The sequence below is a fragment of the Myotis daubentonii genome, chromosome 6 (assembly GCF_963259705.1).
Source record: "Myotis daubentonii chromosome 6, mMyoDau2.1, whole genome shotgun sequence".
In the NCBI taxonomy this organism is placed as follows: domain Eukaryota; kingdom Metazoa; phylum Chordata; class Mammalia; order Chiroptera; family Vespertilionidae; genus Myotis; species Myotis daubentonii.
In genome coordinates this window covers 93,143,641-93,281,912 of record NC_081845.1, presented here as the reverse complement: position 1 = coordinate 93,281,912, position 138,272 = coordinate 93,143,641, and the positions used below count along the sequence as shown (strand labels likewise).

General features: G+C 54.5%; 6 protein-coding genes and 1 long non-coding RNA gene across 14 annotated transcripts in view; 4 read left to right on the top strand and 3 right to left on the bottom strand.

Moving 5' to 3' along the window:
* PPARD (peroxisome proliferator activated receptor delta) overlaps positions 1-54,318 on the top strand; it is a 79,978-nt gene extending 25,660 nt beyond the window's left edge. For 3 of the 4 annotated variants that reach the window (XM_059701892.1, XM_059701894.1, XM_059701893.1), the window contains 6 exons: positions 39,764-39,990; positions 48,417-48,571; positions 49,326-49,464; positions 50,709-50,911; positions 51,082-51,532; positions 52,164-54,318. In XM_059701892.1, the coding sequence (XP_059557875.1) occupies positions 39,861-39,990; positions 48,417-48,571; positions 49,326-49,464; positions 50,709-50,911; positions 51,082-51,532; positions 52,164-52,411 (1,326 nt within the window). In that variant the 5' untranslated portion in view covers positions 39,764-39,860 and the 3' untranslated portion in view covers positions 52,412-54,318. Of the gene's footprint in view, positions 1-24,458; positions 24,574-39,763; positions 39,991-48,416; positions 48,572-49,325; positions 49,465-50,708; positions 50,912-51,081; positions 51,533-52,163 lie in introns of those variants that run through there. The other variant, XM_059701895.1, reaches the window with a different exon arrangement.
* A 15,471-nt stretch (positions 54,319-69,789) lies between these two features.
* LOC132237635 (probable E3 ubiquitin-protein ligase makorin-1) lies at positions 69,790-73,651 on the top strand. Its single transcript, XM_059702260.1, has 5 exons — positions 69,790-70,006; positions 70,203-70,375; positions 70,451-70,561; positions 73,213-73,360; positions 73,538-73,651. The coding sequence occupies exons 1-5, from the start codon at positions 69,884-69,886 to the stop codon at positions 73,649-73,651; spliced, it is 669 nt and encodes a 222-aa protein (XP_059558243.1). The 5' UTR covers positions 69,790-69,883.
* Positions 73,652-77,113: 3,462 nt separating this feature from the next.
* On the top strand, positions 77,114-88,659 carry FANCE (FA complementation group E). 2 transcript variants are annotated; one of them, XM_059701888.1, is made up of 10 exons: positions 77,116-77,481; positions 81,432-82,056; positions 82,607-82,651; positions 82,938-83,006; positions 83,277-83,420; positions 83,753-83,876; positions 84,053-84,131; positions 85,208-85,274; positions 86,554-86,679; positions 88,141-88,659. In XM_059701888.1, the coding sequence occupies exons 1-10, from the start codon at positions 77,234-77,236 to the stop codon at positions 88,240-88,242; spliced, it is 1,629 nt and encodes a 542-aa protein (XP_059557871.1). In that variant the 5' UTR covers positions 77,116-77,233; the 3' UTR covers positions 88,243-88,659. The 2 variants fall into 2 exon arrangements, with proteins under 2 accessions (XP_059557872.1, XP_059557871.1); XM_059701889.1 differs by lacking the exons at positions 85,208-85,274; positions 86,554-86,679 and having other exon boundaries at positions 77,114-77,481.
* A 971-nt stretch (positions 88,660-89,630) lies between these two features.
* Positions 89,631-91,754, top strand: RPL10A (ribosomal protein L10a). The gene is made up of 6 exons (XM_059701890.1): positions 89,631-89,676; positions 89,948-90,022; positions 90,097-90,177; positions 90,516-90,664; positions 91,209-91,381; positions 91,552-91,754. The coding sequence occupies exons 1-6, from the start codon at positions 89,672-89,674 to the stop codon at positions 91,720-91,722; spliced, it is 654 nt and encodes a 217-aa protein (XP_059557873.1). The 5' UTR covers positions 89,631-89,671; the 3' UTR covers positions 91,723-91,754.
* Positions 91,755-97,952: 6,198 nt separating this feature from the next.
* Positions 97,953-121,092, bottom strand: TEAD3 (TEA domain transcription factor 3). Of its 4 annotated transcripts, none has more exons than XR_009453524.1 (13): positions 119,985-121,092; positions 110,334-110,585; positions 107,885-107,949; positions 104,137-104,199; positions 103,092-103,103; positions 102,394-102,531; positions 102,259-102,308; positions 101,628-101,689; positions 100,506-100,639; positions 100,173-100,341; positions 99,815-99,955; positions 99,577-99,729; positions 97,953-99,431 (listed from the first exon to the last, which is right to left on the bottom strand). XR_009453524.1 is itself a non-coding variant. In XM_059701883.1 (13 exons), the coding sequence occupies exons 1-13, from the start codon at positions 121,081-121,083 to the stop codon at positions 99,318-99,320; spliced, it is 2,457 nt and encodes an 818-aa protein (XP_059557866.1). In that variant the 5' UTR covers positions 121,084-121,092; the 3' UTR covers positions 97,953-99,317. The 4 variants fall into 4 exon arrangements, 3 of the variants coding, with proteins under 3 accessions (XP_059557866.1, XP_059557868.1, XP_059557869.1); XM_059701883.1 differs by having other exon boundaries at positions 100,173-100,346; XM_059701885.1 differs by having other exon boundaries at positions 100,173-100,313.
* LOC132237420 (uncharacterized) lies at positions 115,746-118,142 on the bottom strand. The gene is made up of 2 exons (XR_009453525.1): positions 116,786-118,142; positions 115,746-116,680 (listed from the first exon to the last, which is right to left on the bottom strand). It is a non-coding gene; the product is annotated as an uncharacterized LOC132237420 (long non-coding RNA).
* Positions 121,093-121,286: 194 nt separating the features above from the next.
* On the bottom strand, positions 121,287-133,583 carry TULP1 (TUB like protein 1). The gene is made up of 15 exons (XM_059701887.1): positions 133,466-133,583; positions 133,331-133,379; positions 132,923-133,046; positions 132,076-132,207; positions 131,476-131,622; positions 130,967-131,065; positions 130,780-130,896; positions 130,383-130,501; positions 129,719-129,724; positions 126,809-126,979; positions 126,543-126,655; positions 125,653-125,767; positions 125,483-125,581; positions 122,820-122,991; positions 121,287-121,420 (listed from the first exon to the last, which is right to left on the bottom strand). Exons 1-15 carry the CDS (start codon positions 133,510-133,512, stop codon positions 121,287-121,289), a joined length of 1,644 nt encoding a protein of 547 aa, XP_059557870.1. The 5' UTR covers positions 133,513-133,583.
* Positions 133,584-138,272: the final 4,689 nt, after the last annotated feature.

The following is a 138,272-nucleotide window of genomic DNA, read 5'->3' as shown; positions in this document are numbered from 1 at the left end:
TCTCATCATTGATGTTTCTATCTCTCTCTCCCTTCCTCTCTGAAATCAATTATAAAAATATATTTAAAAAATCAATCTATCCTATCTAATAAAAGAGAAACATGGTAATTAGCGTACGACCGCTACCCTTCCCATTGGCTAATCAGGGCAATATGCAAATTAACTGCCAGCCAAGATGGCGGCCGGCAGCCAGGCAGCTTGAAACTAACATGAGGCTTGCTTGCTTCAGTGACGGAGGACTCCAACATTCCCCGCCTGTCGCTGCAGGCCTCTGAGCTGCAACTCTAAGCAACTATGTAACAAGTATAGAAGCTAAACAAAACCCCAGAAACCTGCTTTAGTCCGCCAGGCTTCAGCCAGCAGGATCGCAAGATTGTAAGCAAAGGTCAGAAACCCACTTTCAGCAGCGGAGGCCTAAGAGCTGGAGCCAAGCCTCAAAGCTAAAGCTGGCCCAGAATAAAAAAAAAGAAAAAGAAAAAAAGGAGCAGTTGGGAGCTTCAGTCGGCCTGAAAACAGCCCTCAGCCCCTCACCCAGACTGGCCAGGCACCCCAGTGGGGACCCCCACCCTGAAGGGTGTGTGACCAGCTGCAAACAGCCATCATCCCCTCACCCAGGCTGGCCAGGTACCCCAGTGGGAACCCCCACCCTGAAGGGTGTGTGACCAGCTGCAAACAGCCATCATCTCCTCACCCAGGCTGGCCAGGCACCCCAGTGGGGACCCCCACCCTGATCCAGGACACCCTTCAGGGCAAACCAGCCGGCACCCAACCGTGCACCAGGCCTCTATTCTATATAGTAAAAGGGTAATATGCCTCCCAGCACCGGGATCAGCAGAGCCATGAGGCCTCCCGGCACCGGGATCAGTGTGACAGGGGGCAGCGCCCAAACCCCCTGATCGCCCTGTGGCTCTGTGTGTGACAGGGGGTGGGGCCACAACCTCCCTATCCGCCCTGCTCTGTTCGTGACAGGGGAAGGCGCCCCAACCCCCTGATCAGCCCTGCTCTGTGCCTGATAGGGGGGAGCTCCCCAACCCCCCCCCCCCATGGGCCATGCTCCGTGTGTGACGGGGTAGAGCCATAACCTCCCCATCGGCCCTGCCCTGAGTGTGAGAGTGGCGGTGCCCCAACCCTCTGATCGGCCCTGCTCTGTGGGTGATAGAGGGCGGTGCCCCAACCCCCTGATGGGCCCTGCTCTGTGTGTGACAGGGGCAGCGCCCCAACCCCCTGATTGGCCCTGCTCTGTGCGTGACAGGGTACAGAGCCCCAACCCCCCTGATGGGCCCTGCTCTGTGAGTGACTGGGCAGTGCCCCAACCCCCTGATTGGCCCTGCTCTGTGGGTGACTGAGGGTGGCGCCGCAACCTCCCCATCGACCCTGCCTTGAGTGTGACAGGGGGTGGTGCCCCAACCCCCCAATCGGCCCTACCCTGATTGTGACTGAGGGTGGCATCACAACCTCCCAATCTCCCTGCTCTGTGCATGACAGTGGGCGGCGCCCCAACTCCCCAATCAGCCCTGCTCTGAGCCTGACCAGGGGCTGCACCTAGGGATTGGGCCTGCCCTCTGCCACCTGAGAGCAGGCCTAAGCCAGCAGGTCGTTATCTCCCGAGGAGTCCCAGACTGCGAGAGGGCACAGGCCGGGCTGAGGGATCCCCCTCTCCCCCGAGTGCACAAATTTTTGTGCACCGGGCCTCTAGTATATATATAAAAGGCTTAAGCGACCGGCGGACTGGCTGGTAGCTATGATGTGCACTGACCACCAGGGGGCCGACACTCAATGCAGGAGCTGCTGAGCAACAGCAACTTTGCAGAGTGCCCTCTTGCACTCTGGGACCCCTCGGGGGATGTCGAACTGCTGGTTTCAGTCTGATCCCCGCAGGCCAGGCTAAGGGACCCCCACCTGCCAGAGGCACCCTGCTCACTCCTCGGATGCCCTTCGAGCCCTGGCGCCACCCCAGGTGCAGCCAGCTGGGGAGGAACTATGGGAGGTTGGCTCCAGGGCATGTCCGGCCCATCTCACCCAGTCCCACCCCACCGGTTACCTTCTAATTAATTTTCTTTCAATGTGCATGAATCGGCACACTGGGCAAACCGGTTTGGCTCAGTGGATAGAGCGTCGGCTTGCGTGCGGACTGAAAGGTCCCAGGTTCGATTCCAGTCAAGGGCATGTACCTGGGTTGCGGGCACATCCCCAGTAGGAGATGTGCAGGAGGCAGCTGATCGATGTTTCTCTCTCATCGATGTTTCTAATTCTCTATCCCTCTCCCTTCCTCTCTGTAAAAAATCAATAAAATATAAAAAAAAAGATAAATAAAATAGGGTAAATAAACCAAGTACAGTTTTGTTCATTTTTAGTATATTTGCAGGGTTGTGCAACCATTACCATAATCTAATTTTAGAACTTTTTCATCATCACAAAAGGAAATCTTGTATCTATTCTTCCCCTTACTTTCTGTTTCCACAGATTTGCCTAGTCTGGACATTTCATGTAAATGGGGTCATTCAATATGTGGTCTTTTGTGATTGGCTTCTTTCACTGAATATAATAGTGATACTGTTTAGAAACTTGCTTTAAGCATATATATCACTATAAATTTGAATATAGTTTTCAAGAATGTGTTTTTAACTGCAGAGCAGTATTCCATCTTATGAGTGTATCTGAGCATATTTAACCAGTTCTGCTGATAATATTTAGTCTCTTTCTTATCTTTTACTATTATATCTAATGCTTCCTGTACTCAGAAAGCATCTTGTTAATTTATTGGTTAAATGTCTGAATCCCTGACTAGAACTGTGAGGGTGGCCACCTTCTGTGTCTTGTCAACATTGCCTTCCCACTACTTGGCAGAGTCCTGCACTTTGTAGGTACTGTTTTTGTTTGTGAGTTTTAAAAATATGTTTTTATTGATTTTAGGGAGAGGGACAGAGATAGAAATATTGATAGGAGAGAAACATCATTCAGCTGCCTCCTGCTGCATGCCCCCTACTGGGGATTGAGCCCACAACCCAGGCATGTGCCCTTATGGGGGATTTGAACTGTGATCTCTCAGTTCATGGGTTGACGCTCAACCACTGAACCACCCTGGCCCCGTCTATAGGTATGTTTTAAAAGTATGTATTAGCACGTACGTGTGTATGCACATATGTATAATTTGGAATGAATCATAATGTAAGGATATTGGTGCATTTTGTCAGATTGCCAAATTCCAGAGAGCTATGCTAATTTACCTCCTCTGCAGTATATGAGAGTGCCTGACTCACTAAATCTGACTTAATTTGTAAAGGAAGTCCTGCGATCTTTTGAAATATAACACACTCTGACCTGTGAACCAGTTAGTTTGGGAGTCAGGGGTCACATGCCCTGGTGTCTGGGAGCTCTGACCTCCTTGGTCCTCATTAGCCCTGTAGTGTTGCCTCGTTTCCTGTTGCCCTTACAGAGGCTGCATGGCATTCTCTGGCCCCTGTCGCGTGTGGACATGTCGGGAGTGAGTCAAGTTGGGTTGGTCAGGTGTATGTAAGATGTTGGTTTCAGCTGCTGATTGAAATGCCGTTTGAAGTCATCAGGAGAGATGTCACTCTGGAAGTTGTGTGCCTTCAAAAATAGAAGTGAAGAAATATTTCCAGGAAGTCTGACGCAATCAGCCCCGTCTGCCCCCTTGGAGGCGGTGGGCACCCACGTGCTGGCCAGCGCAACCTGAGTCACCTCTGGCTGTCTGGCTGCAGTCCCCGCTCCTCTCCACAGTTCCTGCCTGGGAAAGCCTGCCGCCGCCCATGACAAGGAGCATTGCCAGGAATTCGGGACAGGTCTCCCCAGGTCATGGCGGCAGCCTCCCACACGTGGATTTGCCTCAGTTCTTTCTTTCAAATATGAGTTGCAGCATCTGCTTGTTTTTTTATATACGTAGGTGGAGTGTACACTTGGGATTGGAAGGGAGAGCTGCTCGGCAAGGCAGTGTTTGTGTAGCAGAGAACGATGTGTCCCTGGGGGGTCAGGTGAGGCCCTAGGAAGTCACCTCCAACATCTGGCTGGCCATCCTTTTATTCATCTCTCATGGTTTTCACATCACATTTCCCTGGGAGTGTGTTCCAAGCCTTCGTTCATTCTCCCTTCCCTCTGCCTCTGGAAACCAGAGATCACCCTTGTTACAGACACCTTCATTCTTTTCTTTGCATCTCAGGAATCTCATATGCTTGGTCTCTCACATAATTGTTCACTATTTTATTATTACTTTAGCAGCTGTGTGCAGTACCTTATTACACTGTGGAAATACACCACAGGAAGAGGTAGGCCCTGCCTCTAGGACAGCGGTTCTCAACCTTCTGGCCCTTTAAATATAGTTCCTCATGTTGTGACCCAACCATAAAATTATTATTTTTTAAAAAAATATATTTTATTGATTTTTTACAGAGAGGAAGGGAGAGGGATAGAGAGTTAGAAACATCGATGAGAGAGAAACATTGATCAGCCGCCTCCTGCACACTCCCCACTGGGGATGTGCCCACAACCAAGGTACATGCCCTTGACCAGAATCGAACCCGGGACCCTTGAGTCCGCAGGCCGACGCTCTATCCACTGAACCAAACCGGCCAGGGCCATAAAATTATTTTCGTTGCTACTTCATAACTGTAATGTTGCTACTGTTATAAATCGTCATGTAAATATCTGATATGCAGGATGGTCTTAGGCGACCCCTGTGAAAGGGTCGTTCAACCTCCAAAAGGATCGCGACCTACAGGTTGAGAACTGCTCTAGGAGGTTCTTTCATAAACAGAATGTGGCTAATCTGTCCAAATGCTATTACTTTATTTACATTTTTGGGATTTTATGTAAATACTACTGGCCCAGTGCACAAAATTCATGCACGGGGGTGGGGGTGCACCCTCTCCAATCTGGGACCCCTCGGGAGATGTCCGACTGCCAGTTTACGCCTGATCCCACAGGCAATCGGACATCCCTCTCGCAATCCGGGACTGCTGGGTCCTAACCACTCACCTGCCTGCCTGCCTGTTCGCCCTAACCACTCTGCCTGCTGGCCTGATGGTTCCAAATGCCCCCCCACCAGTCTGCTCGCCCCCAACTGCCCCCCACCGCTGGCCTGCTTGCCCCCAACTTCCCCCCCTCAGCCGGCCTGCTCTCCCCCAATTGCCCCCCCCCCCCCCGCCGGTTTGCTCACCCCCAACTGCCCACCCCCGCCAGCCTGATCTCCCCCAACTGCCCTCTCCTGCCGGCCTGATCGCCCCTAATCGCCTCTGCTTCGGCCCCACCACCATGGCTTTGTCCTGAAGGTCTCCTGGTCTAATTAGCATATTACCCTTTTATTAGTATAGATATGATCATGCTTTCAGTACTTTCCATATCCCTTTCTTTTTGCCTGTTTTTCTTCTTTTCTGTCCTATGTTAGATTGAGTTTTCTTTATTCTCTTTACTAATTTGAAAATTATACATCTTATTTCTAGTCTTACTCTTACTTTTTTTTCCCTTCATCTTTTTACTACATGAAAATAGTACAGCGTACATCTGTGTTTTTAACTTTAATTTACTTAATACATTTCTCTATATACTGTTGTTTTAGAACCATTTGGATTTATTTTTCACTTTCTTGATTAGGATTGGTGTGCTAGTTCTGTCTGAAGGTTTACTTTAAAAAACTTACTTTGGAATAATTTTAGATAAATTTAGATTTACAGGGTTTCTATATCTCTTCACCCAGGTCCCCCTAATGTTAACATTTAATTTTTTATTATTTTTTTAAATTCTGGGAACTTGTCAGTCATTATCTCTGGTTCTTTCCCATTTTCTCTCCTCTAGTTTTCTGGGATTCCTCTTAGACCTAAGTTGACCATTCTACCACCCAAGTCTCTGGTTTTTTGTGTGTTGCTTTCTCTCTTTAAGCATCTACATTTTATCATTTTGCAATCTCTTTCAGATTGTTTTGCTAGTTCTGATTCTTAATCTTTTTGTGTCTGATGGTTGTCCCTCTTGATGGTTTATTTTCTTGTGTGGTTTGTAACTCTGGGTTGTGAGCTCATCTTTGGGATGGACTCTATTTTATGGGCAAGTTTTATGCTCTGGTTTGTGAAAGTATTCCTCAAAGCAGTTTGCTTCTGGTGGGGGCTATAAGTGTTTCATTGATCCTGGTTGTTTTTATGTTCATTTCTCAGTTGGGCAACCCATTCACCCGACTCTGTTAGTGTAAAACCAGATTCATATCAGTGGGTGGGGCCAGTTTAGTAGTTTGTTACGGTTGACCTCCCCCTTCCACACAGCCTTGGAGAGATGGCCGGCTTCTTGTTGCTTCCCTATACTGGGCAGCACTTTAAGGCTCTCATCTTGATATCAGGGCTCAAAGCCACAGCGAGGCATTAAATCACATCATATGCGGTTTCAAAATCTACTGGTCACTTTGGTATTAGTTCCACTTACTGTCCATGTTTCAATTTTTCTTGTGACTTTGGCACGTGGGCATTTATTTTTCTTTTAAGTTTGACTATATGTTTAAATATATCATTGGTTTTATATAGTATTTCTCAGTGACTGTAGTGAGAAGGGGAAGTACTTTCACATTAATTCAGTCCACTATATTGCTGAAAGTTCAAGTCTAAATCCTTAGCATAGGGGATGAAGCCCTTCGTGATGCAGCCACTGCCTCCCATGTATGAACTTAATTCTTTTTTTTTTTAAATATATCTTTATTGATTTCAGAGAGGAAGGGAGAGGGAAAGAGAGAAACATCGATGAGAGAGAATCATTGATTGGCTGCCTCCTGCACGTCCCCTACTGGGGATCAAGCCCACAACCTAGGCATGTGCCCTTGACCAGAATCGAACCTGGGACCCTTCAGTCCAAAAGCTGATGCTCTATCCACTGAGTCTAACCGGCTAGGGGTGAACTGAACTCTTAAACTTCACACTTAGCATATATGTAATGCTTAAAAGTTGGATTTAGAACCTGTATTTATTCTTTTATAAATTGTAATTTTGGACAAGTTATTTATCTATCCTCTCTGTGCCTCAGTTTTCTCATCTGTAAAATGGCGACATCTGCCATATGGTAACCTAGCCCCTGCTAGTCCCCTCGGGTTCCTGCACCTTTGCACATGCCTGTCCCTCCCGGAAGTGCCTGTCTCCCTTTGCCTTCCTCATCCCTTCAGCAGAGTGACCCCTGCTTTCTCTGTGCAGGGTCTCTGTGTAGTAAGTATCACTCCGTGGGTTGCTGCTTGGCATGTCTCCTTTCCTTACCAGACTGAGCCCCTGAGAACAGGGTCTTGCTTTTCTTGGTGCTCAGAGCCCCTGGCATTCCTTCCACCTGTCACTTGGTGCTGCCTGTTGAGTTGAATTTCTCTGGTTAAGTAGAGGCGAGGGCTGGGAGTGGTGTGAGACACAGGTGTAGGAAGAGAGAGCAGGAAAGTTTGCTTTATTTGGCAAGCTGCGTGCCAAGTTGATGGAAGTATGGCCGGGACACAGGGTCGCGGTTCTCAATCTAGCTGAGGGTGCCAGAGATTTACAGCCAGCTGGCAGCCAGGAAAAGCCACCGCATCCTGCACACTGAAGTGGTTTCTCGCCTTGAGTGTCCCGTCTCTCATTCCATCCCAAACGCAGCTTCTCTGAGTGCCAGGCAGAGGGATACAAACTAATGGTACCTCCAGTGGCCCCAGAACCTTTCATTGTAGAATAAGGCTGCACTTCTGGAAGGGACCGTCGCTTTAGGGCGGATGATTCTGCACCCCGGGGCCTCCGAGGAGACAGGGTGTGAAAGCTCAGTAGCCTGGTGCTTAGCACCAAGTGTCACCCGTGACTGCCCATCACTTCTAGCCCCGCTAAGGTTTCTACCCTCTGAGATTTCAACAGCGCAAAGGGTGGACTGGCCAGGCCCAGGCAGAGCTAACAGGGCCTGTGCCATCCCTTCCCCTCAGCTCCGCCTGCTCCCTGGCCTCTGACCCAGGAATGTTCTCAGACGGTCTCTGAAGATCCCTAGGGGGTGTCGGGCAGGCAGTCATCTGATGGAACAGCACTGACTCTCAGGCCGCTTGACTGAGATCTCAGGAATCAGCTTCAACTCAGCGAGGGGTCGGGGACACTTGGGCAGCACACGTGATTGCCATTAGTTCTTGCCGGGGACTCTCAGTGGAGTCCTGAATCAGCACCTGTGTGCTTACTACCCTGCTGCGTGCTGTTGCTGAAGATACGGAAATAGTAATGACACAGTCCCTGAGCTCAGAGGGGAGAGTTTAGTCTCGTCGGAGAGATTCCCAGCACACGGAGCTGCAGCTGACGGTGAAGACGAATTCCAGGTGGTGCTGCTGCGTGCACACCTGCCTCTTCCACAGCTGGTGCTTTAATTCAAAAGGAGCTGTTCTCTTTCTGAGATCGGACAGTCAGCTCGTACTTTCTTGGATGATTTGCTAGTACCGTCACAAACTGGTCTGAGATTACTAGGACCACCTTTTATGTTTGTAAGGAATGGCCCCAAGTGTGACTTTATGAACGTCTCCTTTCTTCCATTTCTCTAAATAATGACAGGTTCACTTTACAGTGTCACTTGCTGATCTCCACGGGCGCCTGAGGGCAGGTTACCAGCCATTGCTGCTTTTGAGGCATTAAGGTTTTCCTGTGGACTCTCCGATCGTTTCTTTACCTTTTCTAGTCTGGCTCCATTTTTCCAGGAGAGTATATCTCAAAGTGATTGTGGAATCAGGATCTCTGGGAGTGGGCCTTAGACTCTGTTGTTGAGGACTGGACGAAGTGGAGCAGGCAGTTACGGACAGATTTGTGGATGGACTCCAAGTGGGTTACGTAGTTTGTAGCCCCAGGCAGTTGTGGAAGCTCCACTAGGTCATAAAGAAGCCAAGTTTCTGCCAGTTCCCTGCTCTGCCCATTCTTAGGGCATGACTGTTGCCTTTATTGTTCAAAATGGCTGCTATCCCATCCACATTCCAGGCCATAGAATAAAGAGAGAGGGGAGGGTGATGGCCCCTTCCTCCTATTCAAGAAAGTCTTCTGTCTCTAACCACTTTCTGTGAGGGCAAGTTATTTACTGTCTCAGAGCCACAGAGGCCGGCACAGTGCCCCGCCTGCAGCGATGCTCCTGTCACTGTGCCGCAGCGCGCCCTGACCCTGCCCTCGCCCTTCTCTCCCCTTCTGTCTCCCATGGTCTCTGCCCTGACCCTCGGCTCCCCTGTCCTTTGTTCTGGCGCCCTTTGCCCTGTGTTCCTACCCTGCCTTCCCCCCACATCACCTCTCTTCTCTGCTCCCAATTTTCCTGTCCCTTCTTGCCTTCATCCCTCATCATCGTCTTTATCCTCATTTTGTCCACCTTTTACTACCTCTTCCTTGTATTGCTCTGTCTCTCTTCCTGATGCCCCTAATTAATGGCAAAGTATCATTATATTACAAGGGCCAGAGGTTAGAGTTGGTGACTGACCTTTGAACTATAAGTCATCGATGCATAATTTAAGAAAACCAAGTTTAATTGGCTTATTCATGAATCAGTTGGAAATTACATTTGGCAGTTAGTAAGCAGAGACCAGAAATAGCAGTGGCTTAACCCAGCAGCGGTTTATTCTCTGTAGGTGTTTAACAGGCATCTGGGAAGACAGTTAAGAGCTGGCCCCTCTGTTCTGCCTGCCACCCTTGGGTCGTGTCATGGTCTGAGATGGCTCCTGAGCTCTAGCTGTCCTGTCAGGTTTCCAGGAATAAGGGGGAGAGACAAAAAGGACGTATGCTGGCTGTTTGTCTCCTTCTTAAGGACCTTTCCTGGAAGTCCCACCCAGTAGTTTCCTCCTCTCATATTGGCCTCCCATCGCTGCAGAATGGCAGCCATCCACATGACTGCCGGAAATAAAATTGGGATTTTCTAACTAAGGGAGAAGGGGGAGTTGATATGGGGTAAACAGTTTACAAGGGCTGCCACCATTCATTCAGCATTAGTTTAGCGAGTTATTAGGACTAGTCAAGGAGTGCCCATTCCAGAGGGGAGACATAGACAAGTAAACAAGTACAGTGCAAAGTGAGGATGGTAGAGGAAGTGTGGAGGAAGGCATGAGAAAGTGCCTTGCACACCTGCCGGGAGGTCATCGGAGCAGCCTCCAAACTTTACCCATTTAGCTCCTCTGTGCCCTCTCCTGCTCTCTCTTTTATCGTCATTGTCATTGTTGGGTTGTTTTTGCCCCTTCCTTCTCACTCCAGGAATAGCCCTTAGAACCTGAGGAAGTGGGAACAGCTGGCAGCTTAGTGGGAGCCTCTGGGATGGGAGCCACCCGTTTGAAGAGCCAGGTGCCGGGCTCATGGGCAGTGAGAGGCTAGTGGCAGGAGTGCGTCCTGTTCCTGGACATGCCATGGCACTGCCAGGAGACACTGCTCAGGAGTGGGGTCGTCATTAGGAGGGGTGTTCCTGACCAGGACCTGGCATCTGCTACAATGTGCTGTCCCTGGCAGCTCGTCGTGAAATGCAGCCATTAGAGCAGTAAAATCCTTCTCCGGGTCTCGTAAAGTAGGTCTGAGCGTTTTATCTGCATTGATTAATCAGGAGTCTCAGGATGCTATAGTTACTCATATGTAAGAAAAAAAATACAGCTTCTGCTTTCTATACAATTTTCATGCCATTAACATTGGTATTCCTTCTTGGAACTCAGGGAGAATTTTAGGAACAATTTATGTGACCCACAGTATCTTTGATTTCCATCTTAGGAATCCCTATTGTCCTCTCTCGGTCTGTACCCTCACCCGGTTCCTTTTGAGAAGTCAGGGAGACAGTGGAGAGCCTGCTGCAACAATCTGGAAAAAAAGGCATATCCCAGCCTTTAGGGTTTAATCTTTTAGGGAAGACAGAAGGGTTAAAAGGTTGTTAGTTCTAACCCAGTACATTCCTTATGAGGTTGGACTGTGATGCTGAGCAAGTTACTTAACCCTCCTGTGCTCAGTTTTCTTGTCTGTCAAAAGGTAATCCTGGTTGTTACTGGGATTAGGAAGTGGGCACTTGGTACGTTGAATTGTTACTACTGCTCCTACCCACTGGTTGGACTGAGAGGTTGGGGCCAGAGTGTGGAAGGCCTTGGATGACACATTGAGGAGTTGGATTTTATTTGGGCACTGGAGTTGCAGGGGTCCGACGGATCATGTCTAGGCTTAGGAATGTCACCAGCAGGAGTAGGGAGGCTGGACTGAGGCAAGGAAGTGTCTAGAGCAGTGGTTCTCAACCTGTGGGTCGCGACCCCTTTGGCGGTTGAATGACCCTTTCACAGGGGTTGCCTAAGACCATCCTGCATATCAGATATTTACATGATGATTCATAACAGTAGCAACATTACAGTTATGAAGTAGCAACGAAAATAATTTTATGGTTGGGTCACAACATGAGGAACTGTATTTAAAGGGCCAGAAGGTTGAGAACCACTGGTCTAGAGGCAGGTTCAGGTGAGGGGTGGGCAGGGCCCGAGCCAGGATCGCCACAAGGTCAGGGAAAGGGAACAGTGGGTGGTTGAAAAGAAACTCGTGAGGGGCCACCAGATGACATTGGCCTTTCAGCATGTGACTAGAGGATGGTGTCCCATTGATTGGTACAGGAATTGTTGGGGGATGAGCAGGTAGAGGTGGCAGGAGAGGAAAAAGGGAGGTGCATGTGGTTCTTTCTGGCCCCGGGGAGCCCTGCCATGTGCTGTGTGGAGCTCTTCGAGCTGGAAGACTAGCAGCCCCTACAGGCCCTCGTCCTCCTGCCTTCTCCCTTGGATTGTGTCTCCCAACTTTGGGTTTGCATATTCGTAGGGAGGCGGGAAAGCCAGGCCTCTCCCAGGCCCAGCTCAGGGTGGGCAGCATTGACCTGCCGGTGGTCCTAACCCCTAGCTCCTGCTTTGCCCCTAGGCTGTCAGCTCTCAGCTTTACACCTCCAGACAAAAGGTGGAATTGCATCAGTTGTTGTTCCTTACAAGGCCCCAGGGGATGCTCTGAGTGAGTTCACTGGCGGTTTTCATCTCTTCCACTTCTGCCTCCAGCCTGTTACAGAATCTGATGACTTCCGGGGCCTAAGCCCAGGTTTAAACAGGCTGCCTTCAGGTTACCCACAGGATGAACTCTAGGCAGTGGGGGAGGACTGTGGAGTTGGTACAAGCTTAGCCCCTCGTTTTAGCTTATTTTTATGTTAAAACTAGAGGCCCGGTGCACAAAATTCGTGCACTGGGGTGGTGGTGGTGGGGGGGTCCCCTCAGCCCAGCCTGTGCCCTTTCATAGTCTGGGATCCCTCGCTCTTTACCGCTCGCCTGCTCAGTGCTCCTTACCACTCGGCTCGCTGTTCCTTACCGCTGCCACTGAAGCAGAGGGGAGAGGTTCCTGCCACGGTGACTGTGCTCACCAGCCATGACCCTGGCTTCTGGCTGAGTGGCACTCCCCCTGTGGAGCACACTGACCACCAGGGGGCAGCTCCTGCGTTGAGCGTCTGCCCCCTGGTGGTCAGTGCGTGTCATAGTGATTGGTCATTCTGCTGTTCCGTCAATTTGCATATTAGGCTTTTATTATATAGGACTAGAGGCCCGGTGCACAAAAATTTGTGCACTCAGGGGGAAAGGGGGGGTCCCTCAGCCCGGCCTGTGCCCTCTTGCAGTCTGGGACTCCTCGGGAGATAACGACCTGCTGGCTTAGGCCTGCTCCCGGGTGGCAGAGGGCAGGCCCAATCCCTAGGTGCAGCCCCTGGTCAGGCTCAGAGCAGGGCTGATTGGGGAGTTGGGGCGCCGCCCCCTGTCATGCACAGAGCAGGGCAGATTGGGAGGTTGCGATGCCACCCTCAGTCACGCTCAGGGTAGGGCTGATTGGGGGGTTGGGGCACCGCCCCCTGTCACACTCAAGGCAGGGTCGATGGGGAGGTTGCGGCGGCACCACCTGTCACGCACAGAGCAGGGCCCATCAGGGGGTTGGGGAGCTCCCCCCTGTCACACACAGAGCAAGGCCCATCAGGGGGTTGAGGAGCTCCCCCCTGTCACTCACAGAGTAGGGCCGATAGGGGAGTTGGGGCACCGCCCCCTGTCATACACAGAGCAGGGCGGATCAGGGGGTTGGGGCGCCGCCACTCTCACACTCAGGGCAGGGCTGATGGGGGAGGTTATGGCTCTACCCTGTCACACACAGAGCAGGGCCCGTGGGGTGGGGGGGTTGAGGCGCCGCACCCTGTCACACACAGAGCAGGGCCGATCAGGGGGTTGGGGCGCCGCACCTTGTCACACACAGAGCTGCAGGACGATCAGGGGGTTGGGGAGCTCCCTCGTATCAGGCACAGAGCAGGGCTAATCAGGATGTTGGGGCGCCTTCCCCTGTCATGAACAGAGCAGGGCGGATAGGGAGGTTGTGCCCCCCCCCCCGCCCTGTCACACACAGAGCCGCAGGGCGATCAGGGGGTTTGGGCGCTGCCCCCTGTCACGCTGATCCCGGTGCTGGGAGGCCTCTCGGCTCCGCTGATCCCAGTGCTGGGAGGCATATTTTACTATATAGGATAGAGGCCTGGTGCATGGGTGGGGCTGGCTGGTTTGCCCTGAAGGGTGTCCTGGATCAGGGTGGGGGTCCCCACTGGGGTGCCTGGCCAGCCTGGGTGAGGGGATGATGGCTGTTTGCACTTGGTCACACACCCTTCAGGGTGGGGGTCCCCACTGGGGTGCCTGGCCAGTCTGGGTGAGGGACTGAGGGCTGTTTTCAGGCTGGCGGGTGACTGAAGCTCCCAACTGCTCCTTTTTTTATTTTTTATTTTTTATTTTGGGCCAGCTTTAGCTCTGGCTCCAGCTCTGAAGCCTCTGCTGCTGAAAGCAGGTATCTGGTTTGTTTGGGTTCTATAATCGAAACAATGTATAACTCCAGCTCTGAGATCCCGGCCGGCTGAAAGCAGGTTTCTGGGTGTTTTTTTTAGCTTCTATATTTGTTACAATGTTTCAAACTGCAAGCTCAGAGGCCGGCAAGGCAGGCGGGGAACGTTGGAGTCCTCCATCACTGAAGCAAGCAAGCCTCATGTTCGCTTCCAGCTGCCTGGCTGCCGGCCGCCATCTTGGCTGGCAGTTAATTTGCATATCGCCCTGATTAGCCAATGGGAAGGGTAGCGGTCGTACGCTAATTACCATGTTTCTCTTTTATTAGATAGGACTAGAAGCCCGTTGCAGGAAGTTTCCTGCAAGAATAGGGCTCCTCGGGCCGATCGCGCCTCTAAGCCCTGCGGCCCAGGGCCGCACACGGGGGTCCCGCCCACCTTGGGCTGCACACGGGGGTCCTGCCCACCCAGTGTCGCACACGGTGGTCCCGCCCGCCCAGGGCCGCACACAGGGGCCCCGCCGCCCAGTGCCGCACACGGGGGATCCCAGCTGGCAGCAGGGCTTAGGCGGCACACGGGGGCCCGGATGGTTGCTTGCGCTGGCCCCCCCTGTCTGCACTATGCAAATTAGCCGCCATCTTAGTTGGCGGTTAATTTGCATATCGTGCTGATTAGCCAATGGGAGGCGTAGTGAAGGTATGGTCAATTTCCATGTTTGTCTATTATTATATAGGATGTTTATTAGTAGACAAGTAACACTCGATAGATGAGAAAGTTATTTGACAAAAAGGGTCTGGCCGAAACTGGTTTGGCTCAGTGGATAGAGCGTCGGCCTGCGGACTGAAAGGTCCCAGGTTCGATTCCGGTCAAGGGCATGTACCTGGGTTGCGGGCACATCCTCAGTGGGAGATGTGCAGGAGGCGGCTGATCAATGTTTCTCTCCCATCGATGTTTCTAACTCTCTATCTCTCTCCCTTCCTCTCTGTAAAAAAAATCAATAAAATATATTAAAACAAAAACAAAAAAACAAAGGGTCTGATTGGACATGGGATCACTAGCCTGATTCCTCAGTTTTGTGAAGGTGATGGGGATCAGTTTTCTGTATATTCTTCCAAAATTATTCCATGCACATACTCATGTGTATATATTTTTCCTCGTCTTACTCCTCTTCCCTGTGGAGTGGGGAGCACAGTGAATTGTTTTGACCCTAGCTTTTTTCACTTAAGTATATATTGGAAATTTTTCCACATCAGCACATACAGATCTATTGGGTTCTTTTTTATTATTGAAGGTATATATATTAGAATATAGGCTAATTATATTTTAAGGCTATTGTTAAAATTCATTTATTTATTTTTTATTAAAAGGTAGTTGACACTGTATTCCTTTAAATTTTTTTTAAATATAATATTTTTATTGATTTCAGAGAGGAAAGGAGAGGGAGAGAGAGAGAAACATCAGTGATGAGAGAGAATCATTGACCGGCTGCCTCCTGCACGCCCCACACTGGGGATCAAGCCTGCAACCTGGGCATGTGCCCTGACAATCAAACCATGATCTTCTGGTTCATAGGTCGACACTCAACCACTGAGCCATGCCTGCCAGGCTATATTCTTTTTAAAAAAAACTTATTTTATTCATATGATGTACATAAAGTTTAACCAATAATTTTCCAGCAAACATTCATGTAACTAGACATTTAAATGCCTTAGATTTGTCAAGTGAACTGTGGTGTTTGAAAGATTTTCCCACTCTGGCCAATGTGGCTCAGTTGGCACCGAAAGTTTGCCAGTCAGGGCACATACTCTGGTTGCGGGTTTGATTCCCAATCTGGATGTGTCCAGGAGGCAACCAATCAATGTTTCTCTCTCTCCCCCTCTCCCTTCCTCTTGCTCTAAAATCATTTTTAAAAAACACACATAAAAAATAAATAAATAAAACATCTTCCCAGCTGTTTTCTAGTGTGGTCCTCATAGCCCTGTGAGGAAGACAGACCAGAAGCCATTTTTGTAGCTCAGGATACTCTGTAAACAATGAGGAGGCGAGAGAGGTTGGTGTTGGTTTAGTGAAGAGTAAAACTGGGTTACTCCTTTGAGAAACTTGGGTGGTTTGCGGAGCTGGGTCTAGAGGTGCACACACGTCTACCCAGAAAGAAGATGTGAGCAGCATCTGCGAGTGAATGTGGTGGGTGGCTGTTGATGTTTTGTGGTGGGACATAATGGAAGACTTCATGGCACACCATGCTACTTGAGTTAATGCAGACTGCACATTCCCACCATGAGAGCATTATACCCCTGTGATCGGGCAAGCAAGCAAATAAATAGCGCATCCCTGAATAAATATGTAGTAAACTGCAACAGCAAGGAAGTGTGGATAGGGTGATGCTTGGGAAATCCAGGATTGTAGGAGCACACCCAGGGAGGCTTATCTGAGGAAGTGAAATGTAAGCTGAGATTTGAGGACGAGGAGGGTTAGTCAGGTTAAGAAAGGGGTGAGGTCCCAGGTGGAAGGAACAGACTATACCAAGGCCCAGAGGGAGATAGGCCGGTGTGCTGGAAGTTCAGGGAACACAGTGTAGAGATTTGAAGGGATGGGGGATGTGATTTCAGACCCTCAGCTTCTCTCCCTGCTGTTTCAGAAGCCCTCAGTGGTGCCTCTCTCTGCTCTTATAAGCATTGGAACCAATGCTCCTCTCTGCTTCTGCCCTCCCCCTTGCCACAGAATTGAGTCCACCCTTAGGAACTAGGACACTAAGGCTGTGCCTGGGTGCCTCATCTGTCCTTCAGAGAATGGGATGCCCCAGCCAGAGGGACAGCTCGCTGTTCCCAGACGTGCACTCCTTGGCCTGCCTGGATGTGCCTTTCCCAGCCTCCGGCCCAGCTGAAAGAAAGGCCGCAACACCTACTCCAAACTCACCCCGCTTCTCCCGATTGGAACGTTTCTCCCTCTGAAGTGTCCACTTCTTGTGCGGCCTCCCCCACACAGCTCTCTGTACGCCCACCTCCCCAAGGGCAGTCTCTCACTCGCTCTTTTTGGCATCTCCCTGAAGCAGTCTCGTCAGTGCTGTTGCACAGGTCCCCAAATCAGTCCCTAAACGATGTGTCAATTGAAGGGGGCTCTGGCGGGAGGTGGTGGAAGAGGTGGTGGAAGATTGCCATGCGGGTCTTAGTAAAGGCTGCCTGGGGCAGTGTCAAGACTGGTGCTGCCAAATTCCCGGCACTTACTGACTTTCAGAATTTGGGGAAAAGGCATAGAATTTCCTGGGAATTCCCAAAGTCATATCTTTTGTAACACAATGTATTTATGTGTTTTTAACTAAAAATGAGAGACTATGATAAACTGAATTATTTTTTCTATGATAAAAGTTTCAGAGGTTTTCCTGTAAAAGAAAAATATATATATAATAGTAAATACATGGTTTATTATTATTTGGGAATAATATATTGTGACAAGATTATATGTTTTATTAACATGTGTAAATGACCTCCACCTGGTATACATGTTTGATAGTAGAAAATGTTAAAGAGAACATTAACAAAATTAATGCTTGCCTGGCCGGTGTGGCTCAGTGGCTGAGTGTTGACCTATAAACCAGAAGGTCGATTCCCAATCAGGGCACATGCCCAGGTTGCAGGCTTGATCCCCAGTGTAGGGCGTGCAGGAGGCAGACAATCAATGATTCTTTCTCATCATTGATGTTTCTATCTCTCCCTCTTCTTTTCTCTCTGAAATCAATAAAAAAATATTTATTTAAAAAAATGAATGCCTAATAAAAATCATTTAATGTTTTAAGATAATGCCACAAATATTTAATATGTAAAAGTTATTCTTAATGTGACATTTAAGATCTTTTTTTTTTTAAATATATTTTATTGATATTTTACAGAGAGGAAGGGAGAGAGAGAGTTAGAAACATCGATGAGAGAGAAACATCGATCAGCTGCCTCCTGCACATCTCCCACTGGGGATATGCCCGCAACCCAGGCACACGCCCTTGACCGGAATCGAACCTGGGACCTCTCAGTCCGAAGGCCGACGCTCTATCCGCTGAGCCAAACCGGTTTCGGCGACATTTAAGATCTTTATTTTAAATTACCAGACACTAAAATTCATTCTTTTTGGTGTGCAGTTCTGAGTTTTGGCAAATTCATAGTCATTAATCATCGCCAGATAAATAATTCATATAAAGAACTGTGCTATCACCCCCTAAAGATGACATTCCTTTGTGCTACTCCTTTGTAGTCAAACCTCACATATCATTAACCCATTACTTACTCTCTTCCTGTAGTGTTGCTCTTTTCAGAATGTTATGGAAATGGAGTCATAGCCGTTTGAGTCTCACTTAGCACAATGTACAAACTGTGCCTATCCGTTGTTGCTGCATGTATCAGTGTTTGTCCCTTTCTGTTAGTGAGTAAGCATTCTATTGTAAGGATGGGCCACAACTTTCATTTGAAGCACATTTAGGTTGTCTCTGGGATTTGGCAATTTTGAATAACATTCATCTGCTGGTTGAAACATGGGTTTTCATTTCACTTAGGTAAATCCCTAAGAGTGGGATCGCTGGGTGTATGGTAAGAATAAGGTTACTTGCCAAGCTGTTTCCTACAGTGGCTGTGCTGTGCATCCCCACCATCAGTGTATGCGAGTTCCAGCTTCTCCACGGCCCTGTTCGCATGCGCTGTTGTCAGTTTTTGTTTTGTTTTGGCCATTCTATAGGCGTTTTTCCCTAATGACTAAGGATGTTGCACATCATTTTCATGTGTTTATTTGTCATCTGTATATTTTCTCTGGTGAAGTACCTGTTCAGATCTTTTGTCTATTTCTTTTTTTTTTTTTTAATATATTTTATTGATTTTTTACAGAGAGGATGGGGGAGGGATAGAGAGTCAGAAACATCGATGAGTGAGAAACATTGATCAGCTGCTTCCTGCACACCCCCTACTGGGGATGTGCCCGCAACCAAGGTACATGCCCTTGACCGGAATCGAACCTGGGACCCTTCAGTCTGTAGGCTGACGCTCTATCCACTGAGCCAAACCGGCTAAGGCCTTTTGTCTATTTCTTAATTGGGATGTTTGTTTTCTTACTACTAAGTGTGGGGAGTTCTTTATATATCTTAGATACAAGTCTTTTATCAGATATGCGATTTGCAAGTACGTTCTCAGTGAGTGGCTTGTCTTTTCATTCTCTTAATGTGCCTTTCAAAGAGCAGAAGTCAATTTTGATGAAATCCAATTTATTTTTAAAAAATTTAATATGTTTTTATTGATTTGAGAGAGGGATAGAGAGATAGAAAAACCGATGAGATAGGTAGATATCGATTGGCTGCCTCCTGCATGACCCCCACTGGGGATCAGGCCCACAACTGGGCATGTGCCCTGACTGGGAATTGAACCTTTGTTCATGGGTCAACACTCAACCACTGAGCCACACTGGCTGGGCTATCAAAAAAACTTTAATGAATCCTGTTTCTTATATTGTATCTAAGAACCTTTTGCCTAACCCAAGTTCACAAAGAATTTCTCATGTTTTCTTTTAAAAAGTTTATAATTTTTAATTTTACATTTAGATGTATCCATTTTTAGTTAATTTTATAAAAGATATAAAGCATAAGTCAAGGTTCTTTTAAAAAAGTTTTTTCCATTTTAGTTGTTTCTATTGTTTTATAACAATTTGTTCACTTTACTGAATTGCCATTTTCTTGTGTAAAAAAATCTATTGGTCAGCCTTGGCCGGCTTGGCTCATGGTTAGAGCACCAGCCTGTGGACCGAAGGTTCACAGATTCAATTCCTGGTCAAGGCTGTGTAACTTGGTTACACACTCAATCCCTAGCCCTTGTTGGGGGAGTGTGGGAAGCAACTGGTTGATGTCTCTCTCTTGCAAGGATATCTCTCTCTTTCTCCCTCCCCCCCCCCCTCCCCCTCGCCCCCCCCCTCCCCACCTTCCTGCCTTCTACTCTAAAAAATATATATCCTTAGGTGAGGATTTTTTTAAAAATCAATTTTGTGTGGGTCTAAAATAAAATTGTAAATTACACAAAACATTAATTGCCCTTTCTAATGATATTGATCTTGGTTCCATGACAAATACTCCAGATGTAGAAAAATTCCTTTCTTTTTGACTTGATGTTGATTGAATAGTTAAAGCGTGTATCCAGAACTATTTTCAAGATGGACATCGAGGTATAGTTACTTTGAATAAGTTCATTTTATTTTTTAGTGATGAAAACACACTTCCTTTGCCCCAATTTTGGTTTAGCTGTTGCCTTTACTAACCAATACTGATTATTTATTTTAAAATTTTATTAATTGTTTGAGAGAGAGAGAGAGAGAGAGAGAGAGAGAAACATCGACGCAAGAGTGAAACATCGGTGGGCTGCTTCCTGCATGCCCCCGAATGGGGGATTGAACCTGCAACCTAGGCATGTGTCCTAACCAGGAATTGAGCCAGCAACCTTTTGGTGCATGGGACGGTGCCCAACCAACTGAGCCACACTGGCCAGGGCACCAGGGCACTGCTTTTGCTAATTCAGATGAAGATCAGTTTCTGATTTTATGTCCTAGAATTCCACAATACTCACTTTTTTTTCCCTTTCTCCTGTATCAAATAGTCAAATGCTAGAAGATTCCAGTGAACATTATTGGGTAGTGTTTGAATAATCTAACAAGTGTATCTCCTAAGAAAGTTAACAGCACTGTATAGAATCACGTGTCAGAATTGCCAGTTTGACTTGTTTCTAAACTTCCTAGAATTCTACTTGTAGGCTTTCTATATATTATTTATACACACACACACACACACACACACACACATATTTGCAAGAATGACTCACCGTTAGCAGCAGACAGGGTCATGAACACACACAACACGGCAATGGCTACAAGTAAGACTTGATCAGATTGTGGCACTCCTGTCCTGATTCCCAGAAACGTCAGCCTTGACCTTCAACTCTGCATGTTAATTTCTTATTCTTGCTTTGACGTGAAGTTAATAGTAGTGGATTCCTTGAAACCAATAACATCTCTAAGGTTTGATTGTTAAGCTTTAATTCTCACCAGAAGATTATACCTTTACCCATTTTCCCAATTTGTCAATATTTGGGATGTTTCTCTGAATTTGAGATTCAGTAAAACATCAATTTCCTAAGAAAAGTTGGAAAAGAAGTCTTGCATGGATATACTTGTTAAGAGGTCATAAGGCAGGATTTGAGGAAAGCCAAGTGTTGAAAGGTAACCTATAAGGTAAGCTCCGCAGGGCAGCCGCTGTGTCGTATCCGTCACAATGTCTGTGGAACCAGCTTGGCACCTGACCCCTGGAGGGTGCTCCATGGAAGTTACTGGCTGAATAAATGGCTGGCAGTGGCTGTTGGGAAGCATTGTGTAAATCACTGTGCTGACAAGATGGTTCAGGTTGTAGAGTTCTATGGAAGATGAGCTTAGAAAACGCTGAGATCCCTATTGTGCCACGCCTTGAGCAGTGGGCATAGGAGCTTGGATGGTTATACTCTGGGCACTGGAGAGAAAAATCAAACATGATACAGCTGAGTCCTTGTTGGCTCATAGCCAGGTGGTGAGCTGAGGGCCAAACAGCCTTTTTTCTTTCTGTTGTTTAACCCAAAGGCCAAAGCTGCCCTAGTCGGGTGGCTCGGTTGGTTGGAGCTTTGTCCTATACACCAAAAGGTTGTGGGTTTGATTCCCAATCGGCACATTCCTAGGTTGCGGGTTTGATCCCTGGTAGGGGTGTATATGGGAGGCAAATGATTAATGTTTCTTACACCAAATCAATAAACATTTTTTAAAAATGCCAAAGCTACAGAAAAGTTGAAAGAATGCTACTTTCCACTTTTGTATTTCCTTCACTAAGATTCACCAATTGCTAACAGTTACATTTCCTTCCTTCCTTCCTTCCTTCCTTCCTTCCTTCCTTCCTTCCTTCCTTCCTTCCTTCCTTCCTTCCCTCCCTCCCTCCCTCCCTCCCTCCCTCCCTCCCTCCCTCCCTCCCTCCTTTCTTTCTTTCTTTCTTTCTTTCTTTCTTTCTTTCTTTCTTTCTTTCTTTCTTTCTTTCTTTCTTTCTTTCTTTCTTTCTTTCTTTCTGATTATGTTTTTGTTGATTTTTTTAGAGAGGGGAGAAGGAAAAAGAAAAAGAGAGAAATAGGATGAGAGAAACATCCATTGGCTGCCTCCTGCACAACCCCTACTGGGGATCGAGCCTGCAATCCGGGCATGTGCCCTGTCTGAGAATTGAACCGGCGACCTGTCGGTGCATGGGAGGACGCTCAACCAACTGAGCCACACTGGCCAGGGCTGTTACGCTTCCTTGGCATTGTGTCATAGACTGTCCACAGTCCATGCTTGCAGGAGTGTTTCCTGGTGATTAGATTTACGTTAACACTTTTGGTGGGAGCTTACAAGGGTGATGAGTGCTTCCTGTTGCTTCACACCGGGAAGCTGACGGTGCCAGCTGGCCCCAGTAAAGATGATACTGACTGTGATCACCTGGTTACGTGGGTGTCCGTGAGGACTGCTTTCGTTTTAAGGCAGAGAACTTTGGGGGTTTTGTTGGTGGTGGTGTTTGGTTGGTTAGGTTTTGAAGGCAGAGAACTTTGGAAGGAGCTCTTCACTGACTTTGGGATAGCGGACAGCCATTTTGGAAGAGACTATTTCTCTGTCCTTTGTACCTGCTATTGAGAAACATCTTGATATTGTCCAGTGATGTTCAACCCTTTTCATCTCACGGCACACATAAACTGATTACTGGTATAATTAGTTTCTGCGGCACACCAAAAAATAGATTTCTTGCTAATCTGAAAAATAAAATAGGTATAATTTTTATTCATTCATGTCTGACGGCTATTGTTTGCTGGCTGTTGTCATTTTTTTATTTGGAAATCTAAGGGAAAAGAGGTCAGTGTCCCTAAGTAGTCAGGTATTGCATGTTTTAAAATTTCTTGTAGCACACTGGTTGAAAATCGCTGATGTAGTCAAAAAAGCCCTGTGAGCCAGGAAATGGGATTTGGGACCAAGCTCTACAACCATCTCTCCCCATGACTGGTAGATAAGTTATGTCATCTCCCTGGGCTGAACCCTTGTACATATAAGGAAATAGACGCTCAGAAAGGTGAAGCAATTTGCCCAAGGCCACTCAGCTGGTAAGTAGCAGAGCTAGGATTCAAACTCAGTTCTCTTTGGGCCAAAGTCCTACACTTGCCCTTTTGCCAGTCTGCCTCCTCCGAGGCGGCTGGTCATCACTATGGTGGCACCAACCACTACGTACCAGTGCTGAAAACCCAGCAGAACACCAGCCCTGAGGGAACTAAGGTGAAAGGGAAGGGAAAGGTACCTCTCTCGCCCACGTTGCTCTCCTGCATGTGACAGGCTGTTCCTAGGAAGGCCTGGGCGCCTCAGGCAGCTGGTAGGCGGCTGTTGGACGCTGCTCAGCCACCTTTGGAATAAGTACTTTAGTGCGGATGTTACAAAGGCGAGCTGCCAGAGGACTTGTATGCATCATATTAGCATATCCAATGGCCACAGGCACTGGGGCGGTGGGGGCTTGCCCGGGGTGGGAATGGCTGGGGGTGGGGGGGTGTCAATTGGGGAAAAAGAAGACATATGTAAAACTTTAAACAATAATTTTAAAAAAAATTTTTTTTAAGGCGAGCTGCTGGCGCTGTTCCAGCCCCCGCCTGTCCAGACAGGGAAGTGCAGGCCTCACGTACCTGGCCGTGGCCTGGGTTAGGGTCAGTGCCTAGGATCCCCAAGTTGGCCCATGAGTCCTGAGGGCAATCAGGTGGATGGAGAAGGTACTGCCTGAGCCTGCCTGGGTCCCTGGGGGCACGGAGAGAGACTGGAGCATTCATGGGGGAAAGGTGTGCAGAGCCTTGCCAAGCAGATCGCTGTGGGTGGGGAGTTACCCCCTGCGTGCGCTCACACCCCACGATTTGGGTGAGGTTCTCGAGGAGCAGCCAGCAAGGAGGCCATGGTGGCGACACGGCACTCCAGGACTGCCCTGCCAGCCCTCTGCGCTGGCGACCGGCCCACCAGCCTGTCATTTTCCTGGTTAGCATCTCTCCCCAAGGGCAGGAGCACTGAGCACCTGGTGAGTAGCGTCGCTCCTCATGCCACCCTGTGTGCTTCCCTGACGGTTGTTCTGAGGGAAGCAGTGGCTCTGGCTCTGTCAGGACATGGTCTGTTAAAGCCACGTTGTCCTCTTGCTGTAGAGTTGAGAGTCTGGGAGAGGCTGTCCCACGTTCACGGGCCTGCAGGGTACGGGGCTGAACTCGGGGCCAGGGCCAAAGTGGCCTGCCAGGAGCTGGCAGTGCCGGGTGGGCCCTGAGGGGGTTCCGGGCGTTCTACCTCCTCCTGCAGTGCATCTTGGAGGACCCACCCACACACACTGCACTGGCAGCCAGGTAGGCAGGGCAGAAGGATCCCTGCAGAGGGAGACCTCCGCAGAAAAGCAGTGTTTCCAGTAGCACCTGGGAGCAGTGGCTGGGCTTTACCTTGATTCTTTTGCGGGAGCCCCATCGCCCTCCTGCCAGATGGGGCTGAAATCCAGACTGGGAGCTGACATGACCCGACGTGTAAGGCCTTCCGCTTTCTAAACGAATTCGCCAAGTCATCGCTAAGTCACGCCAGTCTCGGCAATTCCCCGCCACTCCCGCACATCCTCCTGGCCGGCCCTGGGTCCTGAGGCGCCAGGGCAGCTGGGACCAGCTTCCTCACTGAGCTCACGCAGGCTGTCGTGTTGGCACACACTCAGGAGCCGCTCCTGGCAGCGCCGAATGAGGATGGAAGGTGAGGCCTGGGCCGATTCTCTGACTCCATGGTGCTTTGATGTTTCAGAAGCTCTCTGGGCTCCCTGAGGTTGAATTCTCTCGTTTGTCCTTTCTCTCCCTCACCTCTGGTTCGCCTGTCCCTCTTTGGGGGACTTCATGCTTTTCAAGTATTTGTTGACTAGGCCCTTATCAGGGACCTCAGAGAGCAACCAGATAGGCGTGCACCTGGCAAGGAAAGGGAGAGCAGAAAGCAAATACTGAGGCTGAGAGCCAGCACCAGGTGAGCTGCTCGCTCCTGAGCCGGTTTCACTCGAGGGGAACCAGAGCTTCGGTGAGGGAGACAGCGAGCAGTGCTGGAAGGAGGCTCTCTCTTCTGCTCAGCTTCGTTATGAAAGAAAAACTGCTGCAGGCACGGAAAACCGCCCATCTCCCCACCTCTCTCCCCTCCTTCCCACCCTCCCAGTCCAGGCGGCGAGCGCTCCACAGCTGCTGCGGGGCAGGTGTGTGCTAGTCTGTGTTGTTACAGTGGGCGCCAGGCAGATGTGCAGCCCACCCACTCGCTGTGTGCGGCGTCCTGCCTGAGCTGCCCGCTGCTCTGGAGGTCGCAGGGAACGCCGTGCCACCGCGTGCCAGGATGCCGCATCCTGAGAGAGGCAGAGTCTTCGGCTTCTGCTGCTGCTTCTTGTTACTTTCTCTAAACTAATGATGTCTCATGTTTGTATCATGCTTTCAGACTTTTTTTTTTTTTGCTTACTAAACACAGCACATGTTCATTATAGGAAATTTAGGAAAATCAGATAAGCAATAAGAGAAGAAATAAAAATTAACCCTAAGAAATATTCATCATTAACATTTTGGTGTGTGAATTATATAATACTGATGTTTTTCACATTTATTCTGTCATCTGAGCCTTGCTGCCTGCCTTAGGGAAGGCATGTGGATATTAATCCATCGCAGATGGGAGAATGAGCCACAGAGAGGTTAGAGGTTGCCCAGAGGGGCACAGCCTGTGCTGGCAGGGCTGGGAGTGTACTTGGCATGCAGCTCTCTCCCTGTCCTCTCACCTGGACTGCAGCAGAGCCTGGGCAGGGGCTCTGATCTGCTGAATCGTCTTATCCAAGGGTTAAACACATGGCGCCTAGATGACACTTTGGCCTCTCAGTGACGTAGGAGAAAAGATAGGAGATAGGCTTTTTGGATTTAAAGTATTGCCATTCCGACACTTCCGCTTCATCTTGGCTATTGAGGTTCTAGAGGCCACACATTAAGAGGGAGTGATAGACTGAGGGAAAGGAGGGGTCGGGAAGGTGGCCAATGACACATGCTGCGGTGACAGAGGTTTCACCTGGGGCGGTGGCTTTGGGAGGAAGTGGTGCAGGCTGAGCCTGGGTGCCCAGAGGTCAGGGAGGACGGGACTAGGAAGGGTCCACTCTCCAGGATACGGACACTTTGTAGCATTAGGGGTTCAGGAATGGAAGCGAGAGGCCGTAGCGTGGAGCTCCTCCACCCTGAAGGCAGACGGCTCCTGGCTCTGCATCCAGGCTCCAGTGGTCATGCAACTTATTTCCTCTTCCTTGCTCTGGTTTTGTCCTCTGTAAATGGAGGCGATACTAGTACCTGCTTCACAGTCCTCACTTGTGATGGCTACGTAAGGAGCTTACAGTCATGCCTGGCACACAGAAACGCTGTGTGCTGTTTGGTTCAAGCAGAATTGGAGTAGGCCCCACGTAAAAAGAGTCATGGGAGTCTTCTGTGTGTGTGTGGCTGTGACCTCTTCCCCAGCCTGCTCTAGACCTGCCACCACCTCTTCGGGGCTAGGAGCCTGCATTTCCCCCTTCCTACCCCTTAGTCTGTATATAAAATAAAACCACTTCCTGATTTTATGTTTTTCTCTGAACGCTTTTTTCTCTAATGAGCATATTTTATTTGTAAGGTCATTTCTGGATGACCCAGCTCTGCTTGGCCTTGAACCTTTGAGGCCTCCAGTAGAGGCCATTTCCTCCTCCTCAGGACACGGCCTCCCTCCTCCCTTCCCCTGTTCGTGTACAGCCTTTCCCGCAGTCAGAGTCATTCAGGTGCTGGTCTTATCTTCCTCCCTGACGGGAGTGTAAACATTAAAGGCTCTCGAGGATTAGCTGCCAACCCCCCACCCCTGCCCTGCAGAGCCACGTCCTATGAGTGACCCGGGCCCCTCCTGAGCACTGCTCTTGGGGTCTGCTCAGTAAGCAACTGCAGAGTCCAAGGCGGGCAGAAGCAGCCAGCTCCCCTCCCAGGGGGAAAGGAAGCCAGACAAATGAGCCACTGCCTGGACTCCTGCACCCCCTGCTCACGGCTCTGCCTGTTAACTGTCATCCCGATGAGCCCCTTGTCTGACTGGGATGGGCTGAGAGCAGCTGGGCGCCCTGGACAACTGAAACCTGAGGACAGGTGATCTCTATGGGGCAGGTCCATGAATGGAAATCTTTTTTCCAGTTATAAAAGTTATTCATTTGTCCAGCAAATTTACTGTCTGCCAGTTGTCCTCTGTCTTGAGGATCAGTATGAATCTAACATGAAAATCTCTGCCTGGTGGGGTTTATATCCTTTTGGGGAGACACAAATAGTAAACAAATTAGCTTTAAAAATACATATATATGTATATACACACATATACACATGTGTTTTATACATGTGTGCACATACATATGTATACATGCATGCGTGCATACTATTCCAGGTAGTGGTAAGAGCTACAGAGAAAACTGAAGCAGAGAAGAGAAATGGAAGCGCCCGAGAGAGGGCTGGGTTGACTTTAAATCCTGTGGTCAGGTTGACTGTGATGTTTAAGCAAAACCCTGAGGAGGTGAGGCAGCCAGCCATGTCAATAGGTAGGACATTTTCCTCAGGAGGAAACAATTGCAAAGCCCCTGAGGCAAATGCGCCTGCCAGCCTGGCCGAGTGTGCCAGGAGGGGAGAGGGAAGGCCTGGCGGGCCAGTGTAAAGATGGGCAGGAAGCTCCTGGAGGGGTTTGATCACAGAAGGAGCAGAATCTGACTTGAAAGGATCGCTCTGACTGTGGTGGGGTGAAGCCAGCTAGGAGGCTGTTGCAATAATACAGGCAAGAGATGATGTTGGCTTGGCTGGTTTTGTTCAGAGGTTAGAATGTCGGCCTGAGCACCAAAGGATTGTGGGTTTCAATCCTACTGAAGGGCACGTAATGTACCTGGGTTGCAGGTTCAATCTTTGGCCCCGGTTGGGGTACGTGCAGGAGGCAGCCAATCAATGTGTCTCTTTCTCATCGATGTTTTTCTCTCTCTCTCCCTCCCTCTCTCCTTTCCACTCTCTGTAAAAATCAATGGAAAAAACATCCTTGGGTGAGGATTAACAACAACAAGAAAAGAGAGAGAGAGAGCCCAGCCGGTTTGGCTAAGTAGTTAGAGTGTCAGCCAGCAGACTGCCAGCTGCTTTCATTCACTCATTCAGCAAATATTGTTAAGCACCTACCACCATGTGCCAGGCCACAACTGTCAAGAAACCAGCACAAGTTAGTCAGTACCCAGACTAATGATTGATTGGAAAGCGTGGGTCGTGGGTTCAATTCCGTCGAGGGCACGTACCTTGGTTGCAGGCTCAACCCCCAACCCCAGTTGGGAGGCAGCCAAGATGTGTCTCTCTCACATCGATGGTTTTCTCTCTGTCTCTCTCCCCTCCCTTCTACTCTCTCTAAAAATCAATGGGAAAATATTCTTGGGTGAGGATTAACAAGAAAAAGAGAGAGAGAGAGAGAGAGAGAGGATGTTGGCTTGGACCAGGGTCATAGCAGTGAAAGTGATGAGCAGTGATTCGAATCTGGGTATTTATTAAAGGCAGAGCCAACAGGATTTGTTGGCACCAACATTTTGGCCTGACTAACTGGAAACTTGGAATTGACATTTACTGAGATGGGAATGATGTTGGCGGGGGTGGGGGCAGGGGCGGGGGGCGAAGGCAAGGGCTCGGTTTGGATGGATTAGACTTAAGATACTATTGGGCATCCATGTGGAGATATCAGAGAATCTGCGCTGGAGAAACAGATAGGAGCCATCAGTATACTGAAGGTATCAAAAGCTACGGATGAGCATGAGGTCATGCAGGGAGGAGTGTAGATTGAAGGAGACCCTAAGAGGTCAGGAAGAAATTGCTCACTGGCTCCAGCAAAAAGATTGCTCAGGAGCAGCCAGGGAGGTCAGAGGAAAACCTGGAGCCAGTAGAGGAGAAGGCGTAACGGAGGAAGGACTCCGCAATGCACCACAGGCTCTGAAAGGTCGAGTGAGATGGAGATGATACATGTTCAGTACAGAAAGTTAAGACATACAGGGACATAGAAACAGTGACTCACCTACTGCCCTATTCATACATGGAAACTTCCATTCTTTCTCTAGTCATTTTTATAGGATTTTTGCTATATAATTGAATTCTGCTATTTTCCACTAACGTTACTAAATATTCTATGAAAACATGAGTTTCATGGCTGGATAATACTCCATTTTCTGGGGGTGCCCTCATTTATTTAACCATTCCTCTACTGCTGGACATTGAGATATTTCTGTTATTTTTCATTACTATAAAATTTTCATATTTATAAAAATTGATTTCTTTTTTTTTTAATATATATTTTTATTGATTTTTTGCAGAGAGGAAGGGAGAGGGATAGAGAGTTAGAAACATTGATGAGAGAGAAACATCGAGCAGCTGCCTCCTGCACAACCCCCACTGGGGATGTGCCCGCAACCAAGGTACATGCCCTTGACCGGACTCGTACCTGGGACCCTTCAGTCTGCAGGCCGACGCTCTATCCACTGAGCCAAACCAGTTAGGGCTGATTTCATTTTTAAAAGTAACACTGCATCGAACAGCCTAGTCCAGTTTCCTATGAGGGGAATTACAAGGTTACAGGCATGAGCACTTTCAGGGGAAGCTTGGACTTAGGAGCCACAGATTCTCCTGGGCGGAACTGGCTGATCCTGGCTTCGCTGAGGGCTCTTCTGGCCCCCTCTGTCCTTGGGGAGGCTCAGAAGTCACTCAGCCCTGCTCACCCCTCTGCCTTCCACCTCCGACTGTGTGTCCCGTTTTCCCGGGCCGGTCAGTTTCATTCCCTCACCAGGCCGCCGCCTGTCAGTGCGCTGCCCTTTCTTTGCCACCAGCCTCCATCGCCCGGCAGGAGGCATTGGTCAGAGCTGCCTCAGAGGGCAGTGTGGGTGCTCAGCGCACTCAGGCTTGTCTGCCTTCCTCTCCCTGAGATGAGAGAGATTATTTTGTGAACATTGAGGGAAAAGGGTGTGAGTAGCGAGTCTGGTCCATAGTCCCTAGAGGTGTGTGTCAGAAGTTTGAGGGGCTTGGATGGAGTTGTCAGGCCTAGGGATGTGGCTGTTCGAGTCAGTTGGCCTCTTGCCAGCCGTGCCAGGTGCCACTTGTGCTCCCACATAGGAGTGTGTCTAGCTGAGAGTCACCAAGATCAGAACAGCACTGGGAGGCTGAGCCAGGGAGTCAGCAGGCAGGGCCCATGGAGCTCTTCTGCCCTGCCCTGCCCTGCCCTGCCCTGCACTTCACTCAGTGGGGCAGAGGTGGGCACCAGGGGAGCATGCGGCTCTGGGTGAGGCTCTCCTGCCTGGCTCCTCAGCCTGGCTCTCCCCAGGAATTGAAGAGGCAGGTGTCTGGGGACCCGGGGGTGGCCTTTCCGTCCCGCCCGTGCCCCCGCTAGCTTTGCCTCCCTGGCTCAGAGTCCAGCTGAATGATCTCCAGTCCGCCCTCCCCAGTGGCCGGAGGAATGCGCTCTGAACCTGACCATCGTCTTCATAGCCCCCTGGGCTCTGCTGCTCTTCGGATAGACCCATACCCTTCACTTGCCCTTTGAGGCCCGAGGGATTGCCAGCCTCCACTAGACCAGCCCCCCTGCCTTCCTGGCACGCCAGCCACACAGCCCGTGCTCCCGCCCCTCCGAGGGTCCATGCCCTCCTCCCTTTGAGGGGCCTTTCCCACCTGTTTCCCCGTTGCCCTGTCACCCCACTCACCTGCCTCTGGGTCGAAGGCCACATCTCAGGAACACCTTCCTGAGCACCCGTCCTGGAGGGGCGTGCTGCGGGAGTGCCGCTGCCCTCGGCGTTTCCTCCACTGCCTGGCCGTCCTTCCTAGGTGTGTATTTGTGCTGGTTTCTTGACTGATGTGGCCTGGCACATGGTAGGTGCTTAACAAGTATTTGCTGAATGAGTGAATGAAAGCAGCTGGCAGGGACCAGAGGAAGAGTGGAGGGGCATCGGTGGCAACAGCAGCCGTAGCACCTGAGGTCCTGGGATGAGAAGGGTCTGGAAGGGGCCCTGGTGTGGCCCCTGGTGCTGTCACAGCTGCCCTCCCCGCACAGCCTCTTGGAGCAGCGAGGGGTCCTCAGCTCCCGAAAGCCCCCAGGCTAGGACCTGGGCAGGCCTTTTACCTCCTCTATGTCTTTCAGCAAATTCCTCAGTTTTCTTTGTTCAAAACACTTTATAAACATTTCTCCCTTTCCCCCCAGTGATGAAAGTATCTCATGCTCATTGTAAAGAATTTGGAGAGCACAGAAAAATGTAATTAAGAAAATAAGAATCCCGCTCAGAAAAAAGAACCATGTTGAGGCTGTGTTTCTTGTGAAAGCTGTAGGTTTTCAGCCTCTCCTCAGTCTTCAGTGGCACAGGCAGAGGCGGCCGGGGTGGGGAGCTGCTGGCTAGAGTCTCACCTGCTCGGGCTGCGGGCACCCTTGGGGGCTCCTTGCTGGTCCCTGGTGACAGCCTTGTTCCCACTGGATCTCTCTCCGGGCACATTCTCAGTAGCTCCCTGAGGCCAGCTTTTCCTTTTATTTTAGTTTAACTCCACTCTACGGCCCATGGGCCTTAGGGCCTGACTCTTGGTGGCATTGGAAGAACCCCAGAGGTGAGGGGCAGGGTGGCTCCTGGGTATCTTTTCTCTGGTTCTAGCACTCTGAACAAAACCAGCCCCAGGCCACGCCAAGAGTCAAACTGCTGGGGTGGATCCCTTCCAGCCAGAAAGCCACACAGGCCCCTTGTGTGCCCTGAGGGGAGTGGGGTGCCCGGATTGGCAGATGTGGGAGAGAGCACCCTGGAGTTGCTCTTCAGGGAAACCAGGGCATTGGGTCAGTACCCAGACTGGAAAGCTTGGGAGAAAATGAACCAGGCCCATTCTCTCATGGCCTCCCTTACGGCTGGTCCTGAGACGTGGGGCTTGGGCTGCTGACCCTTGTCCCGCTATGGGGTGTGTGTGGGGGAGATGGGGAGAGGAAATACAGCAACTGGGTCCACTGTACGGTGGGGGACGGAGCAGGGAGAAGTGGAGGAGGGTTTGGACTCATCTCTCTGAACAGTGAAGCCTGGGCTGGAGTAGGGAGCTCCCTGTCAGTTCCCTGTTCCCACAGCGGGTTGTAAGGAAGGAGTTGGGAGATTGTGTGTTTATGTCCCTGGAATTGCAGTAGGCTAGTCCAGTTCTGGACCTGGCTACCACTTGCTCCACACAGTCCCTAGAATGAGGCAACAGTGACAGTAACAGCAGCAGCCACAGTCCCTCTTTGTCGGACACTTACTGTCTGCCAGCACCAGTGAGCAGTTGTGCGTGGCTGTTTAATCCTTAGGACAGCTGCTCAGGTTAGGTGGTATTCCAGTTTTAGGGCTGAGAAACTCGGAGGGGTTGGTGTCTTCACCTGAACTCGGGGAGGGGGGGGGCAGGGGGTGCAGAGGCAGGGTTTGAACCCAGGCCTCACGCAGAAGTCAGTGAAATTAACTTCTGTGAATTATTGCATCTCAAAGGCAGTAATACATGAGAATCAGTACAGTGGCAAATGCTGTGTGGAGAACAGTGTGACAGTGGTTATGCTTTCAGTCTGTATATCTTTCAACAAGTGTATGTTGAACACCCACTAAATGCCGAGCACCGTGCCGGGTGCTGGGTCCTACCTTGGAAAGATAGAGGGCACTGCCTGGGAGACTGATAATGTGGTGAGGCCAGACCAGTGAACAGACTGGCAGTTTGGTACAGTAATTGCAGAGCTGGAGGACCTGGGCCAGGGTTGCAGCAAGAAGGAACAGAATGGAGCCGGTCAAGGAGAGCTTCCTGGAGGAGGAGGTGCAGGTGGACCTGAAGGAGCTGGCCTGGCTGGTAGAGGGGCAGCATTCCAGGCTGAGCCCCGTGTTCAGGGAGTGATGTGGGAACATGGGCGCGTGGGCTGGGCTGGAGAAGGAGCAGGACCAGCGCCTGTGCTGTCTTCAGCGCACAGCGGTTGTCTTCTGGCAGGGAGTGTCCAAGGGCTTTGATCGGGGTGTTCTTGACAGAAATAGCAACTGGCGGCTAGACAGAGGTTTCAGGGGTGATGGCTCCAGACTGAGTCTAAGAGCAGCTTCCAGACCTCGGGGCCCCAGCTACCAGCACCACGACTGAGTACAGCACAGTGATTGGGACTTGAGCCAACCTGCCTGGGCTCTAGTCCTGCTCCTTCCGTTAATGTGTGACCTGAGCCAGTGACTTGCTCTCTGTTCACGGTCTCCTCATCGGTTGAATGGGGATAGGAATAGTACCTGCCTCGGGGTCATTGTGAGGATGAGATGTGTTCGTACACATGGACCTGGTGTGTAGTAAGCCCTGGAGAATGGAAGGACCATGGTGGTGGAGGTGGGGAGCCCGAGGCTCTGCAGCTGTGACCATGCTTGGGGTCTGGTGACCAGCGAGGCTTCTGTGGCTGTGCCTCCTGGTGAGGGGGCCGCACACTCACTGAGCCCACTCAGAAGTACAGCCTGCCAGTGCGGGCGTCAGGAAGGCTCTGTTTCCTGAGGACGACTGCACTTGGAAAGAGGAAGGCTGTAGGCTCTAGGCCAGGGGTGGGCAAACTTTTTGACTCGAGGGCCACAATGGGTTCTTAAACTGGACCGGAGGGCCGGAACAAAAGCATGGATGGAGTGTTTGTGTGAACTAATATAAATTCAAAGTAAACATCATTACATAAAAGGGTACGGTCTTTTTTGTTTTATTCATTTCAAACGGGCCGGCGGCCCGTAGTTTGCCCACAGCTGCTCTAGGCCCTAGACCGGACCTCTCTAGACTCTGGATCACTTGGGGTAAGCTCCTAACCTTATCTGCCAATGGGAACTGAATGGAGTTATGCCCCCTCCCCCCTTAGCTCCCCAAAGGCCTGAGTTTCTTCTTGGGACAAAGGGTCTTGGAATGGGAACACTTGGAATGGGAACATATATGTATGCAGCATACATGTGTGCTGCAGGTATGTGTGTGTGTGGTATGTGTGTGTGTGTGTGTGTGTGTGTGTGTGTGCACACGCGCCAGAGTCAGAGCAGTCCAGGCATTTGTTTGGCAAAAATTCTTTTGCTAGATACTACTTTTTGTCTCCAAGGGGCAGCAGAGCAGGCCTCCTCACTCCGGCTGAAGCCCTTATCCTGTCTGAGGTCAGCACCAACCTCCTAGGGCAGTGATGGCGAACCTTTTGAGCTCGGCGTGTCAGCATTTTGAAAAACCCTAACTTAACTCTGGTGCCGTGTCACATATAGAAATTTTTTGATATTTGCAACCATAGTAAAACAAAGACCTATATTTTTGATATTTATTTTATATATTTAAACGCCATTTAACAAAGAAAAATCAACCAAAAAAATGAGTTCGCGTGTCACCTCTGACACGCGTGTCATAGGTTCGCCATCACTGTCCTAAGGGGTGAAGCTCTGCCATGACCAGAGTTCCTGGCTCTGGCACAGTGTGGGGAGGGGGATGGGGCGGGGGGCCACAGCGAAGACCAGAATTTCTCAGTGCAGCCGCTTAAAAGTTAAACCTAGTGCTGGGTGTGCTATTTTTAGTGCCAGGCCTGAAGAGGGAAGAGGAGAATAGGATTCATTGCAAGGACAGTGGTGAGTGGCAGCTACCTGGGAAAATCCAGCCTGTGGGCCTGGGCGCAGGCGGGAGCCGGTGTCAAAGTAGCTCCTGGCCAGACAAGCTGAGACAGTGGTGGGTGTGGGGCAGCCGTGGTGCTGGTGGATGGCTTCTGGCAACATGCAGGGATGGGCAGTACTGTGGTTGCATCTAAATAGAAACAGCCCGAGGGATGTGTGTGGGTTCTGGAGCAACTAGACTGCAGCTCCCCTCCCCCTTCAGCTGATGTCCTGAAGAGGTCACAGCCAGAGAGACGCTCCAGGCTGGAATCCAGGAACCCTGGCCCCGAAACCAAAACTCCAGCCATGGCCCAGAACCACATCTGATCCTAAGAGGCCACCATGTGCACCCCAGACTCTGAGAACAGTAGCCCTGAGCATGGGGACCTAACCAGCCAGCTAGTGGGGAAGCGGAAGCTGAGGCTCAGGGGTATCGGGCACACAGCTCGCCAAGGCCTAGCCAGGCTGCCACTCCACTGTGTCCGAAACCCCATGGTCGTCGACGTCATCCTCTGGTGTGTTGCAGGGACACCCTGTCAGGCTCTGAGGGCCTGGGTGTTTTCACTTCCCTCATGTGCCCAGGGGAGCACACAAGGCTCTCCTTATGGGGCTTGGAGGACTGAGCAGGGCCTGTTGATCGTGTACCCAGCAGGTGCCTCCCCCGCCCTCCAGGATTCAGCACGACAATGAACTCTGCTCCCATCTCCCAAGGTCCCTCAGAGGGCATGAGGCAATGTGTGAGAAAATACTTTGTCAAGTGTCTGTACAAGGCAGTGTTGCAGTTTTTGCTCCTCTGTTTCTGCCTGCTAAGGGGAACCCCCAAATCTTCATGTCCCCCACTCACTGGCTCTCATCACCACTGGTGTGCATTTCCCCCTGTGTCCACTCGCCCCTCTGGCCAGTGCCACCACTGACCTCATGGCTCATAGACGTCACATTGTCTGACCCTCTGTCACTGAGCTGCTCATCCTCTTGATGCTACTCAAACCTCCTGCAGCCCTTCAGCCATGGGCCTCCTCCCTCACCTACCCCTGCCCCTCTACCTCCAGACGTTGGAGAGTTCAGCACATTCCTCGCAGTCACAGGCTGCCCTCGGTGATCGCCAAGGTCCTTGGCCAGTGTTGTCAGCAGCCCCTCCCCACAGTCCCACTCTCCTTAGCTAAGGGTCCTCCTGTCCTGCTCCCGGAGGACTGTGTTCAGCTGTGTGCAGTGCCGTGGAAACAGGCCTCTAATGTGTTCACCTAACTAGTAGCCCGAGGTGGGCATTCAGGGCTAGTTCCGCGGAGCAGTGGCCAGGCTCCTGCGGGCGTCATCCGCTTCCCCCAGCAGTGACGTCTTACGTAAGCATCCTGCCCCGTCCAGACTCAGATGGGCACTGGACACGCCTTTCACTCAGCTCCGCGGGGTTGTCTGGAACTCCCCGTTTTTCCAGCACGTCCTTTCTGTGTCAGCACCCAGTCCGCCAGCCTACGTGGCAGTGGTGGTTCTGTCTCCGTAGTCCTGTCTGAGACTTTCTCAGGCAGAAAGCTAGCGTTCCACACTTCTCCTAAGTTCCCCATCCAGCGTAATAGTTTGGAAGCTATGTGTCCTGTGTATGGCATCTTGTTACCTTTGAAAACTTCCCTGTGTATTTGACTTCCATTGCCAGCCCATGACGTCATTGTTTTGTGGCTGCGTAGAACTGCATGTTTCCATGTCATGATTTGTTTCATAAGCCCTTGTTAATGGACTTCGAGGTGGTTCCCCACCTCCTCCTAGTCAAATAGTACTGTAACGAGTAACCTTGTACTAACACATTGTGTTGTTTTGCTCAAGTGGAGGTACAGCTTATGGTACAAGCTGCAAGTGGTGTCTCTGGGCCAAAGGGAAGGAGTGCTTGTAATTTGGATAGATGTAGCCAAATCCGCCTCTGTAGAGGTTGTGCCAGTTTACCTTTCCACCAGGGATGTGTGAGATCATATTTCCCACGTGCCTAGCAACAATGTGTTAGCATTTGTTTTAATCTGATCTTAAAAAGTGTATTTCAGTGTTGTTTTAATTTGCATTTCTCTTTTTATTAATGATGATGAGCATCTTTTCACATATTTAAGAGCCAAAGGTATACCTTTTCTGTATGCATTTTTAAAATATGGTTTGATTGTTGTTGTTTTTAAGAGAGAGAGGACGGGAGAGGGAGAGAATGAGATAGAAACATCAATGAGATAGAAACATCGATCAGCTGCCTTCTGCATGTCCCCTACTGGAGATTGAGCTCAAAACCCAGACATGTGCCCTGACCAGGAATCAGACCAGCCACCTCTTGGTGCATGAGACAATGCTCAGCCAACTGAGCCACACCGGCTGGGCTCTGTGCACATTTTTTATATCCTCGGCCCATTTTATTATTGGATTGCTGGTCTTTTGCTTATTAATTTGCAGGAACTATTTAGGGAAATTCGCCCTTTATCTAATGAGAGCTGCACATCTTTTTCTCAGTTTATTATCTGTTTCTTTCTTATGCTTTTTTTTTTTAACCATGTAGAAAGTTTATATTTTTTGTAATCATATTTACTAATCTTTACCCATACTCTTTTAACCCATAAAGTCTTATGGATTTTGTGTCATTCTTAGGTCTTCCCCCCCCCCCCCCCCCCCCATCTCCAGACTATTGGTATAGTGTCTGTTTGTTTTCACTTTAAAATCGTTGATTTGGCCGAAACCGGTTTGGCTCAGTGGATAGAGCGTCGGCCTGCGGACTGAAAGGTCCCAGGTTCGATTCCGGTCAAGGGCATGTACCTGGGTTGCGGGCACATCCCCCAGTAGGGGGTGTGCAGGAGGCAGCTGATCGATGTTTCTCTCTCATCGATGTTTCTAGCTCTCTATCTCTCTCCCTTCCTCTCTGTAAAAAATCAATAAAATATATTAAAAAAAAATCGTTGATTTGTTTGGGCCTTGTCTTGGTATAAGGTGTAAGGTAGGGATCACTACATACCATTAATTGAAGGATCCACCTTTCCCCTTTGAAGTGCTGTCTTTATAACATACTAAAGCTCCATGTGTGTTTGCATCTATTTATAGACTTTTGTATTCTCTTTATTGATTGTCTGTTCAGGTGCCAGTACCGCCGTGTTTCAGTTATTGTAGCTTTCCTTTAATTCTTTTTATTCTTTTCCAGCTCATTCCCTACCATGTTTGCCAGAGTGTCTCTCCTCCCCCCAGCCCTTTGCTTTCTTCAAGTCCCATCTTCTACTCTGTGAGGCCATTCCACGTGAACTTTACCGCCCCCCGCCCCCATACACACACACGTACACACACTGCTATGATGCTTCTTCATATTTTCCTCATCTTGGGCCCTTGAATCATTCCCCTCCCATCAGTCATCCTGCCCTGGCTTCCCCCTTGGATCTTCCTGTCTTTCGCCGCAGACCTCTCCTCTGTCCACAGCTTATTTGAGTTTCCTTTATTCTGAAAAACCTCTCCCCAGCTTTGCTACTATTTCAGTCTAGTGTGTATACATTTCTTCCCTGGCACAGTCACCCAAAATTACCCTCCCCCCGTCCCAGCTTCCCCGCTAGCACTGATTCTTCAGAGCCCGAGTCCATCCCAGCCACTGGGCTGACACTTGCTTCACGGGGGCGGATGACCTCACAGTCACTGCAGCCAGCGGGATCAGTTATCGCCCTGCAGCCCTGCAGCATTGGAGCCGGCTGACCCCTTCCCCCTGAAAACAGCCCTTCCCTTGGCTCTGAGACGCAGGCTGTCCCGAGTCGGTCCTGCCTCTGGCCACTGCCCCGTTGTCTGCTCTGGTGCCTCTTCCTGTCCTTCCCTGATATGTCACTGCCTCCCTTGGGGAGCTGAATCCCTCCTGTGGCTGTCACATCAACAAGGATGCCCCCAGCTATAGGTTTCCAACTCCCCAGCTTAGACTCGGGCTGATTTCCAAACTGCCTCAGGAGACCAACTGAGGGGTTATTGTGTCAGTCCAAGCGGGAAGATGAAGGCCTGATGGGAAGGAATGGTTACAATCACCAGGGGAATAAAACAAAAATTCCGATGTCCAAGCTGCTCCCAGACCCATCAAATGAGGATTTCTGGGAGGAGTGCAGACATCCAGATCACCACACTCCCCAGTGACTGCAGTGCAGCAAGTTTGCAAGCCTGGAGCAGGGTGAGAGAGGGAGGATCTCCGATGGCTTCTGCCTTCCGGCTTTGATAAGTGGTAGATGGGCGTGTGGGTCACTAAAACGGGGTTACAGAGGAAGGGGGAGTGTGGGGGGAGACGGTGGGTTCTGTGGGATAGGTGGAGTTTGAGCTGCCTGTGAGACCTCAAGATAAGGGGTTCCACAGATGCTTGAATCTCTCTGGAGCAGGTCTTTTCTGCTCCTGGCCCTTCCAGGCCTGTCCTGACGTGGGATGAGGTCCGTCTCACTCCCAGGGTCAGGGCTCTGAAGCAACATGCCTGGCCACAGCCCACCTTCCCGGCCACCCCGCCAGGTCCTCTCTCCAGCACCTCACTCCCCAGCCAACAGGACTCCGCCGGTCCCCACTGTGCTGCCTCCCAGTCTTTTCTCAAGCTGTATCCCCACGCGGAGTTCCATACCATCTCCCCTGCTCAAAATCCACCCCTCTCGGACCTCTCCCTACTGTTCCCTGCAGGAAGGCCACCCCCCCCCCCCCAGGCGCTTACACCTCTAACTGTGGCATTTGTGACAGTATCTTAGTTGCAGAGGGTTAGAACCATCTCCTCCTGGTGGTGTAAACATGGGGGTCACCATCTAGGAGCCCACAGTTTGGGAGATTCCAGGACAGAGTGTGTCTCCCTTGCCTGGTGGCTCTGCAGATCTGCTGTCGCTGTGAGCGAGCCTGGCGGGAGCTCACGCCTTTTATCCACCCTAACACTTCCTTCACGAAGGCGGCTTTGGAGAGCAGTGATCCTGGGACCGGGTACGAGTGCGGCAGGATCTCCAGGGGGACTGAGCATTTGAAAAGCCCTCAAGGCTTTCTCGTGCGTCTCCCGAAAACTCCGGGAACTCAAAGGGCAGGATGCTGCCAAGGAGGCAGGGGAAGGTAGCAGAGGGATGTGTCACCCCATCTGGGTGATGGGAACTGCTCTGAGCCCCACAGACCTGCTGCAAGAGCCAATGGGCAAAGGGTGGGAGGGGAAGTGACCTTGATGCAAGGAGTGGAGACCGTGGGAGAGCCCTACAAGGTGAGGTGGTCCTGCTCTGCTGGCCCCCGATGACCCTGAGCCATGCCCCACTCCCACCGCCCTCTCATCCTCTTCCTGTCTTCCCCTTTGCCCAGGCTGACGGAACTGCCCTGGGGTCCATCTGCACCCAGACCCAGATGATGCCAGAGCTATGACCGGGCCTGCAGGCGTGGCGCCGAGGGGAAATCAGCCATGGAGCAGCCACCGGAGGAAGCCCCTGAGGTCCGGGAAGAGGAGGAGAAAGAGGAAGTGGCAGAGACACAAGGAGCCGCAGAGCTCAATGGAGAACCAGAGCACCCGCTTCCCTCCAGCAGCTACACAGGTGAGGAGGGTGGGGACAGGAGCTGGCGCTCACACACCTCGGGGAGTGCAGAGGAGCGGCCGTAGGGCTGGAGCCCCGGGCCCGGCTCACTCCCCGCTGTGCTGCTCATCGGAGGCAGGACTGTGGGCCGGGCACCACTTCGTTCTGTACAACAGACAGTATCCCGGGGGGTGGAGAGTGGGCTCTGTGAGAGTTACTGGAATTCGCGTGCGTCATGCATGTTGTCATGGTTGTTCCATCACGACTACTGCAAGGGACCCGCCTGATTAACAGCCACACACTAGAAAGATCCCTGTAGCTGTGATTGTCATGATCACTCAGAACACACAGCTCAGTTGTCTGGTGCTAATTGTACACGCCATTGAGCTGAACCGTAATGCGGCATCAGTTGGTGCGATTAACTGTAACGAATATTACTTTTGTGCAGCCAGTTTTTAGCTCCTCTTATTTCACCTGTTGGTTCCCTTTACCCACTGTCAGCAGCAGTGCAGACAGTTTTCTCTGGTGCCTTGTACTGTCTGTCAGCATCTTCATCATCCCATCATGGTGTTGTGTCCACCTTCAAGGGCACCAAGACCCACTTCTCTCAGCCCCTGGCTTTCCCTGCTCCCTGCTGCCCAAGCGCCATCACAGCCTGCTGATCCTTGCTCCCTTCCCTCGGGAAGGGCTGGGGCCAGGATACACTGCCAGGAGGGGACGCGCTGACCTCACTGCTGGTTTCAGCTGCTGGAGCTCCTGCCACAGCTGCTGATTCACGGCAGAGGAGCAGGCCTATCTCCTAAGGACGGGCTCCGGGTCCCTGTGCCTCCCGGGGAGGAGGTGGGTGTTGTCAGAGATAAAAGTTAAAGTGGGGGGCCCCGGCTGGTGTGGCTCAGTAGCTTGGGTGTTGTCCTGTTTACCAGAAGGTTTCCAGTTCCTTTTGCTGTCAGGGCACCTGCTCAGGTTGCTGGCTGGATCCTTAGCAGCAGGAGGCAGTCCATCAATGATTCTCTCATCATTAATGTTTCTATCTCTCTCTTCCTCTCCCTGAAATCAATAAAAACATATTTCACTTTCACATTGATGTTCCTCCCCCCCCGCCCCCCCTTTCTCTAAAAATCAGTAAGACGAGTGAAGGCTGCGGACAGGCTCCTGCCTGGGCTGCACTAAGAGAGCCCGAATCCTTGAGCCACGCTGCTGGGTTTTTCAGAGCTTCCTCCTCAGGGCGAGGCGGGCGCGGTGACGGCATCCGGGAAGTTTTATCAGCGGGACTTAGGGCGCAAGGGCGGACGTCTGGGGAAGAATTTGCCCAGCCACCCTGTGCTTGATGGATTCCGTTTATCAATAAATCAGTGAAGTGGAAGTAAAAAGACGTTCTTGCTCAGTAATTGAAACAGGAGGGATTGTTTAACGTAATTACCATATGTTAAAGCCATAATATAGGTAAACTTCCCACAAAGTGCAAGACTAGCCACGCCGCAGAAAAGTAGAAATAGGCAGTTCTCGGTAGGACAAATACAAATGGCTAGAAAACACAAAGCATTTTTCAGTCTCCCTGATCCAAGAAGGTGTCTTCAGGTGAGATTGGCAGAGAGGACGTGTTAGCCAGAGCGTGAGGACACGGCCCGGTAGCCACAGGAGTGGAGGGCAGCAGCCAGCACTTTGCATGTGTGTTTCCTGGGCCCTGCGTCCCCCCCTAGGAGTGTGTCCCCGTAAACACTCGCTCAGTTGCACGGAGATGGCCACACTTGTTTACTGCAGCTCTGTTCCCGAAAGCAAAAATTGGAGAGCGCCCATCTGTGGGGAACTGGTTATGTAAACTGTGGAATGCTGGAGTCATTGAAAAGGATAAGGTGGGTCTGAGTGTGCTGACAGGGGAGCACATTCCTGACAGATTGGACATCCCATTGTTTAAAAATCCTTATGTATGCCCTGGCCGGTGTGGCTCAGTTGGTCATCGTCCTGTGCACCAAAAGGTCAAGAGTTCAGTTCCCGGTCAGGGCACATACCTAGGTTTCGGGCTCAATCCCCAGTAGGGGGCATGCGGGAGGCAGCCAGTGGATGTTTCTCCCCCCCCCCCCCTTTCTCTCTTCCTCTCTCTCTAAAAAATATCAATAATAATAGTAATAAAAAGGAATCTCCATCAGCTGAAAACTTAAAAACAGCCCTCATGCATCACAGAAGGCACTGGGGGAGTAGACACACGGGACGAGAGGGGCCACTCCCACGTGGGCTCATGGGTGGAGAGGATCTGCCATAAGCTGCTCCGCACCGTGTGTGTTTTTCCCAGCAGGCCTGGAGTGCTCTCCTACTTTAAAAAGCAGTTACATTGCTTTTCTTTAAAAGGTTAAAAACAAAAAGGCCGCAGGTGAGGGCTCTGGAGGCAGCCTCACCTGTCCGTGTTGGGGGCCTCACACCAGGGCAGGAGTCCCAGGTCTGCTCTGGGAGCTGCGCCCTCCCCGTGCCCCAGTCTCCTCACCTTTAAAGGCTTCGTCTTACCCACCTCAAGGGCCAGCCAGGTGAGGAGTAAATGGGGCTGGGACACGCCACAGGTCTCAGCACCTGCCGGTCCCCTGCCCCACCCCATGATCTGTGATTTACCCTCCAGAGTCCCCTCAGGGACCCCTGAGGATGGGGTGCAGCTTGAGCCTAGAACAGCATGAAGGCTGCACAGTTGCTTCCCCTGACCCTCCAGAGCTTCTGCACTGATTGCATCTCTGGACCTGCCAGCACCTCCTCCTGCCCCGCAGGGAGGCAGGGAGGACAGGCCTCATCTTTAGCGCTCAGGACACTCGCATGCCCAGGGTCCCCCGACTGGGTGGAGGTGGGGGGAGCTGGAGCTGGTGCTCACACCCCACTCCTGTCTTCACCCCCGCCTTTCCAGTGATGAACATCCCAGTCACCCCAAGAAAAAGGTCAGGGCCTTAGTGTGGGGCTGAGGAAGATAAAGTCTCCTTCCTCTTGGCCTTGGCATCTCCTCCCAGCAAGTGCTTAGTGGGCGTCCAGGCAGCCATTCAGCAGACGAGGCTGGGTGGCTGCCCCGAGGAGCCCACTGTCCAGGCAAACAGGACAGCCGGAGGAAGGAGGCTGCTGGGTAACCCTGCAGAACTGGCCCTGACTCCAGAAGCTGTGCTCTGTGCGGCTCTGCCAGCAAAGTAAACAGACAGGGCCAGCCCCTCCGGGCCTCCCAGCTCAGACAGCAGCATGCCTCTGGCAACGGAGACTAGACACGCAGGGTTCTCAGCGCCCTTAGTGAGGGAGTAAGGTCAACAGTGTCTATTTGCCCAACTTGTAATCAAAGATAGTGCCACTGATCCTTCACTCTGGGGGAGGGGCTAGTGTTTATGCCAAGTCCAAACAGTGAGTGATGCACAGTGTCATTCCCAGCAGTGGTGTGTCTCCTTGTTTATCATAATCACAATATTGATCAGGTGGAATGAGCACGTGTTTATATGTATGGGAAGTTGACGAGTGCAGCGGGTAAGCCCAAGGCCTGTATAAACCTCACCATCACTGTGTTAGGGTTCTCTAGAGAAACAAATCCAATAGCATGTGTGTGTGTGAGTGTGTATAGAGAGTGAGGGAGGGAGACTAGGAGTCTTAGTTTAAGGACTTGGCTCAAGCAGCTGTGAGGACTAGCGAGTCTAAACTATAGGAGAGGCCAGCAGGGTGTACCCCCAGGGAAGGTGATGTTGGAGCCCAGATGCAGTCGGGAGACAGAATTCCTCCTTCCTTCGGGCCTGCTCCCATCACAGAGTGGTGGTTTGAATGTTAATTACCCCTAAACACACCTCCGCAGCAACATCGGGACTCATGTTTGACCAAAAACTGGGTACCATGGCCTGGCCAAGTAGGCACATCACATTAACCTCAGCCGCTGTCAGCGTGTTAACCTGAGCTCCCTTGTCTCGCCTATAAAGTGGGGATAAGAGACCTGCTGGAAAGATGGTTTTGATGATGTAAAGTACCCAGTGGAGCGCCTAGCACACAGCAGGCATGTGCTGAGAGTGTGATTGGTGCAGACACGCAGCCGTTGCAGGGAAGTCAGGTTTAGGTTCCGGTTCCAGTCCCTCCACGTATCCAGGTGACCTTGGGTAAATCCCTGAGCCTCACCGAGCTTCAGTGTCCTCACCTTTAAATGGTGGCAGTTACTGTCTTCTAGAGCGAAATGAAATGATACAGGCATAGACACTAAAGTGCTTGGCATTTCTTGGGGGCTTGATAAATGCTCATTCTTTCCCCTGCCCCTCCTAGGGGTAGTAAAGGTAGGAGACATTCTGGGGTGGGGGCAGGCAGGGTGTGGCTAGAGGGGAAGTTCAGAGGCAGGGCTTAGGGCCCACATGATGGCCATCGGGCAAGCAAGTGCATTTCCTGAGAGCAGAGGAGGGGCTGAGAGAGGATGCGCTGGGCAGGCTGGAGAGAGCGGCTGTGCAGGCAGCGGCCCTCAAATAGCAAGCCCAGGGCACTTCTCCCAGCTTCCTGAGGGGCACTGAGGGAGGGGTCCCCAGTGTGGGGAGGGCCTCTCAGAACTGGCCCCCACCGGAGGTCATGGGAGGTGATGGAACCTTGAGAACCTGGTCCCTAGAATGGGGCATCCCACCACCATTACGTTCAGGTAGGATGTGATGGTGATTTGAGGATGAACCCTTAAGCCGGGTGGGCATCCAGGAAGAAACCTTTATCTTTGGGAAACCCACCCCACCACCTCAGTATCTCCGATACACCCAACAAAAGGCACCCCTGCGGGATGCGTGCCCTGCTTGCTGCCCACCCAGCGCCGCTCACCCTGCCTCTCTCTATTCTTCTCAGATAGGCAAGGGGTGCCTTGTCCTGTTGCCCTGAGACCGCCAGGCCTCCCTGACTGCCCTCAAGTTCAGCAGCCTCAGCTGTTCACCCTCTGGGGCAGGACCTCTTCCAGGGACCCCCAGCCCCCGCCCTGGGCCTGTGTCTCTCCAGTGCAGTTTGCAGCTCTTTCTGCACGGGTCTCACCTTGCAACCCAGAGCTCTGGCTGACTCCGTGGCCAGTAGGGCTTGGGCATCTTGGCTTCTTCCAGGGTTTGGGGTAGTCCTGACACCCCTGAGCCAGGGGCCAGCAGCAGGCCAGGCGACAAGAGAGGTGGGTGGGTGGGTCTTGTTCCGAAGGCTCATAAACAGAGAGCGCGCGCGCGCGCGCGCACACACACACACACACACACACACACACACATCTTGGGTTTCTGTGAAGGTGTAGGGGAAAGAGACACCAGAGGAGGAAGAGAGAGGCACGGTCCCCGCCTGTGTGGGGCACAGGCTCAGAAACGGCGGATTTCAGCTTTCTAGCGAGCATCACCCGCGCTTGAGCTGGGATTTACACAACACTTCCGGGTCCAGGAGCTTTCTCCGTATTAACTCCTGGATTCTCACCATGACTCTGAGACAGATACTGTTGTCCTCCCCTTACAGGGGAAGAAACAGGCCCAGAGGTAGCGCAGGTTTTTGAGCACAGGACACTGATTGAAGTTGGGCTACAGGGTTCCTGGGCCGTATTCTTACGCCCACTGCTGCCTGAGCTCCTGGAAGCAGCCTTGGAGGTCATCCAGAGCAGCGGTCGCCAGCCTCTCGGACCTCCGGCCACCAATGGTCGCAGACCAGCAGTTGGTGACCGCTGCTCCAAAGGTTTCCCTAAACCAGCGGTAGCCAACCTTTCAGATCTCACGGACCACTGACCCAAAGCATGCACCTTTTTCTTAATCCTCACCCAAGGATGTTTTATTGATTCTTAGCGAGGAAGGGAGAGAGGTAGAAACAGGTTGCCCCAACCAGGGATCAAGCCCACAATCTAGGAGGTTCCCTTACTGGGAACTGAACCTGCAACCCCTCCGTGTCCAGGACAACACTCCAACCCACTGAGCCACACCAGCCAGGGCCAAAGCACTCACTTTAGGGCCAGAGAGGGAGCAGCCACCTTCCTGGCCCTCATGCCCGGGTGATGGCTCTCTCGCAGCCCTGCACCACTCTGCCGCCTGGGCTGGTGTGGCCGCTCGCTGCACTGCCCCAGTTTTCTTACCCCTTTCTTACCTTTGCTAGTTGAGAGCAGGGTTTGGGTCCTGCCCTGCACAAGCATGTGCTCGTCAATGTCTGTTGGATGAAGAGAGATGGTGGCAGCCGCAGCTGGTTTGGCTCAGTGGATAGAGCGTCGACCTGTGGACTGAAGGGTCCCAGGTTCGATTCTGGTCAAGGGCATGTACCTTGGTTGCGGGCACATCCCCAGTGGAGGGTGTGCAGGAGGCAGCTGATCGATGTTTCTCTCTCATTGATGTTTCTAACTCTCTATCCCTCTCCCTTACTCTCTGTAAAAAATCAATAAAATATATTTGGGAAAAAAATAAATAAAACTTGACGATCCCAATAATTAAAAAACAACAACAAGAAACAGAGAGGGTGGCATTGCCACATGCAGCACCAGTAGCAACCAAATGACCAGACCATTGCCAAGCCCCCAGGGCCACAAGGGAGAACGAGGAAGCACCAAGAGGTGGGAACACTGAGGCGACTGGTCCCTGTGGCTTGAGGTCTAAAGGGGACGTGACTCGGGATGCTCCGAGTCTAGCAGGAGGCAGACGTGCAGCCACAGAAACAACACTGATGCTTACAAGTGCCACAAAGCCCACGTGCACACAGACCACAGACAGAGCAGGAAGTGCACAAGGTCTCTGCACAGGGTTTCACATGGTGTCTCACTTCTCCCGACGGGGATGGGACTTCTCCTGCCCATGCTCCAGTGCCTCCAGGAGAGGCCGTGTGCCCCTCCGGCCAGGACGCCCTGGCAGCTTGAGGACCTGCCCATGGCCCTACTGTAGTGGCGGAGCCCAGCACTGAGTAATACAGGCTGTCCGGTGGACCAGCAGCCTTGCCCTCCCAGGCTGCAGTCTCCCTGCAGCTCCTTGCCTAGGAGATGGAGGAGCCCATTCTCCTCATCTGTGGGCTTGGGGGTTTCCCTTTGGAATGACTGAAGGTTCAGAGCTGAGGCTCTGGGACAGGGCAGGCAGTTTTAGGGACCAGGAACTTGTGTCACCCCTGCCTCATCTGCCAGGGAGGGCAGAGGCGTGGTCCTCTGCTGTGGTCTGGTTGTGCTCCCCTTCTGTGTCCAGGATGGGGGCCGGGCAGCAGCTTTCCTCCTGTCACCCCTGGACCGGGGTTGCGGGGGGAGGAAAGGGGGCAAGGAGAAAGGGGGAGAAGTCACTCCACAGTGGGGAAAATTAGATCTTTGTTGAGTGGGAAATGTTACGTCTGGGCTTGGGTCTCCCTTAGAGCTGTCTGCTCCAAGCCCCAGTTCTCTGATGTGGGATTTGGACCCTGCCCCAAGCACTTGCTTGGTATTCAGGGAGACAGCAGAGCAGCAGATGGGCAGACTGGCGTGGCAGAGGCAAGACAGGGAGGGTCAGGAGGCTGGGGCTCAGTGCAGGCCCCTTTCCAAGGCCAGGGCTCACTCCTGAGTGCACAAAGGAGAGATTCAGAGGAGACTCCCAGCCGTTCTTACTAAGTCCTCTGACGGTGTGTATGCCCTCAAGTCATTGCCATGCCAAGTGCTCTCCTTGCTAAATCAGCCCCTGGTTCAAACATCTGTACATTTCATAGAAAAACACTGTGGAAATTCAGTGTGCTGCCCAGCCAGTGTGGCTGACACCTACGCTCTTCCTGTGTGAGCATGTTTCGTGGGAGTGAACTTGAGCTTGGGAGTGCCTTTACAAGCATCTGAGCAGTCCATGCAGGAATCAGACTTCCCAGGTCTGCACTCTGCCATCTTCTTCTCAAAACACACTCCACACCCCACGTGGGCCCCTTCCTAAGGATAATCTGAAGAGACTCTGCTGTCCTATCAGGTTTGGCTCAGTGGATAGAGTGTCCACCTGCGGACTGAAGAGTCCTGGGTTCGATTCCGGTCAAGGGCACATGCCCGGGTTGTGGGCTCAATCCCCAATAGGGGGTGTGCAGGAGGCAGCTGATCAATGATTCTCTCTCATCATTGATGTTTCTGTCTCTTTTTCCCTCTCCCTTCCTCCCTGAAATCAATAAAAATATTTTTAAAAAATAAAATATCAATATCTGCTTCCTCCCCCTTCCTTCCCTCCTCCCAAAACACAGCCATCCCTTCATACCCTCTCCTCTCCACGGGCTCGGCCAGCCCAGGAAGGCGCTGCCTCACCCCCCACAGGCAGAGCTGCCATTTCTGGGATACCTGCTGCGCCAGCTCTGGGGTGGGTTGGGGGGGGCGGGGGGATGCTTTGGAAACTTTGCCAGCCTCCCAGAGATGCTGTCAGCCCCACATTCCAGACGAAGAAACTGGTCTCAGAAAGGTTGGCCCGCGTGGCACACAGCTCTTACGTGGCTGAGCCAGGGCTGTGTGAGTGAGAAACGGGCCCAGCCGGCAGAACGTGAAGCGCCCGTGTCGTGCCGTGTGTCTGCAGACCTCTCCCGGAGTGCCTCCCCACCCTCGCTGCTGGACCAGCTGCAGACGGGCTGTGACGGGGCCCCGGGCAGCAGCCTCAACATGGAGTGCCGCGTGTGCGGGGACAAGGCGTCGGGCTTCCACTACGGCGTCCATGCGTGCGAGGGCTGCAAGGTAGGGGCGGTGGGTGCTGGCTGGCCAGCAGGGCGGTGGCCACATGGTGAGTTAACTTGCCAAAAAGGCTTTCCCTGCCAGGGGCGGGTCCCTGATAATACCCACGGCGGAATTCCTGCCTGGGCAGCCGCCAGGGCCTTGGGCTCATTCCAAGCCTCAGCTCTGTTCCTGCTGGAGAGGAGGGTTCCCTGTCAGGGCTGCCCTGCCAGGCACCTCAGCCGCTGACCTGGGCTCCCTGGCCTCTTGCGCCCCCTGGGGACCGGGCTGGGAAAGACGGGCGGGACAGAAAGGGGCGGGTCTTAGGCTGGGACTTCTTCCTGAGGTCGGGTTCCTGCACCCCTAAGCCTGGAGGGGGTGCTTTGAGGGGAGAAAAAAATGTTGCATTTCTTTTGGGTTCTTCCTCCTCACCGCACACCCATCACATTTTCACATTTTATTAAACCACTACCTAGGAAATACACAGAACCAGTACATTTATGAATAAATCAAGTTAGTCATGATACAGTTTTGTTACCAAATTAACAAAAGCATATTTAATATGCATAATATGGCATATTATTTTAATTATTTCAGGAGTTTTAGAGTTGTTTACCTTCTCCCACTTTCTTCCAACAACCTCCCCCCCCCCCCCCCATTTCCAGAGTTCAGGAGTTTCTACATCTTCATGCACACTGGGGCCCCAGTACACCCCGGGCCAGGGTTCCCCAGCTCTCTCCCTTCCCTGTGTCCTTTCCTCCCTGTACACCATCCTCAGGGCTTCTTCCGGCGGACGATCCGCATGAAGCTGGAATACGAGAAGTGTGAGCGGAGCTGCAAGATTCAGAAGAAGAACCGCAACAAGTGCCAGTACTGCCGCTTCCAGAAGTGCCTGGCACTGGGCATGTCACATAACGGTGAGAGCCCGCCGCAAGCACGGCCACCGGCCCCACACAGTGTGAAGCCAGTCTCGGCGCATAAAGGGCGCCTCCGTGTGCCTGGCACGCCGTGGGCCCTGCTGTGTCCTCTGCTGGCCTGGCTGATCTGGACCTGAGTCTCCGAGCCAGCACAGCCCTAGCCCAAGATCTGCCTTCCCCAGACCGCCAGTATCCCCGTGGAGGCCAGGGCGGGCTGTCCCCACCTCTCTACCTGAGGCTCACCCTGTCTGGCCCAGACAGAGCAGGAACTGACCCCAGCTCCCAGAACCTCAAGCCTGGCACAGCATGGAAACCCCTGCGGAGGCCTGGGACCCCTCTGCCCTTCCTGGTTATTGAGGGCAGGCGGGAGCCAGTAAATGGCCACATGTGCCAGCTGCCAGGAGCAGGCGGGCGTTTCCTGAAGGCCAGCCCCTCTGGGAGACAGCCTGCCCTGCCCTGTGCTCCAGGCTCCTGGCAGCTGGCACATCTCGTCTTCAGACCCCATAGAGTAGGATTTTGCAGAGCCCACCTGCCCTCTCTACCCTCTGGGTCACACCCCCAAAGGACAGGGAGAGCCTCCTGTTTAAATGTCTCACCCATGGATGGTGCACTGACTGCCTTGCATCTTTGAGGGGGGCAGTGTGAGTCTCCGGCTGCAGATTTTTTTAGGTGATGGGTTTGGGGGCCTGTGGTTTGACCCCTCCCATCTGTATCTGCCTGGGCCCATTACGTGGCTGAAGTGAGGGGACTCCCCAAGAGATCTCCGTGCTGACTGATTCTTCTCGCTTTTTCTCTGAGAGAAGCCAGGTTTTTTCCTGTTGTAATGAGGACAGTTAAGTGCTTACAGGGGGAATTATCTAACTGCTCTGACAGTCAGTGAGCTTTAAGTGTCGGCCCCGCTGCTCTGATTAGAAAGAAGACGAAGCGGCCCGTCTGAAGTCGCTAGGCGAGTAAGCTGCAGAGCTGGGGCTCGGGCACAGCCCGCTGACCAGACTTTCCACCTGCCACCCCGCACCCCTCCTGGCCGTGCGGCGAGGCGCTCCAAGAGTTAGGGCCTTTGTGTGTGGGCACTGAACAGGACAGACAGACCCCTGCCCCTGGAGCTTACATTCGGGAGGGTCCCCCAACATTCCAGCTGGCTGCCTCTAGAACTCCTCAGGCCTTTGGCCTATGCAGGGATGAGGAGGTTAGGGGTGCATGGACTCCTCGATGACTCCTGCCCCCCACCCCTGCTCCCCATGCAGCCATCCGCTTTGGCCGGATGCCAGAGGCCGAGAAGAGGAAGCTGGTGGCAGGGCTGACGGCGAGTGAGGGGAGTCAGCACAACCCACAGGTGGCTGACCTGAAGGTCTTCTCCAAGCACATCTACAACGCCTACCTGAAAAACTTCAACATGACCAAGAAGAAGGCGCGCGGCATCCTCACCGGCAAGACCAGCCACACAGCGGTGAGTGTCGCTGCTCGCAGGCGGCGTCCCTGGCTCGGGGCCCTGCCGCCCTCCAGACTCCTGGGAGAACTGGACCGCCTCCCTCCCCTAACTTCATGGTACAGGCAGGGAGTACGGGGAGCACACGTGGGGTCCCCCAGGCCTGGCCTCTAATGGGGCCTGGTTTTCAGCCCTTTGTGATCCACGACATCGAGACGCTGTGGCAGGCAGAGAAGGGCCTGGTGTGGAAGCAGCTGGTGAACGGCCTGCCGCCCTACAAGGAGATCAGCGTGCACGTCTTCTACCGCTGCCAGTGCACCACGGTGGAGACGGTGCGCGAGCTCACCGAGTTCGCCAAGAGCATCCCCAGCTTCGGCAACCTCTTCCTCAACGACCAGGTGACCCTTCTCAAGTACGGCGTGCACGAGGCCATCTTCGCCATGCTGGCCTCCATTGTCAACAAGGATGGGCTGCTGGTGGCCAACGGCACGGGGTTTGTCACCCGGGAGTTCCTGCGCAGCCTCCGCAAGCCCTTCAGTGACATCATCGAGCCCAAGTTCGAGTTCGCTGTCAAGTTCAATGCCCTGGAACTCGACGACAGTGACCTGGCTCTCTTCATCGCAGCCATCATTCTGTGCGGAGGTAAGCGAGGTCGGACACCGTGGGGAAGTGTGCGTGTGATGATGGCAGGGGAACGTGTGAGGCACCGCTGTACGTGCAGGACCTGCCCCTTCTTAGATAGATGGAGGTGAGATAGAAAAAGAACAAAGGGACACACACCAACATGCTGTTCTCGGTGGTGGAGAATCTTCTGTATTTTCCTGATACTTTTCAATTCCAACACAAGAACTGTAATAATTACTGTGCTGACACTGGCATAGAGCTTACTTCCTACCAGGCACTGTTCTAGTTCCCTTTCCCAAATTATAACTCATTTGGTCCTCACAGCCACCTGTGCATAGGTACTTCCGTTATCCCCAGTTTGCAGGTGAGGAAACGCGCCAGAGAGGCTGAGCGCCTTGCCCAGGCCTCACCGCTCACCTGGTAGAGCTGGGATGTGAATCCAGGCCGAGTAGCCATGAGACTAAACTGAGCCAGGAAAGCAGAGGAGGGGGGACTGTCCCTGGCAGGATGGGGCTCGGGTCTGTCACGGCCAGGAGGTCTGCTGTGCCCTGAGCCAGGCCCCCACACTGGGTGGGTAGCGGCACTCCTCCGCCACCTGAGACCCGTGCGTGCCTGCTCCCTCCCATACCTGGGCCCTGTGTCCCCACAGACCGGCCAGGCCTCATGAACGTGTCCCAGGTGGAGGCCATCCAGGACACCATCCTGCGTGCCCTCGAGTTCCACCTGCACGCCAACCACCCCGATGCCCAGTACCTCTTCCCCAAGCTGCTGCAGAAGATGGCTGACCTGCGGCAGCTGGTCACCGAGCATGCCCAGATGATGCAGCGGATCAAGAAGACGGAGACGGAGACCTCGCTGCACCCCCTGCTCCAGGAGATCTACAAGGACATGTACTGAGGTGCACGGCCAGGGCCTCCCAGCAGGCCTCGGGGCCGAGAACCAGGGGCAGGGACAGCGCTGGACAGGCGCCACATGGGACTTACCCGTTGGCCACAGGCGCACTCAGCATGGCGCCTGATCACACACTCCTGCGAACAGACCCACGCCTCGCTCCCCATGGTCCCTTCCTCCCTCTCTCCTTCTCCGTTCCTTGTTCTTCTCTTTGCTCTTTCTCTTCCTTTCTAAGGGTTCCCTCTTCCTTCCTCCCTGGCCCTCCCTCCCCCATCCCCTGTCTGTCCCTCTGTCTTCCTGTGAGACAGTTGGTATTATCTCACCAGCAGCATAGGACAGGACTTCTGCTTTTGCCCCCGGCCCCGGTGCAGAGGGAGTGGCCTGCCCTCTGCACCAGCCGTCTGCAGGGGCAGGGGCCTCACTGCTCCGTGCTCGCAGCAAGGCCGGAGCTGCCCAAAGAAACACTAAGCTCTGGGCCCGGCTTCCTGGGGAAGCCGAGCAGGACCTGGGCCGACCGCAGCAGTGGCCTTGGTCGCTGGGTCCCTGCCCTGAAGGCCAGGAGGCCTCCCTGAGACTGTCACGCACCCCACCCTGAGGCTGGCACCCCTGACCCAGCCAACCCCACTTCAGCCACGTACCCCAGCCCCAACATCCTTTTTGGTCTTTTCACCGGTCTTCCCAGCCAGTGTTGCTGATGGCCCCCTGCGCTGGCCGCTGCGGGACCTCCCCCAGCCTGGAAGGAGCTGGGTTCCCTGCAGGTGGGGGCCCCACACCCCCATGAAGAGGAGTGAGCCTCCAGGGAGGTGCAAGTTGGCAGGGAAGCAGTGAGCAGGCCTCAGGGTTGCCCTCCATCAGCACCCACCCTCCCCCCAGCCTGCAGCAGCCTCCCCACCTATATTCTGTCCGCATCACAGCCCTTGCCTCTCCCCAGGGCCAGGACTGGCCTCACCCCCGATGACGTCCTATCTCCACCCAGGAGGCACTGGCACTGGCTCGAGCTCACTGCAGCTCATGCCACACACTCCTGGAGCCGCCGCTCCGCTGCACACCACAAGCACTGATTCACTTTATCCGCAGGTTCCACACACCCCCTCTCTAGGCAGATGCATGCCCAGAGGGGCCTGCAGGTGGACGGGCAGGGCTGGGCTTGGTTCCAGGGCTGGCCACATCCTTGCGTGCCCTCGAGGTCAGCAGGGGAGTCCTGCTGTGTCAGCCCAGCACCTGCTCACGGGGAAGGTGCCAGGGATAAACTGGTCCTGTTGATGGAGACATCCATCTGTCCCCACAGCTCTGCTACCCTCCCTTCCCGTGTGTCAGCCCAGCTGGTCTCCTGGAACACCCTGCACAGCCCCTGGTGACGGGGACCTTGCCAGGCCACCCGACTCCGCGGCCCCTGCCCACTCCCCTCCGCAGGGGCACTCAGCGCCCAGGCTGCCGCCAGGGAGGAGGCTGGCTAGGGTCTCGGAGAACCTGGTGCAGAGCCCAGGCTCCTGGTCCCGTCTGCTCCTCCCTCAGGAGGGGCCTTGCTGTCCAGCTGCAGCTATGGGAGGAAATGCCGTGGAGAAAGGACACAGCCAGTGCCTGCCCTGCCAGTGCTGTGGCCTTCCATGCCCAGGACCACTCCCTACTGGCTTCCCTCTCCCCTCCTACCCTCGCTGACCGAGGTTTGGCCGAGGGGGCTCCCTTGGGCCAGCACTGTGAGGGAGAGGCGCTGTGCCCGACCTCCGCCTCCCCACCCCCTGCCCGCCCCCACTCCCAGCTCTAGTGCTGAGAACACAGCTCTTCTCAGTGTCTGAACAATCTCCAAAATGGAAATGTATATTTTTGCTAGGAGCCCCAGTTTCCTGTGTTTTTAATATAAATAGTGTACACAGACTGATGGAACTTTAAATAAATGGGAATTAAGTATTTAAGAGTTGACTTGGGCTGACTCAGTTCTCCGTGTGTTTTTCCTGGGGGCTGATCTGCTCCCCCTCCTCTGTATCCGATGCACAGAGAGGAAGGAAACAGTTGGCCAATGAGACTTCGGGGTGCTGGCAGGGCCTGGCTTGTGGAGCTCCCTCTCACCCCCTCTGCTCGCCACTCGTCAGTCGACTAGGGTAGTGGGGGACTGAGAAGGTGCCATCCCTCCCTGCAGGGACTTTGGGGTGCGTGTGGAGGGGAAGGCACATCTGGAACTCAGCTGCTCCTGCCAGAAGTGCCGTCGGTTTGGCAGGGAGGGACAGGCTCCCTTCTTCCTGTCTTCCAGCCTGTTGACCAGGCCCTGGTCAGCCAAGGGGAGGATGGGGGAGGGAAACGCAGCTGTAACGGAAGCTAAGGGTGTGGTTTGCAGGACCCTAGTCCCTGTAGCGTAGAGGAGCAGGGGAAGAGCGAGGGCCAGCGGATAATGAGCATAAAGTACACCCCCGGCCAGAGGGGAGCGTCCCGGCCAGCCCACAGGTGAGGGGGTGGTCGTCTCACACTCGCCTCCCTGTGTCAGGCTGGCCAGCTGGCCAGAGCCATGTGACTCATCTCCGCTGGGAGTGACGGGCACGGGAATAGGCGGGGAGGAGGACGGCTTGGAGGGGCGTCCCTGAAATTGAGCGCCGGGTGCACGATGTCGTCTCCTCGTTCGCTTGGCTTATTCTCACCTCCTGTCGTACACCATCGGGGGGACAATCGATGAGGACTGTGGCTCGGTGCGAAAGGCCAGTCCCCTCCCTGATGCCACCGAGGTAAGGTACAGGACACCCATCAGCTAGACCTCGCGCATCCAGAGGCGCAGCTCAGTCTCAGACCCAGTGTTCTGTTCCCGGCTTCGGCGCTGCCAAGGGAGAGCCCCGTGTCACTCGGCCCGGTCGCTGTCACTAGGGAGGTTCTTCATGAAGCTTCTGTTTTGTGCCGGGCATTGTGCAGTTCTCATCCTCACCACATCCCTCCGAGGCGAATATGACTCCTGCTGCTTTACAGGTGAGGAAGCGCGATGGGAGTAGGGAGTGTGCCTGGCTCACTCAGCCAGCAAGTGGCATGGCCGGCGCGCCCCGTCCAGGCCTTAGGAAGGAAATGGCCAGCGCGTCCCGTCCAGGCCTTGGGAAGGGCATGGCCAGCGTGTCCCGTCCAGGCCTTGGGAAGGGCATGGCCAGCGCCACCCCGTCCAGGCCTTGGGAAGGGCATGGCCAGCGTGTCCCGTCCAGGCCTTGGGAAGGGCATGGCCAGCGCTGCCCCGTCCAGGCCTTGGGAAGGGCATGGCCAGCGTGTCCCGTCCAGGCCTTGGGAAGGGCATGGCCAGCGCTGCCCCATCCAGGCCTTGGGAAGGGCATGGCCAGCGCTGCCCCGTCCAGGCCTTGGGAAGGGCATGGCCAGCGCTGCCCCGTCCAGGCCTTGGGAAGGGCATGGCCAGCGCTGCCCCGTCCAGGCCTTGGGAAGGGCATGGCCAGTGCTGCCCCGTCCAGGCCCTGGGGAGGAAATGGCCGGCGCGTCCCGTCCAGGCCTTGGGAAGGGCATGGCCAGCGCTGCCCCGTCCAGGCCTTGGGAAGGGCATGGCCAGCGCTGCCCCATCCAGGCCTGGGAAGGGCATGGCCAGTGCTGCCCCGTCCAGGCCCTGGGGAGGAAATGGCCGGCGCGTCCCGTCCAGGCCTTGGGAAGGAAATGGCCGGCGCGCCCCGTCCAGGCCTTGGGAAGGGCATGGCCAGTGCTGCCCCGTCCAGGCCCTGGGGAGGAAATGGCCGGCGCGTCCCGTCCAGGCCTTGGGAAGGAAATGGCCGGCGCGCCCCGTCCAGGCCTTGGGAAGGGCATGGCCAGCGCTGCCCCGTCCAGGCCTTGGGAAGGAAATGGCCAGCGCGCCCCGTCCAGGCCTTGGGAAGGGCATGGCCGCCGCGTCCCGTCCAGGCCTTGGAAAGGGCATGGCTGGCGCGCACCATCCAGGGCCTTAGGCTCTCTGCTTTTTACCCATGAACAAAACCTTGGGGATCATAGTTGGTCGCCTGGTTGTTGTTTTTTAATATATTATTGATCAGAGAGGGAGAGAGAGAGACAGAAACATCAGTGATGAGAGAGAATCATTGATTGCCTGCCTACTGCATGCCCCACACTGGGGACTGAGCCCACAGCCCTGGCATGTGCCCTGATGGGAATCGAACCATGACCTCCTGGTTCATAAGTCAACGCTCAACCACTGAGCTATGCTAGCTGGGCACCTGGTCTATTTTTAATGATGCTCAGGACAAATGAATCAAATATTTAGACTAAAAAAGAAGAAAAAACTTTAAGAGAATTAGAAGATACTATCATTGCAATAATTTTATAAAATTCTCTGAAATAAAAATTAAAGAACAAGAGGAAGGAAGAAAGGAAGGGGAGGGAGGGAGAGAAAAGAAAGGGGCTCCAGGCTGGCAATATCCTTGAGGGGGGAGGGGGTGGCTTTAAGAAGCAGATGCAGCCGAAACCGGTTTGGCTCAGTGGATAGAGCATCGGCCTGCGGACTGAAGGGTCCCAGGTTTGATTCCGGTCAAGGGCATGTACCTGGGTTGCGGGCACATTCCCAGTAAGGGGTGTGCAGGAGGCAGCTGATTGATGTTTCTCTCTCATCGATGTTTCTAACTCTATCCCTCTCCCTTCCTCTCTGTAAAAAATCAATAAAATATATTTTTTAAAAAAAAGAAGCAGATGCAGCCTGGCCTGGGGGCTCAGTGGTCGGAGTGTCGTCCCATACACTGCAAAGTGGTGAGTTCAATTTCCAGTCAGGGTACAAGTTTTGGGTTTGATCCCTGGTTGGGGCACATACGGGAGACAACCAGTTGATGTTTCTCTCTCTTTCTCTCCCTTCCTCCCTCTCTCTCCCCCCACCCAAAAAAATAAATCAATAAAAACATCTTCAGATGAGGATTTTAAAAAAACAGATTAGCCATGGCTGGTGGGCTCCGTGGTTAGAGGGTTGTCCTGCATACCTAAGGGTCACAGGTTCGATTCCCAGTCAAGGGCACGTATCTGGGTTGCAGGTTTGATCCCTCGCCCTGGTGGGGGTGAGTGCAGGAGGCAACCAGTAGATGTGTCTTTCAGATCCATGTTTCTCTCTCTCCCCTCCCCTTCCTTCCACTCTCTCTAAAAGTCAGTGTGTGTTAGCCCTAGCCGGTTTGTCTCAGTGGATAGAGCGTCAGCCTGCGGACTGAGGGATCATGGGTTCAATCCAGTGAAGGGCACATGCCCAGGTTGTGGGCTCGATCTCCAGTAGGGGATGTAGGAGGCAGCCAATCAATGATTCTCTCTCATCATTGATGTTTCTATCTCTCTCCCTCTTCCTTCCTCTCTGAAATCAATAAAAAATATATTTAAAAAGAAGTAAAAGTCAGTGTATGTGTGGGGGGTGGGGGAGAGATGTCCTTGAATGGGAATTAACAAAAATAATATTTAAAAAAACAGATTAGAAGCAGCCAAAGAGATCATTTTTGCACATCAAGAAAGACCAGAGAAATTACCCAGAAAATAATCCAGGAAAACCAAGATGGAAAATGTGGAATGGAAGAATAGCAATACAAATTCTCATAGTGCAAAGGGGAGCAGAAGCTGGCACAAGCAACTTGAAAAACACTTAAGCAAAATCTATTAAGTTAAAATGTGCCTGCGATGCTGTGGGCATCCCCCGGGTGCCAGCCCTCAGGACCCAGCATCGGCTGCTGAGCGACAGCTGCGTTCCTCTCAGGAAACTGCTCTTACTGAAGGGAGCTGCCTTGCGCAGGATGAGCCCCCTTCCGGGGCAGCCTGTAGCCAGCATGGGGCATGAAGACAAGCCTCCTTACTGCAATTTGGAACAACCTGAAGGATCGCCCAGCCCCAGAGCTGAAGTATCTGTTGTAACTACATTGAAGTTCAGCTTCTCTCACTACCCGGTCCTGCTGCCTTCGATTCCTTCCAGGTGCTGTTCCAAAGAGCACTCCCCAGCGAGTGCCCTGCAGGTGAACTTCCAAATCCATTTCCTGGAGAAACCAGCCCAAGACAATACCCTAGAGCAGCGGTTCTCAACCTGGGGGTCGAACGACCCTTTCACAGGGGTCGCCTAAGACCATCCTGCATATCAGATATTTACATTACGATTCATAACAGTAGCAACATGACAGTTATGAAGTAGCAACGAAAATAATTTTATGGTTGGGTCACAACATGAGGAACTGTATTTAAAGGGCCAGAAGGTTGAGAACCACTGCCCTAGAGTGAAACCCACCAAATTACGTTCATTGAAGAATAACAAAAACTTAGGAACAATCAAAATGTTCATCAACAGGACAATGGATAAACTTGTTATATTATACAATATTTTAAAAAAAAAACAAGAAGAGCCGAAACCGGTTTGGCTCAGTGGATAGAGCGTCCGTCGGCTTACGGACTGAAAGGTCCCAGGTTCGATTCCGGTCAAGGGCATGTACCTGGGTTGCGGGCACATCCCCAGTAGGAGATGTGCAGGAGGCAGCTGATTGATGTCTCTCATCGATGTTTCTGGCTCTCTATCTCTCTCCCTTCCTCTCTGTAAAAAATCAATAAAATATATTTTTAAAAAAACACAAAAAAACTACAAGAAACAAAATAGATGGAGAAAATTATATAATCTTGAAGCGGATAGAGCATTCAAAAGCCTACTGTAGCCCAGCAGGAGTGGTTCAGTGATTGAGCATCGACCTATGAACAAGGAGGTCAGGATTTGATTCCCCATTAGGGCACAAGCCTGGATTACAGGCTTGATCCCCAGTGGGAGGTGTGCAGGAGGCAGCCCATCAATGATTCTCTCTCTTCATTGATATTTCTATCTCTCCCTCTCCCTTCCTCTCTGAAATTAATAAAAATATATACTTTAAAATAAAATAAAAAACTAACAAAGACAACCCCCCCTACTGTCTGCTCAATGTCACCTAGCAACAACAACAGCCCGAAAATGCCCCTTCCTTCCTTGTCCAAGGCTTGAAAAGGCGGGAGCAGTTTTTTATTCCTTGTCTTTGTATTGATTAGCAATGCACTGGCCCTTTCTCTCTACGTGTATCTCTTCTTTTAGTTGTGAATTCTTTCACAGCCGGTGTCACCAGTCCCAAATAACCCTAACACTACGAGATACAGATTTTTACTCACCAGACTAACAAATACTAAAACGTTCGGTAGCTGTGCTGCGAGGCTGTGCAGGAACAGGCTCCCCCATGCCATTGGTGGGAGTACAAACCGCCACGCCTCATAGGCAGCACACGGGCAGCACCTGTGACAAAATTTTAAATAATTGTGATCCAGCAAAAGTTAAAGAAGTAACTATATGTTCGAGACTATTGGTTTCCCAATCTAGTGTCTCAGTTTATTGATAAATATAGGAAGTTGTTTAAATTCAATTTTAAAATCTCTAATTAATTATTTATTTACTTAGTTTTTAATCCTCACCCGAGGATATTTTCCCATTGATTTTTTAGAGAGAGGGAAAAACAGAGAGAAAAATCAATGTGAGAGAAACACATTGATTGGTTGCCTCTTGCACTAGACCTGACCAGGGCCCCGGGCTGGGGAGGAGCCTGCAACCCAGGTACGTGACCCTGACCAGATCGAACCAGAGTCCCTTCAATCCCAGGCTGATGCTCTGTCCACTGAGCCAAATCGGTTGGGGCTCTCCTTTAATTTTTAAGTAAATTCCTCTAATTTGTTGTTGTACAACTTTCCCAATTTACCACCCTCGTGGGACAGTGCAGCATATTGGAGAGAGCGTCGGCTTTGGCGGAGATGGGAGTAGAAGGTGTCTTAGAAACCGTCAGAGCTTGAAGGGCTGTTAAAGCTCATGGCCCTCCTTCCCCTACCCCCATGCCGGGAGCCGGTCCATCCTTGCTGTTTCAAGGACCTGGCATATATGGCATACTGTTCTTAATATGTTTGCTCACCTTCTTGGCACTATGTGTTTTAACCAAGGTCACCTCTCTGAGAAAGGTTGTTTCCCCAGGTAGGGATTTTCCCCTGAAGTTAGGGAGGGAATAAAACCCCTTAACTAAGTGCCAGGTGGGTAATTAATCACTTTAACTACGAACAATCATTCTTAAGCTACATAATCTTTACTCCCTGGAATGGAGATAAGAAACGCCCTAACCTTTGGAATAGAGATTGATAGGATTGGAATCAACTGGTATAAATACAGATGTAACAAGACAACAGGACACAGAACCTAGACACAGAACCTACACAGAACCTAGAGACAGAAGAACTTTGCTGGAGAGAACATGGCAAAAGATCCTGGACAGAAACTGGCAACAGAACCTAGACAGAACCTGGATAGAACATGGCAAGAGAACCTGACTAGAACCTGGTGACTGAACCTGGCTGGAGAACCTGGACAGAACCTGGCTGGAGAACCTAGCGAGGGAACATGGCTACAGAACCTGGCTGGAGAACCTGGAGAACCTAGCAAGAGAACATGGACACACAACCTGTCTGGAGATCCTAACCAGAACTTCCCTGGAGATCCAGACCAGAACTTGGCTGGAGATCCTGGCTAGGCTGCTGATCAACTGAACGCTGTCTCCATGTCATTCCTTCTTCACCGACTCCGTCCACACCTTTGGGGACCCCTGGACCTGCTGAGGTTGGACCCCAGCACCCCCACTTCCAAGGCCCAGGCCGATGTCCTCCCACTGCAAGCTCTGAATCCACCAGGCAGTTCTACGCCCAGGAGAGCCTGCTGATGGGCTGACCCACTGGGAACATCCTCACTGGAGAGCGCCTCAGGTAACCCCTCCGGCCACCTCTCAGGACCTCTGCTGAGCCATCAGCTCTAGCCTAATGTCTTCTGACCAGGATACACGCTGGCTTCCATGACAAACACAGACCGGGCACAGCGACTTTTTGTAGGAAGAACATCTCGGCCTGGAGGCAGGTCCCCAGAGCCTCTTGGGTCTGCCCAGGTCCTGGCCAGTTGACAGGCCTCCCTGCAGTCCTCACCTGGCTCATACCATCTCTGGAGGTTCCAGAGGCTCCCAGCCCACCCTCTGACCTGTCCATCAACCTCAGCTCCACATGTGGGGTTCACACTGCCCTGAGTTTCGGGGGAAGCTCCCTTCTGGCCTCCTCAGTTAGCAATTCCCCTCAGACACCAGCCCCAGGACTCAGCCTCCTAGCTCCCAGGTCCCAGGAGCCCCTCCCCAGTCACCCTGCCTTCCTGGACCCTTAAAGTACTTACACCAACCCGCAGGTCCTTGCAGGACTCACCGAGGGATCCCCGAAGGCCTTCATGCCATCCCACGGACAGCCCTGGTCCTCGGCCCTCTTGCCTCCACCCTTCAAGCCCTCGGTCTGCTGGCTTGGGGTCCTGGGAAGGGGTGGGCCTGGCCGCAGAGCCCCGCCTCCCACTGGCCCTGCCCAGAGAGGGAGGGAGGGATAAAGGGCACCAGCGAGCCCTGCCTGACTTGCACAAGGGGCTGCAGCTGGGATGGACCCTGCAGGGCTGGATGGCGGCGGCGGCAGCCATGGTGGGGAGGACAGACCCCACTCCCGGTGGCCATTCAGGTAGGAATCTGGGTCTCAGGGGAACGAACACAAGAAGGTGGGAGAAAATCATTTGGGATTTGGCCTGGCCATTGAAAGCCCATTCTCTAAGAATTTGGGGGTGAATTTAGATGAAGAGGGGCTTCCCTGTTCTGTACCCCAACATTGGAAGGGTCTAGAGATCATCTCCCAGCCCCTCAGAGTCCAGAGGAGGAGTCTGAGGCCAGAGGGGTAACGGGCGTACTAAGGCTGCACAGCTGTCGAGGCTAGCTCAGCGTTTGCCCATGAGGGCAGGGATTGCCACTTGCCTGCTTTCTCTTCCCCCCACAAAGGCTTCTCTGCCACGAAACCCACACAGCTCCCTGCGGTGAGGTCTGGTTTCCTGGTCCCCTTTGCAGCCCAGCACGTAGCACGGTGCCAGGTGCTCACAAGCATTTGAACGGAAACTTCAGATGGAACATCACACCATTAGAGTCTTTCTTTTGGGCGCGCTAGCTCACTCGGCCTCCCGTTGGAGTCGAACACCTTAGCACAAACTCAATTTGCCAACAGCTGGAAGATGGCATCCCCAGAGAGAACTGAAGTTTGGGCAAAGGAGGGATAATTGTACGTCTTAGGTCAGTGTGGAGTAGTTTTCCAAGCTCCTTTTAGTGGGAGAAAGGCAGCCAGGTAGCAGAGGGAGACAGAAACAAAGGGGGTGCGCACTGAAGATGTCCCTTGTTCTTTCCTGAGCTCCGGGCACGGCCAGGGAGGCAGGGGCCTACACTAAGTTTGGGCCCTCGAGTTTCAAAACCCTGGTCAGGGGGCTCCACCTCCCCCGTACTTCCCCAACCCCACCCTCCTTACTCCCTGCCCTTCTCTTACCCACCCCCCAACCTTCACCCCGCCACCCCCAGCCCCATCCCAACCGTCGGGTCCTGATTCCCAGGCTCACTGTTCAGGGGTCCATTGCTCCAGCCACCGAGTCCCTCTGCTGCCGCCTCTGTCCCCACCCCCGGCTTCAGAATTTAGCTTGAGAAATTCCCCGAATCCAGCAGCCCTCACCCCTGACAGGGCAGTCGCAGTTAATTAGAGGATTATTGGGCTAAGTGAGGACACTTGGGTTATGTACCAGGTCTGTTACTTTTCATCTCTGAGCCTCAGATTTTGAAAACAAAAAATGACTCCGGACTTTCAACGCTTGTTTTGAGGATTAAATGAACTAACTTGACATTTCTCCAAACACAATGTGTTTTATTGGTAATTTAAGTGTTTGTGGGTAGAGGGCCTAAACAAACAACAAAAGCACGTTTAAGCAATGCTCGGTCAAATCAAACATGTTCCACTGCAAAACTTATCAGAGCCTTTAATGTGTTAATATACAATAAGCAGATGCAACATGGCTCTAAGAAACCACAGAGCAGCGGTTCTCAACCTGTGGGTCGCGACCCCTTTGGGGGTCGAACGACCCTTTCACAGGGGTGGCCCTACCATCAGAAAACACATATATAATTACATATTGTTTTTGTGATTAATCACTATGCTTTAATTATGTTCAATTTGTAACAATGAAATGGGGGGCACCACCACATGAGGAACTGTATTAATGGGTCGCGGCGTCAAGAAGGTTGAGAACCGCTGCCATAGAAGGAAGAGTTTCTCCGATCAATTTGATTACAGAGCCCTTATGGGTCTCTAATGGCCTAGAGCCCCATTGGCTGTTCTGGGAGAGCTTGGTCACATGACCTCCCAGGTGGGCGGAGCTAGTGGGGTGGCCTCTCTAGGCTGTCCTGGAGGTCAGCCTTATTGGTGGTCTTTGGGGAAAAAGCAAAATTTCCCCAGCACATCGTCCCTCCCAGAGGCTTCCATTGGTGGACTGGGGCAGGAGGCCTGTGAACCCTCCCTCTAAGGGTTACTAAGAGATGAGGGGCCCTTCCTTGCATGGTCACCCACCCTTTCCACAGTGACTCTCATTCCCACCTCATCCCTCAACCTTCCCCTTTAAAAATAAAACGATTATATTACACTTTTTAATTCCAAAAATACTTTTATTATTTTTTAAATTGTATTTATTGACTTTAGAGAGAGAGGAAAGAAAACATCAATTTGTTGTTCCACTAACTTGTGCATCCATTGGTTAATTCTTGTATGTGCCCTGACCAGGGATCGAACCCTCAACCTTGGCCTATCAGGATGCTGTAACCAACGGAGCTCCCCGACCAGGGCCAAAAGGTCTTTTAAAGATGTTTTTAAGAGAAGTTACATCACTAAATCAAAAGCCTCCACCATTTCTGAATCTTCTCCAAGACTGGCCCCTCAGGCAGGATTTTTTTCCCCTCTTATTTTTATTGATTTCAGAGAGGAAGGGAGAAGGAGAGAGAGAGAAACATCAATGATGCAATGAATCATGGATCGGCCACCTCCTGCACGTCCGCCACTGGGGATCGAGCCCACAGCCCGGGCCTGTGCCCCTGACCGGGAACGAACCTGGGACCCTTCAATCCGCAGGCCGATGCTCTGTCCACTGAGCCAAACCGGCCAGGGCCAGGCAGGATTTTGAGGGATGTGTTTAGAGCAGCCAGCCCCCCAAAACTGGGTCTTCCTAGGGCGGCTGCTTTCCCAAGGCCGCAGGGAGAACGGCTGCAGGGCACCGTGGGTGGGCAGGCCGCCGCCGCATAGAATCTGCATCCCAGGTATTCCAGGCTGCTCGCGGGGGCCCTGCCAGTGAACTTGCTGTGTGTGCAGCGGACCAGAAATGGCAGGTGAGCCAGTGGGTTTGAATAAGTGCATTATTCTTGTCATGTATCCAGTGGCATCTAAATACTAGAGCTATTTAACATATAGCAGTGGTTCTCAACCTGTGGGTCGCGACCCCTTTGGTGGTCAAACGACCCTTTCACAGGGGTCGCCTAAGACCATCCTGCATATCAGATATTTACATTACGATTCATAACAGTAGCAACATGACAGTGATGAAGTAGCAACGAAAATAATTTTATGGTTGGGTCACAACATGAGGAACTGTATTTAAAGGGCCAGAAGGTTGAGAACCACTGACATATAATGTCATCCATTTACAAGTATATAAACAGGCTTTCTTACAGTTTTACATAATTCCTTTTTCTCCTTGAATACCTATTCTACTCTCCACAGAATTTTATCCTAATATAAATATTTTTACTCTCAGAAGTCTTTTACTGATCACAATATTATATGTTCCGGCAAGAAAATATTTGTGAAACAGAAATTTAATTTCTTTCTAGATTTAGGTATTGGTAGTACTCAATTGATTAAAACAACTTAAATATATTATACACTTTAGCAGTTAATTACTAAATAATAAAAAAAAAATTTAGAAAATTTTCTCTTGCTATAGATGGGACTATTGTTTTTGTTTCCCCCCAAAACTCGTGTATCCATGGGTATTACTGCTAGAATAAGACAGGGTTCAACATCAATTGCAACTTGTGATTATTATAAATGGAAGCACTGAGAAATCTTGTTCACACAAATAAGTGGATGGAAATGAAAGGCACTCTGTTAATCGCATTAAATGCCCAAAATTACAGTGGTCTATCGTCAAAAATTACTATTTAAAGATCTCACTCACTTTATACCTCTGGCCCCATAAAAGCTTCCATAAGCCCAGCCAGTGTGCTCAGTGGTTGAGCATCAGCCTGTGAACCAGGAAGTCACAGTTCAGTTCCCGGTCTGGGCACATGCCCAGGTTTCGGCTCGGTCCCCAGTGGGGGGTATGTGGGAGGCAGCCAATCCATGATTCTCATCATTGATGTTTCTCTCTCTCTCCCTCTCCTTTCCTCTCTGGAATCAATAATATATATATATATTTTTAAAAGCTTCCATAAAAATAACAGTAACAATGTCTTTTATTATTATGTAATAATCATGATTGTAATCATGACTATTACTGCTGGCCCCTCCTCCTGGGCCTTGCTGGCCACCTGTCTGAAGCAGTCCCCGCCCCCCGCCACCCCTTCTCCCTCCGCCAACCCCACCCCCCGCAGCCATTTATTTCTGCTGGATCCCTTTGCACACCTGCCCTTGTCTTTGTGCGCTGGCGGCTGGGCCTGCGCTGGGGGCGGTGAGTCAGGTAAGTGGTGCCGAGTTGAATCCTGTCTTTTTAAGGGTGAATCCTGTATTTATTTAAAAGTTTCATCTTTTGTTCATTGTGAATTGTTTTTGCGTTAATTTTGATCTTTTTAAAAATTGCTCTAAAGTGTGATTTCCATTTGTCACTGGGTTTTGTGGGCGTCCCTGAGGTTCTGTCTGAGGTGCGTCTCCCCCGTCCTGGCCCTGGTTTCTTGCTTCTCTGCTCCGTCACCTCAGCGGAGATTCTAGGCAGGCTCCCTGGTCCAGGGGCTCCTGTTGCAGATAAAGGACATGTGACAACGGTCCAGCACCAACAGGAGGGTGCCTGTCGCCCTAGCCGGTTTGGGGCAGTGGGACCCTGCAGACTGAAGGGTCCCGTGGGGTTCGATTCCGGTCAAGGGCACGTACCTGGGTTGCAGGCTCGATCCCGGCCTTGGTCAGGGCTCTCTCACGTTGATGTGTCTCTCTCTGTGTCTGTCCCCCGCCCTTCCACTTTCTCTAAAAATCAATGGAATTACCTCCTCGGGTGACGATTAACAACAACAAAAAGGGGGGGCCCGTCACCCATCTCTCCGCCTTCCGCCTGCCTCTCTGCCAGGGCCTCTCTGCCCGCCTGGGGAATGGTGCGGCCACTGTATGGCAGCCCCTCTGCTGGGCCAGCAGCCTGTGTTCTCTGGGGACTAGTCTCTGGCTTCTGTCCCCGTCTCTGACGTCCTGGTCACTTCACCTGTGGGCTTACTCCCCTCCAGGCAAGGAAGCACATGACAGGAGCAGCCTCCTCTCCACCTTGTACCTGCCCCAGGCTCAGGCCTGGGTACATGGCAGACTCTCAATAAACATTTGCCCAACTCTGCTGCCTCCTGCCCTTTTCCACCCCCCACCCTGACCTTCAAAAGCCCTGTAATAGTGATGATGGTGGTGGTGGAGATGATACGGTAACAGTGGAGTGATGATAGCAGCTAATATTTATTGAGGGCTTGCTGTACGCCAGATACTTCACGTGCATTTTCTCATTTAAGTTTGACATCACTCCACGAGAAAGGTATTAACACTATCTTCATTTTGCAAATGAAGAAACCGAGGCATGGAAAGGTTGAATGCCCTGTCCATGCCCACATCACCAAGAAATACCAGGCAGAGCGGCCACGTGACCTGTGGAAACCAGCACAGAATGAAAATCAGGGCCCCTTGTTCAAAAATTTAATAATTTCAAAACGGCAACAGCAGAGCATTAAAGCGCGTGACCGCACAGGTCCGTGCCCCGAAGCCAGCTCTGGTACCAGCATTTGAACCCAGAATCCGACTTCAGGACCACAGCACTAGCGCTGGGAGGAAGTAATAGTAACCACTGTGGTTCACTGAGCACCTGCTACGTGCGTTGTGCAAAATCTTCAAAAACCCTCCCAACTACCCCCAGGCATTTTCACCCTCACACCTCAGGGTGAGTTACCCACCCAGGGTTACCCAGTGGAGCTAGGATTTGAACACAGAACCAACTCCAGAGTCTGTGTCCTTCCCCCACCACACAGCCCCTCTCTGACCGACTCGGGTAATCTTTTAGGATTTTTACCCGAGGGGGCCGTCACTCGGGGCCCAGCTGCCACTCTGCTCAAGACAGGAAGGCGTCCCAGGTCTGCAGGTACTTCCAGCGAGGATTCTGCTTCCACGGAGACGGGTGCAGGTGAGCGCCGCTCCTCGTCCAGCGGGAGGGGGTGGGGACACAGGAGGACCTGTCGCTTCGTGGGCAGGCTTCTCCCCAGACCTCTTCTCCCTGCTCAGCCCCATGCTCCAGGCTGAGCTAGCTCCGGGCCGGAGGAGCCAGCCTGTCTCCTCCCCGCTCTCCTCCCTACACAGCTATCAGCACCCGCAGCCCCCGGGCCGCTTGCAGTGGGGCCGCCGCCATTCGGAGCCGCTTGTCACCCAGCCAGGACCCCCGCTGGGGCTGACCCGCAGGGGCTCCCAGCCCACCTACCTGCCCTCAGCGGCTGTGGGTTGGGGCGGGGCAGAGGCCGTCTGGGACACGGAGCCTGGCCTCGAGGGGCTGGCCAGCCGGAATGAGGCGCTTGGTGGCAGTTCCTGGAAGTTCCTGTTGGCATCATGTGAGTCTTCAGGGGCCCAGCAGTGGGCACAAGTGGGGTCTGAGATGGGGTTCCTGCTCTGTCTCAGAGCCAGGTTTATACTTCCTTCCATCCTCTTCCTCCTCGATTCCCAGCCAGAGGGACCCCCCCACCCTGCCCCCCTCCGGCATTGCTCTCTGTGTCCTAGAAGCAGAGTACCTTGGTGTCTGTAGAGTCAAACCACAGTTTCAAATGCCAGCTCCACCACTTAATAGCTGTGTGGTCGTGGACAAGTCACTTAACCTCTCTGGGCTTCCATTTCCTCATCTACAAAAGGGCACTGATAATAGTACCTACTGTATCAGGTGGTGTGACAGTGTGATGATTCATATGTGTGATGTGCTCAGCATACCTGGCATAGAGGAAACATTAAATGTTAGTGATTATTTTATAAACTATAGTATTGCTATAATCAGCCCTGTCTACCAGAAACATGTCACGTACATATTTTTTTTTTTTTGGTCACAGCCTTATTGAGATATAATTCACAAACCAAAAATTTAACAATTTAAAGCATATAATTCAATGTAATATAGTATATTCAGAGCTGTATAAACATTACTGCTATCTAATTTTAGAAGATTTTCGTCACTCCTAAAAGAAACCCATTAGCAATCATTCTCCATCCACCACTAGCAACCACTCATCTACCTTATCTACCTTCTGTCTCTGTGGGCTTGCCTGTTCTGGACATTTCATAGAAACAGAGTGATATAATATGTGGCCTTTGGGTCTGTCTTCTTTTAGTCAGATATACATATATATATATATATATATATATATATATATATATATATACATATATATATATATATATATATATATATATATATATATATATATATATTTTATTTCAGAGAGGGGAAGGGAGAGGGAGAGAGAAATAGAAACATCAATGATAAGAGAGAATCATTGATCGGCTGCCTCCTGCACTCCCCACACTGAGGATTGAGCCTGCAACCCAGGCGTGTGCCTTGACCAGGAATCGAACCGCGACCTTCTGGTTCACAGGTCGATGCTCAGTATAATACTGCCTGAGCCCAGCATGTTATTTTCTAGCTTCAGATGCCATGGAGCCGTACTTCATATCTTTTTGTGGCCAATTAATGTCCTGCTATATAGATATGCTGCTTCTGTTTTATTCAGGCATCAATTGGTGGACATTCGGGTTGTTTTTGCTTTTTGGCTATTATGAATTATATTGTTAATGAGCATTCATGTACAAAGTTTTGTGTGGACATACATTTTTATTTCTCTTGGGTAGAGAAGTGTTACCATACAATCCAGTAATTCCACCTAGGAGTAGAATTACTGAATTGTATGATAACATGTTTAATATTTTGAGGACCTGCCAGAGATTGTTTTCCAAAGTTCACATATTTTACAATACACATATGTAATTTAAAACTTTCTAGGAGCCACACTAAAGAAAAATAAAAAACAACAGGTAAATTTAATTTTAGTAATGTTTCACTTTACCGAATATATTAAGAGGTATATGTATATATAATATCAAAACTATGATTTCAGCATGTAATCAATATAAAAATTATTACTGAAACATTTTAGGTTTTTGTGTTAAGCTCCAAAGTCTCCATGTGCGTTCCAGCACGTCTGATGGGGCCAGCTCCATCTCAGGCCTCAGCAGCCACTGTGGCGAGTGGCTGCCGTCATGGGCAGCACAGTTATAAGTAGTTGCATTAGAGACATAATTCTGACGGGACTCTGAGCTCTAGGGGGCAGGACTCTGTGCACCCACAGAGCTTGCATGCAGCCAAATAGATGCCCCATGAGTGAGTGAATGAATGAACGGATCCAGTTTTCCCTGACAGCTGATGGAGATCACAGCTACTCCCAGAAGTCTCGGCCTCAGTCAGACCCTGTCCGGGAGCTCTGGGCCCCACGTCAGAGCATGGACCTTGAGGTACAGCAGGAAGTGGGTGGGGGCGGGGCGGGGGAGGCCATGCCGGCCTCTAAGCTGCCAGACCTGCTGGAGGAGGGCTCCGGGGGCCCCGGGGGCCCCGGGACTGTACTTGGGGTGGTGGCATACATGTGCACGCGTGTGTCTATGTGGGTGTGCGCGCGTGTGTGATGTTCTCTGACCCTGCCCGTGGCTGTAGAGGGAGCAGGACAGCCGGAATGTCGTGTGTGGCATCTGCATGGACAAGGTGTGGGACAAGCCGGAGGACAAGCGGATCTTCGGCATCCTGCCCAACTGCACACACGCCCACTGCCTGGGCTGCCTGCGCACCTGGCGGAAGAGCCGCCAGCACTTCCCGCTGAATGTCATCAAGTCAGTGTCATGGAGAGGCCAGGGGGACGTGGGCCTCGAGGCCGGCCTGTGAGCTGTGACTTTCTCCTCCTCCAGGGCCTGTCCCCAGTGCCGTGTCTATTCCAGCTACATCATCCCCCACAAATTCTGGGTGGGCGAGGGGGCCGAGAAGGAGAAACTCATCAGGAACTTCAAGGCTCGGACCAGGTGAGGCTGCGAGGGGGGATGGGGTTTAGGGAAGAGGGGAGGACTGCCCCTGACCCAGCTTGGCCATGGTTCCCCACCCAGGTCCCCCAAATCCTGGAAGTTCAGAGTGATGGAGATGGCAGGCGAGGGGCTGAGTTGTTTCCACTATTTCCAAGAGCCGAATGAATAAACTGCAGTTTCTCTTCCAGCCTAGCTCAGAAGTGATACAGGCCACTCAATCTCTGCTTGGCTTTTATTTCAGACTAGGGGCCCGGTGCACGAAATTTGTGCATGGGTGGGGTCGCTAGGCCTGGCTGGCTATCAGGGCTGATCAGGTTCCCCGCCTCCTCCTTCCCTTGCTGCCCGCTTGCTGCTGCCACACAGTTCCCCGCCTCCCTGCCTCCCCCCACTCCTCCTTTCCTCGCTGCCTGCGTCTGCCACCACCCACCCCCAGTTCCCCAGGCCCAATCAGGCAATTGGGACCTGCCAGCCAGGGGGAGGGGCCAACTGCCACTGCCGTGGGCAGGAAGGCCAATCAGGGCCTGCTGGCCGGGGATAGGGACAGGGGGAGGAACCCGGGAGGTTGGCCGCTGGTCCTGAGGAGGGAGTTGGCCCTCGGTTCCCCTGGGAAAGGGGCTGTGTCCGCTGCCACCCAGCCCCGGTTCCCTGTCCCAGCCTGGGGGCTGGCCCCAACTGGGCAATTGGGGCCTGCTGGCCGGGGGGCAAAGACAAGGAGGTTGGCCAGCAGGCCCCATCAGCAATAGGAGCCTGTGGGCTCGGGGCAGCTCCTGCATTGAGCGTCTGCTCTCTGGTGGTCAGTGCGCGTCATAGCTACCGGTCGTTCTGGTTGTTCCATCATAACGGTCACTTAGGCTTTTATATATATATAGTTTTAAAGCAGAAAAACAAATTGGTATGAGTATATGTTGTTTGCTTAGATCAGGGGTCCTCAAACTATGGCCCGCGGGCCACATGCAAATACAAATATTGTATTTGTTCCCGTTTTGTTTTTTTACTTCAAAATAAGATATGTGCAGTGTGCATAGGAATTTGTTCATAGTTTTTTTTTAAACTATAGTCCAGCCCTCCAACGGTCTGAGGGACAGTGAACTGGCCCCCTGTTTAAAAAGTTTGAGGACCCCTGGCTTAGATGATCTTTGAAAACAGGGATCTCTGAGGAGACTAACAGGTAGCCCTTGGAGACAGGGACATGTGGGCAGTTTTTCATCCCTTGGGACGGTAGGCATTTATCCAAAATCTGTCTTAATTTCACCTTCCCCAAGAGTTTATTGCACTTGCTCTATGCAAAGTATCTTTGGATAAAGGGTGGGATACAGAAGGTCTAGTCCACCCATAAGACAGTCAGCCTTGTTGGGAAGACACCTGGATTTTCCCCAAGAACTGTAACTGCCCCATCAACAAAGTGACTGGCACAGAGACTTGGCTGAGTGTCACAGGGGAGAGTGTCTGCGCTGGTGCTGCACCGAGTGGGGTCCTCAGGGAAGGAGACCCCCAGGCAGGGAGAGGTCCAGGTGGGGAATGCTGGCAGCTGGGAGCACCCAGGCCCGGGTGTGAGAGGGACCAGGTAGATGGAGGGCTATTATGTATGACAGACTTATACACAAAGTGGGGGCTCTTACTATCCCTACACTGCAGAGCAAGAACCTGAGGCCTGGTCTGTGTGACGTGAGTGAGGAAGTGGGTTTGCGCCAGGCATCACTGTGACTCACAGTGCGTGCTAGAAGGAGTGTGTGCGTGTGGGGGGTGTGGGGGGAGGGGAGATACTGACTTGAGAGGAAGAAGGGCCAGACCTGGGTGGCCAACTGCCCCGAGGTGGAAAGGAAACTGTAAGATGACTAATGATTCCAGCATTGGTGACCGCAGGGCTGCTCCTGTCACGGCGGGGGCGGGGGTGGGGGTGGGGGCGGGGAGAAGCTGGTGGGAATGTGCACAAGTTGAAAGGCTATTGGGATGGAGCGGTCCTGCTGCTAGCTTTGGTCAGATGTGAGGACGAGGGGGAGGGGCGGGGGAGGGGAGGGGGGGATGGCGGGCGGGCGTTCAGAGGGATTCCCAGGCTTCCAGCGGGGGCGGCCAGTGGGGTCCTGCGGTCCCGGGGACCAGAGGAAGTGGGAAAGACACTGTGTTGGAATCCAGCAGTGACAATGCAGGAAAAGGCTGCAGACATGCACTCTATCCCTCCACCCGCCTTCCTCACAGGAAGAAAGCTGGTCATACTTACGGGGATCACAAGTTGCCCACACACCCCTCCTGTGTCTGACCTTTCACTGAGTAAATCTGAAATCTCAGAAGTGGGAAACTTCTTAACCCATTTCATTAACCAGCAATTACCAAATCGTAAGACTACCCCTCCGGACAGGACAGGACGATGTTCCGACTTGGTTACAGAGACACACGGTAGGTTATCTGTCCCCGCTTTGGTGGCATTACTGAAACCAGCTCAGGGGAGTCCCAGCGTCACTGCTGCCAGACTGTGGGGATGGGAGAAAGGCGCCCCTGAGACTCCCCTGCCACCTGCTGGAAAGCCGATGCAATAAGTGTAGCATCAGCACTGCGGTGCCTCCGTGCTGTGTCCAACCTACCAACCCCGTGTGTCAGCCGAGCGTGCCCCTGTCCCTGGGCAACAGGGCTGAAGGCGTGCCCTCTCCTCTCAGCCAGATCCGATGCCGGTACTTTGCGCGGGGGAGTGACTGCTGCCCCTTCAGGTCTGACTGCATTTACCTGCACCAGCTCCCGGACACGGCCCCGTCCTCGGCTCCCCCCGGCCCAGACTGCACACAGCCGGCCTCCAGGAGTGAGATGGTAACAGCAGGGATGAGGGTGGTCATGGTTTCTAACACGCCTGTGACACATGTGAAACCTGCATGATATCTGTGACGGTAACGGAGCCCACTGCGATCTTAAGTTTGAGCCCAGTCCCTGCTCCTGAGTCAGCTGAGGCTGAAGCAGACCGCTTCCCACTGACCTCTCTCCTCCCAGGTGCCGGGCCCCGCAGTGCTGCTGGAGGACAGGATGTTCCTGGATTATAACCTGGCCGCCGCCGCCGCCGCCTTCTTGGGGTTAGAACTCCTGCTGGATCGCACCAGTTCTTGATGGCCGGCTGCTGCAGCCAGGACCAACGTGTGGGGGGTGGGGCTGAGGGGCAGGGTGTGCTAGGGGGAAGGTCTTTCCCCTTTTGGGGTTTCTAACACACATCTGGGACAAATGTAAAACTTGTATGAAATCTATGACGTGAACGGAGCCCACTAAGTGGGATGGAATTAGCCCCCTCCCCACCTCCGTGAACATGAGAAGGGTGGAGGGCTCTGGGCAAAGGGGAGGGTTCTCACTGCCTTACTAGGGACTTGGATTTTAACTTTGCCCTTTTGTAGAAGGATTCTGACAGAAAACCAATAAAATGCACCTAAGCCACCACTGGTATCTGAGGAGTGTCTGCTCATAGCCCAGGCGTCCCATCCCCCCAACCAAAGGTGGCTTCTGCATTCAACCTGTTGTAGGGTCACCCACCACTTAGCCTCTGGAAAACGTCACTGAACACTCATAAGAGAATGAATGCAAAGGGCAGGTAACATTTTAGAATTATGAAAATAGCAATGACATCACAGACCCCATAAAAGTGTGCAGAGGATCCCCCAGGGTTCATGAATCCACGCTTAGAACTTCCCTCCCTGCTCTCCTTGCATTGTCAAGAATGCAGAACTAGCCCTAGCTGGTTTGCTCAGTGGATAGGCTTGCAGATTCAATTCTGATCAAGGGCATGTACCTTGGTTACAGGCTTGATCCCTGGACCTAGTGCAGGATGCCACCAATAGATCTCCCACATTGATGTTTCTCTCTCTATCTCTCCCAGTTCCTTCTACTCTTAATGGAAAAATATCCGCCCTGACCGGTTTGGCTCAGTGGATAGAGCATCGGCCTGCAGACTCAAGGGTCCCAGGTTCGATTCCAGTCAAGGGCATGTACCTTGGTTGTGGGCACATCCCCAGTGGGGAGTGTGCAGGAGGCAGCCGATCAATGATTCTCTCTCATCATTGATGTTTCTATCTCTCTCTCCCTCTCCCTTCCTCTCTGAAATCAATAAAAAAATATATATTATTAAAAATCCCTTTGCTGCTATTTTGGCTTTTGTGAAGCAGCTCTCTTGAAATTATTTGGGGAAAAATTTAAACTTTGGCTCCAATGGAAATTGGATCCAGCTCAAAATATTCCTATGGCCCCCCATACTGTTCAGAGGAAATGCCGAGGTCCTCACTATGACCTCAAAACCCCATAAGCCTGGGGTGTGTGGCTCAGTGGGTTGGGGTTGTGTCCCATGCAACAAAAGATGGTGGATTCGATTCCCAGTCAGGGCAAGTACCCAGGTTGTGGGTTCCATCCCTGGTTGGAATGTGTAGGGGAGCCAACAGATCAATATTTCTCTCTCTCTCCCTCCCCCTCTCTCCAAAATTCAAGGAAAATATGTCCTTGGAAGGAAAAAAAAACCCCAAATCTCATAAAATCTGGCTATTTCTCTGATCTTATCTCCTATTACTTCCCAACCAGTGCCCTCTGCTCCAGCCACATCTCTGCCCCAGGGCCTTGGCATTTGCTGTTCCTCTGTCTGAAACAGTCTCCCCCAGACCTCTAAAGGCACGATCACCATCTAACTTTCTATTATTTATTCAGTTACCTGTCTCTCCTCACTTGAGTGTCAGCAACAAGGTGAGCAAGGGTCTTTGTTTTGTTCCCTGAATCCCCAGCCCTAGGTGCACAGTAAAGATTTGTTGAATGAATGGGGGTGTGCGTGGCAGCAAAGTTTGGAGGATGTGAAATACAAGCGGACACCCTAAGTAGGGCTTATGGGTGCCGTGGTGCTCTTCTCCCCTCTCCCTGTATTCCTGTCCTCCACAGTGGCCCCTCCGGAAGGGGTTCGGCGACCCAATTCCAATGTGTGATGTGTGGAGGCTTCCCCACACCAGCAAGCAGTTCCCAAGCAGCAGGAGTCCGAGCGGTCAGCTCAATTCTGATACCATCTGCGCGGGAGGTAGAATCAGGGTCCATAGGTAACGGGCTCAGTCCCACAGACCACCCTCCCTTCAGAGGCCAGCCGTGCAAGCCCACCCACGGGCCTCCTACCCACTGGCTCCACATCAGAGAGCCCCATGCACCCTTCCTTGGGTTCAATTCATTTGCTAGAACAGCTCACAGGACTCAAGAAAGCCCCTGTGCTCACTAGATTACCGATCTATTAGCAAGGAAACTAAAGATCGTGAATCACCAGGCAGGTGGAGAGATACGTAGGGCGAGGTCTCAAAGGAAGAAGTTGCTGTGCTGGAGTTTGGGGCCCAGCAAGGTGAAAGTGTTCTGGTTCCCCAACGTGGAAGCTCAAGGGACAAGGCCAGGAGGTATTCTTTTTTTGGAGGCTTCCATAGGTAATCATGGCCCTGGCTGGTGTGCTCAGTGGGTAGAGCGTCAGCCTGCAGACCAAAGGGTCCCAGGTTCGATTCCAGTCAAGGGCATGTACCTCGGTTACAGGCTCCTCCCTGGCCCAGGCCCTGGTCAGGGCTTGTGCTGGAGGCGACCAGTCCACGTGTTTCTCTCACATCAATGTTTCTCTGTCTTTCCCTCTCTCTTCCACCCTCCCTAAAAATCAATGGAAAAATATCATATCCTCAGGTGAGGATTAACAATAAAAATAAAGAAATAAAAATCCCAATAGTAAATATTTTTTAAAAAAATAGGTAGTCATGATTGACTAACTTATTGGCCATTGGTGATCGACTGGACCTCAAGCACCGCCCCCCCTTTTCCCTCCTGGGAATCAGGGGTGGGACTGAAAGTTTGTCTAACCGTTAGGATCCTCTACTATTGGGTGGGGTCCAAAGTCACCTCATTAACATAACCCGAGACACCTTTGTTGCTCTTGTCACAGGAAGTTTTGAAGGGCTTGGGAGCTGTATGCCAGGAACTGTGGATGGAGACCAAATATGTCTGACAAGTATATTTCAGGCATCTGAATAACCAAACGTGTGTATTTCTTATAAATCTCAATATTGCTCCTCCCTTTGCCCGAAGCCTGCCTCCTCCAGCAGATTTCCTTCAGCTGAAACCCTGCGAGGGGGCCACCTAGTCCCTTATAAACAGTCAGAGCAAGGCTGCTGCTTCGTCTTTAGGAGGAAGTCCAAGCAAAGCCTGTGGCCACCTGGAGGGCCTTAGCTTTTGCTGCGACCCCATTCGCAGGGATATGCGTACATCCACTATTTCCGGAGAGGACGGTGGGGTGGTAAATTGTGATCTAATCCTACCACAGAGCCCATGGTCTACAAGCAACATGGGAGTCAGATAAAATCAAACGTGGTTGGATTCTGAAGTACAACAGGATCCCGACATCCATTCTGCACCCCCGTCCTCCTACTTCCCGGAGCAGTGGAGGGAGGTTAAGGGCGGCAGCCGAGCTGCCCCGCCCGGCCCCGCCCACCAGCGCTGGTGTGACCCCGCCCACAAACAACCCCCTTAGCCGTGGCCCCGCCCCTTCCGGCCTGCCCTCGCGCCCCGCCCCGCTCACCTCGCTCCCTGTTCAGACGGCGTGCGTCTCCCGGGCGGCCGCGAGGGCGAGTACCGGAGTCCTCCCTTCCTCAGGCCGCGGAGCTGAGGCCCGAAACCGAGCGAGGCTGGGCTGGGGCGCGGGTCCCGGGCATGGCAGCCCCGGAGGCGGCGCCCGCTCCGGCTGAGAGCGCGGACCCGGCGCCCTGGGCTCAGCTCGAGGCCCCCGCCCGCCTCCTGCTGCGGGCGCTGCAGGCGGGACCCGACGGGGCGCGGCGCGGCCTGGGGGTGCTGCGGTCGCTGGGCGGCCGCGGCGGGGAGCCCTTCGCCTGGGGCCGCGTCCTGGAGGCGCTGTGCCGGGAGGAGCCGGTCGCGGAGGGCCCGGACGCTCGGCTGCTGCTGTAAGTAGCGCCGCGCGCGTCACCCTCCACCGCGGGCGCGGGCCCTGCGGCGGGGCTAGCGGGGCTGCGGGGCGCGGAGAGGTCCCGGCCGCGCGCACATCACCCTCCACCGCGGGCGCGGGCCCTCCGGCGGGGCTAGCGGGGCTGCGGGGCGCGGAGAGGTCCCGGCCGCGCGCATATCACCCTCCACCGCGGGCGCGGGCCCTCCGGCGGGGCTAGCGGGGCTGCGGCGCGCGGGTACCGCATGGAGAGCCGGCCTTTGCGCGGTCAGTTCGGGGACCGGGGCCTGAGACACTGCGGCCGGGGTAAGCGAGTAAGTGTAAGTCAGTGGACTCAAGTCGATTTTTAAAGTCCTCACCCGAGGATGGTTATTGGTTTTAGAGAGAGAGGAGGGAGGGGGAGAGAAACATGGACCGGTGGCCTCCCCTGCACGCCCAGGCCGGGGTCAGCCGGCAGCTAGGTGTGTGCCCTGACCGACACCCCCAGCCTTCTTGGTGCACCCAAGGCGCGCCCACCAACTGGACACCCGGCCGGGCGACCCCAATAGGTTTTGATAGCATATTCCGTCTCTAAAAATACCGAACTCGTACCTTCAGCATAGGCATACTTATGTGTAAAGTGTACTTACGTGTTGAAGTACATACATAATAAAGTATACAAAAATTAAATTTTAAAGTGCGATAAATGCCAATAAACATCTGGTTGTGGTGGCTTTATATCATTTTTTCAAAGCATAACATATATTTTAGGGCAAGATCACTTTCCATAGGGATGGTGTTCTTTTTTATTTTTAAAAAATATTTTTATTGATTTCAGAAAGGAAGGGAGAGAGAGAAATGTCAATGATGAGAGAGAACCATTTACCGGCTGCCTCCTGCACGATCAATGGTGATCGAGCCCGAAACCTGGGCATGAGCCCTGACAGGGATGGAACTGTGACCTCGGTGTTCCTTGTTGATGCTCAGCTGCTGAGCCACACTGGCAGGGATGGTGTTCCTTTTTTAAAAAATATTTTTTTAATATACATCTTTTTATTGATTTCAGAGAGGAAGGGAGAGAGAAACATCAGTGATGAGAGAGAACCATTGATGGGCTGCCTCCTGCAGCCCCCTGAACCTGGGACCCTTCAGTCCGCAGATGGTCGCTCTATCACTGAGCCCAACCGGCTAGGGCAGGGGATGGTGTTCTTGATCATTGCTAGTCTTTGGGGTGAACTTTTTTTTTGCCTCTTTATGTGGCTGACAGTTCCCACTAGGAGCAGAAGTGTCAGCCCTGCCATTTTTTTATTTGGTTGTGCTTCCATTATGGTGTTCACTTTTCAGGTGTCCTTATAAATCATGTGTCCATTTTGTGAGGATTCCGTTTTCTTAAAAAAAGAATACTGTATTCATAAAAGCACTTAACTATCATAGTTAACTAAAATACACAGAAAGTAAAAAAAAGTGAGTGATGCCTGGCCAGTGTGGCTCAGTGGTTGAATGTTAATCTGTGAACCGGAAGGTCATGGTGTGATTCCTGGTCAGGGCACATGCCTGGGTTTCCGGCTCAATCCCCCAGGAGGTAGCTGATTTTATTTATATATATATATATATATATATATATATATATATATATATATATCCATCCCTAACCAGTTTGACTCAGTGGATAGAGCGTCGGCCTATGGACTGAAGGGTCCCGGGTTCGATTCCAGTCAAGGGCATGTACCTTGGTTGTGGGCACATCCCCAGGAGGGAGTGTGCAGGAGGCAGCTGATCGATGTTTCTAACTCTCTATCCCTCTTCCTCTCTGTAAAAAATCAATAAAATATATTTTTTTAAAAAAGTCTCGGGTTAGATTCTGGTCAAGGGCACATGCCTGGTTGCAGGCTCAATTGCATATATATATATATACACACACACACATACACATATATATATATATACACACATATATATGTGTGTGTGCATTTGTGTATAAATAAAATAACATACTTTTTATTTTATTTTTTAAAATATTTTTTATTTCAGAGAGGAAGGGAGAGATAAAACATCAATGATGAGAGAGAACCATTGATGGGCTGCCTCCTGTATGCCCCACACCGGGGACTGAGCCCACAACCCAAGCATGTGCCCCTGGGCAGAATCGAACCCAGGACCCGTCAGTCCACAGGCCGATGCTCTACTCACTGAGCCAAACTGGCTAGGGCAAAATAACATACTTTTTAAAAAGTGAGTGAGGTGCCACCTGCAGCCTCTAGGTTCTGAGGAGCCCGCCTTCCACTCAGAGGAAGAGTCGAACATGGAGGGCCAATCCATATATTATAATTTTGTAATAGCCTGACCGGCGTGGCTCAGTGGTTGAGTGTCGACCTCTGAACCAGGAGATTATGGGTTGCCGGCTCCATCGCCAGTCGGGGGCATGCAGGAGGCAGAAAGCAAATGATTCCCTCTCATTATTGATGTTTCTATCCATCTCTCCTTCTCCCTTCCTCTCTGAAGTCAGTAAAAAGTAACTTGGATCCAAACTGCAGAGGTTTGAATCCCAAATTAAAAAAAAAATTTTTTTAATACCTAATTTCTTGTGTTTTAGATAAGTAGTAACAGAAGTTCTTATATTTTCTTCCCACACTCCACTTCAGATTTATTTCATGAGATGTGTCAAGAGATCTTTCAAAACCCCCAAATTGGAGGCTATAGAAATGTTTCTAGCTGTCTGGCCTTTTCTGGGCAGAGTAGGGGGAGGGGAGACTCAACCCAAGATCACTGGATAGAACTGTACTTCAGTATCATGGGTTTCTTTTGTAATTCTATGTATTTTATACATTTAACAGGTCCTGATAAGGGGGTCCATGGACACAAAAAAGTTAAAAGCCCTTTAAATCGGGTCTTCCTCACCTCTGCTCCTAGGATCTTTCAGCACAACGTGACCGTCATTGTAACTTACACTCTGGTTTTCTCTTACTTGGTGTTTGTTTTCCACAGAGAAAAGATGCTTTTTCTCTCTCACACACCCCAGGGCCCTGTGTGTGTGATGTTGCACAGCTCTGCACCGTTGTGTGTGGAGAGGAGCAGAGGCCTGCTGGGTGGTGGGCGGGATGCACCCGTGACTTGCTTGCCTCCCCAGCAAGCCGCAGGTCACACGGCACCTGGACTTGTGCCTTCACAACATGACAGACAGCCGCACTGCTCCGTCCACAGCAGCCCTTGCTGATACCTGGACACGTACTTTGAGAGTTGGGTCATTCAGTAAATGTGCACCAGGTGCCTGCGAGGGCTGGTGCCACGCTGGTGCCGGGCGCAGGAAGGAGAGCACTGTCTGCATCTCAGGAGCTCGTCGTGGTGGGAGGAGCATCAGAGCTGGACAGAGGTCACCCTGTGACTTCAGGGCCTGGCAGGGGGAGCACGGGGCCAAGGCAGCATTGCACGGCACCTTGGAGTCCTTTTGCGTCTTTTTTTCATGTAAAACAAGTGTGGGTTTGTTCTAGAGGAGTTCAGCGTGAATTTTTGAGCCGGAGTAGGAAATGTCAAAGCGCAGGGCCCAGCGTGGAGTAGGTGCTCAGTGCACACTTGTGAGTGACTCCCATGCTGTCCCCTCTCCGTCCACACTGACTCACAGGCACTGCCTCCCAGCCCGCTGTCTGTCCATTGCCATCGAGCCTCTAGCTCTGCCCAGTTTGCCTTGTGTTCCTCTCAATAGGATTCTTTAAAAAAAAAAAAAAAAAAGAGTTTTTTGATGGTTGGTTTTTTGAGAGAGAGAGAGGGAGAGAGAGAGAAACATCGATGAGAGAGAATCATTGATCGGCTGCCTCCTGCACACCCCTACTGGGGATCGAGCCTGCAACCCGGGCATGTGCCCTGACCAGGGTTCGAACCCAGGACCTCTCGGTGCCTGGGATGATGCTCAATCACTGAGCCATATCAGCTGGGCTCAATAGCACTCTTAACTGTTTGCCTCCCTCTGCTGCCCAGGAAACCACTGCTGCTGCTATTGCCTCGGTTATGCCGGCAGAACCTGATGACCCTGCTGCTGGCTGTTAGGCCGGCGCTGCCTGAGGACAGGCTGCTCCCTCTGCTGCAGATCGCCCGGCAGGACCCAAGCCCCGACCCTGACGCCTGGCTCCAGGCCCTGGGGGAACTGCTGCGAAGGGATCTGGATGGTGGGGTCTCCACTGAGGGAGCGTCCCCACTGTCTGAGAGGTGCCAGCGTCAGCTCCGAGACCTGTGCAGGCAGCTGAGTCCAGGGGGCAGGAGGTTGAAGTTGACCCAGCCTCCAGACCCTGAAGAGGAAGAGGAGGAGGAGGAGGAGGACAAGTACTCCCAGCGGCCGGGGAAACGAAAGGAGCCCGAGGGAGAGCCTGCCAGTCCTGAGGGGGAGAGGGCCCCCAAAAGGTTCCGGTGTTTGGAAAGGGTTGAGGAGGAGAGTCATGAGGAGGCGCCAGCTGAACACGAATCTTTGGAAACCCTGGCAGAGGGAGGAGACACGTCACCCACTAAGAACCAGCCTGTCGTGGGGGCTGAGTGCATGGAGGCTGCTCAGAGTCTGGGGGATACTAAGGGACCCGCTGAGAGTGTGGAGTTGCCCAAAGCTATCCAGGTACTGGGGTGGGAGGCTGGGTTTAGAGTGATCCCTCAGGAGTCGGGGGTTTAATCGGGGCAAAAGCCTGTTGGGACACTCCTAGTTGGAATGACTAGCCCGTGGAGCAAGAGGCAGGAGCAGGGGGTAAGAAAATGCAGTTGCTGCTCTGCAGACTCTGGGGAAGGGAGTTATGGGAGGTGAGAAACCCTTGAGCTAATGATCGATAGCCTGAGGGTAAAGGGTACTAGCCAGGAGGAGAGGCGCCAGAGCCACCCACCACCCCACCCCATGGGAGTGGGGGCATGATGCCACATCCAGCCTGCCTCCCGCCCCAGGCTGGGTCTGCCCCGTTAGTGGGGTGCAGAGAAGAAGGTGGAGACAGCCGGATTTGCACGGCCCTTGTCTCGTCTGAGTTCTTAAGCTCTTGTCAAGGTCTAGGCTTCATGGTCTTGAACCAGCTTCGCCTACTAGCTCCCTCAGCTGGGGCCTTCTCAGGACAGGGAGCCGGAGTGGGCTTGGGACCACGCGGTGCGGGCAGCGGCTTGGTGGTGACTGAGCTCTCCTGCAGGACCAGGTTCCCAGGCTGCAGCAGCTGCTCAGGACCTTCGGGGAGGTGAGTGGCCCTGCCCTGCCTCCTCCGCCTGCCTGGACCGCAGCCGTACTGAGGCTCAGGGCGGCCCGGGCAGGGAGGCACAGGCTGTTTGGGGTGGGGCTTGCAGTGAAGAGCTGACAGTCACTGCAAGTCACCTTGGGCCCAAGTGCAGATATGTCGTCGGGCCCCGACGGTTCCTCTTCTGGTAGCACCTTCGGGGTCCTCAGCCACCCACTGCCGTGGAAGGGGTGGCCTCGGTGGCTTGTCGCCGTCACTCTGCCAGTTCTGACGTGGCTTCACCTCCCAGGGGTTGGAGGGGATGGAGGATGCTCCCACAGTCGAGCTGCAGCTTCTCCATGAGTGCAGCCCCAGCCAGGTGAGTCCAGGAAGACCTGGCCCTGAGCTCACCTCCCATCTCCCCAGCCTTTTCCCATTTAACTGTTTCCCTGCCTCAGAAGGACTTCGGGAGGGGAACTTTGTTGGGTTTGGTCTCACAGGCAGGGGTCACCCTGACGGGGTTTATTAAGCCCTGACTCCACCCGTAGGGCAGCTCTCTCAGCCTTCCCTTCCCCTGGGGTGTCCTCGCCCTAGCCCTCTGCTGCCCCGTTGGCAGAGAAGCTGAGTGCCCTGCCCTGCCACTCTGCAGGTGGGCCTGCTCTGCGACCAGCTGCAGCTGCCCCAGCTCTCGGACACAGGTCTCCTGCGGCTCTGTACCCGGCTGCTGTCCCTCTCACCAGATCTCAGCCTCAGCAACGCCACTGTGCTGGCCAGGAGCCTCTTTCTTGGACGGGTGGGTGCATTGGGGTGCACGCAGACTGCCAAGCACCCTGGGGGAGAGTCTGAGCCTCAGGAGGGTGCGCTGGGGAGAGGGTGTCCCAGCCTGGCAGACAGCCTGGGGCAGGGGAAGGGCATGGACCCCAGACCATCTACCCACAGCTGATTCTTCCTTGAACCCCAGACCAATTCCAGAAGGATTGGGGAAGGGAGCTGTGTCTTCCAATGGGTGGCTCCACGTGAGTCCTAGATAAAAGAACTATTCCCTCTGTAACATATATCACCATCTGACATATGTATCTGATAAACATTATGAATGAAATAGCATTTCCTCCCCATTGGCTGTAGATTCTCTCCCTGACTTCCTCAGCCTCCCGCCTGCTCACAACTTCTCTGACCTCCTTCTGCGCCAAGTATACCCACCCCGTCTGCAGAGCCCTCCTCAGCCCCGTGCTCCGGGCCCCAGAAACAGGTAATTCCAGAACCAGCCTTCCCCCCAGGTGACCCTGGCAGAAGCTGGGTATTCAATGAGTAAAAGCTGTTACTTCCCTGACAGTGGCCCCTCTGATGAACTGAGCATGCTGTCCCTGCAGTCCTATCCTCTCCTGCCATTCCCCAGACTTCTGCCCTCCTCTGTCCCCTACCCAGGTCCAGCTCAAACAGAGTTACTGTGTAGCCTTATGAAGGACGAGGCCCTGGAGCCAGACAGGCAGGTGCTAATACTGGGGTGAGTATTCAGGCCTCTGTGTCCCCACCCCTCCCCTGGCCAAGTCTGTTTCTGGCATTCTGGAGTTGGAGCCAACTGGGCACCAGGCCCGGTGCCTGAAAGACAGGAGGTGCCCGCCCCCCTTGCTGTTATCTGAACCTGGCTTGTGCCTTCCCACCTGGGCCCGTGCAAGTTGCCATCCTGTGCCCCTTCCCAAGCCCGGAGTTTCAGTCTTCCCTGCCAGGTGCTTTGTGGAATGCAGAGAAGGGCTGGTGGTCCTGGCTCCTGAGCATTGCCAGCGTAGTTGGAGATTGGCACTGTGGTTGAAAGCACTGGCTCTGAAGTCAGACAGACATAGTTTCAAATCTCAACCTGGCATGTTTTTAAATGTATCATTCAAACCGGTTATTCCATACCTCTGAGGCTCTCAGAGCTTCTTATGAAAAAAAGGGGAATAATATTCACTCCTGTAGGATTTTCTAGCTGTTAAATGTGATAATCCATATAAAGACCTCAGTACAGTATTTGGCATTGAGTAAATGCTCAGAAATTGTTATTGGAGATTCAAGACAGAAAGAATGAGTAGAAAAGACCCCATTGGACATCAACATTCTATATAATAAAAGGCTAATATGCAAACTGACCAAACGGCGGAACAACTCCTTCCTATGACACACACTGACCACCAGGGGGCAGATGCTCAATGCAGGAACTGCCCCCTGGTGGCCAGTGCACTCCCACAGGTGGAGTGCAGCTCATTCAGAAGCCCTGAGCTGCGGCAGCGCTAAGGATGTCCGACTGACAGGATGTATTCTTGACTCCTGGCTATTTTTCAGGGGGTCTTTGTATATCCTACTGCCAAATCCTTCACTGTCAGCTCCCAGGATCTTGGGTTGTGGCCTGCCCAGCACTGAGTATGGGCTCTGCAGCAGCGACTACTGGGCAGCCGGCAGCATTGGGGGGGCTCTGGCTCATTCCTCGGGTGGCTGGGGATCTTGGCTGTCCCCAGGGCCTGGCCCTGCCTTGGGGTAGGAGTAGTAGCTACCCAGTCTTCGGTGGGAGGCTGGGCTTTACCCCCCGGGGCCTGTGCTTCGCAGACAGATCTTGGAGGTGCCCTGGCGGGAGCAGACTTTCCTGGTGCTGCAGTCACTCCTGGAGCGGCAGGTGAGCAGGCCGCCTTGGGGAAGAGGACAGAGAAGCGCTGCAGGGCTATGGACGGGCGTGGGGCGCCCACAGGTCCGATCCTTTTGGTGATAGAGGGGCAGGTAGGCCAGCTGCCCTGCAGCAGGGTGCCCCATGACTCTGGGAGAGTCCTGGGGCCTCAAAGGCTGGTCGCAGAGAGCTGACTCCATGGTAAATCTGTCTCTGCCTCTTACTGGCTCCGTGGCCTTGGGGAGCAACGTTCCGATATGTGCGTTTCAATTAAGTTGTACTTCCCCTGGCTGGCAGTTCAGTGGTTAGAGCACCTACCTGGGCTGGAGGCTCGATCTGTGGCTCCGCTTGTGGGAGGCAACCAATCGGTGTGTCTCTCTCACATCAATGTTTCTCTCCCTCCCTTCCACTCTCTCTAAAAAGCAATGGAAAAATATCCCTGGGTGAGGATGAACTAAATAAATAAATAGTTTTCTTGTTGAATGGGTAATAAATTCATATCTTCACAATTTTAGAAGCTCATAGAGGAAATAGCGAAAAATATTCCCCAGCCGTCTAGATGCCCTTCCCCGGGGTGAACCAGTGCTGTTAGCTTCAGGGGGCCCTCCCAGAGATGCTTGTATTTACAAGGACACATGTATAGATGCACTTTTCCTTTGTTTCTTGCATAGATGGTAACACCAAGCTCAGTGCGCTGTATTCTGCTTTATTCACTTCATATATATTTTGGCAATTTTTCCATCAGTACTTAAAATTCTGCCTCCTCTGTTTATAACTTAGGTGTTGGCTTAACCTCTCTCTGCCTCAGTTTCCTCATCCAAAGGGAAGTGATGATAGCACCCACCACACAAGACTGGGGTGAGGTTTAAGTGGGATAACTGGTGTAAAATGCTCAGAGTGGTGCCTAGTGCATAATAATGTTTATTAAATTATTATTATTATTATTATTATTATTATTATGAAGAGCTATTGTTATGCTGGCAGTCCCGCCCTGTATGTCTTCAAGCACCGGTCCAGGCTAGCGATCCTTGGCTCCCTTGGTCCTAATCAGACTTTGAAACGCTAGCCGCCATTTTCTGAGACCTCTGCGCAGGCTTTCTGTGCGTTATCTCATTGGATCCTTCTCACAGGCTTCAGAGTGAGATTTATGAGCCCCATTTTACAGAGGCGGACACTGAGGCTTAGTTTGGTTAAGTGATCTGCATAGGGTCACCCGGTTAGTAAGTGGTAAGAGTTGGGAGTGAATGAAGGCCTGTTCTTGTGCTGCTGTTCCCCCTCCCGATGTGTGCAGGTGGAGATGACCCCCGAGAAGTTCAATGTGTTGATGGACAGGCTCTGCAAAGAGGGGCCGGCAGCCACTGCGTCCATGGCCTACGCCAAACTCATGCTGACAGTGATGAACAAGTATCAGGCCAGTGTGAGTGCTGCTGGGACCATGAGGGCTGCCCTGCTGCCCGGAACCTGCCATGACGGTGTACATCTGTTTGCCAGGGAGAAAACCCGGAATGTTAGCCAGGGAACCCACAAGTTCAAGCCTGGGACTAGGCAATGACACTGCTCATCCAGCCAACACCGCTGTGGGCCAGATGCCATATGGGAATCAACAGTGACCATATCACAGTCCTTGTCCTTAACTTGACCCTCTCCCCTAACACCGGGCTAACAAGAGGGGAAGGAGAGATGATAAACAGACCATTGTAATATCCGGTAGGAGTCAGGTGAGAGTATACTCGGGGCTTTTGATGGCAGAGCAAGAGCGGGCAACTAAACCTTTTGAATTGGGACAGGCTTCTTGACTCTTAAAAGGTGAGTGGTAGTCAAGGGCTGAGGTGGAGGAAAGGGCATTCCAGGCAAAGGAAACAGTGTAAGCAGTGAATGCAGTGAATGTCTGAGGGGTACAGGTAGTTCATTGTAGCTGAGGCCTAAAAATATGAGAGTTGATGGTGGTAGTGGAGGAGGTTAGAGATCTAAAATACCAAGAGCTAATACTTGCATAGCCCCTGCTACATCTCAGGCACTGCTCTAAGCCCTTATATATGTTAACTCTCCTGTTTACTCCACACATTAGCACTATGAAAAGATCTATTATTAGCTTCGTTTTATAGATAAGGAAGTTGAGATTCAGGTATTTGTAACTTGTCCAAGGTCACATTGCCAGGCCACGATAGCATCTCATGAGGGGCCCTGTAAGTTATGGTGAGGAACTTGGACTTGATCTTGAAGGCCAGGTATTCTTGGCAGTTGGCTCTTTACCTTTTTCTTGTGAGTCACAGGCCCATTTGATGATTTGATGAAAGCTATAGCTCCTCCCTGGAAAATGAATATGTGAACACACATCTTAGGAACACGTATAGGAGACTGGGTCCTGGAAGGAGGGCCTCAGTATGAGGCTTCAGGAGTTATCCCAGGGCCTTCAGCTGGAGTGACGGGGTCAGATTTGCATTTTATAGAGAAACCTCTGGCCTCTGTAAGGAGGAGGGATTGGAGGGAAGATGCAGGGTGGAGACCTGCCAGGAGGTTGTAGCAACAGGTCAGGGAAGAAGAAGTGTGGCCCAGGAGGAAGGGGGCAGCGCCGTTTCCTGTCTGTAGCCAGGAGGGTTGTGAGGGTTTATGAACTAATGCATATGACGTGCTGCCGCGTAGGGAGCACTCAGCTGTCGGCTGTTACTCCTGTGGCTGACTTAGTGATGGCCAGTATTTGGCCCAGGTCCACCTGAATCCAAAGACAGCGAAATAATGAGGTTTGATTGCTCAGGGGGTCCTTGCCTCCTTCCATCATCCTTATGCCCTGGATTCCTCTCCTTTCTGAACAGGCGGGGGGTCAGATGGGAGGGGAGGGATCAGCTGCCGGAGTCCTGACATTCTTCCTTCTCCCTAGATCACTGAGACCCAGAGACTGAGCCTGGCCGCCCCCCTGTCGCTCAACACCACTTTCCTGAGGAAGTCCCTGCAGGCCGCCCTGAGACATCTGGCCCCCTGACCTTCCCCCCGGGGACACCAGCTTCCTGAAGGACACTCTGCCCTCACCCTGACCCTGGCCTGGGGTGAAGGCCGAACCTGGCCATTCAGGCATCAACTGCCTCCCTGTTCCAGGCTGCAGAGAGGCCTCTTGACCTCCCAGCCAGCAGGGAGGGTACAGGCTGAGGGGGCTGGATGAGCTGGTTTCCAAGAGCTGCTGACCCTTGTCACTTCTGCCTCAGGCTTCGGCAACCAGCTTTCCTATAAGCCCAGCAACGTCACAGCAGACCCCTGTGAGCGAATGATGCTCAGGGGACCCCTGTGCTTAGCACGCAGCACAAATCTCCTGTGCTGCAGTGCGTGTTATGATCCCCTGAATTGTTCTGACTTGAATAATAATTTATCAATGGCATTTAATAAAAACCAGGAAGTTCAATAACGTGTCATTGGAAGCAGTGCCTGCCTTCCTATTAGCTCTGGTATTGGTTGGAAATTAATTCACCCCCCACCCCTACCACCACTCCACCTGCGCAGTGACAAGGGGCATCTTTCCCCAGTGAAATGTTCTGAGGGAGGTGGTACCGTTCGGAGGTTCGGTCATTCAGTTCTGTGGGCCAGAGAGCCTGTGCTACCACCCACCCAACCCTATTAGCTGTTGTGTAGGGGCGCGGCTTAGAGGTGGGGGTGTCTGCAATTGGGGGAGGCTTTTGGGGGGAAGACATTTGCGTAGGGATAGACTCCTGGGTTACTGTGGGCAGAGGAGGATGGGCCTGTTGAACAGGAGAGGGCAGAGGGGTGTGCAACACTGCGGCCGGCCGTGTCTGTCTGCGACCTTCATATTCCCGTGGCCCCTAGCGAGGCACCTCGTCCCTCGGAAACGGCCGGTGGGTGTTACAGCGGAAGCCACCGTGGGGTGAAGGTTCATCACAGTGCTTTCCAGCTCTTCCCCACTGCAGGCTTCCAGGGCCAAGAACACAGCTTTATCCACGAGTCCCTTCTCGCAACTCCCCGGGAAGCCGAGCCCGCCCGCACCCCCGCCCCTTAGAGCGAGATGAGGGAGAGAGGTCGGGAGTGAAGCCTGCTTGTGCGGCAGGTGCGTGAGGAAGTGGGCAGAGGAAGTCTGGGGGCAGACGTGCAGGAATCACACCCTCTCCGCGGCCATTACAATGCGTTGCCAGTCCGTTTGGTTTCCGAAGCTCGAGCCCTGGACCTGGCCGCTTCCTTACCCGCCTGGCAGCTGCTGGCGCAAAACGGGGTAGTCGGAGGGTGCCCCGGACCGCAGCCCATCAGCACCCTCCAGCGGCCGCAGACGGCGGCGCGCCCGGGGGTGGAGCGACCGACTGCGCTCTCTGGGGAAGTCGCAAGGCATCTCTCGCGAGAACAAGGCCCGTATTTGAGCGCATGCGCGAACTGAGTTAGTCTCTTTTCCGGTTTTTGCGGCGCGAGGAATCATGAGGTGAGTGACATGTGGGGCGCTATCCGTGTGCATCCGCACCTCGGACGCCCCGGTGGGGGTGGAGACCCTACGGGCGGCATCGGGGGACCTTGCCCTTCGTTGGCTGCGGGGCATTGCCGGTCGGCCGCCGTCGGAACCCTCTTTGCGGGGCCTGCATCTGGTTCTCGGACCCACTCCGAACTGGGGTCCAGATCCCCCAGCCGCTCCGGCCACGCCGAGGGTGTCGGCCGCGGCGCCGGGCCTGAGCGCCGGTCCTGCTTCCCTCTTGCAGCAGCAAAGTCTCCCGCGACACCCTGTACGAGGCGGTGCGGGAGGTCCTGCACGGGAACCAGCGCAAGCGCCGGAAGTAAGCCGGGTCCGCGGGGGGCGGGCGCGGGCGGGCCGGGCCCCGGCGTCCGGCTAACTGGCACTTCCCCTAAGGTTTTTGGAGACGGTGGAGCTGCAGGTCAGCCTGAAGAACTATGACCCTCAGAAGGACAAACGCTTCTCGGGCACCGTCAGGTTGGCACCGCTCTGACCCCACCCAGCCCCCGTGCCCCGCTCTGCCCTCGGGGCTCCTGCTGCGCCCGAGGCGGGCAGACGCGCGGCACTGGCGAGCCCGGGTAGTCCGGACCCCCTGCTCCGGGCAGGCGCGGCCGGGCGGACCCCCACCCTGGGTCTTAAAACAACAGGGGAGGCGTGGGGAGGCCTCGGCCGAGCCCGCCGGCTAGTTTGAGAGCCAGACTAGCTGCTGGCGAACGCGGACGCTCCGGGTAAGGCTCTGGCTGCCGCGGCCCCGGGCCCGTCCACCCGCCCGGACGCCCAGCGCGGGCATGACCTGCTCTGTCCCCAAAACGCAGGCTTAAGTCCACGCCCCGCCCCAAGTTCTCCGTGTGCGTGCTGGGGGACCAGCAGCACTGCGACGAGGCCAAGGCCGTGGACATCCCGCACATGGACATCGAGGCGCTGAAGAAGCTCAACAAGAATAAGAAGCTGGTCAAGAAGCTGGGTGCGTGGGTGGGGGGGGGCGTTCTGGGGCGAGGAAAGTGGTGCGCAGACCATTTGGCTTTAAAGTGAGGAGGAGGAGGGTAGAATTGTGGCCAAGGCGGTGTGCTGCGGTTGGCTAGCTTGATTTGGGAAAGTTCTTTTTTCCTATTTGCTTGGAGGGTAGGATTTTGGGCGGGAAAGAGGAGGCGGCCTCCAGGGTTCAAACCCAGGGTCTCTGTTAAGTTGACTAGTCAGGTGCTGGTGTTCTGAGTTGGAATTTCTAGTTCAAGTCCCAATTTAATTTCCTCTGAGGCTCTGGCCTGCAGTTGTCATGTAGCGAGAAGGTGGGAAGGCAGGATTAGCCAGTGTTTTCTGTTGTCGCGTGGGTTGTGGGTCCGCCTGGCTTCTGATAGCAGATCTTAGGGGAATGTTGGGCCAGTCCGAGTTCAGAGGGTGGAGACCCCAAACTGGAGTGCAGAAGGGGTTGCAGACTTGGTGCCTGTGCTGGGTTGGGCTACAGAGTTCGTTTGGAGGCCAGCCTCCCAATGGCTTACTCTCCTCACCAGCCAAGAAGTACGATGCCTTTTTGGCTTCAGAGTCTCTGATCAAGCAGATCCCACGAATCCTGGGCCCCGGCCTGAATAAGGCTGGCAAGTTCCCTTCCTTGTTGACCCACAATGAGAACATGGTGGCCAAAGTGGATGAGGTGAAGTCCACCATCAAGTTCCAGATGAAGAAGGTAAGTTAAGCCGTGTAATGGGAGCCCTGATTGCCCTTCTGTGACACTTCGGACATGTGATTGTCGCCGAGCAGGGCTGAAGCCGGTCAGCCTGGGCCAAAGCGCTGCTCGCTGGGAGGGACCGGCCGGGTCGTCTGCCACCAGCCTGACTGACCGTCCTCTCCCCACAGGTGCTGTGTCTGGCGGTGGCTGTTGGCCACGTGAAGATGACAGATGATGAGCTTGTGTACAACATCCACTTAGCTGTCAATTTCCTGGTGTCATTGCTCAAAAAGAACTGGCAGAATGTTCGGGCTTTGTACATCAAGAGCACCATGGGCAAGCCCCAGCGCCTGTACTAAGGCCCCGCTAATAAACCATGATGCCGCTGTGACCTCTTGTCTGCCTGTGACTGGGGGAGGGGCGAGGGCAGGGCCAGGACTCCAGCCTGTTGCTCCCTGGTATCCGGAGTTCACTTGGTGTCCTGGTCCATAGGGTCACAGCTGTTACAAATGAAGTTTGGGTTCCTAGGTGTTGCTGATGGGAATAATCCACAAGCCCTGAGAAATTGGTCTAAGACATTGGGACCTTGGTTCTTGAACTAATTCACTCTTGAGGACTGTTCAAGAAGCGATTTGTTAACCAAGCTTCTCCCCATTAGACAAACATTTATCAAACCACCCCCATTAGCCTTAAACAAATGGCTTTCAGCATTCATTCTGTGGTGCAGCATTTTTGCTTTTTCACATTTGTCTGCAAAATGGGTAGGATCAGGCTGCAGAAACTTCCAGGCCCTACCCTGCCCCTTTCCCTTACCTATTGGTGCCAGTGGCTTGGTATACTGGGAAGTACCTGTGATTAAACCTTTCACTTGAATCTGCTTCATTTAACTTTGGTAAATAAAGGGGCCAGCTCATCCCACCAGTTTTTTTTATATATTTTTTTATTGGTATTTCAAATTGAGGGGGAGAGAAACATCAATCGTGAAAGTCACTGATCAGTTGCCTCCTGCACATCCCCTGCTGGGTCTGAGCCCACAACTCCCGGCATGTGCCCTGACTGGGATTGAACCCGAGACCCTTGAGCTGAAGGCTGACATTCGATATTCACTGAGCCAAACTAGCCAGAACCCATCCACCAGTTTATTTCAGAGAAGGGAAAAGTGAGAAACACCCATCGGCTGCCCCCTGCACGTTCCCTTTTGGGGTTTGAGCCAGCAACCCAGGCAGGGTTGAACCATGACCTGGAGCAAACACTGGCTGGGTGTCCCAACAGCTTTAATAGAGCTGAAAAGCTCATCCAAAGCATAAATAAAAATGCACCTTCTCAAAACAAGGTTCATCTGACGTGAAACTGACAAGTGTACGAGGTTCTCAAAGTAGACCTTGAGTAGTTTGCCATTTTAGCTTTTAAGTTAAATTTGCAGGTAAAGTAGCTACACTAATCAGATGAGAATGAGTTGGTTCTCAAGGTGGGCTTAGCTTGCTCTTTTCTCTGGTCTATTGTAGTATTAGGAGTAATAAAATAGGCTTGTTTAACAATGTTCCCTTACCTAAGGAGGGGAAAAGCTGGCTATAAAATTAGGACCCAATTTTAGAAGTGTTTATGCATAGTAAAAATTATTGGAAGCTTACATAAAAATTGACTATGTTTAACTCAGAGTTAAATGGTTTGGGGGAATTTCTGTAATCTTTGTAATCAAGAAAAAAAGGCAGCCCAGCTGGTCTGGCTCAGTGGTTTAGCATGCATCAGGAGGTCACTGGTTCAATCCCTGGTCAGGGCACATCCAGTTGTGGGCTCAATCCCCAGTAGGGGGCATGCAAGAGGCAGCCCAGCAGTGTTTTGCATAAATGTTTCTATCCTTCTCCCTTAAAAAATATTTTTTTAAAAATAGGGCGAGAAAATTTGTGATTTAGTAACTAGAGGAATGTAATAAAAAAGTAACAAGTGTGAGTATATTTTACTAGAGGCCCAGTGCACGAAATTCGTGCACTGGTTGGGTCCCTAGCAGCTGCTGGCTGCCGGCCAGGTACTCCCCCACTTCCCCAGGCCTCCCCCACTTCCCCAGGCTGGCCCTGCCCCCTGGTTGAACTCCTGGACAAATCCCCAGTTGAGGGGACAATTTGCATACTACACTTTTATTATATAGGATGCCTTGTCCCTGCCACAAAGCTGCTTATAGGGCAAAGGGTACAATTAAGAGAAAATAGAGCCATGAGGCAAAGGCATAGAGCAAACAGGTGGGCTCCTTGGTGGGCACCCAGTGCAGCCCACCTCTATGAGTCCAAGACCAGAAAGACATCTGTATCCACAGTGGTCCTGTCGTGAGCAGGCATCCTGAGCCAAGGTTTCAGAGGTTTCTGATGGCCTCGGATGTATACTCAACCTGCTGGATGCAAGACCAGCCATGTCATTAATTGCCTGTAGGGCCCAAGGTCCCCCACTGCCTGAGTTTGACTCCTCAGCTCTGCACTTGGGAGCTAGGGGAGCCTGTTGAGCAAGTCTGTTAATGTCTCTCAAACTCTTGCTTTCTATTTGGAAGTGCAGGTGAGGATGGTACCCACATGAAAGAGAGTAAACTTAAAAGCATTACGGCCCTAGCTGGTTTGGCTCAGTGGATAGAGCAGCCGTGGGCAAACTACGGCCCACGGGCCGGATCCGGCCGTTTGAAATGAATAAAACTAAAAAAAAAAAAGACCGTACCCTTTTATGTAATGATGTTTACTTTGAATTTATATTAGTTCACACAAACACTCCATCCATGCTTTTGTTCCGGCCCTCCGGTCCAGTTTAAGAACCCATTGTGGCCCTCGAGTCAAAAAGTTTGCCCACCCCTGGGATAGAGTGTCAACCTGAGAACTGAAGGGTCCTGGGTTTGATTCCGGTTGCGGGCACATACCCAGTAGGGAGTGTGCAGGAGGCAGCTGATCGATGTTTCTAACTCTCTATCCCTCTCCCTTCTTCTCTGTAAAAAATCAATAAAATATATTTAAACAAACAAACAAACAAAAAACACCTGGCAACTAATATATAAAAGTTGGAAGATGGGAAGTGGAGTTTTATTTTGTTTTTAAAGAAGTTTTGGAAACGCTAAGGCAAGGCAAATGGGTGTTTTAGAACTACTTGGGAACTTGAATCTTCCTGCATTGATCTGAACCTGAATTTAAGTCAAACCTACTCCACTTTGTAGGAGTCCTTAAAACCCAACTCTACACTAGACACACTCACCACCTTCAGCTGGGCTCTGGGGAATCTGTTTAGAGACCCAACGGCTGCTCTCAGAGGCCCACAGCATCTGGTGTGGGGGGGCGGGGGGGGGGAGGGGGGAGGAGACAGAATCTATTGTAAATGAGGGTTGAGCTATTTCATCAAATCCCAGCTTCCAGAATGATTAGTGCAAAGCTCAGTATGCACCTGAGTTATAATTCTGGGTTCAGATACCTGGGGAGCCCGTTTTCCAGCAGCTGTGTGCAGGGAAGTGAGGAGCCCTGGCTTTGACTATGGAATTGACGAAAAGATGGCACCCTCCCTTTTCCCCAGAAACATCAGGACAGAAACAGAGGGGCAGGAAAGACAGGACTACAGGCCCCTTCTTTGGGCTCCAGCTTGGCTGACCCTTCTGTACAGCTTCCCACAGACCCTGACAGGAGAGCCACTGCCAGAGCCGGGGCTTTGGGCCCCCAAGACCCACCTTCTTTATATATATAATTTTTATTTGTTGAATTTAGAGAGAGAAGTAGAGAGGAAAAAAACACCCATTTGTTCTTCCACTTAATGCATTCATTGGTTGCTTCCTGTATGTGCCCTGCCAGGGATGGAGCCCACAACCCTGACCTATCAGGACAACACTCCAACCGCCTGAGCTACCGGGCCAGGGCAATACCCACCTTATCCTGGTTCCTTCCCTACTCTGTAACCTCACAGTGAGTCATCACCACTTCATGTTACATTTGTGGTTGGGGGCAGGCGGTAAAGAAAAGAGAGAAAGCTCCCTAGCTGGTTTGGCTTGGGATAGAGCGTCGGCCTGCAGACTAAAGGGTCCCGGGTTTTATTCTGCTCAGGGCACATGCCTGGGTTATGGGCTCGATCCCCAGTAGGGGGCGTGCAGGAGGCAGCCAATCAATGATTCTCATCATGGATGTTTCTCTCTCTCTCCCCCTCTCCCTTCCTCTCTAAATAATATATATATATATATATATATATATATATTTAAATATATTTTATTGATTTTTTACAGAGAGGAAGGGAGAGAGATAGAGAACTAGAAACATCGATGAGAGAGAAACATCGATCAGCCGCCTCCTGCACATCTCCCACTGGGGATGTTCCCGCAACCCAGGCACATGCCCCTGACCGGAATCGAACCCGGGACCCCCCAGTCCACAGGCCGACGCGCTATCCACTGAGCCAAACCGGTTTTGGCAAAATTTCTTTTTTTAAAAAAATATATTTTATTGATTTTTTACAGAGAGGAAGGGAGAGAGATAGAGCGTTAGAAACAGATGAGAGAGAAACATCGATCAGCTGCCTCCTGCACATCTCCTACTGGGGATGTGCCCACAACCAAGGTACATGCCCTTGACCGGAATCGAACCCGGGACCCTTCAGTCCGCAGGCCGATGCTCTATCCACTGAGCCAAACCGGTTTCGGCAAAATATATATTTTTAAAAAAGAGAGAGAGAGAGAAAGCAAGGAGGCTGGTCAATTGCACTCCTTGAATTTTCTGCATGAGAGACCTACATTATCCTTAAAGCAGTTACGGAAGGCTGATTGCTCCAGGAGAGCAGTGACGGCAACAACCCTCCTGATGACACTTCAGTCACTCAATAGGAGTCATCACGTTTTTTAAAATCCTCACTTGAGCAGTGAGTGTATTTTTTCCATTGATTCTAGAGAGTGGAAGGGAGAGGGGAGAAGGAAAGGAGGGGAGAGAAACATTGATGAGACAGAGGCATATTGATGGATTGCCTCCCATACATGCCCCGACCAGGAATCGAACCCCAGACCCTCCAGTGCACAAGCCAATGCTCCAACCACTGAACACCCCTGGCCAGGGCGATGTCATTACTTATTAGTGCAGAGATTGGATTTTTCATCCAGCCCCAGGGTCCTTCATAAGCCAGTTTCTGCCTCCAGAACCCCCTCCCACCTGGCGGGAGCTCCAGATGCTACTGGTGACAGTCTGAAGTCCCTCCAGTGCGGTGACCAAGACAAGGGCCACCTGATCATTGAAATAGTGCACCAGGGGCAGGGGCTTGGGGCAGGCAGAGCAGTTCACATCCTGGGTTGCCCCTGACTGGCTGAGTGAGGAGAGGAGCCTCAGTCTCCTCCCCAGCTGCAAAGTTGGAGCTGGACCAGAATGATCTAGAAGACTAGATTCTGGAGTAGGGTTGGCAGATTTAGCAAATGAAAATACAGGATGCCGCCCTAACCGGTTTGGCTCAGTGGACAGAGCATCCGCCCTCCGACTGAAGGGTCCCAGGTTCGATTCCGGTCAGGGGTAATGTACCTTGGTTGCGCGCACAATCCCCAGTAGGGGGCGTGCAGGAGGCGGCTGATCGATGTTTCTCTCATCGATGCTTCTAACTCTCTCTCCCTTCCTCTCTGTAAAATGAATAAAATAATTAAAAAAGAAAATGCAGGGTGCCCAGTTAAATCTGAATTTCAGATAAACAATGCATGTCCACCGAGGGAACGGCCTCCCCACGGCCACGCTGCATCCCCGTGTGTGCTTCCCCGGGCGGACAGGGGCAGCTTGGTCTGGCCTGCCCCGCTGGCAGCTTTCCACTGCGGAGAGCACTCACCGCCTGGAGCTCTTTCCTCGGGAGTAAAGTGAGGGCAGGCCGGTGAGAACAGCAGCAGACACTGAAGACCATGGGGATTTAGCAGGCGGCCCATCTCAGCAGGTGTGTGACCTTGGGCAAGTCACGTCCCTTAGCGACAAAGCTATTCCATCCATTTCACTTTCACATCGATGTTTCTCTCTCCCCCTTTCGGTATCTCTAAAACCCAGTAATAATAATAATCCTATATAATAAAGAGCTAATATGCTAATTAGACTGGACAGCAGAACGACCGTCCAGACGACCTTCCGACCTTCGGATGAAGCTGGGGTTGCAAGGGCCCACCCTTGCACGAATTTCATGCATTGGGCCTCTAGTAATAATAAAAACTGGTCCCCGAAAGCAGAAAAGTGCTATAGGCAGTCTTTAGCTTGAATTTATTTTGTCTAGGATCATAAGACAAAATAAATGGCTTTTCTCTCTCTCTGTGTGTGTGTGTGTGTGTGTGTGTGAGAGAGAGAGAGAGAGAGAGAGAGAGAGAGAGAGAGAGAGAGAGCGCACAACAGGAAACCTCGGCAGGCTGGGCTCAGTTCAGTGTGCAACCCACGGCAGGAGGGGTGTGGATATGGAGAAAGGTTGAAGCTGGAAAGCGTTCATGGGACCCCAGAATCACACCTCTTTAGACTGAGGGCAGGGCTTGGGGGCCCCCGGAAAAGATGGGGGGAGGTGACACACCAGGACATAACCAGGGAGAGCCCCCCTGAAGCTGTTCCAACCCAGAGGCCTGGCACACGACTGGTCACACGACTAACCCACAAACAAATAACTTTAATTTCTCTTTCTGAGTAGGCCTTGAGGGCGCCTGCCCCAGCCCTGTGCCACGTTTATGATATAACCCATCACAGCTGGATTTAAAAAATACACAAAAATATATATAATATACATTATAAAACCTAGGTTGGGTTTGGAGGTGGCCTGAGCGATATGCAAACTGTGAGGACCTTCAGGAAGCTCAGGGGTGGGGGCAGGGCAGGGCAGGGCAGGGCACAGTACTTCATATGAAACTCATCGATGCCCGGAGGCCGGGCGCTGAGGGGCCGGATGGTGGGAAGAGGCAGTGGGCAGGGTGCACCTTCAGTCCCAGAACGAGGTCTGGGGAGCTGCTCCAGGCAGGGAGACTGGCACCGGGAAGAGGAAGGTAGCGGCACCGCTGAGGGTTCACTTGGGCAAGAGAAAATACCGAAGCCTGTGCGGCCTCTCGTGCCCGGGCCACAGATCTGCCCAGGGGCTGGCATCTTCCTACCTGACCCTCCAGCCTGCTTCTGAGCCTGGGCCTGCCCCTGGAGGGCCTTCCCGTCAGGCGGCTGCGGGGGAGCCTGGCAAAGGATCTGGGCCAGGGCAGCGTGGGGGGAGTGGCACAGGAGCCCCCCTTCCAGGGCCCTGGCTGGATGCTGGGCTGACAGAGGGCGCCCAACAGGTGCTGAGTACCTGCTGCTCCCCTTCCCTGCTGGTCAGAGGCAGCTGCTCCCGTGTCAGGGGCCAACCCGCCCCTCAGTGTAGAGCCCCTCCCCAGCCTGGGGCGGGTCTGAGGCAGGGAGGTGTGTAAACTGGGCTCGGGACAGGCAGCCCTGGTGAGAACTCCAACTCTGCCTCCTCCCCGCACCCCCTCCCCCCAGACTCCTCATCTGTGACACCGAGACCCATGATTGCTTTGCAGGTCAGAGGATGGCAGGAGGCACTGGGCCTGGCACATGGCAGGTGCAAAGACAGTGTGGGCCTCTCTCTTCTCAGCGCAACCCCAGCTCCACACTCCTTCCTGGCCTCTGCACTCCGCCTCCCCTCCAGTCTCCCTCACCCACCTGTCCCAGCCCTGAGGGGCCAGTGGCCACACACACCTGAGCCAAAGGTGTCCTCCCATTCACTGAGGCTGGGCAGACCGAAGTGATGGTGGCTTGGCGACCCAGCCAGCCTGCCCCACCGCTGAGCCCCCTCCCTTCTCCCACAGTTAAAGCGCAGAACAGTGGCAGGGGGTGTGTGCTGGAGCAGGTGGGGAGGCCTGGCCCTGGGCCGAGGCCTGGCAGGCAGATGAGTCCTCTATCCTGGACCCCCGGGTGCCAGGCAGGTGTGTGAGAAGAGGCTCGTCCTGGATCCTGGTGGTGGGGCAGAGGGCACCCTAGTCTTTGACGAGCTTGTAGACGTGGTGCTGGGCCCCGTGCTCGCTGGTGGAGACTTCGAAGACAAAAGCAATGACGAGCAGGGTCTCCTGGGAGTCGCGGCTGGTGACCACCTGGGGCCGGGCAGGAGGATTCGGGTCAGGCAGCGCAGGGCCTGGGGGTGCGGGCTGAGCCGCCCCTGCTCCCCTGGGGGCTCAGTCTCTTTCTCTGAGCAATGGGTCCGGCCTCCCGGGACCCGAGCCCACACCGGCCGCTCACCTGCAGGATGGTGAAGTTCTCCAGGACGCTGTTCATCATGTACTTCTCCGGCAGGTGCTTCAGCTTGTGGATGAAGTTGATCATGTACTCACACATGGGCGAGCGGTGGATGCGGTACACGAAGCGCCCGTTCTCCAGCTGCGCATACTCGGTCTGCGGAGAGAAGGCCTCGCTGGGGCCTGCTCCTGGCCGCGCCCCACCCCTCCCCCATCCTCCCCCGCCCCGGGACCCCACTCACCTCCACCTTCTCCACCACCTGCTTGCCGAAGGAGCACACCTTGGTGGAGACGCTGATGGTCATGCTGTCGGCTGAGCTGTACTGGGAGCTGACCCCGTAGAAGGCGCCCGGGCCCTCCTGGATGGTGCTGTTGAGGTCGGCCTGCAGGAGGGCGGGCGGCGTGAGCTGCTGGGGGCCTGAGCGAGGCTTCCGCCATCCCCGTGGGCGTCCTGCCCGCCGCCCCGGCACTGCCCACCGCCCCGGCACTGCCCGCCGCCCCGGCACTGCCCACCGCCCCGGGCAGAGAGGTGGCCAGTAGGGCGGGCCCGGGACTGCAGGTCTGGGGGAGGGCGGGGCTGGGGGGCGCAGGGTGGCTCACCCAGAACTTGACCAGGAAGAAGGCATTCGGGGGGCCTTTCTCGTACAGCTCCTTCAGCCCGCCCTTCTTCTCGGGGAACTTGTCGTAGATCTGACGCACGTCCACGGCCTCCAGGGGCGGGTCCGAGAAGGCGGGGTTTGTCTGGCCGATGTGCACAAACAAGTGTTTGCTGTACTGTGGGGAGGGCCAGCAGCGGGTCAGGAGAGCCGGGGGCGCAGGGGGAGGGAGGGGGGCGAGGGCGGGGGGGGCCTGTGGCTGCCCCACCCCGTGACCTAGCTGTGGCCCTGGACCGCCGCGGGGTCCCCTCGCCCCACCGAACATTGAACACGTTACCGTGTCGGGGTCGCGCTGCACCTCCATGAAGGCGGAGTACTCGAGGAGCCGCAGGCGGGAGGAGGCGATGGTGCGGTCCTGCCACGCGGGCGCCGAGGCGGCAGCCGGGGGCAGCGGGTTCAGGGGCTCGTAACCTGGGGCGGGGGAGGAAGGGGGATGACCCTCGTGGGCGGGGTGCGTGGTCGCCCGCGCAGAGCCCTCTGGGGAGGCGGCCAGGCTGGACTCCCACGCCCCGCGGGGTGCCCTTGTGCAGTGTGCAGCCTGCCTGCCTGTGTGGGGCCCCGGTGCGTACCTGGCGGGTTTTCCCTTAGTCACTGTTAGCGGGTGTTCAAGCAGAAAACACAGACATGTCAAAGGGGAAAATAATAATTATCCAGCCCTGGCCAGTGTGGCTCAGTTGGTTGAGAGTCGCCCACGCACTGAGAGGCCGCGGGTTCCACTCCGGTCTGGGCACATGCCCAAGTCTCCACTGGGCCCCCAGTAGGGGGCGCGCAGGAGGCAGCCGATGGGTGTTTCATCGATGTTTCTCTTTTTCCCTCTCCCTTCCCCTCTCTCTCTAAAATTAATAAAAACATTTTAAAAATTATCCAAAATCCTAACACTTAGAATGAAACTCTGTTAAGACTTTGGTGTATTTCCTTATAAGGATTGTATATACAGTCTGTGAATGTGATGCTGTTGGTGGTGTGCACTTGCAGCGGAAGGAGGGGGTGGCGCTGTAAGGGGGCTATTCCTGGTCTGTCCCGATCCCTATAGATGCCCCCCACTCCCCTCTCCCGGCGGCCGGCCATGTGTGCGCGCACACACACACACACGCTCACACACGCTCACACACGCTCACACGCTCACACACGGGCACACACACACACACACACACGCTCACACGCTCACACACGGGCACACACACACACACACGCTCACACACGGGCACACACACACTCACACTCGGGCACACATACGTGCTCACACACGTGCGCTCGTGCATGGGCATACACGGGCACACACATGTGCTCACACATGGACACACACACGTGCTCACACACAGTTGGGCCCGAGCGCTCGGAGCAGAGGTGCAGGTGCCCAGGGAAGGGCAGGCGGTGGCGGAGCCCCCGGGGAACTTACTGCTGAGCGCCGGCGGCAGGGGCGGCTGGATGGGGTAGGCTGGCTGTGCAAAGGGCTTGATGCTGAGGACAGGAGCACAGCCTGGTTAGAGGGCCATCCCCTGCCCCACCCTCCATCCAGCCTAGTCACTTGGGTCTCGTCTGGGATCCCAGCAGAGAGCCGCCAGCCCTAGCCTTTCTGCAGAGGCCCCGGTGTCTGCTGGCCGGCTTGTCTGCTCCACACTAACTCCTGTGAGAGCCCGCTGCGTCTCACAGCTGACGTGCACATGTAATACAGCGTCCCGCCCCCCCTGGGAGCGCTGTGCTTAAACGGAGGGCGTGTTTCTGGAAGAAAGTCATCTGAGAACTGGAGGGACCGAGTATACTCGGCTGCTCGGCTGAGAGGTGAATTCAGAGATTAACTGAATGAAAAATAACTGAAGGACGGGTGACAAGGGGATGAGTGGGTTGGTGAATGAATAAACACGTGAATGAATAGACAAATGCATTAGCTCTCTTACTGGCGCGCTCCGTCGCTCGGTTTTTGAATTAAAAATGGCTCATTTGTTGCTGGAACCCAGATGAGAGGGGAAGCCTAGGTCGGCTGCTGAGGGAAAGCAGAGGGTGTGGGGAGGATGCACCAGGATACTCACTCCTGAGAGGGTCCGGGCTGCTGTCCCAGGAGAGGGGGGCTGCTCCAGAACTGCAGAGATGGGACAAAGTCAGAGGTCACTCAGAATCTATGGTCCTCACCCCCCAGCCCCACCTCCCAGGACCCCGCACCGTACCCGCGAGGAAGTGGAGAAGACGGCCTGGGGCAGCGGGGAGGGCGGGCTGAACTTGTTCTGTAGCACGCTGGCGGAGACGATCTGGGCAGAGGACATGGACGCCATGCTCTGGAGGGCTTTGTCCTTGGAGACCTGGTCCTAGGGGAGGGAGGCGCCGCATGAGGGCAGACAGGACAGGGCTTGCCCCAGGGCCCCCCTCCCAGGCTCTCGGGGCTCTGGAAGTCCATGTCTGGATTACAGCCCCAGCTCTGCTGTGTGGCCTAAGGAGGCCCTCAGCCCCTCTCTGGCCTGTCTCCTAAGTATCCATCACCCCTCTAACCACAGTGCACAGTAAGAAACAATTTTATTTCATTCTATAACCTAGCAGGGACCAAAATATGTCCCCCAATTTGTGTCATGCACTGTCATACTTTCTATTGTATTTTCTCAGTGGTTCTCAAAGTACGGTCCTGGACCAATCGCACCAGCATCGCCGGAAAGCTTGCTAGAAAGGCCAAGTTTCAGGCCCCGCTCAGGCCTCTGAATCAGAAAGCCTGGGGGTGAGGCCCGAAATGTCTCCACCAGCCCTGCCGGCGATTCTGATGCGTGCTAAGGTTTGAGAAGCTGTCAGTTACACTGATCTCCAATCCAGAATTTGGAAATTCTATGTTAGGTGCTCTCCCCCCGCGGTCCCCTAGGGGAGGGGCAGTGCTACTTACCAGGTTCATGGCCTGTGAAGGAGAGGGAGCATGATTAGAAGAGGCACAAATGAGGGCTATATGCGGGGGGGGGGGGGGGGGGGCGTCTTCTCACCTCCCTCCACTCCACGCCCACCTGGCTCCCAGCTTCTGGGAAGCCCAGGGAAGCTGAGGTGGCTGTGGACCTCCCAGCCCCCCCCCCCACACACACACCCCCTCTGCCACCCAGAGGCAGTGTTTCTAAGCTGGGGGTGCCCTGGACAGGGTAGGATGACGGAGGACAGGCTGGAGACCTAGATGGTGGACCAAGCTGGTGTCCCTGGGGTCTGCTCATGTACCAGGCTGCTGGGCAGCTATGGGCAGAGAGAAGAAGATGCAGCCAGCAGGGGCCCTGACCAGGGTCCAGGCCATGAACGCAGGCTCTGAGATCCTCAGGCACAGAGCAGCCAGGACGGAGTGTCCAATGGAAGGAACGGCCATGCCCACACAATAGCTCTGCCAGCCCATGCCCTCCAGCGTCTCCTCCTGCCCTCCTGAAGTCCCCGTGCAATCAGCAAGCAGCAAAGGAGGAAGGAGGAAAAGGAAATCGGAGAAGAGAGGGGGCCTGCGGGGCCCAGATGTCTTCCTCTCCTTCACTGAAGAACTGCTGTCCTGCTCACTCTCCAGGGCCTGTGTAGCCTGCAGCGGCCTTTGGGCTTCTTGCTCCTCGGCCCCCTCCCTGCCCCGAGCTGGGGTCAGAGAGCAGCCACAGGCCTGGGCAGGGCCAGGGCCAGGCCAAGTGGCAAGGGACCCCATACCTTCAGCTTGGACTGAATCTCCCGAGATTTCCGCCTGGCTAGAACCTGCAAGTGGCTAGAGACCTGTAGAGAGAGAGAGAGAGAGAGAGAGAGAAAGAAAGAAAGAGCAGAGAGTGGAAGAAGAGGCAAGAACAGAGCTTCAGCCGGAAAAGAGGCACAGGGGGCCGGAGAGCTGGCCGAGGCCGAGGTCCGAGCGGTGCAGGCAGCGGTGGAGGCGCCGTGGAAAGGGGCCCAGGAGGGGCTGGAGGCCCCAGTCAGGCCCAACGTACCTTGATGCCAACCTGGTACTCCCGCACCTTCTTCCGAGCTAGAACCTGTATGTGGCTGGACACCTAGGGGCCGCCCCGCGCCCGGCCAGAGAGGGAAACACACAGTGAGGAGGCGAACTCGGTGGCCACAGGCAGCAGCCGGCCCTCGTCTCTGGGAACAGGTGTAAGTGGGGGGACTCTGGGGCCCCCGGGGGCAGACACTCGCAGCCCTGCCTGGCACTTCTGCTTTCCTCTTGGCCCTGTTGTGATCAAGAGCCTACGGGCTTCTAGGACCACCAGCTGTCCACTGCGCAAGGCACCCGCGGTGAGCGCTAAAGTCTGGCCCAAGCCCTGTGGTCACACTGTGTGCCCGGTGCAGGGCTGCATCAACCCAGAGGAAGAGCACACGGACCTTTATTCCGCACCCCCCCCCCCCCCAGGGGCTGACCAGAGCTAGCAATACTCCTGCTGGCCGTGAGAGTATATGTCCGGCCATCTTCTCTATAATCCTCCCCCCACCCCCCGTACCACCACCTCCATCTTCCAGTCACCGCACCCGCTCACTGGCCACCGGCCAGGCCTGTCCTACTCCGCTTTGCTCACGCAGCGTCTTCCCCCAACATGCCTCCCTTCTCCTTGGACCAATAAATGGCAGTAAACATAAAGGCACACAGTAGGAACTCGTAATTGTGTTTCTTTTCCAGCACCTCCTCCCTGAAGCTTTCCTCTCCAGCAAACCTGAGCTGGTCACGGTCAGGGTGGGTGTGCCATGGGCTGGTACCACACACCCTTGACACTTGGAGGATCTGACCCTGAGCCTCAAGGAACCTAAATGCCACTTTCTCCCTGAAACACAAGGGAACACGTGGCTCCTCTTGGCACCTCACGCCTTCGTTCCCAGCCACTGCTGTTGGCTTTCCTTGCAAGGAGTCTTTATTCCCACAAAAAAACAGTTTCTTTTCCTTTTTAATCACAGACTGAAAGTGACCACGTATCTGATGCTGGGCAGCCCCCATAGTACTTGGTTAGGACCCCGGCGGGTGCTCCTCACCCGCCTCAGACCATGCAAGGATCAGACACAGCTCAGCAAGACGACCGACCGTGGCGTGGCACGGCCGCAAGTGACGCTGACTGCGCACGCCTCCCGTGCTCCCGGCACTTTACCCACCAACCCGTCGGACTCCACAGCACCACTAAGAAGGCGGCACTAATATTACTTCCGATTTGCAGATAATGAAACCAAAGCACAGAGAGGGTAGCAGCTTATCCGAGGTCACACAGCTGGGGGCTGGGCTGGGGGTCGAACCCAGGTGGCCTGACTCCAGAGGCCCTGGCTTCACCACAGGTGATGCTACCCGGGCTCTTTCAGCTCCCAATGGTCAGCTCTGCCACAGCTGGAAGTCACATAGGACTTAATCCTAATGTGACATTTACCTGGGTTTTTGCCATATGAAGGCACTGTACTTGCTACTCATTGTATAAATATCTGTAAAAAAACCAAAACTGCATTAAAAAAAAACTGGCCCTAGCTGGTTTGGCTCAGTGGATAGAGCATCGGCCTGCAGACTGAAGGGTCCCAGGTTCAATTCTGGTCAAGGGCACATCCCCGGGTTTCAGGCTCGATCCCCAGTGGGGAGCATGCCGGAGGCAGCCGATCAGTGATTCTCTCTCATCATTGATGTTTCTATCTCTCTCTCCCTCTTCCTTCCTCTCTGAAATCAATAAAAATATGTTTAAAAACAAACAAACAAAAAACCGGAAACAACCCTGTCTGTCAGCGGCTTGCTCTTTGAGACACAAAAGCACACGCCTGTCCTCACCACATGGGATAGCTCCCCCGGCAAGGAGATGTTAGATCTGGGAGTTAGAAGGGAAAATGAGCCGAAGCCGGTCTGGCTCAGTGGATAGAGCGTCGGCCTGCGGACTAAAAGGTCCCAGGTTCGATTCCGGTCAAGGGCATGTACCTGGGTTGCGGGCATATCCCCAGTGGGGAGTGTGCAGGAGGCAGCTGATCGATGTTTCTCTCTCATCGATGTTTCTAGCTCTCTATCTCTCTCCCTTCCTCTCTGTAAAAAATCAATAAAATATATTTAAAAAAAAAAAAAAAAGAAGAAGAAGGGAAAATGAAGTTAGAGGAGTGCCGCCCATGCAAAATGACGAAGGCCAGCGGTTTTTAAAGGTTTTTAAAGCTACGACCTTGCCGACAGCTGGTTTCGTTTATAATTAGTGTTTTATCATTTTATTTTATAATGAAAATAAAACTTCACTGGCCAGCCAGCCTTCACGGGATACTGGCCAGGAGCAGGTATAACGCGGGCCCAGAAGGAAGAGGCTCTCTACCCGCTCTGGGCCTCGGTGCCTCAGCCCCTTCCCCCCGACACACGTCCTATGAACACGTCTGTTGGGTGAGGCAGGACACGCACCTCCCGGCAGAGAGGCAGCAGGAGCTTGAACCCAGGGGTCTGACAGGCAGTGTTCCTCCTGCTCCCAGGCTCCAGGGAACAGGGCCCAGGGCCCGTGAATGTCTGGTTCCCTGCTGCATCCCTCGTGCCTGGAACGTAGTAGGAGCTCAATCACTTGCTAAAGAAATAAATGCTGTGCGACCTGAGCTGCATAAATGCTCCCCCGCTGGGTACTGGTCTCCGAATCTCCCTCCGAGGCAGTGGGTGGGACAGCTCAGCCTGTCTATGCAGCCCGGGAGGTGGGTGCAGGGCCCAGCCCAGGCCGACCCCAGCAGGGGGCGGGGGGGGAGGGGAGTTTGAGGGTCAGAGGGGCCTCCACTCCTCCAGGAACCTGCCTCCAGGCTGCCTGTCTCCCGGGCAACTCCCCGGGGAACCCACCCGGAACAATTCCCTTCAGGTCTCCTGTGCACACGCTGCCCTCCTGGACTGCCCGCCGCCCAGTCACCTCTCAGCTCATCGTGTTTTCCCATCCACCATCCCTACCCTCACCCCTGCCACTACCCCGGCCACCACTGCTGTTGCTCTAGGCCCCTGCCCGGCCCTAACCCATGGCCGGCTGCTCCAGCGCCAGCATTCCTGCCCCTGCCCCAGCCACTCCTGCTCTAGTCCCTTCCACGGCCCCCAGCTGCCGCCAGCGGAAACCTGTCGGTGGGCAGCTGAGCCTCTCACCACTGGCCCTCCCCCCACTCTGCTGACTGAAGGCTCTTTCCTGCCTAATGGGCTGAACCCTGGGCCCACCACCGACCAGCAAGGCAGTTACTTAACTTCCCGTGCCTCAGTTTCCTTTTCTGTAAAACGGAGGGAAGTGCTGTGCCCACCGCTGAGGCTGCTGTGAGGACCAAGGAACGGAATAGCAAGTAGCTCTGTGCGGACTCAGTTACATCTGTATCCGACTTCCTCAGCCTGGAGAATCGCTCCCCTCCTCCCTCTCCCGCCCGCCCGCAAATCCTTTCCCTTCAGGAAGCCTTCCCAGCTCCGCTCCTCCCCTGCCCTCCCCTGCCCAGCCTGGGCTAGGAGCCTGCCCCACAGCGCACCCCCCTGCGCACGTCCATCCAGCCGTCTGTCCCCTGGCTGGCCAGTGGGCCTCTCAGGGCAGTGACCGTGGAGCTGCCACGGCTGCCTGTGGCCGTATCATCGGTCACTGAACCACAAGTCTTAGGTGGTTGGTGGGTGGTCAGAGAAGCCAATGGTGAGTGATGATGCAGCTCTAGGGGGTGTGAAGTGGCACAGAGAGGGCGGGGCAGGGCATGGGGACGGAGGGGCTGAGAGCGTGCAGGCAGGGCGGCCTCCACAACAACAGTCTCTACCTGCTTTCTCGTCCGGGTCTTGCCCGTCCTCAGTTTAATATAGCGCGCGATCAGCTCGTTCCGACCTAGATGGGCGAGAGAGAAAACAGTGGCTGGTGGCTGGAGGCTGGACCCACACCAGGCCCTTTCCCCCTCCAGCCCCCACCTCAGGGCACAGCAGGGCAGCCAAGGGTGCTGGGAGGCCCCAGGTGCTCCCCCACCCTCCAGGGCCTGGGGCCTCTCCCTGGGGGAGGGGGACAGGGGCAGCGGAGGGAGGGAGGAAGGGAGGGAGGCAGACCCATGTCAGGCGGCTGGACAGGTGTCCCTGCAGGACAGACAGGGGCAGGTGTGGCCCCAGGGCAGGACAGCTGGGCCCCTCACTCCCAGCCCCAGCAGCTTTCTTCCTCCAGGGCCTGCCACCAGCTGCAGACCTCCGAGTGCAGATCCCGTGTGAGGGAGGCCTGGCCAGGGTACCCCGTGTGAAAGAGGCCTGGCCGGGGTACCCCGTGTGAGGGAGGCCTGGCCGGGGTACCCCGTGTGAGGGAGGCCTGGTTGGGGTACCCCGTGTGAGGGAGGCCTGGCCGGGGTACCCCGTGTGAGGGAGGCCTGGCCGGGGTACCCCGTGTGAGGGAGGCCTGGTTGGGGTACCCCGTGTGAGGGAGGCCTGGCCGGGGTACCCCGTGTGAGGGAGGCCTGGCCAGGGTACCCCATGTGAGGGAGGCCTGGTTGGGGTACCCCCTGTGAGGGAGGCCTGGCCAGGGTACCCCATGTGAGGGAGGCCTGGTTGGGGTACCCCGGTGAGGGAGGCCTGGCCAGGGTACCCCGGTGAGGGAGGCCTGGCCGGGGTACCCCCTGTGAGGGAGGCCTGGCCAGGGTACCCTGGTGAGGGAGGCCTGGCCGGGATATCTCTGAGTAAGGGAGGCCTGGCAGGGATATCTCTGAGTAAGGGAGGCCTGGTCGGGGTACCCTGGTGAGGGAGGCCTGGCCGGGGTACCCCCTGTGAGGGAGGCCTGGCGAGGGTACCCTGGTGAGGGAGGCCTGGCCGGGATATCTCTGAGTAAGGGAGGCCTGGTCGGGGTACCCCGTGTGTGTGTGTGAGGGAGGCCTGGCCGGTTGCTGTCTTCTCAGTGGCCATGTGTCTGCAATGGCTGGGCTGGTGCCTGCCTGGCTGCCCTTCTCTGGGGAGGCCCTGGACAAGTCCCTTTCCTTCTCGGTTACAACAGGCAGGAGGTCCGTGGCCTCCCAGCACCTCCCACACGGACAGTCTGTGTCACTGAGCCTGTCACCCATGTCGCAGGTTACCAGTGGCTGCGCCCTGAGACCCACCCGGCCTGTCAGTCTCAGGGTGGGGGACTGCGCAGGGGGACCTGGCCCAGGAGAGGGGTGCTCGGGGCACATGACTAATTGCCTGTCAGCATCCTCAGGGTGTATACTCCTTACCCCCCAAATCCAGGCCCCTCACCTCCAGTCTCCCCAGAATGGCCACATTCTTCAAATTCCTTTTTGATGACAGAACCAGCCCCACCGCTCCTCCCTTCCTGCCCCTCTCCACCCCCTCCCTCCACCCCATCTAAAAATACCCGTGGGGCTGCCCCACCACGGGGAGGTGGCAGTGGGGCCGGAGCTCCCGCCGTGGAACATCTGCCTGCCCAGTGGCCTGGCGAGCTGTGCTGGGGTGGGTGTGGCAGCGGGTGGGGCAGGGGACTCCAGCCCTCAGCTGCCTCCTTCCTACGGGCCCTGGTGCTGGGTGCTGGGAGGGAGAGGCTGGGCCTCCTCACTTAGCCAGGCTGCCGGGGAGGGTTGGAGGGAGCTGGCAAGGAGCCAGGCCAAGAAGGGTTGAGTTATCCCAAAAATGCCACTCGGGGAGAGCCCTCAGCACTAGGCAAGAGGGGGCACTCCCTTCTGGAGGCAGCAGGTGGGCAAGGTGGCAGAGAGCCCCAGAGGGGGAGGCCGGGGAGGGCCTGAGGCATGAGCCGTCCCTCCAGCCCTCTTCCCAGCACAACCCCTTCACGGTGCCTTCCCACCAGCCTGCAGGCCTCCCCCTCACTCCCGCCCTAGGCCTCACCCCTCACCCCTCGGGCTCCCCCACATCCTGCCACCAGGGAGGAACCCTCTCCCAGGCCTCGCCTGGAGCACACTGGACTGACCCAGTTTCCTGGGCCCACTGAGTCACCCCGAAACCTCCAGGGGCAGTGGGCAGGAGAGGAGAAGCGGATGGGGTGCGAGGTGTGAGCCACGCGCTGGCGGAGGGGCAAGCCTGGCGTGTTTATGAGGAGGATCCAGACACACAGGCTTGCACGCACCGACTCGCCCGCCCAGCGGCTGGCAGCCTTCGGACTGGGCCAAACCGGTTGGGTGAGGGGGCAGAGAGCAGGGGGCGGGGCGGAGGGCCAGCTGCTTCCCCAGCCCTCAGTGTCCCAGCCCGCGCCTCCCCACACGCACCTCCCCACACGCGCCTCCCCACACGCACCGTACATCTTGCCCTCGTCCGACAGGATGATCTTGCGGCGGCCGCAGGGCGGGTAGATGGCCAGCGCCTCCTGGAAGCTCTGCTCGATGTCCGGGCTCCACACGCCCTCCGCATCGTTGTCCAGCCCCTTGTCCAGTCCCTCGGGCCCATCCTCCCGGGCTTCCCCGGGGCTGCTGCTGGCGGTCCAGCTGTTGGACGCTATTGTGCTGGTTTCTCTGGGCTCTGGGCCTGAGCCCACTGGGCAGCCTGAGCCTGGGGGGCAGACGAGAGGGTGAGGGCCAGGGTCCTCCCAGGCCACAGCCACCTCTCCGCCAGGGGCAGGCGCTCGGGGCGAGGCGGAGGTCACCAGAGCTTAACTCAGTGCTGTGTGACCTGGGAGGGGTGAGTTCGCCTGTCCGACCCCTGGTCCTCTAAAATGAGGAAAGGGTCTCCCTGAGGTTGCGAGGGTTGAAATTGGATCGTGACAGGTGCCAACCACAATGCCTGACTCAACACTCGTGGTCAACAACAACAATGCCTTCTAGCTACACAGCCCGTTCACTCAATCCCAAAATCCAAGGCAGGGGCAAGGCGTGATGCCCATCTTCCAGGTGAGGAAAACCGAGGCTCACCAGGTCACACGGTTGTCAAAGGCAGCAGGATGGGCAAGGGGAGAAGGGTCGGAGGGGCAGCCCCAGGGGTCTGCAGCTCTGAGGGGCTGCCGGGCTCCTCTGCCAGCTCCTGCTTCCTGTCTCGGGGATCCCCAGCCCTCCTTCTTCCCCAGCATCCCTGCAACCTTGCTGAGGACCTGCTGGGGGTGAGGAAGGGTGAGGCTTGCCTTGCCCAAAAGGTAACTCTCGAGAACCCTGCCAAGGAGCCTAAACTTGGGGCAGAAGTGCCCCAGTTGTTGCAGGAGAGCCGCTGGCTGGCAAGGGAGCAGCCCAGAAGGTGCCTGGCCAGCAGCCTTGCTCAACCCCACCCGCTCCTCCATCCCACTTCCTGTTCCCGCACCTCTGGGCCTACAGCAGCCCATAAACCACCCACATGCCCGCCCCTGTCCTGGCTCACATCGTGGACGGGCCAGGCTCTGTAAACTCCGAGTTCCCTGCAAACGCCAGGCTGGTTGTTAATTTAGACCACACCCACCCAGTCCCAGTCCACCCCCCCCCCCGCCCACCAGGCAGCCCCAAGCCCTCCCCCCCATCAGCCACGGGATCTGCATGCCCAGGGTGCTGGGATGGCTAGATCCTGGGGCTTCGCTCTGGACTGCAGGGCAAGCAGGGGCAGGGCAGGAATGTAGGGGACCCCCTCAGAAACCAGGAAGGGAATTCCCCCCCCCACCACCACCACAGACATGAATTCCAGGTCCTGCGGAATGGGTGGAGGTCTCCCCGGGGGACACCTGTTGGTTTAGGAAGCTTGAAGGAGGTGGCTAGTGCCAAGGGATGGGAGGGCCCGGGGAGCCTGCATGTCACATGGTTACAGAGTTTAGACTTAATGCTGCTACTGACGACAGCACCTGCCAAAAGGCAGGCCCTGTTCTGGTGTGTTACACACACGGACTCATGTAATTCTCATAGTAACCTCTGGGACAGATACTGTGATTGCTCCCACTTTACATATGAGGAAACCAATGAACAGAGAGGTTGAGCAACCTGCCCAAGGACACCCAGCCAGGAGTACTAGAGCAGGTTCTGAACCCAGGCAATCTGGCTCCAGTCTCTTACCCAAGGGATGGGGCTGAGAACTCCAGCACCTGTGCTAGGGAGGAAGCCACGTTGTCATGGCAACCATCTGAGCGTCCCAGTGGGGTCCAGACCAGGGGCACCCCTAAGCCCAAGTGGCTGGGGCAACTTCAGGGACCCCGGCACTGCTGTAGCCCTCTCGGGAGGGCTCCGGGGCAGCCAGCAGAGGCAGCCACACACTGTGCCTCAGGTCTCCACCCCAGGACCGTATCCCCATCACAGCCTCACCTCAGCCCCCAGGCCAAGTTCTGGGAGTAAAAATGTGGGGGAGCAGGGACCTGGGGACGCAGAGACTCCTGCACGAAAGCAGCCGGAGCCCAGGACTCTCCCCAGGTTGACGCTGCACAGCCGTCAGCGGGAGGCAGGAGGGGGCTGCAGTGAGCTGGGACCCTCTCCCCAGTCTCAGCCCATCTCCCCGCCAAGCCTCCCTGCGGCCTCGCTCAGCGCAGTGGAGGCCCAGGGCATGGGGGTCCCCCTGGCAGCCGACTTTTCAAAGCAACTTGCCTGCCTCCCCCATCTCTGTCCGCCTCCCCCCACCCAGGCGGTGGCCCCCCTCCCGGGTGATGTCAGGCCCGCCCCGCCCCCCGCAGGAGCACTGTGGCCAAATATGGCGAACACAGCAGCTCGGGAGCTGGGACAGACGGGGGTGGGGCGGCCCTGGCTGGGACCGCTGGCAGCTGGTGAGGGGGAGGGGGTGGCCGCAAGGACAGTCAAGGAGAGGCGAGGACCCCCGTGGGTCCCTCCCGCAGGCTCCCGGGCACAGGCCAGCCCCCTTTTCCAGGAGCACTGGTGTGGCAGAGGCACCGACACGCGCACAGGCGACCCCAGCCGCAGCCATGCACAGGGGCGCGTGTGTGCAGGTGTGCTGTGCGGGTGCCGGGGGACACCCACCGAGAATGTGTGCCCGGCTGAGGCGTGCCCATGGGCAGTGGGCACTGAACTGGGGTCTCCATGGCACACCCGGGAGGGCCAGCTTGGGTCTGGAGGCTGCTCTGGCCCCCAGGGACGGCTGTGGGGTGAGGCCCGAGGCCAGTGTGTGCCGCCTCCTCTGCTTAGACCCCAGACACGGGACCCAGCCGGGGTGAGGGAGGCTCTCGGCAGCTGCAGGGGCTGGATGGATGTGGGGCAAATGTGGGGCTCAGTGTGTGGGCTGAGAGGGCAGGCCTCCTGGGTGGCAGCCCCAGCCCAGACTCGGGTCTCATCTCCCTGTACAGGCAGGGTTGGGGGGTTGGCGGTTCCCCACCCCAGCCCCAGCCCCAGCCCCCGCCCCGTCCTTACTTGCCCAGGTGGCTAGAACCGCTGCCTTGCTGGGCTTTGCCACCAAGAGGGGAGAGAAGAAGAAAGACCTGAGTGAGGGACAAGGCGGGTGGAGCTTGAGACGGGCTGGAGGGGCAGAGGGAGAGTCTGGGGGCGTTTGGAGCGGGGTATAGAGAGGAGGGGGATTAGAGGGTCCGGAAGGGGAAAGATCCATGAACTCAGATACAGGAGTGGGCAAGCCAGGTAGGGGGTAGGAGCCAGAGGACAGAGGAAAGGAGAGGAGAGGAAAGGAGAGGGGGACAGAGGAGAGTAGGACAGAGGAGAGGAGGGGAGAGGAGGGGGATAGAGGGGAGGAAAGAAGGGAGTGAAGCCGAAACCGGTTTGGCTCAGTAGATGGAGCGTCGCCCTGCGGACTCAAGGGTCCCGGGTTCAATTCCGGTCGGGGGCATGTGCCTGGGTTGCGGGCACATCCCCAGTGGGGGGCGTGCAGGAGGCAGCTGATCGATGTTTCTCTCTCATCGATGTTTCTAGCTCTCTATCTCTCTCCCTTCCTCTCTGTGGAAAATCAATAAAAATATATTTAAAAAAAAAAAAAAAGAAGAAGGGAGTGAAGGGGAGAGGTGAGGAGAACAGAGAAGAAAGAGGAGGGGAGGGGTGAGGAGGAGAGAGGGGAGGGGAAGGCAGGGGAGTGGAGGGTGGAGGGTGGAGGGGAGGGGAGGGCAGGGGAGGGGTGAGGAGGGAAAAGGGAGGGGAGTGGAGGGGGGAGGGGGGAGGGGAGGGCAGGGGAGGGGTGAGGAGGGAAAAGGGAGGGGAGTGGAGGGGGGAGGGGAGGCGAGCAGAAAAGAAAGAAAAACAAAAGGCAGAGAGACCCAGAGGCCAGGGGGGCGTAGAAAGAAGGGAAGGCCACTCTGGGGCTGGGGTCGGCCACAACGCCACGTCCAGGACCCCCCATCCCTGTCCCATCTGCTCCTCCCGCCTCCTCACAGACAACCTCCCACCCGGCCTCCCCCAGCAGAGGCGGCATTGCCGCGGGCCGGACCTCCTGTGGTCCCCTCTACCTTTACCCTCAGTCTGACCAGCGGCCCTCGGGCTCAGAGGTCAGAGGTGCGCTGGGTGGTGCAGGGATGGGAGCTGGGCTGGGTGAGCCGGCTCAGGCGGGGAGATAAGGGGCACCTTGCTGCCCACTCCCTGTCCTGGGGCCAGGCCTGCTGGAATAACTGGCTGGACAGCTCCAGGGACGGAGGCCCAGCTGGGGCTGCTGCAGAGGCACCAGGCCCCCAGCCTATGGCCCCTCGGCCTCCAGACCTCGGCTTGGGCTCCCCTCTGCCCTGGTGGACGGGCAGGCAGACGGGGCAAGTCCAGGCGGGTGTCCCCCACATTTATTCCTCCCCTGGCACCAGCCCACTGGGCGGGCACACCGCGCCTGGTGGCCCTGCCGGGTCTGGTGGCCCTGCCGGGTCTGGCGGCCGGCAGCGTCCACTCTTGCAGGCACCCCAGCCCCTCAAAGTGTGGGAAGATGACTGAAATCAGCGTTCCATCCTGAATCCCACCCCAAACCTGGGCTGGGCTGGCCGGGGGTGAGGAAGGGGAAGCGGTGGATGAGAGCTAAGGGAGCCTCCCCATGCTCCCCCTCCTCCCCACCCAGCCCACGGCGAGGCCAGCTGTTCTCCAGCTGCCGGAGCCTCCCACCCTCCAAGTGGCCCAGCTCTAGCTGGGACCCGAGAGTGGGGAGGGATGGGGGTGATGGTGCCTCCCCCAGCTCCCGTCAGAGGACCCCCAGGGACCCTGCCAAGTGGCCACACCCTCTAGGCTGGGGAGGGAGCTCCCTCCCCCTGGAGCAGGGTCGGGTTTTTACAGGAGGAAGCAATTTGCAGAGTCAACTAGGAGGGGGTGGGGGCCTCCTCCCCTCTCCCCCTTATTAATGTGCTTCCAATTTGGGAATCAAGACTCCGCACCCGCCTCCCCCCACCCCCCCATGCAGGGCCCGGCGTCGTCTCAGGGAGCAGAAGAACCCCAGGCTCCCTTCTCCAAAGCTGGCCCCACAGTCAGCACCCTGCCCCCCACCCGCAGTGTAGGAGGGTGCGAGGGTAGAGAGGGCCAGTTCCTACTCCTCCCTTCACCCCCACCCCGAGATTCTGTCCTGTCTCCTCATCTTGTCCATCTCCAGCCAAGGCCTGTGTCCGCGTTTAGGGGGAACAGATACAGCTAGTGGGTAACTTGGGAAACTGGGTCCCACAGTTCTCAATTCACACGCCGTGTCCCCCACTCGGGCCGCCCGCACCCCGGGCCCGAGTCACCTGCAAGTTGCCAGCAGTCAATCGCCCACCACCAGAGTCAGTCGCGATGTGATGTCTTCCAGAGACACCGGGCTCCCCGCCCCGCTCCGGCTACACACACTGCCCTCACATTCGCTGCCACCGGCATCGCTCTCCTCTGCTTTTCATTTTATTGTGATAAGAAATATACAATATAAAATCTATGATTTTAACAATTTTTTAAAATCTTCCCCCGAGAATGTGTTTCACTGATTTGTTTTGTTTTGTTAATCCTCACTGGAGAATACTTTTCCATTGTTTTTTGGAGAGAGTGGAAGGGAGAGGGAGAGGGAGAAACAGAGAGAGAAACATCGATGGGAGAGACACATTGATTGGTTGTCTCCCACACTCACCCTGACCCGGGGCGGGCGGGGATTGAGCCTGTCACGGAGGTACTGGAATGGAGCCTGGGACCCTTCAGCCTGAGGGCCAGTGCTCTAACCACTGCGCGCCCGGCCAGGGCCGATTTTAACCATTTTTAAAAATATATACTTTTCTTGATTTCAGAGAGGAAGGAAGAGGGAGAGGTAGAAACATCAATGATGAAAGAGAATCATTGATTGGCTGCCTCCAGCACACCCCACACTGGTGATCAAGCCCGTAACCACAGCATATGGGCTGACTGGAATCGAACCATGACCTCCTGGTTCATAGATCGACACTCAACCACTGAGCCACAGCGGCCAGCCTTAACCATTTTTAAGTGCGCAGTTCAGTGGCATTAAATGCATGCCGTCTTGTTTTTAACAGTCATCTTTTTGACGGTCCCCCACACAGCTGCCACATGCACTGAGACCACAATTTGTCACACGGTCCCATGCCACGCCTGGCACAGCCCTGCAGGATGCTGCCCACACTGTCCTACAGCCCCAAACAATCCCAGATAGTGACCACCCACAGAGGCGTCTGTCACCCCGGTCCCTCACACGCAGCGCCAAGCAGTTTCCTTGGTGCTGCTCCTGCACACCTTCCTTCACACGCAGCCTCCTCAGCGCTGAGCGCGTCCACTGCGCCGGTGCGGCCCTCCGTGTCCTGGTGTCTCACACACACACTCACACTCACACTCACTCACATACACACAGTCATACTCATGCACACTCACACTCACACACTCACACTATCACACACATACACTCACTCACACTCACTCACACACACCCCTCACACACACACACACCTCCCATACCGTCAGTTTTTCTCATACAAAATGTCATATACACCTGGAATCCTTCCCCAGATCTCCACCAAAAACCCTACACAAAAACAAAACAGTGTCACATAATCACACACACAGACCATGAGAGTCCTATACACTGAGACCATCTCACAAGCTGTGCGCACACACGCAGCAACATAAGCGGCCACGCCACAGCACCCTGGGTCACACAGAATTACTCATTCTACTCTGACACGCACAGCGTCACCCCATCGCTGTGCCCCTCACACACGCAGAGCATCAAAATCCCACCCAGGGCCAGACTCAGGCTCCCCCGATGGTCCGAGCCAGCGTCTCTCCCAAACACACCCGTGAGCACTCAGCCACACTCACCATCATCACACAGGCTCGCCCATGTACATGCAGTGCAGTCACACAGACATGTCACATACAGGCTCTCCTGCATCTGTCCAGCCTCGCACGCAGCTGCACACACAAACTGGTTGTGCCTGGTTCGCTCATGCCCGCACCCACCGCACAGACTCCCCCACAGTGTCCCCTGGGTTTCTCGCGCACGCCTCCAGCGGCACCCACAGTTGCACTCTTTTCCCGCTATCGCTTCCTGTCCTCTCGGGCCTGGCAGGGAGCACAGGAAGCAATCAGCTCTCTAGGAAACCTCCAGGCTGGGGCTGCGGGGATCCCAGGGAGAGGATCCTCGCCGCCCACGGCCTCCTGCGGGGACCCTCTCCATCCTGTGTTTTCCCCGAGGGGCAGCCCCTCTCCTGCAGCCAGCCAGAGGCTGGCACCACACCAGGAGGAAGGGGGGGTCAGGGCAAGGCCATGGGGACAGAGCGGGGGTCACGTGCTGACCTCTGCTCCAGCTCTGACCAGGGAAGCTCCCGCCATGGCCCCAGGGCTGCCCGAGGAGGTCCGCAGAGACCTGGGTCCTCAAGGCCACCCCTGGGACCTCCAGCTTCTGCAGCCTCCATGTGGGAAGAAGAGGGGCTGACCTCCACGCCACCTCCACAGAAAGCTGCAGTATTTAGAGCCACGACGGACCCCAGCTCCCCGGCCTGGTGCTACCAGCACCCTTCCCCACCCTTCTCAGAGCTGAAGCCTGTCCCCTCCTCCTCCTGAATGAGGAGATGGGCAGGGCTGACACCCTTGCAGCTCAACACTGAGGCCTAAGGAGTTGGGGGTCGGGAGCCAGGCGCACGGCCCTCCACCCAAGTGGCCTCTGATGCCACTCATCCCAGCCCGCTTGCCAGACCCCATGGCCACTTCAGCGGGCAAGTTCCCCCACTCCACCTGGCTTCCCTGTCCCTCGAGCCCTGCTGCCTGCAACTATTGTGGCCACGCTTACCTGGTTCAGCTTCTCCTCAGTCACCCCTGGCTTGTCCTCGCCTTCTTGCTAAGACCACAGGGTCACCCACTGACCTCTCCAGACCACACAGGTTCCGGTTCCATAATGGGAGGGGAGGAAGGCTGAGTGACAGAGCCTCTGGGAGGGGCTCAGAGAAAAGGGACCTGGGAAGTCACTGTTCCCAGCAGGGAAACTGAGGCCTGACAAGGCCCACCAAGATGACACCGCTGGCTCAAGTCCAGCTGGGACCAGATATCGAATTTCTAGGCTTCCTCTGTGAGATGTTTCATTCTAGTTTTAATATTTCCTCATCTGGTAGACTGTACCAGGTTCTGACGGTGAGGGCAGGAACAGGGCCCAGGACACACACACACACACACACACACACACACACAGCTCGGTCCTGCCAATCACTGACCATCCTACTCAGTGTTCCCCAGCCCAAATGCCTAATTAACATTAATTACTGTCCCCTGTCTAGGGGGCTAGGGGAAGGCCCGAGGTCAGACTCCCATTGGCTCCAGCCTCTCTCGGAGCGGGCATCCGGGGCCCACGAAGTCACCCTCAACACAACCCTATTGCGTAGGAGATACATCTGCCCACTGAGTGTGCGGGGGTCCAGCGTTCCACGGAAACACGTCCTGGGTTGACGCCCCTTGGAAAAGGAACTACAAATACCTGGAAGGGAGGAGGACGTAACTCTCCCAAATCTCCAACTTTTGGGGACTTGGATTTCCCTTCTTGCCCCAGGCTGCCCCCCCCCCCCCCCCGCATTCTGGTCAAGGAGGCCTCCCTCCGGGGTGGATCGCGCCTCCCTAGAGCCAGGCCACGGAAGGCAGGACACAGAGCGCCGTGGGCTGCCCAGCCCCCAGCCCTATCCCCTGATCTCCCGGCTACAAGTCCAGGCCTGACCTGCTTCTGCCTCTACCTGGAGAGGGAAGACACACAGAAGCCTCCCCCCGGCCCCATTCGCACTTGTCCGGAACGAATCTCTCAGCCCTGGGTCTGGGCCGCTCTCCTAGGAAGGGGACAGAGCGGGGTCTCCATGACAGGGCCTGGCCGGGCTGGAGGCGGGTGCAGACCGGCATCTCGCCCTCCCTCCCCCGGCAGGAGTAAAGGGCACGGCCGACGTGGTGATGGTCAGGACGAGCCGCCTTCAACCCTAAAGCTTAGACCGGGGCTCTGAGAAAGCGTGGCGAAGAGAAGGCCCCAAATCCAGCCGCCTTCGGAGCGAGGGCGCGCAGCGCTCAGGGCAGGACCCGAACCTCCCCGGACACAGGCGCGGAGCCGGAGGGCACGCAGGCCCCTGCGCCCCGGGGGCACAGCCGGGCGCAGCCTGGCCCCGACACCCCCCACGCCCCAGCGCAGCCGCGGGCAGCGCGCGGGAGCCGGGCGCCGAGGCCGGCGGCCTGTGCGGCTGGGCCGGGCGGGCTCCGGGAGCGCGAGCCTGAGTCCAAAGGGCGGCGCGGCCCGGGGATGGGCGCCCTGGGTACGAGAGCCTCCGTGGCAGCCCCCCGAGCCGTGCCGGCCCCGGGCCCCTGTCCTGACACCCCAGAGGCGGACGCTGGGACAGCTGATGGCAGCGGGGCCACCTCCCGGCTCCCCGACCTCCCCGACCAGCTAGTCCCGGTCGCGGCGGGGTGCTGGTGGGCGGGGCTTCCCGGAGAGCTCCCCCCCTTCCCTCTAAACTTCCCGGCACCCAAATCCGGGGCTCCGGCTCGGGCTGGACAATAGTTCAGGGGCCCAATCCCCCTGGACCCCCCCATTCCCAAATCACAACCGACCGACCCACCCGCCACCTCTCCCCGCGGGGCCTCCGCGGTGCCCGCGGCTTACCTGGTCCGAGCTGGCGGGGGCGCTCCGCCGGGCGCTGCCGGGCCGCGGGCCGCGGGGCCGGGAGGGGGTCGCGGGGAGGGGGTCGCGGGGAGGGTGCCGACCGGAATGTGCGGAATGAGCCGGACGCGAGCGGGAGGCGCCGGGCGCGGAGGAGGGAGCGAGCGGGACGGAAAGTTTGTGTTGAAGAGCCCGGCGGGGGGTGGGGGCTGCGGGAGGGGGCGGGGCGCGCGGGGCGGGGCGCGGGGGCGGGGCCGGCGGGAGGGGCGTGGCCGCCGCACCGGGGCTCCCGCCGTCGGTCCGCCCCGGCTTCGCTGCGCGACTCCAGCCGCTGCCTGCGCCCGGCCGGCGGGGAGCGCTCCCAGCGCCACCGGAGCGTGGGGCGTCGGCCTGGGCGGGACCGAGGGCGGCGCTCCCGCTGAAGAGCGAACTCCCGTCGGGGTCGGGGTCCCCTGTCGGGGTCCCGAGGCGCCCAGCCTCCGGCATCCCTACCCCCTACCCCGCGCGAGCCGAGGCGGGCTACCCTCCCGCCGGAGAGCCCGCCCCCCACTCGGGGCCCGCCCCACCCTGGCGGCTGCGCCCGCCCTGCCCGAACCCGGTTTGTCTGGTTCTCCCCGAGAGGCTTGTTTCTCCAATTTCTCCCTTTCCCCCTCTTCCCGGACCTCCGCGCCTCCCTCTCGCCCGGCTCCCGGGGCCCGCGGAGGGCGTCTGGCCACGGCGGGCTCGCCGAGTTTCGGTAGGACCGGCGCCGGGCCGGGAGGGACACGGGGGCGCCCGGGGCCTGGGCGGAGTGGAGCGGGCGGGAGGCCTGCGCCGCCCGCGGACCCTCCCACCGCCCTCCTCTGCGCGCAGCACCGCGGCTCCGCCGCCGAGACGCAGCTTTATTGGGGATGTGCGTGCCCGTCCTCGCCCCATCACCCGCCGCCCGACAGCGCGGTCCCACAGGGGTTAAAGCCGCACTGGCTACCGACCCTGGACAGGAAGTGGCTGCCGGGCGGGGGCGGGGGCGGGGTGTGTGTGTGTGTGTGTGTGTGTGTGTGTGTGGAGCGTGCAGGCGAGCGCTGCGACCAGATGTGCGGCTCCAGCTCCAGATGTTCTTCATCTGCTCCGCACCCGCCGTCTGAGCTCCGCCCCCCGCTCCGCCTCTGCCAGGCCGGGGAGTGGATGGAGGTCACCTGGAGGCAGTTAGGGGTCAGCTCCCGACACAGGAGGCGTCCTCAGTGGGGGCTTTGGTGAGGGGACCCTGAAGCCTCCACCGAGTCCTTTCCGATCCCGGCGGCTCTGGGACTTGGGGTGCCGCCGCCGTCACTCGCAAGCTAGCTTCCCGTCGAAGCTGGAGAGGGCGATGGCGAAGGCCTGCAGGGCGCACAGCGGGTACCGGTAGTCTAGGGTGAAGGCGTCCTCGGCCACGCGGCCGAACTGCAGCACGATGTAGTCGGCTGTGGACCAGCAAGGGGGGGGGCGTCTCGGCCCTGGGCCCTGCCTGGCAATCCATGCCCTCGACCGCGGGGCAGTTCCCCTCCCGGGCCCGGGGGCCTCGGTACTCAGCCGCCTTCGCCTTCGTTATACCTGCCCCACCTGCAGCTTACCTCCCTCGGACTGTAAGCCCCTGAGGACAGGGACCGGCCTTATCTTCTGCCCCCGGGGCTATGCACGAACCGCCACTTAAGAATAGGGACCTGTCAAACTTCCCCAACCTAGATTCCTCCCTTGCCAACTTTTCTGCTGCATTCTGACCCCATTTTCCTCCCCTCCCCCCCAACCCAGCCCCAGTCCCATCTCAGAGCACCAGGCTCAATCCCGGACTAACCCCCTGGTTCCCTCTTCATCCTGCGGCCTCGCTCAGCCCCCAAACCTCCCCCAGCATCCATAGGGGCAGGAAGTTGCTAAAAATACCCCCAACCTCATCAGACCAGGCTCCACCAGAAATGTGATCTGGAGAGCAGTTATCCAAGGCCTGGGGACAGGTGACACTGGGAGCACATCTCTAGGATCGAGTGGGGGATGGGGAAGTTGCTCCCTGTTAGCTGCCCTGGGAACCTGGATCCCTTGGGAGACACCTTTCCATTCCCAAGCTTCCTTAACCTAGTGCAGACCCCTCCCCACGCTTGTAATGGGGACGTTTTTACTTAATTTATGTTATGGGTGCAGCTTGTTGCCCTAAATCTTCAAGGGCAGGCCTTTCACCTCCTTTGAGAGAAGACAGTAGAGTAGGCGCTCAGAAAGGCCTGATTAATATTCCCTACTCCTAAAGGTCTAAGGGGGTTCCGATTCCAGCGTGACCTCTTACTAGCTGTGTGATCTTGGGCAAGTTACCGAACCTCTCTGTTCCTCAGTTTTCTCATCTGCCAAGTGGGGATAATAGTCCTAAGTACCTTCCTCGCAGGGTTGTTGAAAAGATCTAATGATCCCATCTCTGTGAAACCCTGAGGACAGTGCCTGCCACATAGAAAAGACCGTGTAAGTGTCTGTGAAGCAGAATCTGAGGAGCCCGGGCAAGGGCTGCCCGCTCTGGGCCCAGCACTATGACCTGCGTTGGGCTGTCAGTGGTTTTCAAACTCCAGCAGCTTAACTCTCCCTTCCACACAGTCTTACCCAGAATATCCCAGTTTCTGCCCAGGACTCTGGTAAATGCTAGAACGAGGGCCTGGAAGAATGAGCCTAAGACACCTGCGTGGAATCCCTGAGGTTCCTGAGGGCACAGTGTCAATGCCCCTGGAGAAAAGAGCCACCTTCCTAGATGTTCTGGCTCGGGCGAGAGAAGATGGTGGGCAAAGGCCTGAGCCAGGGCCGGGTCCGGAGGAGGTGGGGCCAGCTGGTCTCGGCCCTCGTACTCACGGTCATCAGCGTGCACGATCTGGAAGTTCTTGACGGAGGCCTGCGTGACTCTGCCTTGGAAGTTGAGGGTGTAGGAGCCAGTGGCTTCATTCCAGAATGGTGGCTTATTGTGCAGCTCAATGAGGCTCTCCAGAGTCTTGTTCTGCCAGCGCACCAGCAGCCCATCGCTGGCCTGGGGGGCCGGGGAGGTATTGGGAGAGGATGGTTAGGGGGGTGGGATATCTCAGGACTGACAGGGGATGGGGCCTGGGACCTATGTGTGCCCTTGCACAGCCTGGAAATCAGCATCCACTTGGGGTATCCTTGACTTGGGGTATCCTTGAGAGCATGTGTGGCTTCTGGTACCCTTGTGGGCAGGGTGTGCCTCTGTGGGAATGGGGCTTGCCATGGGTTGCCAAAGTGGAGGGCGGAAAATGGAAAGCAGCCCTGCCGGCGTGGCTCAATGGTTGAGCGTTGACCTATGAACCAGGAGGTCACAGTTCGATTCCACGTCAGGGCACATGCCCGGGTTGCAGGCTCAATCCCCAGTGTGGGGCGTGCAGCAGGCAGCCAGTCAATGAATCTCTCTCATGTTTCTATCTCTCTCTCCTTCGCACTTCCTCTCTGAAATCAATAAAAAATATTTTTAAAAAAAACATTTAAAAAAGAAAATGGGAAGTAGCATCTGGCACACAGTAGGTGCTCTGTGCCATCCGTATCCAAGGGTCCTTCCATGCTGGCACCTGATTACAAGGATGAACCAAACATTCTGGGACCTACAAGGAGCGCACAGTTGAGCTCGGGGAGCTACACAGGCAAACAGTGATTACGGTAAAGTGTCCTGGGAGAGTTTCTGGAAGGAAGGAGTGGCCGGTGTACGGGTGCTCTTGAGATATTTCTTTACTGAGTTTCCTTGGCAGCTGTCACGTTACCTTCATGGCCTGGAGTGAGTCTACTCAAGATCATGTTCTCCTGGCCTGGTCTGTGGGGCTCAGTGGGCTGGGCGTCGTCCCTGGCACTGAGGGGCTGCTGGTCAGGGCACAGGCGGGGTCTCGAGCTCAGGCCACAGTGAAGGGCATGCAGGAGGCAGCTGATGGGCGTGCCGCTCTCACATTAATGTTTCTCTGTCTCTCTCCCTTCCTCTGTCTCAAAATCAATTTAAAAAATTAAAAAAAAATCATATCCCCCAAGAAGCCTTCCTGACCCCGTGTCCGATTTAGGTGTTTTAGCGCTGACCTTCCATGACACGTGCTCACTTCTCGCACTGCGTGTGAAGGACAGACACTCTGAGGCAGGCACAGTATTCGGGTCATATCTCTGTGCCTCGGTTTCCCTCAGTTGTGAGGACTGACTACGTTAACAGCACAGGACGTGTTATTTAAATCAGTTCCTGGACCAGAGTAAATGTTCCCTAAAGATCAGATACTGTTCTGACGGTCGCTGTTGTGCTGATTTTGGTTAAACCCGGTTTTAACCAATGGTTGTGTAATGAAGGACCTGAGTTGATGAAGGGTGACCACAGCAGTGCTGGGCGGTTCTCACTGAGCCCGGGGTGCGGGGACACTGCCTCTGGGGGGCGGCGTTCACTCCAGGCGTGGAAGGAGCAGGCGTGGGACCCACGGGCCCTCCAGACCAGGACCTCCCGTGGCCGGTGCCCCTGGGCCTGCTGGGCCTGACTACCTGTGACTTTCCAGCAGGAAAGACTGTGTGATCAGCCAAGAGGGATATTAGTTTTTCCGTGTAAATGAGTGAAATGGCACCACTGCGAGTATGGGGCACGCCAGTCATCCTGCGTCTTTTTAAAAAATATATATTTTTATTGATTTCAGAGAGGAAGGGAGAGAGAGATAGAAACATCAATGATGAGAGAGAATCATTGATTGACTGCCTCCTGCACGCCCCATACTGGGGATCGAGTCCACAACCTGAGCATGTGCTGCTGGCTGGAATCAAACCCGGGACCCTTCAGTCTGCAGGCCGACGCTCTATCCACTGAGCCAAACCAGCTAGAGCTCATCCTGGACCGACCCACAGTGCTAAGGAGCAGGGCGAGAGACTGACGGAAGGAAGCCACCTTCCTGCAGGACATCTCTCCATCTTACCCTACACACACCCCCGTCGCTTTTAAAATATAAGTCAAATCATGCCACTCCTTTGCTCAAAACCCTTCTCTGGCTTCCTGTTTCTCTCCTATAAAAACCAGTTACACAGGCCCTATCTGCCCCTCACTCTCACCTCTTACCTTATCTCCCTCCAGCCACACGGCCACCTGCTGTTCCTCAAACCCATCAGGCACCTCCCTGCCTCCCGGCCTTTGCACTGGCTCCCCTAGAATGCCAGCTTCATGAGGGACCTGCGTATTGTCCACTGATGTCTTCACGGTGCCTAACTACCTGGCACTCAGTATACTGTATGTGAACTGAATGAATATGTAAATGGGTGATTTGGTGTAAACTTAAAACACTCACATAACATTGTGTTTGTTTCCGTGAATTCAATGACAAAAACCTCGAATTCATCCCCCAAGTGGCCAGAATAAACTTGTCCTGGAGGGTGGAGTGTGCTCAAGAGGTGGGGTGTTGGGCAAGCTGACCCCCGCTACTGCCCCGCCCCAGCTCCCCCGGAGTGAGTCCCATAGCGAGTGGGGCCTTCAGGGAGGGCGGTCAGGGAGGTGCAGGGCTCACATTTCGGGGCCGGATGGGGACCCTCTCGTTGTCCGAATTCATGCCCGGAATGATGACCGTCATGCGCCGCGGACCTCGGAAGCCCAGCACGTTGGTTTCCTGGGAGGGAGGTGCGCCTTAGGCCGGCCCTGCCAGGGGCGGGGCTGCCGCGGGGACAGGTGGAGACTCACATAAATCACCGCTGCCAGCTCCTGCCGGAGGCTCCCCACGTCAGCGCCGCCTCCCCCGCGGCGCGGGTTCTGCCCGTTGTCAAAGACAGTGAAGCGGTTCCCCAGGAGGTTGGACCTGCAAGCAGGCGGAGCTGGGGCTGGCTCAGGAGGTCCACGCCGGGACTCCAAGACCCTCCAGCCAAGCAGTGTTGGGAGCTACTGGACCACCCAGGGTGAAGTGTCTTAGGACAGCACTGCATGTCCCCTGCCCCAGCCTTCCCTCGTGGAGTCTTAGAAAGATGGATCTAGGGGACTGGGCAGCCTTCAAATCTCAGTTCCATTTCTGACTAGCTGTGTGACCTTGGGCAAGTTACTTAACTGATCTGAGCCTCAGCTTCCCCATCTGCAAAATGGGTGTAAGAACAGCCAAATGGTTGATAAGAGGATTCAGTGGGTTCTTATCTGGAACTTACTGCCTTATGTAAGTGTTTGTTAAATACATAAATAAAAGAAATAAGGCTTGACTCAGGGGTCCCGTCCCCACCTCTCAGATTTGTGGTGAGGGTTAGGTGAGATGTACGGCAGACATAGCACAGGGTAGGCGCCAAACGCTTGTTCATTCATTCATTTAGTAACTATTTGCTGAGAAGCTATTCTGCCAGGTGCCGGGAACTCAACATGAACACAGCCCTCCACCCTGGAACTCAGCCTCTCGGCCTGTGAGGTCCCTGGGCCAGCAGCGTGGGCACCACCGGGGGGCTGTTAGAACTGAACCATTAACAGGGGCCCCACGTGGGCTACCCAGGGTATGAGAGGCCCTGGGCCAGGGTGTCCGCTGTGGTGGGCACTCGGTGGGCTCAGGGGTCAGAGCAGACCGCATGGCCTCTTGCTGCCCTGAGCCCCCAGCCCACCTCAGCTTCCCGACAAAATTCTCCCCTCCTCGGGACAGGTTGGTGGGGTCGCTGGACATGAGGTAATTGGCTGTCTTGCTCCGTTTCCGCTTCCTGCCAGCCAAGAGGAACACCTGTGGGGACGGTGAGAGCAGCGGGCAGAGGAGGTGGGTGAGGGGAGGAGAAGCCTTTCGCTGGCAGCCCCTCCCCACATCTTGGCCCAGACCCTCCCTCCACCTGGTCCTGGCACCTCCGCCTCCCTCTCCCTTCACCTCCTCCTGGCTCACCTTTTTCTCGGAGTCCAGGTGCAGGAAGTAGGAGGGGTACAGGCCCCGGTCCATGCCCCTCTTGTCCCGCGTCAGCCGGCAGCGCACTGTGCGGCCCTGAGGGGCCGGCCGCAGCACGAACTCCCGGGGCTCGCCCACTCCCACGGGTGGGGACGTGGCCCGCTCCTCCTTCTGGGGGCGCAGAGTGGGCATCAGCCCCAGACACCAGCTCCCCTGCCCCCAGCAGGTGCCCAGGCTGGGACAGGGCAGGCAGCAGGCCAACTCACCGCTTTCTGTGTAGGGAGAGGACAGAGAGGCAGCTGGAGGGCGATGCCAGGGGCTCTGGGGGGCTGGCACTCACCGTTATGTCCTGAAGCTTGTGGCTAAGAGCCCAGACTCCGGAGCCAGAGAGCCTGGTCCAAGTCCGGGTCCCACCGCTATCTGGCAGGTTGGCTAAGTGCCCTAACTCCATTTTCCCTCCTAAGAAGTAGGCAGGCTGGGGTGAGCCCCTGTTTCATTTATACGTTTAGCAAGCACTCATATCAAGTCCGCCGGTGTGCCCGGTATCGTCCTCAGCACTTTTCAAACCCTAACTCATTTAATCCTCTTACCACTGTCCCCGGAGGTCACTGACTGTCCTACAGAGGAGGACGCTGAGGGTAGAGAGACTGAGGAGCTTGCTGAGTCGCGCAGCTGGTAGAGGTGGAGCTGGGATTTAACCTGCCCACTTTCCTGTCAGATCCAGAGCCTTTGGCAAGACCCTCCTTCAAGCAGGTTCGCTCTCAGGGGGGGAAGGACGAGATGAGGCCGAAGGTATCGGTTGCTGTGTTCTAAGCCAGCGATTTTCAACCGCGAGCCGCAGGGATTTTTAAAGCACATGATACCTGGCCGTTTAGTGGGGGGCCCTGACCTCCTTTCCCTTAGATCCGTGGTCGGCAAACTGCGGCTGGCCAGCCACATGCGGCTCTTTGGCCCCTTGAGTGTGGCTCTTCCTAAGCCTTAGGAGCACCCTGATTAAGTTAATAACAATGTACCTACCTATATAGTTTAAGTTTAAAAAATTTGGCTCTCAAAAGAAATTTCAGTTGTTGTACTGTTGATATTTGGCTCTGTTGACTGATGAGTTTGCCGACCACTGCCTTAGATTGTCAAGTAAAAAAATGACAGCAGCCCACACAACAGTAGCCACCTGGTATGAATTCATCAAAATTATATATAACTTTTTTGGTGAGATTGGTAAAAAATAAATTTTTGGGTGTGCCGCAGAATCTTAGTAATTAGTTTTCGTGCCAGGAGATGAAAAGGGTTGAAAACCGCTGCTCTAAGCACACAACACAGAGGAAGTGTTAGCCACCGCTGTTATCATGAGCACATACCAAATATTCCGAGTAGTGGCCAACCTCCAAGGTGGCCCCCAACGGTCCCTGCCCCTGGAATCGACCCCTGGGGTGGTCCCCGCCCACACTGCATGGGGTTCTGGGGAAGCTGCTGCCACGTCATAATAACACCCAGCAGCCCTGGGAGAGGCCGCCCCGCCCGCCCACAGCCAGGACAGGAGCCATTGCAGAAGTGGGTCCTGCATTCCCAGCCAAGCTTTCAGGTGCTGTCCTGCAGCAACTCAGAGGCCCCTGAGCCAGAACTGCCCTGCTACGCTGTTCCCAGGCTTCTGACTCCGTGAAGAAATGAAGAAAATGAATGTTTGGGTTTTTTTTGTTTTTGTTTTTGTTTTTTTGAGTATTAATTTTTTTCCTCCCCCCCCCCGCCCTTGACAATCCCCTGGCCTCCCCTACCCCCCAGTGTCTGATGTCCATGGGTTATGCTTATATGCATGCCTACAAGTCCTTTGGTTGATCTCTTACCCCCCTCCCTCCTGCCCCCCACCCCTCCCCGGCCTTCCCGCTGCAGTTGGACAATCTGTTTGAGGCAGCTCTGCCTCTGTATCTATTATTGTTCAAAAGTTTATAATGGTCTCTATTATCCATGAATGAGTGAGATCATGTGGTATTTTTCCTTCATTGACTGGCTTATTTCACTCAGCATAATGCTCTCCAGGAATGTTTGTTTTTTAAGACACTAATTTTTAGGGTGGTTTGTTATATGGTAACACATGGTCAAAACAATGAATAGAGAAGCACATGGAAAAAGTAACAATTTGGTTGCACTGGCCCCTCTGTTCTCACAAACCTGGTGCCCTTTGCCCTCAGGTTCTTGCCCTCACAACAGGGGGTGTGGAGGTCCTAGCCCTAAGCCTCCCAGCGGGGAGAGAAGGGACCAGCGAGGGAGGGTGCGCTGGAGGGCCGAGGCTCTCCGTGAGCTCTGACGCGCTGTGCTTGGGCATTTTTGCTGAGGGCAGGTTTGCAGTGTGTGAGGCGAGGCCCTTGGCCTGCGGACGAGCGAGCCTCTCCTCTCCACTCTAGGTTGCTCCAGAAGCAACTTGTGAAACACAAGAGTATGTTTGGAATGCGAGCTGGAGAAAGCCAGAGCTTATTCAAACATTTCTATAGCTGCGCACTTCCAGGGCCTCCTGCTCGGCAGGCTGTGCTGCCTCCAGTTCCATTCCTCCCGGACAGAATCAGCTGCCGCCCGTCTACACATCAGGATCCCGTCATCTTGGCTAATGTGACTCGGCCCTCCCGCTCTGACCACGCCTGGCCCTGCACCGAAGGGTCTTGGGTTTGATTCCCAGTCAAGGGCAGGTACCTGGGTTGCTGGTTTGATCCCCATCCAGGTGGGGCACGTGCAGGAGGCAGCCCATCGCTGTGTCTCTCTCACATTGATGTCCCCCCCCTCCTTCCCACTCTTCCTAAAAATATGAATAGAAAAGTACCCTAGGGTGGGGACTAATAAACAAACAAAGATCTGACTATGCCTGAACACTAACACACAGCAAAGAGCCGGCCCTGCCTCATGGTGATCCCCACACCCCGAAACGAGTTTCTAAAGACGCTCATCACTTTCTCTGTCCCGCTGGACCTTGCTCCCCTGCTTACTTGAGTTTGTGTGTGCTGGTGCCTGAGTTTGGGAGAGAATGTGCAAACCATTTAAGGACCTGTCCGCCCTGGAGAATTCCCAGTCAGAACGGACCCTGGGAGGCCTGGAGGAGGGTCCTGGAGGCCGCAGACACCATGGAGTTGCTGGAAGGTTGGGAGGCCTGGTTGGGGTAGCAGACAGCACTTGGGGGGCCGAGGGCGATCGGGGGGAAATATTTTAGCACCTCGCACAGCTGGCTCTCGGGCCATCGGTGTGCCCAAGGGTGTGTACACGTGTGCCTGCCGGCCACTTCCCTGGGCCAGGAAATGTGTGTCTTCCTGTGGGGCAGCTCTGGCTGCAGCGGGGGAGGGGGGTGCTCAGAGACCAGAGGACGTAAGGCTCCTGGGTGGCCAGTCCCAACCTGGTGACCCCACAACTGCCTCTTCCGCTCTCACAAGTCTGGTGCCCTTTGTCCACATATCCTGGCACCAGAGGGGGAGCCAAGATTCTAGCCCCCAGGGACGCCATGGCCCCAGCCCACAGGCCCACACTCTAATGCCCAACGCCAGGCCCCTGCCACTGCGCCCCGTAAGGACCGCAGCCGCCTGCCCCTCTGGTACCCAACCTTTTTGCCTTTTCCTTTCGCTTTGCCCTTCTGGTTGCTGTTCTTGGTCGCCACAGCTGCCACGTCTTCCTCCTCCCCCTCTTCCCCCTTCCTCTCCTCCTCCGAGTCTTTGGGAGTACCTGGAACAGAGCAGGCGCAAGCCTCTTAGCCCTGGCGGAGCACTTCATGGTTTCCCATGTCTCCCTCGGACCCTTCCCACAACCACAAGGGTAACCCCGGGTGACTACTCTCTCACTATTATTGGAGCCTCACAGTCAGACACCTGCCTGAGGCACACGGCTACTGAAATGGAGGTCAACATGCCCCCCAAGTCTGCTGACTCCAGCACCCGCTGTGCCAGCTCCCACCGCCAGGCCTGCCTCTCCGGGTCTGGGCACCAGAGGCCACTGCCACCCACCTTTCTTCTTCAGGGCTTTCCCCGCGGGGCCGCCGTCCCCAACCAGAAACAGGGCCTCCGGGGCCTTCTGCGCTCCGGCCGAGCTGGCTGGGGGCTCCTTGTCAGCTGGCCCGGACCCTGTGTGTGCACATGAAGCGGGGTCACACCCCACCACACCCAGGGCCCCTCCTCCAGGCGCCAGGCCCACCTTTCTTCTTTGTCTTTCCCGTCTTGGTCCCTTCCCCCGCTGGCGCCTTCTTCTTCACCCGAAGAGGCTTTGCTGGGGGGACAGGGCTTCCCGCGCCCCCTGGAAATGAAGGGCGGGGTGAGACCGTCCCCAGGGTGACCCTGGCACAAGGGGCACATTTAGACCAGGCGGCCCCTGGAGGGCATTCAGGCCGGGAGCCGCCCCGGGAACGTATTTCTGTGGATTGATTTTTACTGTAGTCACTTTGATGCTTTTATGACAATGATAACAGTAATTCATTTGGGTTTTTAAAAGAATTAAATAAAAGTCACAAAGCCCACTCTCTGTCCTCCCGGCTCAAGCGCCCTGGGTGGGGGTGGGGGTGGGGGGTGGGGGGATGGGGGGTGGAGGGAGTTGGGGGGCTCCGTCCCTGAGGCCTCCTTGGGAAGAGACCAGGGCAGGGACTCAGGTGGGGCCCCAGGCGGTGCAGCGAGGGGACCCGGGGCGGCTGCACCTGTGCTGGGACCCACCCTGCGGCGCCCCGGCCCTGGCCCTCCTCGCCCCGGGGTCTGCCGCAGGCTTCTCCTTAGGGGGCTTCCTGGGGCGCGGGGGGACTCTCTCCTCCTCCTCCTCCTCCTCTTCATCTTCAGGGTCCTCCTCTTCCGCCGCCTCCTCCTCTGCGGGTAGAAACTCCTCATATTGGGGCGCGGTGGGCCCATCCCCTGGGGAGCCCGGCCCGCAGACTGTGGGACGGAGGGGGCGGCTCCCCCCGGAACAGGCCCGGGAGGGCAGGCGGGCCAGCAGCTCCCTCAGGAAACCGGGCGACTGGAGCCGGGGGAGCGGCTGCAGGTGGGGCCGGGTCTCGGGGTTCGCCCTCGGGTTCTGGGTGCCCCCTCCTCCCCGGGCCTCACCTCCCGCCCCGCCCCTGCGGCTCCACTGCACCTGCGCAGCCACCGAAGTTCCAGGCAAAACGCGTCGCCCCCGTGCCTCAGTCTCCCCACCCGAAAGCGGGGAGCCAGAGAGTAAGGTTTTTCCGGCTCAGGGGCCAACCCGGAGACGGGAGGGGGGTTCCCCGAGTTTCTGCTTCTCCGCCCGCAGCCCCCGCAGCCCCCCACGTCCCCGCCTCTCACCCGCCTCCCCGCCGCGGGCTCGGGCCACCAGGAAGGTTTCTCGGGGGTCGCGCTTGGCCTCGGGGTCCCGGACGAACTTGGCGTAGACGGGCTGGGGGGCGGGCGGCTCCCGCGGCCTCCGCCTCCGCGCTGCTGAGCCGAGACGTGGGTCAGGCAGCCGGACCCCCCTCCGAGCGCCCCCCTCCTCCTCCGAGGGCCCCCTCCTCCTCCTCCTCCTCCTCCTCCTCCTCCTCCTCCGAGGGCCCCCTCCTCCTCCTCCTCCTCCTCCTCCTCCTCCTCTTCCTCCTCCTCCTCCGACGGCCCCCAACCCCTCCTCTGAGGGCGCCCCCTCCTCCTCCTCCGAGGGCCCCCTCTTCCTCCTCCTCCTCCTCCTCCTCCTCCTCCTCCGACGGCCCCCAACCCCTCCTCTGAGGGCGCCCCCCCCTCCTCCTCCGAGGGCCCCCTCCTCCTCCTCCTCCTCCTCCTCCTCCTCCTCCGACGGCCCCCCTCCTCCTCCTCCGAGGACCCCCCTCCTCCTCCGAGGGCCCCCCCTCCTCCTCCGAGGGCCCCCCTCCTCCTCCGAGGGCCCCCCTCCTCCTCCGAGGGCCCCCTCCTCCTCCGAGGGCACCTCTCCTCCTCCCACGGGGTCCCACCCCTCCTCTTCCGATGGACCCCCTCCTCCTCCTCCGACGGCCCCCCTCCTCCTCCTCCGAGGGCACCCCATCCTCCTCCCACGGGCCCCCCCTCCCCCGACGGCGCACTGGCCTGGGACACCCCCGTCCCCACCGTCCACACCCCTCCGCCCTCTCATTCACCCTCCACACCCGCCCCACCTCCGCCCCGCCCGCCCCCTCCCTCCCTGCCTCACCCTGCGGGGCGCCCCCGGGCTCAGCCGCCCGCCCGCCTCCGGGTCTCCTGGGCGTGGGTCCCGGGGGCGCGGGGGGCTCAGGGGCCTCCGTCCGCTTCTTCAGCCTCGGTCCCCGGGCGGGTCGCTGCGGGGGGGGGGGGTTCAAGAGGAAGAAGAGGGCGGGGGGCTGCCTGCCCCCCTCTAATCCCCGGAGCCGCCAGAAATAACCCGGATTATCTATCGGAGGAGCTGCAGCCTCCTCCTGGGGGTGAGGAAGGGTGCCCCCTGGCCCCAGCCCACATCCCCGGACACCCCCCGTCCCCAGCACCCCCTTCCTCCAAGCGCACTCCCGGGGACCCTCCCCGTCTGTGACCCCGACCCCGCGGGGCTGACAGCGGGCACCTGCCTCCTTGCCAGCGGGTGACATACCTGCTTGGGGCGCCGCTGGACCTCGGGGCTCCCGCTCTCCTCGTGTCCGCTGCGGGCAGCGAAGGAATCGGTGCGTCTCCCTCCCTGTCCCGCCCCCCAGCCCCTCCACCGGGGCCCCCAGGCTCGGACGCGCACCTGTCGGAGGCCCACACCTCCCGGAGGGCATCGTCCTGCAGCGGCATCGCCTCGCCTCCCGCACCCTCCGGCCCGCGGCTCTGCGCCCGGGCTGCCCCCTGATCCGCTGCCCCGGCCCCGCCCCCGCGGCCGCTGACGGTGGGGGCTGGCACCGCCAGGTGCTCCCGCAGCGCCCCGCCCCGCCCCGGGGGCCAGGCTGATGGGGAGGAGGCTGAACCCCTAGTGCTTCTCAGAACCCCAACCCCCGGAGGATGGCATCACTGTAGTTACAGTTTTGTAATTTGTCAGTGGTCAAAGGGGTGTGGGAAGAAAATATTAGAGCAGCGGTTCTCAACCTGTGGGTCGCGGCCCTTTTGGGGGTTGAACGACCCTTTCACAGGGGTTGCCTAAGACCATCGGAAAACACATATATAATTACATATTGTTTTTTTCAAATATATTTTATTGATTCTTCACAGAGAGGAAGGGAGAGAGACAGAGAGAGCCAGAAACATCGATGAGAGAGAAACATCGACCAGCTGCCCCCTGCACATCCCCCACCGGGGATGTGCCCGCAACCCAGGCACACGCCCCCGACCGGAATCGAACCCCGGACCCCCCAGTCCGCAGGCCGACACTCCATCCACTGAGCCAAACCGGCCTCGGCAATTACATATTGTTTTTGATTAATCACTATGCTTTCATTATGTTCCATTTGTAACAATGAAAATACATCCTGCATATCAGATATTTACATTACGATTCATAACAGTAGCAACATTACAGTGATGAAGTAGCAACGAAAAGAATTTTATGGTTGGGGGTCACCACAACATGAGGAACTGTATTAAAGGGTCGCGGCATTAGGAAGGTTGAGAACCACTGTATTAGATCAAATCCTGTCTCTTTATTTTTCATAAAGAACTAGAATTTACCGGTATTTAATACATATGGATTGACAGAAGGAGGTGTATATACTTTATAAAGAAATATGCCTGACCTCACAGAAATACAAAGTACCGGAAAAAAACTACTATGAACTGGACAGCCTGGATGAAATGGACATATTCCTAGAAAAATACAATCTTCCAAAACTCAATCAGGAAGAATCAGAACGCCTGAATAGGCTGATAACTACTGAGGAAATGGAAGCAGTAATAAAAAGGCTCCCAGGAATAAAAGCCCTGGTCCGGATGGCTTCACAGGGGAGTTTTACCAAATATTCAAAGAAGAGCTAACACTGATCCTCCTCAGACTATTCCAAAAAATCCAAGAGGAAGGAGCACGTCCAAGCTCTGTCTATGAGGCCAGCATCACCCTAATACCAAAACCAGGTAAGGACACTGCAAAGAAAGAGAACTACAGGCCAACATCCCTGATGAACACAGATGCTAAAATCCTCAACAAAATTTTAGCAAATTCGATCCAGCGATACATTAATCAGATCCTACACCATGACCAAGTGGGATTTATTCCAGGGATGCAAGGCTGGTACAATATTCACAAGTCAATTTACATCATATAAACAGATTGCAGGACAAAAATAACATGATCGTATTAATTGATGCAGGAAAAGCATTCAACAAAATCCAACACTTTTTAAAAAGTATATCTTTATTGATTTCAGAGAAGAAGGGAGAGAGAGAGAGAGAAAAAAAAATGTCAATGATGAGAGAGAATCATTGTACGGCTGCCTTTGTCTGATTGAGCCCGCAAATGGAATCTAAGGTGACCTCCTGGATCATAGCCTCTGCTCAACCACTGAGCCACCAAGGCCAGGCCAACACCTTTTTTTGATAAAACCTCTCAGCAAAGTGGGAATAGAGGGATCATACCTCAACATAATAAAAGCTTATATGACAAGCCTGCAGCCTACATCATACTCAATGGGCAAAAACTAAAACCATTTCCCCTAAGAATGGGAACAAGACAGGGATGCCCTCTTTCACCACTCTCCTCCAACATAGTACATGAAGTCCTAGCCATGGCCATCAGATAAGAAGAAGAAATAAAAGGCATCCAAATTGGAAAGGAGGAAGCAAAACTCTCACTATTTGCAGATACGTGACATTGTACATAAAAAACCCTAAAGACTCCATAAAAAAACTACTAGATTTAATAAATGAATTCAGCAATGTAGCTGGATACCGAATTAAGACCCAGAAATCCATGGCATTTTTATACACAATAATGAACTCTCAAAAAGAAAAACTCAATCCCATTTACCATTGCAACAAAAAAATTAGGATACTTAGGAATAAACTTAACCAAGGAGGTAAAAGTCCTGTACTCGGATAACTACAGGATGTTGAAAAAAGAGAAAGAGAAAGATATAAACAAGTGGAAGAATATACCGTGTTCATGGATTGGTAGAATCAATATCATTAAAATGTCCATACTACCCAAAGCAATCTATAAATTCAATGCAATCCCTATTAAAATACCAACGGCATATTTCACAGACCTAGAACAAACACTCCAAAAAATTTATATGGAACCAAAAAAAGATCCCGAATAGCTACAGCAATCTTGAGAAAGAAGAACAAAGTTGGAGGAATCACAATACCAGGTATCAACTACTACAAACCCATTGTACTCAAAACAGCCTGGTACTGGTACAAGAACAGGCATATAGATCAATGGAACAGAACAGAGAACCCAGAAATCAACCCAAGCCATTATGCTCAATTAGTATTTGACAAAGGAGGCAAGAGCATTCAATGGAGTCCTGACAGTCTCTTCAGTAAATGCTGCTGGGAAAATTGGACAGATACATGCAAAAAGAATGAAACTGGACCACCAACTCACACCATACACAAACATAAACTCAAAACGGATAAAAAACTTGAAAGTAAGATGTGAAACCATAAAAATCTTAGAAGAAATCATAGGCAGCAAAATCTCAGACATCTCTTGTGGCAATATGTTTACGGATACATCTGCTGGGGCAAAGGAAACTAAGGAGAAAATAAACAAATGGGACATCAAAATAAAAAGCTTCTGCAGCAAAAGAAACCATCAACAAAACAGGGAGCCCACTGTATGGGAGAACGCATTTGGCAATGATACATCTGATAAAGGGTTAATATCCAAAATATGTATATAAGGAGCTTAGACAACTTAACAGAAGGAAGACAAACCATCCAATTAAAAATTGGGCCCAGCCGGCGTGGCACAGTGGTTGAGCGTCGACCTATGAACCAGGAGGTCAGGGTTTGATTCCCAGTCAGGGCATATGCTTGGGTTGCAGGCTCCATCCCCTGCGTGGGGTGTGTAGAGGCAGATGATCAGGAACTCTCTCATCATTGATGTTTCTATCTCTCTCTCCCTCTCCCTTCCTCTCTGAAATCAATAAAAAAATATTTTTAGAAATGGGCAAAGGACCTAAATAGACACTTCTCCAAAGGGGACATACAGATGGCCAAGAGACAAAAAAATGCTCAAAGTCACTGATCATCAGAGAAATGCAAATTAAAATGACAATTCTCACACCTGTCAGAATGGCTACCATCAACAAATCAACAAATGACAAGTGCTAGCGAGGATGTGGAGAAAAGGGAACCGTAGTGCACTGCTGGTGGGAATGCAGACTGGTGCAGCCATTGTAGAAAACAGTATGGAGTTTCCTCAAAAAAAGAAATATGGATCTCCCATTTGACCCAGTGATCCCACTTCTAGTAATATATCCTAAGAAACCTGAAACACCAATCAGCAAGGATATATGCACCCCTATGTTCATAGCAGCACAACTCACCATAGCTAAGATCTGGAAACAGCCTAAGTGCCCATCAGTAGATGAGTGGATAAAAAATCTGTGGTACTTTTACACAATAGAATACCATGCAGCTGTAAAAAAGAAGGAACTCTTACCATTTGCAACAGCATGGATGGACCTGGAGAGTATTATGCTAAGTGAAATAAGCCAGTCGGAGAAAGATAAACATCACATAATCTCGTAGAATCTAATGAACAAAATAAACTGATGAACAAAAATAGATCCAAAGACATAGAAGCATGAACAGACTTTCGAACCTCAGAGGGAAGGCAGGGGAGGGAAGTGGGAAATGATCAACCAATGAACTTGTATGCATATATGCATAACCCGTGGACACAGACCATAGGGTGATGAAGGCCTGGGGGGGAGGGGGCCAATGGGGGGAAAAGGGAGACATCTGTAATATTTTCAACAATAAAGATTAGGAAAAAAGGATTATGCCTGTATGGGGTGTACACTTAAATGTATTTTACTGAGAGGGGACATGTTTTCTTAAAAGTTAGAGACTGGAGAGCCAGTGTTGGTGTGATTGCCGTGGTGGGAGAGGGTTGGGTGAGCGCCGGGGAAGCCCAGAGGTCTGCCCCAGGCTTCCTGAAGCCTGGCCTAAAACTCCACAGGTGAGTAGCAGTTCCACAGGCTGGAAAGCAGGGGGGCTGTTACCCGGGGAAAGAACAGGGAGATAAAGGCTCGGAGGTTGGAAACAGCCAGAGGTATGCACAGGTCTGTCATCTCCGACACGGTCACCCCTGGACTGCCACTTGGTGGCTGACCATCCCCGGGTGACAGCCTCACTGGGCCTTGGCTTGTCATTTATAAATGGGTTTGATGATGGCACCAACGTGGCAGGAGTCCTGTGCAGACTGAAGGCGACGGCAGGTGGGACCTGCACATAGTGGGCACTCAGACTTGGTCTGCTCCTCTTCAGAGCTGCACTCCGTCTGCCTCCCGCATTCCCGGCACAACTTGGCACGTGGTTGCGGTCACTTTTTGAGGGAATTAACGAGTGCGTCTTTATTTCAATTGTTTCTCACAAGAGTCCAGTGAGATAGGGTA

Bases quoted from the DNA above. Each gene is read 5' to 3' on its own strand.
- LOC132237635 (XM_059702260.1), top strand. From the start codon at position 69,884: ATGAATGAACGGATCCAGTTTTCCCTGACAGCTGATGGAGATCACAGC. The intron at 70,007-70,202 runs GTACAGCAGGAA...CCGTGGCTGTAG, and splicing joins GTCAGAGCATGGACCTTGAG to AGGGAGCAGGACAGCCGGAA. The intron at 73,361-73,537 runs GTAACAGCAGGG...CTCTCCTCCCAG, and splicing joins CGGCCTCCAGGAGTGAGATG to GTGCCGGGCCCCGCAGTGCT.
- FANCE (XM_059701888.1), top strand. From the start codon at position 77,234: ATGGCAGCCCCGGAGGCGGCGCCCGCTCCGGCTGAGAGCGCGGACCCG. The intron at 83,877-84,052 runs GTAATTCCAGAA...TCCCCTACCCAG, and splicing joins GCTCCGGGCCCCAGAAACAG to GTCCAGCTCAAACAGAGTTA. The intron at 86,680-88,140 runs GTGAGTGCTGCT...CCTTCTCCCTAG, and splicing joins TGAACAAGTATCAGGCCAGT to ATCACTGAGACCCAGAGACT.
- RPL10A (XM_059701890.1), top strand. The intron at 90,665-91,208 runs GTGCGTGGGTGG...TCTCCTCACCAG, and splicing joins GAAGCTGGTCAAGAAGCTGG to CCAAGAAGTACGATGCCTTT. The intron at 91,382-91,551 runs GTAAGTTAAGCC...CTCTCCCCACAG, and splicing joins TCAAGTTCCAGATGAAGAAG to GTGCTGTGTCTGGCGGTGGC.
- TEAD3 (XM_059701883.1), bottom strand. From the start codon at position 121,083: ATGAAGAACATCTGGAGCTGGAGCCGCACATCTGGTCGCAGCGCTCGC. The intron at 104,200-107,884 runs GTAGAGACTGTT...GGCGGCCCCTAG, and splicing joins AGACCCGGACGAGAAAGCAG to GTGTCCAGCCACATACAGGT. The intron at 100,640-101,627 runs GTAAGTTCCCCG...CCCCCGCCCCAG, and splicing joins CCTGCCGCCGGCGCTCAGCA to GTTACGAGCCCCTGAACCCG.
- TULP1 (XM_059701887.1), bottom strand. From the start codon at position 133,512: ATGCCGCTGCAGGACGATGCCCTCCGGGAGGTGTGGGCCTCCGACAG. The intron at 133,047-133,330 runs GTATGTCACCCG...CCCCCCCCGCAG, and splicing joins TCCAGCGGCGCCCCAAGCAG to CGACCCGCCCGGGGACCGAG. The intron at 121,421-122,819 runs GTGAGTACGAGG...GCTGGTCCACAG, and splicing joins GATCGTGCACGCTGATGACC to CCGACTACATCGTGCTGCAG.